Here is a 110,859-nt window from a genome sequence, read left to right as displayed (position 1 = left end):
CCGTAAAGTGGAGCGGTGACTTCGCACTTTCCAGTGAAGCCTCGCACTGTCCGGTGAAATCACCGCTCCGATAAATTTCAGTGATATGCAATTCAATGATACGATACTATAATTCCAATAACCGGTCCGTTCACTTTTCAATCCAATCACAGATTTCTTTCGAGAGCTTCCATTGGACAGATCGTATCGATTGGTACTTTCCAGTGAAGTCACCGCACCGGCAAATTTCAGTGATATAGTATCGATTGTTACTTTCTATCGTTATCCAAAACCTGTAATCGAAATATAATCAGTAAGATCGTATCAAGGATTTGAATCACACCTCTCTTTGAAAAATATTGATCACTTGTATTTGTGACTTTTTGATATTGGTTACGTAATAACCGCTCTTAAAATATTCGTCATCCCTAATCATCATTCAACATTATTTTCATGATCAACGTCTTCTTATCACAGTCAGATTTTTTCATTACAGGTATTTCTGCAGTCAAAAAATGTAAGAAAGAAGCAAAAACACTTTTTATTTTTATTTTTTTACTTTTTCATATACGAAGTAAAGAGAAAATATTGTAATCGTTAAGAAATTTGAACTCAAGATTTTGTGGAATTCACTAAGTTTTACATCTCCCTGAATTCGAAAAACACATGTTTGAAAAACGTCTATCTGCATGTGACAAAGATAATTCAAAAACGCTTTAAGCTAAACCGATGAAATTTGGTATATGGTCTTTACACAAAATTTGTAGATTTCTATCAAATCTTGAGCGAAATCTGTTCCGAGGAAAACTGTCTGTCCAGTTCCCTGAGTAAACACAACATTGCACATAAATTTTTTTTGGTTTTAATTCTTAATTGCATGAATTTTATTTTCATGAATATAAGATTCAAAATATTATTTAGCAATTAATGATGTAAAGGAAAAAAAAAGGAACCAATTCATGTTGCCATGATAAACGTAATTCGTGCATCATGCTTTTATCGGTAAAAAAATTCTTTTGCTGACTGAAATATCTGTATATTATTTACTTCACACCTTTTTTTGTGTAATATAAATCTAAGTCTAATTTTAGAAATATGACTAGGTTTAGGAATATTTTTTTTGTTTTAAATTTTAATATAGTCTATTGTTTATATTTGACTAATTAACTAATTCTTATTTTTATAGGCCATTTAATTAATACAACCATTCTACTGGAAAGCCTCTACATCTAAAAGAACGCAGTGCATATGTTATAATTAACTTCAAAAAGCGTCTCTTCGAATTTTTGATGACACTAGATAAGTAGGAAATTTTAATAACATTTTTGAGCAAGATCTTTCTTGAAATCTAGCATTACATTAAGTCGAACAATAACATATATATGCCTTTAAAAAAAATCTTGGAAGATAGGTGCAAATCCATTCTGTTGTACACCGCACAAATTAGCTACAATGTTCATATACCTATATATTTACATTTTTCATGTGAATCTGATTAACTGATTCTATAAGATTTAAGAATTGATTCTATAAAATTTCACTAATGAAGCAATCTTCTGTTTTATTTAAACATAATTCCTCCTCAAAAAAATAAATAAATGAATAAAAATAAAAGTAAATATAACAACAGAAATTAAATGGAGTGTAATTAAAATGCCAATAATTAAATAATTCTAAGAAGTAAGCATATGTTATATTTTCTCTATTTTATCGGAAACTGAAAAAAAAAATTATAAAAAATGTACAAAAGGAAAATTTATAGAAGAGGCAACAAACGTCAAGATATTATTCGGCACTATCTTGACATTTGTAGATATTTGCGGCGTTATCTTGACATAAACGGCGGATATCTTGTGTTTTTAAAATAATCTATATGTGATCTCATCCTCCCCTATAGAGGAGAAAAGAAAATACTCATCATAGCCCATGAAGACCATCTACTTATTATCAGAGAAGAAAACAAAATAAAACTTTTAATTTGTTATTTAAAAGATACAACATCATTTAACCCCTTGTACTCTTATGACATAGTGAATCTCTAATGTTTCTGAATTAATTTTAATTTTGAAAAGCTTTATTTTCTTCTTATTACGCGTTAGTACTAATAAAATTCTCAAACTTACACTTAAATTTCCAAAAAAAAAAAAAAAAAAAAAAAAAAAGATTATTTTTTGTAAATTTGATAAAACGTTTCCTTTGGAGTCTGTATAAATAATAAAGATGAATGTGTGCGTGTGTGTATTGGTGCTCTGCAGGCCAGATCATTTGACCTACAGATACCAAATTTAATACTTGTAGAACTTAAGAGATAGAAAATGTGGATCTCGGATCAATTTTTCTAAAATTTCAACTAATTAAAAATTTTAAAAACACGAAAATTTGGCTTCTTTTTTTTTTTTTTTTTTTTTTTTTTGCAAAAATTTTATCGAGAAAAGTAAATTTTACAATGTTTAAAAAATTATATTTTTTCATGACACCGATTTAACATTCATACAAACTTTTGGTAAATTGTGGCAATTTTTTAATTATATATATATATATATATGTCTTGACTTTGGCTTGACGTTGCTGAGCGTATACAGTATAGAAAATATACAATCATTATAACTTTTTTTCCAAGTACAGGTACTTGTATTAAGCTCATAAAGCGATTAATTACCAAAGATATCTTTTATTTATGTTTGTCAATGGCATGAAATTAATACGGAAATACCAAAAAAATATTTTCTATAAAGTGATGATTTTAGCCTAATATTTTATCATCAATTGAATTTATAAATTTTACAAACTTTTTTTACTTGGCATCTAGGAGAAGGAAGATTTTAAGCGGCTGTTCGAATATAAGTTAACACGATAATTACAAAATAAAGAGAGCTAGATAGGTAAGATTTGGCATGTAGATTTAACATCTATAGTGTAGACACCAATTAAATTTGGAGCCAAATCCAACGACGGATTGACTGTCTGTTCTGTACTTTAAGAAATGCGATAATTCAAAAACACAGTGGCTTAAATATATGAAATTTGATATGGGATTTTGTCACTCAAGTGCATTTCTATGTCGAATTTTTATTTCAATCGCTTGAGAAAACGCATCGAAAGCACAAATTCGATTTTCATATACTGTTAGCGCATGCCAGAGATCAATCGCCAAAAAATCTTGCCAAGGATGACATGATATATTTATTAAAAATTCTAAATTCACACCAAAAGTTAATATTTCGTAACTAATGTACGCCAGTGCTATGCAAGGCGTTTTCTGGCATGACAAGTTTATTAAAAGGTATGCGAGAAAGTTTTGAGAAAATCATTTCCACTTGTTTATTTTAGTTTTTGAACCAGGAAACAAAAGAACCAAGTCCTTCTGTCTAATCTGATCAACCACGGAAATAAGAAGTTGTCGATTTTTAGGGAAACATTGCTTTCAACATAGAGCAGTTGTTAATTCACTTTCCAAGAAAAGTTCTCCCAAGCAAAATATAACATAGCTGACATCTGAAACTGTAACGAGGTAGCAGACGCTCTTCAAGCATACCCAGAAAAAATGTAATCTTATTTCAAGGCAATAAACAGTCGATCGAGTGAGAAAAGAAGCTTTTGACATGCTATCAGAAAGAACGATTTAAAAAGGGTGGCAGAGAATTTCGGGAAAAGTAAAGGGACACTATCATTAACTTAACAAACACTTAATTAACTATCATTAATGTTTTTAAATGAAAAGTGTTCGAAACTGTGAAAGTCACAGTTCGGATTTACAGGTGACTCGATTTTTATCTTTGTGGTATCTGATATTCTGATAAGTCAAATTGTTGATAGAATTCACTGCAGGTGCCATTGATTGACAATACATAGAACTAAACATATCAACGTCGATAAAAATAATGATGAAAAGAAATGACAATTATTTTATTTTAATCTTTCTTTCAAAACAAGTTATTTTATTAGACTTTAAGAATGAAAAGTGAGTCTGAACATATCTAAAATCAGCAACAGCAAAAGTATTTGTTATTAAAAAAAATGTGGACTATATATCGTTATTTCCATAATGTGCTCGTTTTTTTTTATGTCTGTTATGAGAATGTTAAATGTTTACGTTTATCAAGTAAGCATGTATAAATTTCATTGTCATGTAGTTTTTCAATAAGTTTTTATCTTATTTAAAAATTTGTTAGAACTTACGCTTACCTGTACAATTTCATACAAAGATTGATGAATTTAGTGGGGAGGAACTTCCCATGGTCCTAGATAAGGTTAAATGAATATTTTAACTCAATTTTACTAAAGCATTGAGAGAATGCCAGTTTTTATTCCGCAATCTGATTCTTAGCCAAATGAACGTTTACAATGTTTAAAATATATTTTCTTATCTAAAATATATATTATATAAATTATTCAAAACCTGGTCTTATTTGGATCATTCAAAACAGTTGTCTTTAAAAAAAGGGGAACCATGTAATTTTATTATAAATATACTTTGCTAAATTAAACTAGCTATTTCAATTATCTTTCCCAGGATAAAATATTTTTAATTTTATTAACTGCCTTCAGTGACTAGTTAATTGCCCAGCATCTATTATCTGTAACTTAAATAATAATAAAGATTAATGTGTGTGTTACCACTCAATAGGTCAGACCATTTGACCTGAAGCTAAAGAATTCGGCACATATATATTTTAAAAAATAAGAATGTACACCTCGGGACGATTTTTTTTTTTTTTTTTTTTTTTTTTGCAATTATAGTTGAAATTTTGACTGATAAAAAAAAGTTGAATTTTGTCGTTTTTCGCACTAACTTCCGCAAATATTATTTCACAAAAATAAATTTTACACCTTTTCAAAAATTAAAAGTTTTTCTTTTTAATGATAACAACTTAATAACCATGCAAATTTTTCAAAATTTTGACTATTTTTTTGAAATTACTTTTGCGCATTTTCTAACAATAGATTACACTTTTTCTCTGAAATTGAAACTGTTTTCATTGTTTCACCAAGTGCTTAGTTATTACGTCAATAATTAAATTTTTTTTCTATTATTGAAAGCTAAAGAAGAATTCTGCTTAGTGTCTCTGCAGTTTAGAAGATGAATATAAAGGGGAAGATACATTACCTCAAAATTCGGAAGAAAGATGAACCATTCATTAACGTCCATATTACATATTATGAAATTAGCTTCCATTAGAAAGTTGAGTTACACAATAAACAGATGTAAGACATTTAAAATGACACGATTTAAATGTCTGACCATTTGGCGGAATTATGGATATGAAAATATGTGGAAATGATTTAATTAAAGTTAAATATAGCCAAAATCACCGGCGGGCAATGGTCGATTAAGACAATTAGTGTAAAATTATAGGTAAAAACAAAGAATCCCCTGACAACAACAAAAAAAGAACCAATTTTTATTTCATACTAATCGTCGCAATCAATCGGCCGGTTTGCCAGCAATATATATGATTTCAGATAAATCGTTTAGATATAGCTTTCTATCCCTGATTCCTTCAAATTGTGAGACATCTTCCATCATTTGTCAGACTGATGAATCTTTCTAACGGAGACAGTCGCATAACAACATGGCACTATTACAAACGTGAATATCCGAGGCATTTGTCTTCTAAATTTCGTGATATTTTTGCTCCACTTTTCTTTACTTGTTTTGTAAACTATACAAATATTAAACAGAATCCTTCTTTAACTTTCAACAATGGAAAAAAAAAATAACGCCATTAGATAAGTGATGAAACAACGGAAACAGTTTGAGCTTCAGGCAACAATGTTGAAAATCAGACAAAAAAAAAAAAAAAAAAAAAAAGCCCCCCCCCCCCTAAAAAAAGATCTCACAACAGGATTGTTGTTGAAGATGCAATTAAATCAAAATTACTTGTAAAATGTTTTCAGAAGTATTAGTTAATACCGTCTGTGCTGTTTCCTGAACAAGGTAACAGACTATTCAATAGTCTTCAACTCTGCAAGAGTAAATATATTCTTTCAACGTGCATTTAGTATGGGATTTTGTATACCATATTCAGATATTGTTGCCGACCTTACATGGTCGTATGATCCTAGTTTGCTTTCGAGCAATCTAATTCCGAAATTTCGTACACGTTAGACTAAACAATCTTATAAAAAAAAAAAAAAAAAAAAAAAATTAAAGAAACAAAAATCATCCAGTAATTTTAAAAGTTTTTTAAAATTTTTATTTTGGCTTCTCATTATTACGATTTAAAAGTATTTTTCCTTGATAGAAACATGATCCAATTTTAGAAAAGAAATTCGCCCAATGGATGAATCTATAAAATGCTTGACTAGAAATCCATTCTATACTTAGAAAAAGATTTTTACCTCAACTTAAGAGTGTTTCGATTTGGAAGCTACTGAAAATGTTGTTATTCTGGAAATTGTATAAAGTTACTTATTTAGTTTAAAATTTATGACTCCCAAAAACGAAAGAATGATTTATAACTCCATTTACAATGAATTATAACTTAATGAAGAATTTGAATCAAATGTTTATAGAACCCTTTTTGGTAAATGAAAGATTCGAATGACTGACCTATAACTTTACTTCGAAGATAAGAATAAATTTATATTTACTAGCATTTCCTAGCACTGAAATTGCCATTCTGACAGCCTCCCATTTTCTTTCCATTCGCTCATTCAAAAAGGCCAAGTATATGAAATAATATATTTTTGATGCTCTAAGTTTGAGAGATATCTGCTTATGCAAGGTAAGCAGGCATATATCTTTTTCAAATAAGTAATAGTTAGTACAAAAGCTTCAATTACATGATTTTACTTGCAAGTTGTACAGTTATATTTGAACTGAATTTTGAATAACATTGGTAAAGTGAAGTAAGCAAATATCTTTAGTGAAAAAATATTGGCATTGATCTGCTAAAAAAAACAATATTTGTTCATACTATAAAACTAATAATTTAGTATTCTTTTTATTTAATAGATTAATTTAATAATTTTCTTTTAAATATGGAGAAAGTATTTTGTCCTGCCAAGATTTGAGATTATATGGTGCATGAAAAATAATTGATGATATGCAGCATCTATGCTTGCATCAAATGAAGACAACAAAATGACATCCTCACAAAACATTTATTTTTTAAAACTAAACCAACAGAACCAAACCATCAATAACACATCAATTTGATTGTAGCTTCAAGCCGGTGGGTTCCTGTCCATGTCGCTGACTACAGTAGCAGCGTCACCCTTGCTGCTGTCCTGTTTGCCGCCGAGACACTTGAACTTCTGATGCAGCGCCGCTTTGTACTTGGGATGACTTATGCCATAGACGATAGGATTATAGCATGCACTGGCTTTCGCAAACACAGCGCCCCATACAGTCGTCATTGGTGTTAAGTACTTTCTGTCTGAAAAAACGCCAAACATGGCCAGTAACAGGTAGGGAGTCCAAGCCATGAACCACAAGATGACGGTCATAAATGCGACCTAAGAGAAAATAAAAATATTCTAAACTGTGATGAATTCATGAATTAACTGTCATAAGATTAATTAAAGTAACTGAAAACGAATTTGAAGACTTGGTCATTTTCTTCGATTTAAACGTTTCTCATATATGAGAAGGAAAAATAAGTCCATAATTTATGTGAGGGCATAACCATATTGTAGAAGGCTCATTAAATTACATTGATATTCATAATTATCAAAGTCCTTTTTCAGTTATTTCATATATTGTTCATATTCTCCATATGCTCGGTCAATGTAAATAAATTTAAACTAAATCCTGACAGTTTCACTTATTTCTCTAATCGTTAAACATAATAAATAAATAAAACTCGTAAATAGTTAAAACAAGGAATTTTCTTTTGAAGAATTTTATAATTGTAATGACAGTATATTATTAATTTCAAAATTTGTTTCAGAAAGCAAATTATTTCTTAACTAAATTAAACAAGTTATTTCTTAACTATCTCTTAACTAAAAAGTAAGTTATTATGCTTTATATCTTACCAGTAATAATAAGAAAGATCGAGCCTTTAGTCTGAAGTATCATAGCATAGTACTTACTGTTTTAAACTGAAAATATACAATTATGATTGTACCAAAGCTGCATGGAGAAAATGTCAACCATGACATCTTATCTAATGGCTTATTTCGGATAATATTAAACGATCTAAGCTCTGGTGAGTACTGTGTATTTACTAATGTCCTACCTCTAAAAGATGTCCACTAGTGAATGTTTTGTTATCTTATCATTCCATCTCTTATCTACTATCTCTTTTGAATAAATTATATCACCATTTTCTTAACTGACTATGCCACCGAATAATAAAATAAGAGGAAATTTTACAATGAATCAAAAAATAATAATTTTATATGGAAATATAATAATTATATACAAAAAGATAATCCAACTTTTCAAATCATAAACTGTTTTTTCATTATTTAACACTGGGATTAGTTTTTTTTATATAAATTATGCAATTTAAGCGCCTTCCACAGCAAGCAATTAATGTGGTTAAAAATGAAAGATTCAAATAAAAAAAGATTAGAGTGGCGGAAAGAATTTTAAATAAAATAAACAATCTGGAACGAATAATTAAAAAAGCATATTATGACTATTATATAAAAGAAAAATTCAGAAGAACGTTGCTGATGAGAAAATTAGAACGAACGTGAATTTATTTGAAATGGGAATAATAGTAACAGAATTTAATTGTTCTAAAACGAAAGTATAAAAAAGTGACGTATTTTATTAAAATGAATTATTCTTTTCTGATCGAAATACGAACTACAAGGAATTCTAGTGATTGAAAAATAGTTTTACAAATTCTCTTAAAGATTTTCATCGTATTCTTCTTTTTAATTTGAAACGCTTTTTAAGAAGACTTTTATTATTAATTGAAGCAATATTTTTTCTTATATATGTAATATGACAACTCAAAATGAGCATTTACATGTCTGACAGTAAAATTCGACAATAAACTTTTATAATCATAATTACAGATTTTACAAATCCTAGATCAAATTTATTAAAGCGTTTACTGTAGGTTCGAAAATATGTGAATAAAATAATTCAAAAATGAAACAAGCTAAACAATGGAATTTAATACATGGCCTTGATACTAATATTGTAAATCTATATCAAATTTCGACCCATCGATCAAAGTGAAGAGATTCAAAATATATGCTCGATTTCTTCACTGCACGATGAACCATCAATTACACTTCTACTTTCGTTACACGACTTAAAATATATGATATGATTTGTAATTATAAGATAGCGACGAAAAAAATACGGTTTGAAATATAGTGAAAAGGTGATAATAATTCAGTTAGATTTTAAAATGAAGAAATGAAACAAAGATTGCTATCATTTCGCTGCCATAGAATAAAAAACTGTTTAAAAATGAAAGTTGGATTCTTCATTTAAGTATCCGTTTTCTAATTTAATACTTTAACTACTTTTGAAGAGGAACTGATTTGCCAGATATATTAATTGTATTTATATTAATTTAATTTCTAATATTAATTAATATTAATTCTAATTTATTCTATTTATATTAATTTAATTTACTTGCTTTTCACAACAAAGTAATTTTAATCATCAGGTTCTGTGAAAGGCATTTAAACTATGTTATTTTAGCAGCCACGCATCTACCATGTGTATTACACACATAAATTGCCCTAATGGAGTCAATATATTTGTCCGCGTCTTTTAATATTCAACAATACATTGTCTTAACTCGTGCTGTATAATCATTCTCTTATTCTTCATACGAAAAAACACAAGTTGATTCCAGTATTAAAATTAGTTAATTATTGCTTCTGCTGTTTTTGTTTGAATTATTACTACAATATTTAACAACATTAGGATTGAAACATGTTAATAAAAATAAAAAAAAAGAGTAATAGGTATAATCTTTAAGCATTCTGGATATATTATCCTAGATAGCTAAGACAAAGACACACACACACACACACACACACACACACACACACACACACACACACACACACACACACACACACACACACACACACACACACACACACACACACACACACAAGCTAAAGAATAATAAAAACTAAAAACTAATAATAATAACTAATGTGCGTCTGTAGATGTAGTTTCGATGGTTTGTTCCGTATAGTATCGACACACTCACATTCATGCTCGTGCAAAGACATGCGTTTAAATACAACTTTAAAAAGCAAGTTTTATTTCCAATAACATGTTAGTGGAATTAAACTGACCATTAAAGGCAAGTAAAAATCGGTAAGGATAACCTTTGATCTTACTGGATATATTTCTCGATATACTTAATAGCCTAGGGGACTTTGTTCAGATGTTGGGTAGAAAACTCATTATAATATTATTTTAGCTTTCAACGCTATCAAAGTCTTGTATAAACAATGAAAACAGATTAAATTTCATTACAACAATGGAAAACAATATTAAATATTATAAATAAAATATTTTAAAGTTTTTTTAAAAAGTTATCATAAAAGTAAAAATTTTGCTTAGTATTAAATGATTAAAATTTAAATAAAAAGTAAAATAAATAAATATAACTTTCCTAAATAAATATAACTTTTCAAACTTTTGCTTAATATTTAATTAATAATAATAATATTAATTAAAATTTCAACAAAAAAAATTAAATAATGTAACATCCAAAGAAGCGCATTTTCAACCTCCCAAGTTTAGTTGTGCTAAATTTGATAATTCTAGGTCAAAGGGTAAACCGCCAACACACACACACACACACACACACACACACACACACACACACACACACACACACACACACACACACACACACACACACACACACACACACACACACACACACACACACACACACACACACACACATATATATATTCGTTTTTATTATTAGTGAAAATTGTTATATTCAAATTGTTTTACCCTATTTATTAAAAGTACTTACTTATTTACTGATATTATTTCCATAATTTTTAAATCTATATACTTAAAATATTTGTGGAAGCCAAAAAAAATCAGCTTTTTAGATTCAACCATTGTTCCAATTCCGCTAATTTTTATTTTATGTGAAAGCTTATGACCTCTAGATAGATAATTAATGGTCACCTGTCCTTACTGCCTTTCATTTTCGAGATATACCAACAAATAAATCGTTGCTAGAATTACTCAGCTTCAATAATTGGACCAACCTCAATTTTTTTTCTTAAGTTTAATTTTAAAATTCTTTGTTGAGGGAATCATGAATGTTACCCATAAGAGAGTTAACTGAAATTAAATGCATTCAATATTCTCAGTGAACAAGCTGATTGCCAAAGGTGGCTATTTATAATAATTATCATTTTGTTTATTAAAATGACTTACGATTTATTTATTAATTATATATTATTGATTAAAACTTTACTACAATTTCTAATTTAAAATTATAGTTTTACTTGATGTATTCCTTTTTTTTTAAACCTAGTTTTTTAAAATTTGAATGTCCTCTATGTTATGTTACCTTACATTTTGAATTAATGTCTTTGACTGACTGTACAAACCGCTCTACTGATTTTGTAAAAGAACCTTATTAAAAAGTACAAATTTATGACAACAATCTAAACAGTCGTAAAGATAATACTGTTTTTGGATCAGGAAATTCAAAAATATTTTTAAACACCGACCAATCATTCACCTTGGCGAGTTTGAACTCTGCACTGGTCTTATTGGAGTCCTGGTTAGCCCTGAGAGAGGTGATGTTCATCTTCTTGGCCTGGTCGCGCAGTTTCTTCTCATGAGTGGCCACTTCCATTACGATGAATGTATAGCAGTAAATCATGATGGCGAGAGGTACCGCATACACAGCCACAGTGTAGCACATCAAGTAAGATAAACTTATTGCGTCGCGGCTTAAATAATCCACAGTGCAACTTGTCATTGAACCTTCTGGGACATATCTGTAATGAAAGGCATAGAAGAGTGGTTTTAGAGCGTCTGTTCTCAATTCTTTTGTTTAACTGTAGAAGGCAATATGTTTAAATGCAAAGTTATAACATTATTTTTGGCTAATAATATATAAATACGAATTAATTTTAAAACGAGATGTGAGAATTTTGAGATATATATATGATTGGTATCGACCGAATGTAGTATTAATGATAGGATGGGAAATTCAGTTGTTGTTTCCCCGCCAGAAAAGATCATGTACAGTGAGACAAAATCTTTGCTGTTTCTTTCATGATGTGTTGATGAGTGGGCCAGGGGACCACTGAAATTATGTTTAAGTGCCATTAGGTTTCATTTATACTTATAAAAGAAAGTGTTTGTGAGAGTGTTTGTTTGTCTGTCTGCGTACTGATGATATACAGACAAATCTACCGCTTTTACAGCTATGAAATCTAGCACATAAGAGATCTGAACACACCTAGAAGCCCAAATTTCAAATTTTAATACAAAATTTTTATTTTATGTTTATTGTTGTTTTGGATTTTTTTTTTTTTTTTTTTTTTTCGTATTTCTCGCTGCTATGATTTCTAGTGATTATAGGAAAAAATCTTTGTACCGGCAAAAAGAACAAATAAATGTCTTTCTTAAGAAATTTATTTTAGATTTCTCACAATAATTTATTGAATTTAAGAAATTTTTTTAAAAAATTAGTCATTTTTTCTGAAACAGTTTAAAAATTAAAGCTAGAATTTCTGCACCCGACATTTTATAAACTTTCACAATTTTTTAGATGATTCAATATTTCTCTCTAATTTAAAATGAGGACAATAAAAGCACATTCAATGATTGATTTTTAGTTAATTATATTCCAAAGATTTTTTTCGCTGATCCGGTCAATGAAGAACTAAAACGTCTCCCTGGTGAAGTTTTGTTCCTTCAATGATTTGACATGTTTCCAAATTAAAAAAAAATGAATCTTTGGAAAATTCATATATAAAAAAAAGCTTATCTGGACGAAAGATCTTACCGAAGTTGTAAATAGTCGTTTGGCAGCAGCTTGCATACTTGAATTGCATACATGTATGAATTCGTAGAAAGCCTCAGACAATTATTTTTCATAGTTAGATAATTTCAGAAAAATGAGTTTAATTAATGCAATTTCAATCATAAATTGAATTTGAAGCATTAATATATTATTTGCAACATTTAGCTCCAATCAAAGGTCTTTGCAAAAGAACCTACTTAATTGTAAATTACAACGTACATTGTAAAATCAAAAAGCACTGGTTCTACAAATGAAGAGATATAATTATATCTTGTATATCTCTAATGAGAATATTAATGACATTCTTTCTCGGATTTCTAGGATAAACCGAAAGTTTCTTTCCTCTACATTTTCATTATCGCGCAACAAACGAAGCGTTTTGGCATTTAATGTGCCCGGCCAAGGTTGGATTTCCTTTTTTTGGAGGGCATAATGAGTTTTGAATCGCTGTTTAAATTCAGACGTAAACAAAGAAATGTATCGCATATGCATACAACAACTTTTGCTATTTGCGCATGCGTAGTTTGAGATTTTCGCACATGTGCGCATAAGAGCAAAGCACAGATACTGCTGTTTTAAGCATTTGCGAATCGTAGTAGAAAAATAATTAAAATCGCAATTATAAAACTCTTTTTTTTATTTTGATATGACTTCAATATAATAAAAACTTCCCCAATAAATGGCCTACAAAATGGTATAAATATATCCAATATCAGTTAAGTATTTCTCGAGTTTTTCTCTTTCAAACATACAGACGCTTTTAGGAGACTTAATTTTATACAATGCATAGATATAAACAGCATCTTTTGCAACAATTTAATTTCGTTGATTTGCACTTTTCAATAATTGTTTCGATTTTTATCTTCTACAAATTACCAAACGATATCGTTATCATGCAAAAGCATATAAAATCATATTTTTTACTTCGTTTTGATTACTTTATGTTTTCTGGTTTTGATTTCGGTAACATTCATCATGTCATGAACAACCCTGTACTTGTCCTGCTAATATGAAATAAAAACCTAATAAAATGGACGAAATGATTGGAGCTAAGATATTCAATTCTTGGTTTTTCCTAATTATTTGAGGTATAACTATTTGTAAAATTTTCTCAGGCTCTATTGTGTTTACTAAATGCTCGATTATTTCATTAGATTTTTGGAGAGAGTTAGTTGCTCGCCACAGCAAAATGGGATTCAAAAAAAAGTTATTATAGCTTTGGAATAACTTTGTAACTTATATGTAAAAACGAAGAAAATATTTAGAAAGGAATAAATCTTACTAAACGATTTAATAAAAAATTATTCATTTATTCTAAAATCTCATTTTCATTTTCTTTTTTAAGACAGAGCTTATAACTGTTTTCAAGAAAGATTGCAGTTTATTAATTACAATGATGCTTCCTTTATACATCATTTTAAGTCAGATCATTTAAACATGTATAAATGATTACTAAAGTTTGGTATGAACGTAACTTTTTGGGATTTTTTTTATACACTTTGACCTGTTTAAATGAGTTCAAGCGATCACAAATTTTTCTATCAAACTATCGAAAATCAGCATCGAAATTACTCGCTAAGATTAAGTCATCAGTGCTCAGTTAATGAAATTAAAAATACGTTAAATGGAATCGGCTGTTTGTGCAGCTCATCATATTAAGAAAAAATTAGATAAATTTTCGACAAGTTTGAGAACTTTATTTCATAACTGAATATATAGGCAATTTAATAATTTGCATTTGAATATAATTCGTCAATCATAGGTCGATAACTTAACCCTTTCTAGGGCCGTGGGAAGTATGCTTCCCACCAAATTTATCAATCTTTGTATGAAATTATGTAGGTTGGGAAAAGTTCTGACACATTTTTTTTAGAAAGACAGAAACTTAAATGCTTCAGTTATTGATCTTGCACAAAATGATGTGTCTTGATTTGTTACTTAATTATTAATTAACAAAATTAATTACTTAATCAAATTAAATTTACCTAATAAGTTAAATGAATCCCTTTTCTTATTCTAATTTCAAGCCTCAAAATATTTTAATATAATATGACTAAAAAAAAAATGGCCGTTTGAAGAGTTAATTCGAATACTTCATGATAGGAATTCATTGATTTTTCTCATCAGAAACAAAAAAAAAGTATTGTTTATATTATATCTTATTAATATTTTCTCATGTACGAAACATACAAAGAGAAAGTACTGTAGTCGTAAAAAAAAATCGAATTTTGAAGAATTTTCCCGTTTTAGACACTCTTGAATCTGAGAAAATAATTTTTGGGATTATAGAGTCGGTCGGTCTGTGAACGCAAAATTTCAAAAGTGAAATGACGTCGAAAGCTGAAATCTGATATGCTATTTTTGAACTAAAACGATAGATTTCTGTTAAATTTTTGATGCAACTCCTCAGCAGAAAATTTGTTTCTCCCTTTAAGTGCACATGAATACGAAAGAAGCTATTGAATGATAATTGGCGTATAGATATGATATCAGAATTGCAGATATGTATAAAATTTGATATCACGTTAGTCAGAGAAATAGCTATCGGTCGAAATATCCATTTATAGGTATGTGAACACGATAACTCAAGACAAGAACAAAAAACAAGAAGTCTGATAGGCGATTTAAAATTAAAATTGTAAATCTGTATTAAATTTTGAGTCCCAGTTGTCTAAAAAAAAAAGGCGCAAACCTATATTTAATTTCTTTCATTGTTCTGCGTAGCTTAATACAAGAGAATCGAGTAAAGAATTACTTGTTGATTACTTTCTGTGCAAATAACTTTCGGTCATTTCAATTGTTGTAGATACTCGACTTTCCTCACTTTATTGTAGGATATATCTATAATAATTTTAGACTAGTAATTACACTAATTTTAATAATGTTAGACTAATAGATTTTATATAAGTATAATATAAGCTGTGATATAAAGTACTTGTATGCATTATTATTATTCGGTCACATAGAGTAGCGGATATCAACTAATCAGATAAGGCAACTAACAAGGTTTACTAGCCTAAAGAGGGGGGGGGGGCGCATGCAGGTCGAATAAAAAGATGCCATCAACCAAGTTGTAAAATAAATAAATTTGTAAAAAATAGAATTCTATAAATATGAAATACTAGCACAATATTTGTCAAGATACCTATCTATTTCATTGCATTCATGTATTTATTACAATATCTATAAACACCAAGTTTTGGTTTAAATAATATTGTATTTAAACTTGGAACGCCAGACAGTCATTGATCTTTATATAAGTATACAACATTGAGTTTTATATAAGTATTATCTATACTTATATAAGCTCAATGTGTGTGTGTTGGCGCTCTACAGGCCAGACCATTTGACCTGCAGCTACCAAATTTGGTACATGTATACCTTAGAGGCCGGGAATGTGCACCTGGGTTCCCTTTTTTTTGAATTTTTAATTAGAATTTTAATTATTAATTAAAAACTAATTTTCCCGCCAAAAAATCTTCCATTTTCCCCACCGCCAAATGAGTAAGGCTTCAGTTTTTTTCCCCAACAGTAATGAGGCTAGGGTTAACATTTATTATTTCAAGGGCCGATTATTTCAAACGATTCTGTTTATTTTCTTAATGTTTTATGCATTTAAAATTAAACATTGTTAATTAATCGATCTTTCAGATTCATTTTGAAGTACTTTTGAATTAAAATAACACAGAATAAAGGAAATTAAAAATGTCTAATCTGCATAGCGTTACCCCAACTGGCGTAGAAAAATTCACGCATTTGCGTTACCGTAACTGGCGTTGAAAATTCATGCGCATTTTCTTATTTTTGACAATATTATCAACGGATGATTCTTGCTTTAAATTATTTTTAGGTTAGTTGCATGCTTTTGTAATTAAATTGTATTTAAGTTAGTTATATATATTTTGTATATGCTTATAGTTTTAAGTACATCGTTTTTTAAGTCGTTTTTTTAAACCTGTTTTCGACCGATTATTTTAAGCGATTCAATTTATTTTCTTAATGTTTGATGCATTTAAAATTAAACATTGTTAATGAATCGATCTGTTCATGATGAATCTGAGAAAATTTTGTTGACAAATTCTTGAGATATTACATAAATTAAGAAAGATATTCTTTAGTGCCCATAAAGTTTAAACGCTCAGTGACTCTGTTATCAGTAATCATATTATAAAAAAATGCTTTGTTTCAGTAAAAAATATTATTATATTAATTGCAGATTAATCCTTTCCACTTTAATTTAAAGCATAAATTCTACGGGAGCTAACAGAAAATTAGAGTGATAGATATTACATTATGACTGAAGGCCTTTATAATATTATGAGTGAATTATATGACTACCAAAATTTGAAGTTTTAAAATATTTTGATGAAGAATCTATTAAAGTAGGAATTGCGTAAAATATTTAATTATTAAAATTTAAACGAACATTAAGATTGGCGAACCAGCTGGTCGCCAAAGGCGGCTAGTAATAAATAAATCAATAAAAATATGTATTTTTTTAAGGGTTATTAAAATTATAAAAGAATTTTTAAGATGTTGAAAGAAGCATAGAAAAAATGGACATCACTACGTGCACTGTCTAGGCTATAAAATATCCTACTCTACCTCAGGTCACACAACTGAACAGAAAGATAAAACTTTAGTAACTTTCTCACACCAAAAAGCAAAAAGTAATGAATGTTAAGAATTTTACCCCAGCGTGGACATCTCACAAAAGGATAGCATTTTGGACATGTTTAAATTATGTAGCATAATTTCATTCGAATTCGCCATAGTTATTAATATATTTCATGGGTTAGGGTTCGGCAATACTGTATTAACTTGATACTTTGTATCAGGTACACAAAAGTAGCAGGTACACAAAATTGATAATCTTCTCAACTTCATTCGTTTTCTATCGGTTGATTCGATATCAATCTGATACAAAGTATTAAATCAATATAAACTAGTTCGCAATCCTACTTCGGCGACGATATTAGCATGCATGATTTTTTTTTAATTGTATATATTTCATCCATTACTTCCCTTTAAACCATGTAACGATGCCCATACAATTGAAGAATTCTCTTCTTCTTTTATACTAACTGCATAAACGTAACTGTTTTCTCTCCTCTTCTCACCCACCCGTCAATCACTGTCAAAACCAAGGCCATATAAACATCGTTATCAATACCTCTACCGAAGGTGCAAATCCCAATCAGAAATCGTATTCAGCTATCAGTTTCAGTACAAACACACGAATCAAGTGCTCATCGAGAATCTGATTTCATTTCGACGAGAAAAAAATTGATTATTGGCTGTATCATATACAATCGAGTATATTAACCTTACTGAAACAGCAAAACTGGCTATCAATCCACTTCTATCATAGTTAAATTGAAATTATTTCATTTTCAGTAAAAAAAAAAAAAAAAAAAATCTGCAATATTTTGATTCTGAGAAAGAAAAGAAGTGATGAGTAGGTTTCATATAAAGACTGATTAACTTAAATAATCGGGGATCGGTAGCTTAGTGATCATGAATTGAAGATTTAGGATTGGAAGATTGCAAGTTTGTGATTCCACTGTAGATCTCCCGTATATGCGGTCCCGATGAATGCTAAATCTAGGCCAAATGTTCCCATCTTTGGTGTAGCGTGAAGCTTGAAATATGGGATGCGTAGTAAAGCATCGAAATTTCATTTGACTCTAGATGAGAATTTCATTGTCGGTCCCAAAATAACCTTAGTGTAGTTTCAAAATAAAATAATAATGTCTTTAAATTGAGATAATTTTATTCGAGGAAATTATTGAATCATATTTATTTGTCTATAATAATAGCGGATATTATGTTGAAAAAATGTGATAAATGAAATTTATCATTTCAAAATATATATTTTGCATATTATTTTATTAGTTTTAAGTAATTTTTTAAAAAGAATTTCGAATTTTTAATAACATGATTCATTACATGTTTGTCACGATGGAACTTAGCAATATATTTTTCAATAGTTTAATGAGGTGCTAAAATATTGAAATATTTTACACTTGTAATATCCTCAACAAAAATGAACAGTTTTCATATTTTTAGAACCTAATTATTAGTTAATCAGTTCAATTAAATTTTAACTTTATATGAATAGAGCTCTAAAAAATTAATTACTAAAGTCCATAATATTAATAATAATGAATTATAAATTCATGAATAAAAAGAGATTTCTCTTTACACATTAGTCCATTAATAAAATTTAGTTTCTAAAACTGCTTTATTAAATCTATTATTATTACTAGTCTCCTTAAGTGATCATTTGGGCTGCTGGCAACATTGCTAGTGTTTAATCTATACTTATAATAAAGCTCAATGTGTGTGTGTGTGTGTTTGTTGGCGCGCTACAGGCCAGACCGTTCGACCTACAGCTACCAAATTTGGCACATATATACCTTGGAGGTCGGGAATGTGCACCTGAGGTCCCTTTTATGAATTTTTAATTAGAATTTTAATTATTAATTAAAAACTAACTTTCCCGCCAAAAAATCTTTTCATTTCCCCACCGCCAAATGAGTAAGACTTCAGTTTTTTTTCCCACGCTAGGCTTAACAAATTTTCGCCGATTATTTCAAACGATTCTGTTTATTGTCTTAATATTTGATGCATTTAAAATTAAACATTGTTAATTAATCGATCCTTCAGATTCATTCTGAAATACTTTTTAATTAAAATAAAACAGAATAAAGGAAATTAAAAATGTCTAATCTGCATAGCGTTACCCCAACTAGCGTAGAAAATTCATGCATTTGCGTTACCATAATTGGCGTTGAAAATTCACGCATGCGCATTTTGTTCTGATTGTTGACAACTATTTTCAACGGATATGGACTTGGTTTTGAAGGCTTATCATGTTTCCGACAGATTATTTCAAATGATTCTGTTTATTTTGTTAGTGTTTGATACCTTTAAAACTAAACATTGTTAATGAATCGATCTGTTCATGATGAATCTGAGAAAATTTTGTTGGAAACTTCTTGAGATATTATATAAAGTAAGAAAGATATTCTTTAGTGCCCATAAGCTTTAAATACTCAGTGACTCTGTTTTCAGTACTCATATTTTTTAAAAAAATACTTCGTTTCAATAAAAAAATGTTCTGATATCAAGTGCACTTTAATCATTTCCATTTTAACTTAAAGCATAAATTCTACGGGAACTAACAGAAAATTAGAGAGATACATATTACGTTACGGCTGAAGGCCTTTATAATATTATGAGTGAATTATATGACTAGCAAAATTTGAAGCTTTAAAATATTTTGATTAAGAAGCTATTAAAATAGGAGTTACATAAAATATTTAATTATTAAAATTTTAACGAGCATTAAGATTGACGTACCGGCTGGTCGCCAAAGGCGACTAGTTTTTAATGAATCTCTAATGCACAATTTGATATTCAACAAAGATTTTTAAACATGAAATTGTGATATATATTTTTAACTGTGGTATTCTAGAAGCCTTACATCTGTTCTATTTACTATGAAGATGAAAGTTCTTAATAGTATCAAATAATGTCACATCTGCATGCAGGCGTAACTATCTGCATCACCCAAATAGAGTTGTCTTGTCTTTTGGATTAATTGGACACCACCTCAGAAGTGCCATTGATCCAAGGGTTCTTAAAAGTTTACAAAACTAATTTTATTTTAATTTTGAAATTTTTGTTGTTGGAATGATAGCTTTAATTGTGATAAATGCAAAAATATGATCAGAATACAACTAAATAACCATCGACAAAGCGTTAATCAGAAAGCAGGCATTTTTTAATTGTTTTTTCATCTTAATTATTTTATAAACTGTTTTCATTGTTCTGAATATTTAATCGCGTCATTTCACTTCCTTTTTGATTAACAGAAATGCATTATTCCTGTTACTGAAATTTTATACGATGTTCAGAAACCTTTTTATATAGAAAATCCAAGATTCCTGAAAAATCTGAATATACAGAGATTTTCGATGTTTGGAAATTCGATTATATCTTTTTTATTGCTCAAAATCTTCCAATTAATAAATGGTGCAGATCAATTTTTTTTTTTTTTGGATTTTTTTCATATATTTCCCCCCAAATTTCTATGATTTTCATTACCATTCATTGTAGAAACTGGAGCAAATTGTTTAAATGAGATTTTATATATAATATATGATTTAGAAGCTACCATGTAATTAGCTCGAATCGACAAAATTAAAACTCAAAATAATCGAAGTATAGAATTAATATATTTTTGCCAAAATTTTTCACAAAACAGATTAATCTAAGTTTAACAGTATCATAAATATTCAATTCAGGATTTTGGAAAAGATTGAATCAGGAAGAAAATCATAAAAGGAATTTTAAATCTAAAATTATTCTCAAATTTTAAAAGATAATCAAAAGTTAAAGCATTTTTTAGAAGCGAAAATTAATAAAAACCATTTCGAGAATTTAATAATATAATAATAAAATATGAATTGGCATTTTTGAAAAAAATTATATTGATATTGTTGGAGTAAAAAAAAAATGCTTCGAATAATGAAAGCAAGTCTGAAACAAATAAGCCTGGCAATATAAACTTTTACGTTTAAAAGAATATTTCGATATAATTATTTATTATTTTAAATGAGTTTGCAAATATCTAATATCTACCTGCTCCATCCATAGAATGGTGCTATTGTCCAACCAATCGACCAGAGCCATACGAAGAAAATGAGACCTACTGATTTCAGTCGTGTCAATGGTTGTGCTTGCATCCCCCTCACGATCACATTGTACCTCTCTATGGTGATCATTACCATGCTCCAAATGGATCCACATCCAAATAAAGATCCAATCATGCCGTATATTTCGCACATGAGAGGACCCAGGATCCAGGTTTCTCCGAAACTGTTGGGAGCCATTGCTGGCATCATGTACGCCAACATACAAAAATCGGAGAGAGCCAGATTCATGACCAGCAAGTTAGCTGGAGTGCGAAGACTCCTGACTGAGGCCATCAAATAGAGAACTACGCCGTTGCCGCATATACTGATAATCCCTAAAATAATGATGACCACGCCAAGTATGATGTGCCATATGCTTTTCATGGGGCGGAAGTTATACCAGTGTTCGTGTATGAGGGGGAGCATATCGACTGGTAGGAGATCGACGATGGAGGCGTTGGCTTCATAAGGTTCCAAAATGGCATCATAGAGGAAGAATTTTTCGGCGCGCGGCGTCATCTGAAATATCATAAAATTTCTTGTTAAATTGTTAGTAAAAATCCATATCACAAATTGATTTTAGATGTTAATATATGCAATAACATTTTTTATAAAATGTATGAAAGAATAACTCGTTCCAGCAGAATTCAGATTACCATGGGAAATGGTGCTGAAGAGGTAGGACTTTTCGGTACGCGGAATTATCTACAATATCAAACAATTTCTTGTTGTTAGCGAAAAAATCATAGTACAAATTTATTTTAGATAATATATGCAATAATATTTTTTTATTAAATTGTGTGTTATTAAATAAAAATATTATTCCGATAGCATTCATCTAGAAAAAAATGTTGTTCAAATGCTAGTTCAAAAATGTTGTCGCAGAGGCAGAATTTTTTAGCGCAGGGAAACGCCTGCAATGTCAGCAACTTTTTCGTAAAAATGAAAGAAAAAATTATTTTACATTAATAGATTCAATAATAGTTTTTTATAAAGTTATGAAGAAACAACATGTTCTAACGGAATTCATTTCGAACTTGGTTTGCAGAAGAACTTTTCAGAGCGCAGAATCATCTACAATACATTAAATCTCTTGTCACATTGTCGGTAAAAACCAAGAAAAAATTTATTTCAAGTATTAATGCATGTAATAATTTTTTAATTAAGTTTATGAAAAAAATAAATTAGACAAATTGGATTAATCCAGACCACGATTTGAAAATGGCGTCGTAGAGGAAGTTTTTTTTCAGGGTGCGAAATAATCTTCATTACCGTAACTTTTTGCTTTAAATTGTCAGTAAAAATCATGGAACATATATTTTAGATATTAATAATTTCAAATAATATTTTTTGTGATGTAGAAATAAATTGCTTCAAAACAGTGTTTCTCTAGACCAGAGAGTCTCTCTGGTCTAGAGAAGCACTGAACAAGATCATCAAGTACTAGTCTCTGGTACTTGATGTTGTAGGAAAACAAAACATAAAGATAAAAAATGAGAAAAAATACTTACAGAATTTTATTTCCCCAATTCATATAAAAATAAAAGTTACACTAATCAAAAAATTTGTTAAATATCAGCGAAAGACGTATATCAAGAATTCAATACTAAAGCAATGAACTTTCATGAGTACAGAATTTTTAGATAGAATATATTCATATTATGCATATATTAAAATACATATCACAATAAGCTTTACTTTACTTCAGAGATGAAATCGTATCTGTTAGCATTTGAACTTTATTTTATAAAAATCAGTTTCATAAAACAAATGTAAGAAATGCATTAAAATTGACCTCTATTTTAATAGTTCATTGTCATAATAAATAATAGTTAACTTTCATCATATATTAATGTGGAATTATTATTCAGTGAAATAATTTATTTTAGCATTGAATTAATAGATGAAAATAGAAAGCTATGTAAAGTCAGAAATAAATTATAAAATGTTATTAAGTTAATTCGAGCGTTTGACTCTTTAACTTAATTTAAGCCTTAAATTAAAGCATTTACAAAAAAAAAATTCTTTGTGTGAAGGAGCAGTTTTAAATAATTGGAAAAAAATAACAAGCCTAAATAAAGTGCAAGAGAAACAAAAGACTAGGAACCTCTGATCTAAATCATTATTTTGAAACATGTTTACATTGCATTATCCCTGTAATATATAATTTATCATTCGTTGTATTTTGTATATTATATAAATATCCAGAAGTCACTCGCAAATGAACATAGTTTCTCTGCACTATAAATATTTGGATTTAAATCTTAATTTTCTAAAGTCAAACATCAATACTAATTCTTCAGTAACTATTTTTTAAAACAAACCAGGAGATACCGGATTCATAAAATCCACCGAGGAGGTAGAATTGAATTCAATGCAAATCTCAATAAAAGCCATTAGGACTGCGTATGTATGCATGCTTCATATCTCCTACTAATAATCCAGTCGAATTTTCATGAAAAATAGTGAAATATTAAAAAACAATACAAGCAAAAATTTAATTAATTTTATTTATGGATAATTAGCAAAATATTTCTTCCTAAGTTTTCAACAATAGAAGAATCTCACGCGAATAAATATTTGAGAGAAGAATGAAATTGATTTGAATTTCATTGCAACAAAGGAATCCCTCGCTGAAATTAATGCCAAAAATACTTTAAAAAAATTGTCAAAATTCAGAAAAGAAATTGCTCGGTGATTATATTGTTAGAAGATAATTTTTAAAAATTTTGAAACTATGCAGAAATTAGTTCCGTACACTAATATTTACGGGAAATATCGCAAATAAAACTCCAAATTTCGGCTAATTTTTAATTAATCGAAATTTTTTAAAAAAAATCTCCAGTTAAATAGTCTGCCTTATAGAGAGAACCAATATTTAAACACAACATACACACACATTTCATTATCTCTATTAATAATACAGAAAAATGCGTTCATATGTTGTGTGTGTTGGCACTCTACAAGGCAGACATCATTTTTTTTACATCAACATTATCTTAATCAAGTATAATTTAACGCACATTTCGGAATGTAAGTATTTAAAAACTAAGCGAGATTTTGGACTTTCCTCTGACGTTTGAAAATATTGTCTCATAAAAATAACTTTTACACCATTTTGAAATTCAAAAAAAATTAGCAATAAAAATTAATTTAATGATAACAATATATTTGGCTAGTAATTTTTCCTGAATCTTGGTAATTTTTTAAAAATGTATTTACGGCAGTTTTTTCGGTAATAATTTTTATTATTGCTATGAAATTCAGACTACTTTCATTGCTCATTAGATATTTAAACACAGGATTTTTTTCATGTATAAAGTTAAGGAGAAAAAATCCTGTACAGTTTTCCAGTGTAAAAAGTAAGTAAAGTTCCAGTACCACAAAAGACGACATACAAATAGAAAATAGATCTGGTTTGGAATATAAACATAACCAATACTCCCAGAGAACCAGATGATCTGCAAAGGTGGCTAATCATTCGTAAAGATAAAAACTACTTTTATAAAGATTCGCATTACTGCCCTGAACTATAAAATGATCCTTAAGAGTTCTATTAAGATTAATATATTTTTTATAAAAATATATATAATATCATTTTGAAAGAAAACATTTTATAGCGTGATTAAAATAAAAATATTCATAAACGAATATTATTTTTAGAATTATAAAAATTATTTAAAATTCGTCTTTCTTGTTTTGTTTCCAGTGAAAATATCAAAAACTTTTACCTCGATCATCTTTCCTCCTGCCAGATGCTGAAAGCCTTGAAAGAGTTGCAACTGAATGCAACCGATCCCGATTCAATATGCGGTTCAGACAATATATAGTTCCCGTTAAAAGGCACGGTAAAAGCTTAAAAAATGATTAACTTATTCTTATTATGTGTATCTGAAGGTATGTTGTAATTTTTGTTAAATGAGATTAGAGTTATTGATATTCTTTATGAATTGTTTCTTGAAGCCATAACGAGGCTCTGACGAGATGGCAAATGACTTCCAACTTCAGACAGACGATTCCATTTGCTGACAGGGAGAAATTAAAAATGGAGATCTGTTTTCCGATGCATATTAATTAGTCTTGCAAAGATATTCATTTCAGGTTTCTCTATTAAAGTTCTACACTTACATATAGAATGAGTTGAAGTGCACATGTACTGACATTCAAGTGAAAATCCAATATCAGTTGCGCTGACACAGGCTATGGACATTCTCGAAGGTCCTCATTGGTTGACTTTTCTTACGTCATTTATGACATACTGCATTGCTAATTTTAATTGAATGTTTAGTTGTCTTTTTTATTATAATTTCGTTTTACTGATAAATTGAGCATTTTCGAAATCATCTTTATGTTTCATACGTCAAGCATTGGTCTCCGCAAACTGGAAAGCAAAAGTAGATTCTTTTCCATCTAAGTTATTGTTTTCAAATTCGTTTCAATCCTTTCACAAAGGCAATGAAATATTACATTTTGAAGCAACCGTAGATAATTATTTTACTGCTAAAGCAAAACTCAGTATCTACTGCAAAATAAACATTAAGGTACAAATATAAAAATAATGTGAAAATATAGTCTTGTTAAAATAGTTATATTATGGAAAATAAATAAACTATTAAGTATTCAAACTATTAATAGCTGAATAGTTTATATTATTGAAAAGTTTTTCAGCAAATGTCAAAAGTTTGTATCAAATGGCAAGAATTAAAAATTTATCTTTGCATTTTAAACATATCTGAAGAAATTAATTATCGTTAGTAATTATTTTTCTTTCAATTAAATACAGACATTTCCATTTTATGATAGAAAGTAAGAATTTTGCATGGGATTTTTCAATTATATATTGGATTTAAAAATCGTCTGCTTTTCTTGATTAATGCTAGAATTAAGATCTTTTACATTGCGCTTTTAAATATTTCAATTACAACTATTAAATGGCTCATAAGGGAATATATTATAGTTTCTTAAAATACACACTATATAATTAGGTATTTGTGCATTAACTGCATGCCGTTGCCAAAGTTTAGGCTTTACCACATGTCATTGGTGAATGCAGTCAGTCGACTAACATGATATCTTTGGTGATTAATAATTGTTGTGTGATGGATATAAGAATCTATGCTTGTTTTAAAACTGCAATGATTTCCCTTTTTCTTTTTTACTTTCTTGTATATATAGAATAGAAAAAGTATAGTAATTTTTTAAAAATTCGAACTTGAGATTTTGACGACTCTCCTGAGTTCGAAAAATACATTTTTGGAAATTGTCCGTCTGTCTGTGACAAGAATAATTCATAAACGCTTTCAGCTAGAGGGATGAAATTTGGTATTTTGTCTTAATACCAAATTCGAAGTTTTGTATCAAATTTGAAGCAAAATCCGTCCAGAGTCTGTCTGTCTGTCCCACTGTCCGAACATAATGTAACAGGATAACTGCAAAACGAAGAGAACTAAATAGATAAAATTCGATACACAGGATTAATATTGATAGTCTAGACAGCTGTCAAATTTTTAGCCAAATCCAAAAACGGAGTAACCGTTTGTCGGTCTGTACTTTTAAAAACATGCAAACGCAGTAACTCGAAATCACAATAATCTAAATATATCAAATTTGGTATTTGATTTTGTAATTACAATTGTAGTTTTTTTTTTATCAGACTTTTATTTCAGTCGGCTAGAAAAAATGCGATTAAAACAAATTCGATTTTCGAATATTATTAACTATGGATTTATGGCCAAATAACTCACTAAGGATGACATGACAGATTCAGTAAGAATGCTAAATCTATACCAAAAGGGTAATTATGTGGTTAACTAATGTACCCCAATGCTATGCATGGCTTTCTTTGAGATAGCACCTTTATTAGAATGTATGCGAGAAAGTTTTAGGGGGACCCCGCCCGCTGGTGCCAGTGAAAAAGAAGACTTCAAACCAAAGGAAAACCAAATAACAAAAGGACCGTAATAAAGAGCAATTCATTTAAAAAATGAAGTTAAAAATCCTAAGTTTAATGAATGCATTGTGTGTTTGTGTGTGTAAATAGAATTTTTTAAGCAGAGTCTGAAGACACTTTCGAATTTTAAACTTCGCTTTTATTCCATTCCGGGAGGCATAATTTATGTACAAGAGGTACTGGCGAACTGGCGTTCGTTCGCAAGCGACAAGAAAGCAGAAAAGCGAAAAGAGGAAAAGCTCATGATATATTTATCCCTATGATTATGTATTGTGAGATTTTGATAGGGATTTCTTTACACATGTCCATTTAGGTTAGGGAATTATAGGGATCGTTTAAAAGAATGTGTTAGATCGACACATTTTTATCCCTTCACTCGGAGTGTGGGAACTTATCAATGTCAGCAATTTTAAAAAGCTTCTGTTGAATTAAATAAATAGAAAAAGTGGAATGGGATCAGGAAATAAGAGAATATTTTAGAATGAAGTTAATATAAACTGAATTAAAATAAAACTTTGGAAATTAATTAGGATTGAAATGAAATTTTAAAATATCATTACACACACGCACACGCACGCACGCACGCACACACACGCACGCACGCACGCACACACGCACACGCACACGCACACACACACACACACACACACACACGCACACACGCACACGCACACGCACACACACACACACACACACACACACACACACACACACACACACACACACACACACACACACACACACACACACACACACAGGGTGGTTATAATTAAAGTGCAAGTGTTTGAAGGACTGTAAAAGAAAAACTACTGGGAATATGTTGAAGAAATTTGGTATATGTTATATTTACAACCTAGGGAAATGAATAACAGAATAAAAAAATAGTTCAACTTTTTGTCATAGGAGGCGCTTCTTAATGCCAGTATTTTATACATTGTAATTATAACATTTTTCTTTGTTAAAATATTAAATGCGTATTGTATTTCAATATTTGTTCAATATGAAATCCTTCAAGTCCTATCAAATGCTGTAGACGCAAGACAGCATGGTCCACAGTAGCACCTAATGTTTCCTGCTGAATTTCTAGGACATATCTAGTAATGCTGCTTTTTAAAGCAACAACAGAGTTAGGTTTGTCCTTGTAGGCGCGAATTTTTAAATATCCCCACAGCCAGAAATCGCAAGAATTCAAATCAGGTGAACGAGGTGGCCACCCATTTTGGAAACATCTACTATTATACGATCCTCAGTAATAGTTCGGTGAAGCAGTTGTGTAACACAATGAGCAATGTGAGGTGGTGCTCCATCTTGCATGAATAGTGTTGAATCGAGGCAATGTCTGTCTGGCAAAGCAGGGATCACATTACTTTCTAAAATTTGAGTGTAACTAGTGCCTGTTACGGTGCAGTGAACTAGCCCTGTTGGTGTAAGATTTTCGAAAAAAAAAATTGACCAATAATAAAGTCAGCAGCCATACCACACAAAACTGTAACAAACGTTGAATGCAAGGGTTTCCCAAAACAGTATGCGGGTTGGATGATCCCCATATTCTACAGTTTTGGGTGTTGACTTGCCCAGATAAAGTAAAATGCGCTTCATCAGTCCACAAAATCTTTCGAATCCATGATTCGCCTTCATCAATTTTGGCAAGGATGAAGTTGGCAAAATCAATTCTTTGTTGTGGTTTGCCTGGTTGCAAGTGCTACAAAATTTTAATTTTATACGGATAGCGTCTTGAAATGTAGCTCAAGACTTTGCGTGCGGTTGCCCATGGTTTTGATAAAGTCCTTGCTACACTTCTAGCGCTTACAGGTTGCTGATAAACTACTCCTGAATCAATTGCTTCCCTAATCTCTTCCACAACTTCCTGATTCACAGATCTTCTTCCTCTAGTTCCAGGGAGAAATCCGAGTTCTCCTGTAGCTTCAAATTTATTAATAATTTTCTTTAAGCCATTCACAGACATAGGTCCTTTTCTCAAATCTTTAAAACGGCGATGTTCTTTCAAAGCAGCACTATAATTGCTATTCTTTTGATAATAACATTTTACTAACAGAGCACTTTCTACCTTTCACAAAGTCATGGCTATAGCTTAAAGATACATGACTTTCATCATCATAATGATTTTAAAATTGAAGTGGTATTCGTTTTGACATAGTACAGAGCAAAAATAACGTTTTAATAATCTGCAGCGCCACTAAAATTCTTTTTTATTGTGTAATTTATTTCCCCATGATGCAAATATAACATATACTAATTTTCTTCAACATACTCCAAGTAGTTTTTCTTTTACAGTCCATCGAACACTTCACTTTAATTATAACACCCTGTACATTAAAATGACATTATAGTATAAAAAAATGCGAAAATTCATGGCCATTACATTCTGATATGAAATTTAGTTATAATATTTCACTTGAAAAAAAAATACAATTCTTTATGCCGTCATGAAATAATTAAGATAAAAATATAATTCTTTCAAAATTAATGATTGATGACTCAAAGAAAGCCTAGAAATTTATTACTCTCTTCTTTTAATTTATATCATTTTATTTCTGATGTGACAAAATAGAAAAATTTATCTGAACTCTGAATCTGCAAGAGAGGTTTCTTTCATTCAGGAAAATGCTTTATCTTCTTGTCAATAATTTAATTTGTTGTATTTTCTTTCTTGTAATGACACAAAAATCAGTCCAAATAATAAATTTGTCATTAGGCTTCTAACATACATATTGTAATGTCCTGTCTAGACTGATCAAATAACGAGGCAGAATTTCCAGACAATTCTTTATTTTACAGCCCTATATATACAAAGAACAACTTGTTCTAATCTTGGTTAAATAAATAGATATTTACACCTGTAGTAGGAGATACAACAGTCCAAATCCGAAGTTTTTTTTTTCTTGAAACTCAGTTCTCCATCATGACAACACGACAACTCAAGGGGTAGTTTCTCAGACTCCGAACTCGTAGGCGTAGTCCAACCGTCCTCTGCAATTCGTTTCTTCTCTCCCCTTTAAAAAAAAATCTCCGCGCTTTATTTCGGCGACAATCTCCGCCTCTTAATTTACATTTGTCATTTGAGCTCTCCTTCGGTCAATCGGGGTTCAGCCATATGCTCTCTCAGCGGCGCCAGTGGGTCGTGGGAAGGTCCTTTCACAAAGAGAAACATCTAGCTTCCAGATGTTTGGACACCCCTTTCTCTTTGAAGGTGCTATCAAGGTACTTTGAAGGTACTGGGACGAGGAATTCCATATGTGGTCTTCCATTGTAGTCGCTAATGAACAGATGCGAGACCACCCAGGTGAAAAGATCCACCGTCTGGCTATCTCGAGGAGTTTAGTAAGTAACAGCGACGACACAATGAATCAGTACAACACAATGTCTTATCAGTACTGGGAAACGGGGAATGTTACAATATCAATAGTTGAAATAATGTATATTGTACTTCCGCTATGAAATAATAGAAATAATTGCATGCAGAAGAACATTCAGGAATATTCCTGAGTGTTTTCATATTTTCCCTAAATTATGGTCTGTCACAAATCTTTTAATACTCGAGAAGGGATATGCGAGATATCACGTATTTTTTTCCTACATTCTAATGGCACTTATAAGCCTCAAGGGATGGTCTTCCAGAAACTTTATCGCATACTCTCCAGTAAAGGCCTTTTCTCTGTTCTTCTGCATAAAATTGTGGACTTTGGATAAGGCCACGAATGCCTTGAATGGTATTGGTTAATAATAGTTACGGGTAGTATATAATAGTATTTAAAGTAATCTAGCATTTTTGTTAAATCTAACGCATAAATATGCATCCTTAACATTTTTTTGTGCAAAAATTTCAAAATTTGACAAAAAACAGTCGTAGTTATACCAATTTCATTGATTTAAGTCATTGTATTTATGAGTTATTGCATTTACATGGATTTGAAATTACAGATAGACAGACGGATTTGATACAAAATTTGATAAATATTTATATTTTAAATGTTAAATCCATGTACCAAATTTCATTTACCAAGCTCTTTGCATTTTGTAGTTACCGAGTTCACCTGTCCTCGAAAAGACAGGCAGATTTCCTATAAATGGATTTCATTCAAAATCTGACAGAAGTCTACAGATTTGTCGTAATTCCATGTACTAAATTTCAGCCATCTAGTTCAAAGCTTTTTTGAATTATCATTAGACGTGTACTTATATAAAATGGCGCCTAGAAAAGAGCAATCCTCATGTTACCCCTCTTCCAAAAACTTTATGTCGAGGTGAGAGTTGAAATTAAGCCTAAATAATTATATAAAAAAAATTTTAAGCTAATATGGTTCAGCAAGTGTTCAATATATCTCAATAAATCAAAGAAATTAATTAAATTAATATAGCAGTTATAAACAAAATATAATTACATTTTGCAAAAGCATTTAAAATTATATTTTAAAATGTAATGACTGGCAAAAGGAAATATATATGATTATTTTAAATGGGACCACAGAAAAATCAATGTCAGAGGCCTTAAGCAAACTTATTCTAACTTTGACAAAGCAATGGAATATATAATGATTTTATATTTTTAAATATATCAAATTCTTCAGACGGATATATGTTCAAATGTTTTATTGAAATCTTTTTTTAGTGATTTGAACTATTAATATATCAAAAATTTCCTGAATAAGGATAGGAAATTTTATTAAAAGCTTTGAAATCTATTTTAAAATTTTAAATAATTTTTTTATGATATATCATGATGTTTTTTTAAATAAGACAGCTGCACATATTTTATTTTCATCATACAGTTTTATTTATTAATACTAAAAGCAGAAATGTGTCTTATTAACCCGTTGCTACATTATAGACCAACTGCTAGAACTAAAATTACCAAGCCTTGACATAAACATATTCTGGAGGATAGGAATGCACATCTAAAGCAATTTTTCGACACATAAATTAATTTTAATTATTTAAAACTGAAAAACTAAATTTATATTTTTAGTAATAACTTCTGAAAATAATACATGGTCCAGTCACATTAATATAACCACCTGTCAAAATCCAAAATAAACATCTTTCGCAGAGCGGACAGCTGCAAGACGCGCAGGAAGAGAGTCAATTAGGTTCCTGAAGGTATTCACTGGGATGTTGAGCCATGCCGACCCCAGTGCTGTGGTCACCTGCGCTAGGTTACGCGGGTGAGGATCCATGTTGCGAACAACCTGATCGAGGTGGTCCCACAGATTCTCAATTGGGCTCAAGTCCGGGGAATTTTCTGGCCAAGCGAATATGGTAAACTCATCCTGGTACTCTTCGAACCACGCACATACACTACGAGCTTTATGACACGTCGCATTGTCCTGCTGATAGATGCCATCATCCTGAGGAAAAACAATTCGCATGTAGGGGTGAACATGGTTCGCAAGAATAGATGCATGTAGGGGTGCATGGTCCGCAAGAATTGTGCTGATACATCGTGCCTTCCACAAAGATGAGTGCACCCAGAGAATACCATGAAATCATTCCCCAGACCATAATGCTCCCTCCTCCTGCTTGTATACTTGTACCCTTCCGGCAATTGTTACAGGGTGTTTGCTTTCAGACGTTTCACGCCGTATATGCCAGCGTCCATCTGTCTGATGGTGCATAAAGCCCCGTTCCAATGACCAGTCGCCTTGAAGACGGAGCACGAGGTAACCCACTCTTGCGGTTTCCTAGGGTTCTTTGATGCCTGTCATGTTTACAGACAAATTGTCGGTAAACTGGTCTGTCCTTGGTTAGTTGCTCAACGGTTGCATGTCTATTCGCTCGAACGCATTTCCGCAGCTGTCGTTCACCTCTGCTATCTATGGCCCGTGATGCACCACACTTGCCATATCGCTGATTTTGGATAGTGCCATTTTGCCATGAGCAGTATACTTTTAATGCGTCTGCCCTCGAACAGTTTCGAAAATCAGCCATTTCCGAAATGCTTCCACCCTTGGCCCGAAAGCTAATGATCATACCCCTTTGGACGGCGGATAAATGGCTCCGTTTCTGCATGACTGCAAAAATTGAAATGTTTTCCGAATGCCTACAACACACTTTATATATCCACAAAATTTACAGATAATACGTGCCTTCTGCGATTGGTTATTTAACGTAGAAGTCAAAAGTAGGCCGTGGTCACATTAATATGACTGAACTGTGTATTTCGCATAAAAGATACTTACTAAATATATCACCTGAAAATAAAAAAATGCATCAAATTAAAATATAAGTACTTATTTTTAAATGATATATACAGCTGTGCAAGCTCTCTCTGTTTTTAACAATTTTTTTAAAAATTTCTATTTATGCAACGATGCATGCATAAAAATGCAACGATAGTTTCATTTTTTGAAAGTTAAGTTATACTTATTGCCTTACATTATCAAATCTTTAAAACGTTTGTTTTTCTTTTTTGAAACAGATTTTCATATCTCAGATAATTTTTTAAATCAAGAAATTCACTTTCATTAATGAAAAGAAATAAGTAATTTTATGTCTTACGCATAATAGACTCTCTTTCTCATTTTAAGCATAAAATAATTCCTGTTTCCGGATTAGATTTTCCATGTCACAAGTATTAAATGTACATAAATTATTTAGATTTTTTTATAAACTTCTATAATTATAGATGTTTTTACTATGCATGCATAATATTTTATATAGAAATAATTAATCAAACAATTCGTCTATAGTTACATGATTTCATTATATTTCAGAACAGATATAAATTTCATAAAAATTCAAAATAATTTCATTCATTCAATCTTTGTATCGAATTCTTAGTTTTATTTTTTCAAATGCTGCATATTCATTGTTTGTTTCCATTTAATTTCAAAGTAATATTTTTTTAATTGAAAGGTTCATTTTCAAGAATAACGTTAATATTATAAGCCGCTCTTCCTCCACCCCACCCACCCCCACAAAAATCGAAGGTTCTTCATTGATTATTCTGATTCGAATTTACAACTTTATACAGATATAAACGCATTTCAACATCAAAAAGTAGCGTAAATATCTAATTAATAGCTCTTTTCTCTGTCCATGCCTTTTCCATGACACTAAAGTGTTTTATTTCCTTATAATTTCTATATAGTGCTAATATTATAAATAATTTCTTCGAATTACCATAACTCTAAGCAATTGAATAGGCATTCCAAAACATTAATGAGTTTTTTCCTGATTCATAAGAATGAAAAACAGAAATGCGATTTTTTGTTCTTTAAATTAAGATTGATTTCACATTGAGTCTAGTTTATTAATTACTACTCCATTGATTTTTTTATATTATTGCTTTTATTTTTATTAATCAAAAAAGCACATTTAAATATTCAGGACTCGCTTGATATTTGCGTACAGACGTTCGCTTGAATTTGAGAATCAATTTAAATAATTTAATAAATATTAAAATGTGAGAAAAATCTTCATCTTCGGATTTAAAACGTTTCATTTTAGATTTGGGAAATAAGAGTTAAAATTTAAGAGTTAAAGCTAAAAATTACTTTTTATTAAATTTAATTCCATTAATTTTTCCACAATTTTGCGAACCTCCGGTAATGGCGCCCAGGACATTTGCCCAGCCTACCCCAGCTTTGTTACGCCACTGGTTATCATGCTAACTGGCAGACAAACAGATAAAATGTTGAAAATATATTTTTAGAACTCAATAAGGTCTGAAATATAGAGATTCGTCAAAATTTCAAGTTCGAATTTTGTGTTGTTGTTGTTATTTCTGATCCCAGGTGGTATAGCTGCGCTATACCACCTCCATGAAACCAAAGATCTCTAAAATGTCCAAAAACAATAGCGAATCCCTTAAAATCTCAAAAATAGTAAAATTTAAACATTTAAGAATATGATTTTGGGAAGCCTTGCACCAAGGACATTCAGCAAAGATTCTCCGGCCGTGTTGAAAGGTGAGGGATTCCATTCAAAAAACGAGAGAGAGCCGTTTGCTGCTTTCTAGAGATATCCAGACGGTGATACCAACCGGGACTCGTACCAAGGATGAGCAGGTGGGACTCTCCAAAGTGGACTCGACTCCATCCTTTTGATAGAGGAGATTTCAAAATAAGTTAGTGTTGCATCACCATGAAATATGTCAGCGGAGGCTATCTTAGCTAAATTATCGGCAATCTCATTACCATTTAAACCAACATGTGAGGAACTCACTGAAAGTGTATAGAGTGTTCTGCGGAGAGCCTTGCAATAAGGTCTAAGATATTCATGCTAATCTTGTATCCCACTTTCGTCCATTGAGAAAGGTGCTGTATAGAGGCACGACTGCCCGTTAAAATCCGAATGTCCTCGAAGAAAATTTTAGAGAACTTGTCGATATATTGAAGTCCATTACAGATTGCAATAAGTTTGCACCTGAATACAGAACAGTTGTCTGGATTTCTAATCAAAATATCAGCAGCTCCTTCAGGAGTCTCAATGTGCACGTCACTACCAAAAACGCCACCATTTCCTATACACCATCAGTGTACATTTTCAAAGCCGAAGATGGAACGCTGTGGGTTATTTCTAGAGACATATTTCTAGAAACTTTAGCTACAATGATCTGCACAGAACTTCTGCTTATCTTCGTTCATGGCATAATAATAAGCGTTTAAAGAAACATAGTCCTTTTTCCATCGCAAAAGAGACGGATCTACCTTCTGGAGATGCGGAACCACATTCCTTCTACAAAGCCTTGTTGGAATTTTAAGTTTGACCCTGATCGAATTCATTTCCATACTGATCTCTTGGCAAAGATTAGCAAAAAATCAGAGTTACCTGAATTTACTAAAGAGCTTGTTGTAATATTTTGGAAGACAGTAACTTCTCAGAGAAGGAGGTGGTAAATCACTCTCCGTACAGTACAATATCATTAGGGAAGCTATTACGAAGGCCGGTAATTATTCTTGAAGCACTTAATTGCACTTTTTCCAAGTTTGTCTAAGTTAGTTTTTGAGGCACAAAAGTAAATTGGGAAACCATATTCTAGAATTGGTCTGATCAGAGAGATGAAGGTGGTTCTCAGAGCATTAGCATCTGCACACGAATCTCGTCCGGAAATATATTTAAGTAAGTTGAGTTTTTTTCCTACATTTATTTACAAGAGCTTCTATATATCTGTTGCTCAATATCTCTTGATCGAGAACGTAGCCCAAGTATTTGGCATTTTTTGCATAATTTAATTGACAGCCATTCATATAGACACTTGGTTGGTAGTTATAAAGCCGTCTGTTGGTAGTAAAGAAAATAACCAAGAAATTTGAGGTATTGAAAGTCAGTTTATGTATTTCAGCAAAAGCACATACCTCAGTAAGTGCAGAGTTGAGGTTAATTTCAATTCTACCTATGTCAGAGGCAGAATGCTACAAGATGATATCATCGGCAAAAAGTCCCTATCAAAAATTAATGATTACCTTTTGAATTTTGTTTTGTAGATTATAAAATTGCCTCTATACTTTGTACATGCGAAAGTTAAAATAAAATAGGCCATGAAAATAATGGTTGATGGTAAATGAAAGGTGACCTCTACATTGTAAATGTATATTTATAAAATTTTAATAAAACGTTTGAATTTAAAATTCTTTTTTTTTTCTTCTTTTATATTATAAAAATAAAACTTCTTTCGGTGGTTTTTAAAATTTGACTATACTATTAAAATAGTTGCATAACTACCCTAAAGTTTCTAACGTTTTAATGTTTTTTTCTACCATTATCTACGCTACTGATTTTTAATTAATTTTTAAAAGACAATTTTAAACACAATTGGTAATAATTCCTTTCTTTTCTTTGTCGAAATATTAAATCTAAAGCACCATCCAATCATATCTAATTATTCGTGCGTTTTTGCCAATGCTAAAATTGGCTTTTTCATTTTTTTTTTTTTTTTTTTTATTATTATTGTGTTGAATAGCAGCTTTCAATATGCGCTAGCAAATATGTATTTATTTTTAAACATTGTATTTAAAACTGTTATATTTCTGTGACTATATAACTTAATTTTGTTTCCAATTTCAGTGCCTTTATATTTTTAATGCTCAGTTGCCATAATATCTTTTTTTCACATTTTAGCTCAATTTCATTAAAAAAAATTTGTTTCACTTCATAAATTTGTCGGGATTTTTTTTCCCATGATTACATTTTTAATCGCACTGATTTCAAAATTCAAATACTAGAATTCTAATATTTGATTAAATATAGAAAATTCGAAGACGGTCTCTCTTAAAATAAGACGAATGTGAATAAAGGTCATAAAATCTAAAGGAAACGAAAAATATTTCTCATAAAAATATAATCGAGTTAATGCATTCAGTCGCATAATATTGGGAATTATTGTGGGATATTATTTAATTCAATATTCAAAAATTTTATGCAATATTTTAAATATTGTTTAATATTATATAATATTACACAAAGTGTGTGTACAACTAAGGAAACACAACCGAACATATTGCGGCCTTCGTGATAAGGTCTCGACTTTGGGCTGGAGGTTTCAAGTCCGAAACCTGATTTCATCAAACAGCCGCCGCGTAAGCAGCTTAATTGCTGGAATCCGCGTCCGTTAAATCGCTGGAATCAAGCGCTTGTCCATTGGAATGGCATGGAATCTTGGAGATGGGAATGCTAGCTCAAGTATCGTCCAAATCATCTAGCCATAGTTCAAAATTAAAGACTGTCCCACAACAGTTTTAAAACAGGACGTAAATATAACTAATCTAAAAAAAACTAAAATATTTTGAAGAAAGAAGCTCTTGATTGAACTATGTGAGATAGTCGAAATCACGCCAGATTTATCGAAGGAATACTGAAGAGGTGAAGAATTTCATCGAACTCCGTCATTCAAGGACAAGGCCAATGGGCTTCAGAACTTTGGCAATACACCCAAAGGAAAACATTAGCGTGGTGAAATCTGTACTGAATTTGTCAAAACGATTGATTAATCTGGGCAGTAAAAGATTTTTTACAAAAAAAAAAAGCATCAAATTTAATTTCTACATTATCTGAATTTTGTGAGTCACTATCCTTTTTGAAGGAATCAATGTAAAATAATCTTTTCAGACAGAATCCTTAAAGAAACATGGGATTCTGTTATTTGATACGGTAAAGGATGAAAAACGAGATCTTCCCTATTTATAAAATGTTTGAATTCTGCGAATCTACTGAGAATGCCAAAACATACATTGAATTTAAAAATTGGTTTGTCCATTATGCTATTCAGGAATGTAAATCCACAGAAAAGGAGTAATGAAACAAGTCTAAGTGTCAGCAGGCCTATGCCCGATATAATTCATTTAGCTATTTTTACAGGAAAAGGTAAAGGAGAAGTCATATCACTGACTCTCCGACCCGTCTGGATAAACTGTTTCGGATATGGATAAAATAACTGAATGACCGAACCGCTGTTACAGCAACACTGGCGGAACTATGATTGAGTCCTAAAGGCCATCACCGGCCACGGTACAACCTTTCCCTAAGGAAGTACGTCCCGCCATCGATGAGAGGAACCAGACCCCCACCTTTTCATGTACCTTCTAGGGTGGCGAGAACCAACCACCATGTCGGAAGCTTCTCATCTTCATTTTGAGGTGCCTCCCTCCCCCCCAGTGGTGCACCTTCGAGGAAAATGAGGATGAGGTAAAGGAGAAAACGTATGAGGATGAAGTAAAGAAGAAAAGTAACTTTTCCACTACATTTCTACATTCAATGCTTTCAATTCCCAATTCTGTTTGCTTTCACAATAATTCATAAAGTTAAAGCACAATCTCTTAAAGTTGCCAGTATCAACCTACAAATTATACTTTTATCCAGCGAGTCAATTATATATTGCATATATAATAACAGTCATTCCTGCTAGGTGTACATATGCAATATTTTTCATAAGGCGTGTTTCAAATTTTTAGGGACACTATATAAAAACATAAAATCGAAATAATTTTTAACTAATATCTGTAAAAACTTCTTTGAAAAACATGAAAAATTAAATATAATAAAAAAATCTAAAATAATTAAATAAATATCAATGCTAATAAAAGAAGAAATTACAAAAAAAATGCCAAATTTGTGTTTCAAATTTTTAGGGACAGCTAGATGAGATGGTATATAAATTCAAGTTAAATCTTTATTATTGCTCATTTTCATTTACTACCAGTTGTTTTAATAACTTAAAAAGCTTATATTGAAAACGTCCTCGTTAGTACTTAATTTTTTGCCGAAGAAATATGGCTAAAGGGAAATGGTTATCAGATCTTGAAAAAGGCCAAATAAAAGCTTATTACAGCGAAAAAAGTCTTTGAGAAATATTGCAGCCCTCATAAAACGTTCAAAACTTGCTGTGGAAAATTATGTGAAGCAGTTAAATGTGAAATCAACTGCCATTCAAAAGCGAGGACCTAAGCCAAAGCTCGATTCACGTACCCGCAGGAGAATTATTCAGAAATGTGTAAATGAAAAATCATCAGTACGAAAAGTAACAAAAGAATTGAAACTGCTATGTTCTCACACTACTCTTTGGAGGTCAATCAAGAGCAATAAAAACATGAAATATGCGAAAAAGGCTTGCAAACCACCACTTGCCAAACAACACAAATTACAACCTTTATTCTGGGCAAAGGAATACATGCATTTCAAAGATGAGTGGATAGAAGTCATGTTCAGCGACGAGAAGAAGTTTAATCTAGATGGGCCAGACGATTGGAGATATTACTGGCATGATCTAAGAAAAGAACCAGAGATTTTCTCCAAAAGGCAAATGGGTGGTGGATCTGTTATGATTTGGGGAGCGTTTAGCTTCAATGGTACATGCGAACTGGCATTTATGAATGAAAGAATGGATTCTGATCGATACCAAGAAATGCTACAAACACATTTACTTAATGCAGGACTTGAAATATGTGGACCAAATTGGACTTTCAATAAGATAATGCATCAATCCACAGCTCAAAATCAACAAAAAAGTGGTTTAGAGATAACAATGTGAAAGTTATAGATTGGCCAGCTAGAAGCCCTGATCTAAACCCCATTGGAAATCTATGGGGTCTTTTGGCAAGAACAGTTTATGAAGGAAAGCGTCAATTTTATTCGAAAATGCAACTTCAACAAGCAATAATGAAAGCTTGGTGTTCTCTGGATCCAACACTTCTTCAGAACCTAATATATTCTATGCCAAACAGAATATATGATGTCATCAGAAAAAATGTTGCTAATATTGAACGGTAAAAAAGTTTAATTTGAAGTTTTGAAGCTTTTAATTCCACTGTCCCTAAAAATTTGAAACACAAAATTTGTGCTGCTCTTTTGTTTAGTTATTTCAAAGATGAAATTTATTTGTGTAATCTTTATTTGTTTAATCTAAATTATCTTACAATATTTATTTTTGTTATTATCTAACTTGTTTCAGAAATAAATGTCAAATATTTATTATTCACGCTTTTATTTTCATTTTTATTGGTGTCCCTAAAAAATTGAAACACACCTTATATGCACCCAAAGGTGATATTAAAAATTTCAATTATTCGAAGGCTTTAAAGAGTAAGTAATGAAGTATAATTAACTGGAGTTGAGGGTCTTAAAACCTCTTAAGGAAATTGAAAATAAAAACAGAAAAACAAAATACAAAAAATATATGTATTTTCTTCTTTCATAAGTATAGAATCAATAAATACGTACAGGACCACGGATGCAATAGCTATCAACTTAAAATACAGATATATTAAAAGTCAAATATAAATTTAAAATATATTATAAAACAAGTTACAGTATGCATGATTATTCTAAACGAAATATTTAAAATTTTACAGTTTAAAAAAGAAATAAAAGTTATGAAATAAATTAAAAGAAGCAGAACCACTTAAAAAGTTAAAAGATGTACAAATACATTTTTTTCGAAAAACTTTTTTCATTTATTACTTTCTCTTATATTAATTTAGAGAAAATCAAATAATCGTCAAAAAATTCGAACTCGAGATTTTGGCGAATCTCCATGTTTTAGACTTCCCTGAGTTCAAAACACATTTCTGGAAAATGTCCATTTGTCTGTGACAAAGATAATATAAAAATGCTTTGAGCTAGAAGGATAAAATTTGGTGTATGGTTTTTATACCAAATTTGTAGATTTCTATCAAATTTTGAGCAAAATCCGTTCAGAGGAATTCTGTCTATTCCGCTGCTCGAATGTAATTTAACATGATAACTATAAAACGAAGAGAGCCAGACAAATAAAATTCGATACAAAGAATTAACATCTATAGTCTAGACACCTATCAAATGTTAACCAAAGGGATTTTAAGGGATTGACCGTCCGTCGGTCTGTACTTTTAGAAACATGTAAACTCGATAATTCAAAGACGCAATGACTTAAATTATCAAGTTTGGTATCTGATTTTGTGACTATGAATGTAATTTTTTGTCAAATCTTTGTTTCAGTCAGTTGGGAAACACGCATCTAAAACACAAATTTGAGTTTCAGATATTATTAACTGCATGCCAAGGATTAATCGCCTAATAACTCGCCAATGCTATGATAGGATCACACAACCGATTCAGTAAAAATGCCACATTCGCGCCAAAGATTAACATTTCGTAATTATTGTACACCAATGCTATGCAAGACGTTTTCTGATGCTATTTAAGGCGTTCTCTGGGATAACACCTTTATTAGTATGTATGCGAGAAAGTTTTGGTCATTCAGAATGCTGAATACAAATGAAATTAGAAATGAAATCCTTCAAATTTTTCTTCATTAGATCAAATTTTTATTAATTAAAATTTTTAATCATGCTGATTTTTTCGCATTTATAATCCCTTGCGTAAATGCAATTAAAAACAATGATATACATTACTTTATGAACTGCACATACAATTTGGTGCGCTGGATAATTTAAAATGATATAAATCGAAACAACATAGTTACTCCTCTTTATGTCCACTTTTATTTGTTATGGATATTTTGGTCCATAAGCATAATCCCTAACCTAAAATAATACCTAAAGTATTGCCATTCAAGTCACTCCTAGCGGCAAGGGTGGCCCAGCCATCCAGCATCAATGAAATCCATTCCTTTCATTTTCATGGCCTTTCATTTAAAGAAAACGGATGAAACAAAGGAAAATAAAAAATGCATACACACAAAGAAGCCTCAGAATTTAAATCGAAATTAGTTATCCCTTTCCGAGTATTGAGATAAAAGTGAACTTCGTCCTCTACTATGACTGGAGATGAAGCAGCCATGGTTACTGAACACAAAGTAAGGAGCCATCTCCAATTCAGATATAGGGTTTATATTTTTGAGTGATGCCAAAGATATTTTTCTGAATCTGCATCAATCTCCATCATCTTACAGAAGCATTGCATCAGTATGATGACAGAAAATCATCAAAACAATTAATTGGATTTTTTAACTGAATGCAGGATACAGATAAATAAAATTATGAAATACTTTAACAAAGCAGGAAATTGGAAAAATTAATGACATAGTTATCTCTTTCTCTAGAACAATCGAAAATCCTGTTGGGCAATTTAATTAAAAATTAATAAATTAAGAATATTGAAAAATTATCTGTAAAAAAAAAACTAAAAAGGGCGAGAAAATAAAAATTGTTTCTAAAAAAAATTCGAATAAAGTGAATTCTTTTTAGGTTAGTCTTAAAAATTATTTGATCGCATCTTTCAGTTTAGAACTTAAACCAAAATTTGATCATTGGTATCACAGATATCACATAATAGTGTTTTATATTGCACAGTATTATGCAAGAACGTTAAATCTTACAAGGTATCATTTATTTCTTAGGGCTAGATATTATATATTAAAATTCTAAGACGTTATTTGAATTCGTCTATGGGCTAAATTGTAATTATGGATTTAGTTCTATTACGAGTGCAAGATTCTAACAAACGATATGCTGTAGCATCGCGGCCAACTCTCCATCCCCCCCCCTCCTTGAAAAAGTTTTATCATATTTCAGTTTGTAAGAATCTACAGAACTCTAGGATTTAGGCGTTTCATTCTTCGAAGACATCACAATGCTATCAAGTATTTTTCTATAAAGCACTATGAAAATAACAACGAGTTATAGGTATATCAGTAACTTAAACATGCCCGTAAATCGAACAATGAAACACTTTTGAATCTTATAAAATAAACCTAATTTAGCAAATTTTGACTGCTTTTTCAGTTCTTATGAAGTGCATTCAATAATTTGTAACAATATAATGGCAATGGTGGATTTCGGTATTTTACGGCCCAAGACAGTGCATAATATAAGGCTCCTCTTTTAATAAATGACCTATTTAGTTTCAAGCTTCGACACATTTTTTACTTAGTATTATTTTAATGATTTATTTTAGGTTATTTTCGCTTTACTAATTAAAACGAGTATGTCTTTATTTATTTATGATTCATGACAATGCAATAGCCATGTTTAAATGAATTATTATTTAAGCAGACACTCAATGTTTGTAAATTATATAATAACTCAGTAAATGTAGAGAATGATAGGAATATGATTAATTATGCAATAACGAAGTTATTATTTCTATCCTAACAGCTTATATAGAATTTGCATTTTTTAAAAATTTATTTGACTTTGTTTCTAATGACATTTCAAATTAATTCTGTCTGTGGTCTTCCTCATCCCAATTACCTAGTCAGAAATTCATATGTGCAGTAATTAGAATGGGGCATTAACGCTGGAGTAATTGAAACAAATATTTGCTTAGATCGGAAACATTGTATCAGCCATTCATACATTTTTAATATTTAAAAGACGCAGATTACGTAAGATGCAAATTTTTCCACGCACTAAAAATATTGTCTTTCTAAGTATTTGACCGCAAGAAACCTTTTCAACTGCTACCGTTGCTAAAGGCGTTAGAAATTAAGGGCTTACAGCCCAATTTGAGCTCCTTACCTTATCATTTGTTTTTGTTTGATAACTGATATACCTTGTAGGGCTTCGAAGTTCTTGTCGTCTTACTCACGACAGCCATACCGGTTCCTCTTCTCAATTAAATGGATTACAAAACTGGAGTGAGCCAGTTTCAATGCATTTGTAAGCAACAAAGATATCCAACAGTTGGATTAGAAATAAATGCATACAAAAGATGCTAATAAGACTAATTGTTTCATAAAGATGATTTCTTATAATTTGTTAGGAATGTTGATTGTGCTTAATTTCACTTAAATCTCTTATTTATATGTTGATGACCATGGCATCTTCAATAACATTACTAAATTGTGATAGACATTAACGCCGTATTATTTTATTAATTCACACTGATTAAATTTATTGTGTTAAATGAATCTTCCTATTGGAATCAAATCTCATGACATACTAGTGACAGTAAAAATGTAACAGTAAGATCATTTATCTTCTACTTGCTTTGTTGTTGTTTCTTATGGCACTTGCCATGGACAAACCCACTGTTACGAAGACAGCGATTTTAAGCCGGTGGGGGTGTGTCTCTTGTTTGTTTAGTAGCACCAACTAGGGCCAAGAGTACGACTTTGCTACTCACGCATCACTCATTCGCTTACACAACCCCTTTTTACAATGGGGCACATTCACACATCTCACAGATATAACAACAATGCTAAAACCGGGACTCGAACCCAGGACGCCCAGATCACAGTGAAGACGCGCTACCCCTATGCCAGGACGCCGGTTCTTCTACTCGTACGTTCTCTTAAGTGATACTGTGACTAAACTTTTTTTTTTACTGCATGCAGACTGAACAGACAATTAATAGAATCTTTTTTTCTTTAATTTTCAACAATAGAAGAAAATCGGGTTGTTGAATACATGATAAAACAAAGAAAGCAGTTTAAATTTCATTGAGACAATAAACTATGCATGTTGTTGAAAATTATGCAAGAAATATCTTTAAAAGAAATAAAAATACAAAAGAAAGCATGGCAACTAAATTAATATCATTAAGAAGATATTTTTGAAATTTTAAAATAGTGTAAAAGTTATTTATGTGCGATTATATTTTCAGAAATTAACATAGAAATCATTAATAAAATTTTAGAAAAATCATACCGGGATAAACATTTCCATCTTCCAAAGTTTATTTGTACCAAATTTGGTAATTTTAGGCCAGATGGTCTGTCTCTCGGAGCGCCAGCAGAAACACACACATTCTTCTTTAGTACTCCTTGAATTTGAGAACAACCTGGTTAGAGGAGATAAACAGTTGTTAGGAGATTAAGGAGTTAAGGAGATTAAGTTGTTAAGAATTTTAAATAAATATTTTATGTAATCTGATGTTGATGGTTTCCTCAACAAAGTATTTTGAATTTCATATTTTCATAAACATATTACTCATAATATTTTAGATGCCTTTTAACGTTCATAGTACTATGCATCTCTCCAGATGTCTGTCATCTGACCTCAAATTTGAACTTTAATTTGAAAAAATAGTGATTGAATATTTTAACTAATATAATATAATAAGTTTCTTGTTGGAACTAAACATGATTACTAAAAATAAAAGAATAGAAAGTAGAATCGGCCAGCATTTTAAGTTTTATGCACATTAAAGAATCTTTTTTGCAGTTTATGTGATATTCTCAGAGGACTGAGATTTTCAATCCATTCACCAACAACAAAATTCAGTGCAATAGAATTAATTTTCAAGTCATTAGAAAGATGATTCATTCTTCTTATACATCCAATCATATTACAAGAAAGGGCAGCAGTGTTTAGAAATGGACGCATTTTAAAAAACAATTTTTCTGAAGTAATTGTGAGTATAGTAAAATTTCAAACAATTTATTAAAAGCGGACTTAACGCAAAAACCTATTTAGTATGGTAATTTAAAGCGTATTTTGATACAGCCAAACCGCCCTTAACAGCACCTTGCATTATGAGGGATTCGCATAAAGAACAAATCAAAATTTTAAAAAAGTGACTTGCTTAGCTGGAGATGTTGGTGGGAACGAAAGGTGAGGAGACACCGTGACGTCACATGCTAGATTGTTGTCTGCGTTAGTCACTTTATTGAAAAGAATCTTTATATTTACATGGAAAACATTTCAGCCGGATTGCGTTATAGAATGTGACTCCGATGGGTTTCAGTAAGTGAATGTGGAGCCTAAAACTACGAGTTTGTGTCTCTAAGACCGAGTTAGAGGTGCATGCCATTGATGAACTACCGATGAGCGTATGGAGCTGCATTCTGTGTCACGGTAAAAAACTGCAGAGAAGAGAAAGAAATAATAGAAGCAACATAGCATCAGCTTTCTAATGAAATAAGGGAGATGTTGAAAGCATTGCACATTGTTCCATCTTATGTTGAGAAACATCACCTTGATAAAGCAATAGCTATGAGAGCTACAAATTCATCTAATGATGATGCCGTGTTTCATTTTTGACAAATTTTAAGACAAATGTTTTTAGACGATTTATTTCTAAAAAAAGCAAGGTACTTTTTTTTTCGAAATGGAACGTATTGTTTCTATTTTACAGGGATTCCTATAGAAAAAAATTGTTTCGCTGAATGAATGTTTCGAATTACGAGGAAGTTTCGGGAACGAATTTTACTCGTTAAGTGGTGTTTTCCACTGTATCTTCATCATTAACAATGAAACAAAATTCAAGAACACAATATTTATACATAGCAACAACGAAGGAAAACGATTTGAGTTTTATGACAACAATAAAATATATTGTTATAGAATAAATTTAAAATTATTTTTAAAAATAAATTTTAAAAAATTAATTGAAAATAAATTTTAAAAAATTGTTCAGTTTAGCAATTAAATTTGTATCAATGGAAAGCTTGATGACACTCAAAGTTTTTCTTAACTTTTAATTAATTAAAATTGTAATCAATTTTTTCCAGAAATGGTGCCTGGGTACACATTCTCACCTTCCAAAGTATAAATGTGCCAAATTTAGAAGCTCTAGATCAATTGGTCAGTTCTTTGAAGTAGCGACACGCAGAGACGCATATTCTTCTTATTTGTTAGTAGGGATTAAGTTCGTTAAGTAATATATTTTATGCATACAAGAATTATTTATTAGTTTTCTAGTTAGTAAAGCTATGATACATTTGATAAGTCTTTTGACCACAAAATAGTATTTTTTTTTATTTTAAGAACAAAAGTATAATGGATATTAAATTTTTTCATTAATTTATATTTTATTAAATAGATAAGTTACAAACTATGCCATATTAATTAGCTTCAATTTTAACAATTATTAGAAATATCCCTTTCCTAATCAGCTTAATAATGTAATTACTGTAATAATCAGGGCCGCTGCGTGGGGGTGACAAAATTGTTCACCGCACAAGGGCGCCTGGACCAGGGGGCGCCAAAATTTAGAGTACTTATAGTTTTTTTAATTTAATGTTACTTAAATAAAATTTGCTAATTATACGCTTACAATTTTGTACCATGGATGCAGCTCAACAAAAACTTTATGATGCAGAAAAAGTTTACTGGCAACCGGTTATTGTACGGCTTATTTATTTAATTCAATTTTTAACCCGGCAATGCCTTGCATTTAGAGGTTCTTCGAAAGAGTTGTATCGTGGTGATAATGTAAATTTTTTGAAGTTGGTTGAAACCATAGCAAAATTTGATCCAATAATCGCTGAACATCTCCACAAAATTCAAAATCTCAAAAGAAGAACATTGCTCATTACTTAGGGGATGAAATTCAGAATGAAATATAAGTATTATTTCAGAAGGAATTAAAAAATATTTATCACATATGATTAAATCGTCAAATTATTACTCACTAATTCTGGATACTACACTTGATGTCAGTCATACCGAACATTTGACTGTTGTAATTCGATTTGTTTATAAGAACGAGGAAACCAATAAAGCTCAAATTGAAGAACATTTTTTAGAATTTCAATCTGTTGACGACACTACTGGACAAGGTCTGTTTAAATTCATAAATGGACATTTAAAATCGTTAGAACTAAAATTTATCAGATTTACGAGGCCAATCTTACGATAAGGGTGCTAACATGAGAGGAAAGCACAAAGAATTGCAACAAAAAATTATTGAAAATAATTCGAGGGCACTCTATATCCCCTTAAGTAATCGTGGATCACATGAAGCGTATGAACATGCAATAATGCAAATATCGTTGCTGATGATTTGGGGGTGGATACTCATTTTACACAAAGTCGAAACATGTTTAAAAAGAAACTGTTTGAAGATGAACAAACCGACGAACCAATCAACAATCCAAACGAAAAATTTAAGTTTGAATTTTACAATATAATATTAAACACTGCTATTTCTTCAATTACTGAAAGATTCAGTCAATTAAAATAACATTACAATTACTTCAAGGTAGTAATTGTATATACCTAATACCCTACCACTATATACCTAATTTAAAAAACTGGAGTGACAATGAAATTTTAAAACATTGTAAAGAATTAGGCTACTGGAGAACGAAGTTTTTCAAAACTTAAAATTATAAAAAACTACATGTGATCTACCATGGCGCAGGAGAGATTATAGGACTTGTCAATTATATCCAGATATAGCGAAATGTTGGATAAATTAAATATAAAGGAATTGATACGAGCGTTTGTAATTGTTAAAGCTATAAGAATCAATATTTGAATATATTTTCTAATTTTTATATTTTACTTAAAAAATGTTTTATCATTGTTTTGTTTTTAAAATTTATGAAATAATAAAAAACAATAACACAAACGTGTTTTAATATTATAATTTTAAAGCTTTTCAATTCGGAAGTCAAATTTTGAATATTATAAAAGAGTGTTTCACATATAATTTGCAGTACTTTATAAGATTGCAACAGAACCCCATAAAGGGGCGCCAAATTTCAACTTGAACAAGGGCGCCTAATACCCACGCGGCGGCCCTGGTAATAATCCTTAGAATTGTTTGCGGTTGTTACTATTTATTCAAGAATTTCAGCATTTCTTTTTACAGTTTATTAATGCTAAATTTTTTCCCAACATGTGTTACAATGAGCAAGTGTTAGTTTTCATTTTAGAATTATATTTCCATGAGCCATGTACTATGAATTTGGATGAGCGATTAAGACGTTTCTTAGAACTGTTTTCTTTCTTGATACATTTAGCTATGTATTTTAAAAGAAAATATAACATTTGCTAAATTTAGTGTACAAACATTTATAATTCCTTTTATTCATTTATGTGTTAAAGTTAGTTAAACTTCCACATATAATTAATAATTTCCATTTATTAACTTAGATATTTTTAAAATTCCATTACACGCAAAATGATCAGCATATTATAATTAGTGTTAAACATCAAAATTTAACTCAAATACTAATGAATTTTTTGTATATTGAGCAGCTAACATTCACATAGAATGAAGTTGTTCATTCAGTCCTTCTTCATCAAATTTAATGAAAGTTACCGATAATTTTTTGCAATATTGCCTATGATTTAAAAAAATTCATTTAACAGCAACATTTAGTTCAAATACCAATTCACTTTCTTTTTGCTTTAACAGTTAAAACCTTCAACAAACCTATGAATCCCTCCCTTACTACCCCCCCCCTTGAACTACAGATAATCGATAGGATGTTTAATTGTATGCAGATGCCCTTGTACGTACAAGTCCCAATACCATATGAAACCTTACTTGTTTAACATGAACTTCTGGTCATGTCAAACAGATAAGGTTTCAGAAGACCAGTTTGTAAGGAGAGGGGCGGGGGGAATTTCTCTGGAAACCATTAAATATTGACATGTTAATTTTTTGCTTACTACTAGTGAATGAACTTTAAACTATTTGCTATCTACTTTTTCTACTACTTGTATTTATTTACTTTTTAATTTCGTAGTGGTATTTATAAAGATAGCGGTTAATTTAAAATTAGCATTATACTTGTCATTTAAAAAAAAAACAATTCTTGATATTTTTGTAAATTGGCAATAAATTGATAAAATAATTCATATAGATTGGCTTAGTTTCTTTCAGTTAGGAACTAATTTCCCGCCATTTCAAAAACATTGGAAATAACAATGATAACAAAGTAAATATTGAAATAATAATTATCTAAATTGCGTCTACAGGGTGTGGAAGAAAAAACCGGATAAACAAATTTTAATATAACTTGTTTAAAAATTAATAAAAAGAGTGGACTTTTAAGTAAATTTACTTAATAAATAAATTTAATTAGTTTCAAAGTGGCCGAATTTTGCAGTGATGCAGAGACGCAAACGCTAATTGAAATTTTCAGCAATGTGCCGCAAGTCTTCTTCCTTTAATGTATCCCATTACAGCAGAAGCCATTGCTTTAGAGAGTCCAAACTTTTATGTTGTTTAGTGAAAGTCCTAGACTTCAAATGGACCATGCACTTTAATCATGGGATTGAGATTCGGCGAGTATTGTGCCCATTTTCCAGATGATATCACGTCCAGAAAATGTTCGTTCCACCACTCTTCTGTCTTTTTAGCCTTGTGAGCTCATGCAGAAACTCCTACTGTACATTGCCGAAGTGCGTTTTGGCCCACGGAAATATAACAGCTTCTAGAATGTCCCGCTGGTATATTTTTGAATTATTTTAACTCCGTCATCCATAAAATCCAGGGATGTTTTGCAGCTTTCGCAAATTCCGCTTCTGACCATGATCGACTTTGGATTTTTGCGATGTTCACCAATTGCTGAAGTGCTTGCTGCATCTACAGACCAAATCCTATAGTACAAGGAATTACAAACTTTTGGACAGTAAAGAGCTTCTCATTAGTGAAAAGGAATCTCTCTCAGTTCTGACCCTTTCAAAAGTTTTCTGCGTGTTTGGAGCCACACGAGTTTGTTTTCTTCAGTGAGAAGCTGAACATTCTGGACCATGTAAGGCTTCAATCCAAGATCTGATTTTGTCATTCGTTGCTTTGATTGGTCCCTTATTTCCAGTTCATGAGAGATCTTTTTCATAGAAACCTTCGAATTTCACTGAACTCACTTTTTGATAACCTACGGCTACTGAAAGTGTTCACCATATGTTTTAGTTCACTTTCTTTGCTTTGACCATCATTACCAAGCTGTTTGAAACAATAGATTGCATCAGACACTGTTTGCCGAGGCATATTAAACAAACGAACGATTTCATGCTGTTCGTTTTAAAACTTTAAAATAGCTTATCTTTTGTTTGGTATTGTGAAAAAGCCGAAAATCAGAACATAAACTAAAAGATACATTATAAAATATGTTATAATTGAAGTGGTAGACAAAAAGAAGTGAAAAAAAATTAAAAAGAAATTAACTAACCTCTATTCTATGATGTAATAACTTTGTCCGAGTTTTTGTGCCACATCCTGTATATATTATTATTACACATTATTTGTGACGTTAATTTTGAACAAACTGAAATATGCTGTCTTTGTAAAATAGTTTCCTATTTATTATTAACTTTTGCAGTTTATTTATTTAAATAAAAAAAATTTTTTTTTTAACTTGTGAGATTATGAGAATCCTTTCTCTCAGTTACGCCTCTTTAAAATAATATCACATAGCAGTTCTTAATGCCTTTACTAAATTTATGTAACAAAAATATTTATATTACTATTTGATCAATTCGCAACCTTTACATTATAGTAACTATTAGAATGAAGAATTTAGAATTATGCAGTGTAATTATTTTGATAAGAATTTATTGAAAATAATCAAATATGCTTTTACACTGTATATTCTGAGGGAAAAGATATTGAAACTTTGTAGCATATTTATCCATTGAACTACAATTAATATTTTAAATTTAAAGCAGACATTAACGGCAACATTATCATCTTTCAGGTCATCATTAATAACTGCGGGTTTAAAAAGGACATATTACGTAAGTCTTACAATTTTAAAGTTTTAAACATTAATTACATTAGCCTTTTTAATTCAAAAAAAAAATATTCTTTAAAAAGTTTGGTTACTATAACACCTTAATAACTGTGGAATAAATACGTAAAATTAAAATATTAAAAAAAATTCACACGTTTCGATCAGATATTTTGTTTATTCACACATTCGAAAACCCTCCGCGCTCTTATTCATGCGTCAGGATGCATTTATTTAATCAAAATAATAGTGAGAGGAAAGATGTGAAGAGATATTTACATTTGACAATAATGTGAATTCGGATTATTCGCTAACTTAGAAAGCGAAAAAATTGCTGTTAACTCATAATATTGTGGGAAAAATATTCTATTTCACAATAATATACTTTAGAACAATTTTTATTTACTGTAAGTGACGCAGAGATTAAACTGTAATGAATAAATGGAAGATTTCTGTTCTTAAAATTTGATAACTACATTTTATTACATAATTGTTTATGTTAAAAAAGTTCTTTTAAAATATTCGTTACTGAATTTTTTCATAACGCTGTAAAGTTAACAACGGAAAATAATTTCGGTCACATTTAATGATATTATATAAAATATTCTTTGTGCCACTCCTGAAAGTTTCTTTACCACTTCAACTAGCTATATAAGTAATAAATATGCAATTTTGGGTTAGAATAAAATAGTGCGGTGAGAAACGACACGGCACTCACATACAAATAAAAAGAAAAAAAAAGAAAAGAAAAAAAGACTGATCGGGGGAGGGGGACCTAAGCAATCAAGATCGGTGAACTGAAACGAACAATATTCAGTTGTTACATTGAGAAATCTCCGAAATTTTATACGAATATGTAATACACTCATGTCCATAAATTTAGGAAAAGAAAGAGTCAAAAGCAAAACAAATATGACTTATTTGTAAAACCTATTTATTAAACAAAAAGTAAAGAGCAAAAAAGATGCTATATGTTTGATATCATTAGTAAAAATTGCAATTTTTTGCTCCCTGGAGCAAATTACAAAAGAAAAAAAAACCTGTTTACAAAAAACCAATATTACATGGGGAAAGATGGTTAATACATAGTATGTCTCCCAGACGATGCAATACAGTTCGTATGACGCCTAGGCATGCTGAGTATCAAATTATCGATCTGATTTTGGGGAATATTACACCACTCATCAAACAATGCTCTCCGAAATTCCGCTAGACATGCAGGAGGTGGTTGACGGGCTGCAACTCGTCGGCCAAGTATGTCCCACATATGCTCTACTGGATTCAAGTTCGGTGAGAATGCTGGCCAGTTCATACGGGTGATATCCTCCGATCGAAGGTATTCGTTTATGATGTTTGCATGGTGAGAACGGGCGTTGTCATCCATAAACACGAATTCTGCGCCCATGACGCCCCGAAACAAACGTACATGTTGTTCCAGAATGACGTCCCGATAGATTTGGCCTGTCATGGTTCCAATTTGAACATGCAGGTCAGTTCTGGAACTCAGAATAATTCCTCCCTAAACGAGCAATTATGCGCCACCGTAACGGTGTCGTTCAATGATGTTTTCTTAGTGGTAACAGGTACCTGGCGCTCTCTATATGAAAGTCCGGGTAGAATCAGACTGCAAGTTAAACCTGGACTCGTCGGAAAACATCACGCAAGCCCACTGTTGCGGTGTCCACAATGCATGCTCTCTACTCCAGGCTAACCGCAGGCGACAGTGAGTTGGAACACATCTGAAAGGCCTACGAGCATATAGACCAATCTGCCCTAAGCATCTGTAAACGGTCTGCCTTGAAACTGTTGTACCAATGACTGAAGAGAGCTGACGAGACAGGTCTGATGCTTTGCTCCGTCTGTTACTTTTGGCAGTAACTGCCAAATACCGGTCCTCATTCAGCGTTGTAACTCGGAGGCGAGCTGTGCTGTAACGTCTACTCACATTACCATCATCTAGGAATCGTTGCCAAAGCCTGGAGATGACACTCAGGGCGATTCCAAGTTCGTTGGATACTTCCAGCTGGGTACGCTTACATTCCAGACGGCTGATAATTCTACCACGTAAAAAATCCTCGAAATGCGTCCTTTGTGTCATAACTATGCGGTTATTGCACTGAAAGACTTATAAAGCGCTTGCGAACAACTTTACTTCTTTGCCTGTATTCCTTATACATCACTCTATTACACTCTCGTCATTGTGACGTACTATAGGTGTCATCTGGTGGCTTCCTGCAATTTGCATATGATTTTTGAAGACGTGTGTAGTCATTTTACGGGTGATATATGCATTTTAGAGTTCGATTTCCGCGTGACTCTGAATTATCCTTAATTTATGGACATGAGTGTAAAATCTAAAATGTCCCCACCATTAAAGTGGGTTTTCAAATTTCAATACAAAATTGTAGCAATATACACCAAAAAAAAAATTAACTACTTTTAACAAACAATTAAAAATTGATTTAAAAAGTATTTCGATCATTCTTTTTTTAACTTAAAAATAAATATTCTAATTATTATCAAAAAAAATATGGAAAAGATAGCGATATTGGAATATCTCATCTAAGAATTTAAATTCCAATTTTTCTATTCAATGATGCATACATTCATTCCCTACAACTATCAGAAATGATGCTACGAGAGGAAATTCACCTACAATAAAGCAAAATATTAAATAAAAATCTTTTCACGTTAAATTTAATATTTGAATCTCAAAATTTTAAAATTGAATTTCTATAAAAATTTTTAATTTGGCTCACAGGTAGTCAACTACTACGTGTGAGCCAAATTTGATAAATGCGCTAGATTCGTCCGGATACGCATACACACGCATAAGCACTTCCATTCGTAAATTCTTCCAAAAAAAATTCTTTATTTCTTTTCAAGCCGAAGCAACCTTTGATATTCATTTTAAATATTCAGAATTTCCAATATTAATAAATTACTTATTATTTAAATATTAATTACTTCAACAGAAGTAATTAATTCATTAATTTCCAATAAACGCCATTTTGAATAGCGAACAGTTACAGAAGTACTTTTGATGAGTGTAGATTTATTAAAAAAAGAGCAAGACTGATATTTTAAACATATATTTTTTACAAAAAAAAATAATTTTTATTAATAAAAACTATTAGCAAAGATATAAAAATACTTTCGCATGTAATCAGAAAAAGTATTAATGTAGCATTTATGCAGAATTGCTTGAAAACGAATGAAAAAATAGGAAATCTAGTACTGATACAAGTTAACGGACTTTAAAATTTGATTTAATATTGAGAGAGTAATGATTTTTAGATATATTTAATGAAAACTTCTAAAATAATTGAATGAACAACAAATCTAATGCAGAAAATGTAAAACAAAATATATTAAACAGAATAAATTAAACAGTTTAAAAAAATAAAATACCGTTTAGCAAATATTTATTTACCGGTAAACCCCCTGAGAGGTTTTCGCATGTTGAATCGCCCTCAAAAGATTATTTAGATATTAATTATATAAATCCGTGACAAATTAACAAACATCCAAATAAATAAGTATAAAAGTAAAAATTTTGAAAGTCAGAAATAAAAAAAAATAAATTATTTAGATATCATTTATGTAAACAAATGCCAGATAATACATCCAAATAAATAAGTACAAAAAAAAAAAAAAAAATAGAAATTTTGGGAAATTTTGAGAAAGTCAAAAAGAATCGGACAGTAAACAGGCTATGAAAATAAATAACAGAACATGACGTAATCCAAATATCACAAATCATTATGAATATAAATTTTGCCTGTTACCGAAATATGCTGACCAGATAAATGTTTCAGTTGAATTTTCAACACGTATCATTCGAATAAGATTAAATAGACCGAAATGAGAATCTTTCTTCTGATTAAAAACTTTCTTTCAATTGAAATTTTAAAACAAACATTTTAATACAAAATAAGTATTCTATCATTGAAAGTTGATAAGAAAATTATCCAATGATAGCTTAATCATTGATGTAGGCTTATTACTGACTGGAAAACATGTAGAAATAGAAATTTCTTATTTTGAATAAAAAGTACAAAAACATTCAATAAGAGAAATCTACAAGGTACTTTCTTTGGATTTCTCATATACTATTGTTGCAACGGGAAACGAAAAAACTTTATTCGTTTTCGTAGTTTCCTGTAATTCCTTTTTTTTATTATTTGTTTTATATATATATTTATGATGCATCTGTTCATTTCCGGTCTGGTGGCGCCAGAAGGGATTATTATTTATATTGGTTTTTTTGTAATTTAACAGTTGTCGGTTAGAACTCCCTAAGGAGTGCTTGTAATTTATAAAACTGCATTAAAAATGTTAAACAAAACGTACTCACTGCTTTTGTCATGAGGAGAAGTTATTGGATATTTTTAGGGTAGGCAAGCTCTATCCCGGACATTTTGGCTCGAACTTTGATCAGCAGAAAGGTATGTGGATTCTTTTTTGTTGATCAATAGAAATTAAAGAACAACAAATCCGCAATAACTATATTGGAATGCTTCTTATTATATTCAATTAGATACTGTTTTGTCTAAGTTTTTTATGTAATCAAATATCTTGAACCGATCTTTAGAAAATTCTGATAGAAGTATCCATAATTATTTAGTGGTTGATAACTAACAATTCCGTAATTTTGAAAATATTATTGAAAAAAAAAACCAACAATTTTCCTATTATTTTCAAATAAATAAAACATTTATGCATTTAATAATAATCGTCTGACTTTTTTACTATTTTACTTTGATTTCAGCAGTATTTTTATAAATTTAATATCGGTTAAAATCACGATAACATGTGCACAATTAAGGTTGATTAAGGTCCTTAAGATCATTCGAATTTAAGTACTTCGGAATACTGAAACGCCCGAGTTCTCTTCCAAAAACAAGAACAATTCCCTGTCCCTTCCCCCTCAAAAATCTAGATTGATAGCTAGAGTTCATAAGGTTTTGATATATGAAAGACGACGCCAGTTAGTTAATAGCTAATAAGGAAATGCATGCTCGGACATCTTTTCAGAATTTTCAGAGAATCGCTATGCCCTCCAAACCCATATGGGTGAGAATATCTAACGAACAAAGCATGCTTTTCGGGTATTCAATCAATCGCACTTAGCAAAAGATGGAAAAATTTTATGATCCAGGCATAATAAAATTTTATAATACAGGCACGTCGGGCGCTAACCATAGTTTCATTCAACGGGCATTTGGGGACTTTCAGTGCTGATAGAGCTAATATTAGAAAAGAACAGAATGTAACAAGTACAGATATACATAATATTTACATTCAACCTGAATTACAACATGGAAATCGAAATTTCTTCGTGAAAAAGTAATTTGGTTTCAGGATATAGTGAATAAAATATATTATTTCAAAGTAATTCTTTCCGTTGACATGTTTGGGCTAAAATTTGATATCGACGTACATGTTGATCTAAGCACTAACTATCAAAATTCCATTTATCTCAATACGTTTTTGAATATACACATGGACAATTCAAAAGTTGGATATTAAAATATATAATAACTAGTTTTTCCGAGCTAAATAAAGCTTCGAGATTCGAAATTCATTTAAATTTCGAATTTGAGATTGTCGAAGTTTGCAATACTTTTGTATGCTCATATTACAACGAGAAAATAATAAAATACATTTTGAACTAATTCAAGGAAAAAACAAAGCCATTTAAATTGGAAATCTCTCGCTATAAAAACATCTCATAACCTCAATATATAAATAATTTTGCAATGTAAATTTTTTTTTCTGATACTTTATACGGAGGAGTGCAAAGATTTAATATGCAATTAAACTTAAATAATAATATATAAAATATTTTGTGATTGATATTATTTAAACATCACAAATGATTTCAAAATAATCATTATTTATAGACAACCCTTGAATACAAAATATATTATAAGAATATTTCAAAAAATGTTTAGAATTTTTTTTTTTTATAAAATCAGTTTGAAAGTTTTTTTATAAAATCAGTTTGAAAAATCAAATAATTGTTAGAGTGGAACTTTTAATACATTAGAGGAAGAATAAATAAAAAACTATTCCTATTTATATAATACTTAAAAAATATAAAATGTGTACAAATCTCTTAATCCATCGAAAAGGAATATATATACGATTAATAATGGAAAGGTTATGAAATATTACTTTTTTTTACCTTTAGGCATTATATGGAAATTCTGAATATTGAAATTAAAAAGTTTTGATAATTAAGCTAATATCTATAATAATATGGAAAATTATTTCACGCATTTCGTTCAATTTAATTATCAAAATTTACATTTAATAAAATATCTAGCTTCCTGTGACAGAGTTAAAATGCATTACATTATATAAAAAAGTGTGAAATTATAAAAGAAATTCAAAGATCTTATTCAAATATAAATTTAAATTAACACATTATTAATTCATCTATGACAAGTAAAAATGAACTTAAAAATTTTTTACTAAAATTATAACATATACATATAAAAATATATATATTACTTCCTAAAAAAAATTGAAGGATTGGAGATCTTAAAAATTTGCCTTCCTCGTTTCTATCGACGCGACAGCGTTTATGATTTCGTTGAAGTCAATTTATACTCAAAAGAATTAAAACATATTTTTTTGAAGGACTGAGGACTGAGGTATGAAAATATAAGCTTAGTTGGCTATTTCACAGCTTAAACTTAATCTTAGCATCGTAAAAAAAAAAAAAAAAAAAAGCATATCGACAAAATCAGCAAAATTGCCTCATATAATTTATAAATAAAGAAACAAATTTATGAATGTGTATTTGCGGTAAAAATATCCGATTGATGTCTGGTTATTTTATTTACACCATCTTAAATGACAGTATAGATTTTTGCTGCTAATAATTTCTATGATGGGTCCTTTTATTTTGCAGGGAAATTATTTCAGGTTTTTCGCATTCACTCACCCAAAACTAGCCACTATAATTGACTCCATCTGAAATAATGGAACGTGCTTATCGAAAGTTACATAGCGACCTCCAATTTTTATTTATCTTCCATTTTATCTACCATATATCAAGCATTTATAAATCAAAACGCCTAATTAAATAAAAATTTCTTAAAGATATTTTGAAAAACGCTTAAATTATTGAAATAACTTTTTTACCAAATGAATTTTGAAAGAAGCATATTCATCGGGAAAGAAAGCCGATAAATTTTAGCTCTTTATGAGTTTTAACAACAGAGTTAGTTCGGTTGCATATACGAGGGGTGATCTAAAAAAAGTTTACAAGGAAAAGGAAAAATGCTTTATCAACAATAGACACTGGATACAAATGGTAATTAAGAGACATATGTGGCGGTTACTTCTCTACATAATCACCAAACCTGTTGAGGAAATTTATCACTCCGCTGGACCAATTTGTTTAATCCGTCTTGGTAATAATTAGGTCCCTGACTATTGAGCCAGTTCTCGGCGCCTTTTTGAACATCACCGTATGCTATGAACGTTGTTTAGGATATGTGTTTCTTCAATTCCGGGAAAAGAAAATGGTCACTGGGAGCCAAATCAGGGCTGTATGGAGGTGGCTCCAGATCTCTCACCTAAACGTTTCCAGCAGTCTCTCTGACCGTTTCAAAAGAATGACATCATTTTACCACCTATTGTCTACTAATTGCTTCTTCCCCCGTACACTTCAGCGATTTGTCTTTGAATGTCCGATGGGGACACATTCTTGGCCCATAGAAATCGTATCACGGCTCGCACTTCTGTGAAAGATCACTTCTCTAAACTTCTTCCCATTATTGTCGCTGTTTCACGTCTCAGTACTAACACTATCTGCTCGAACGACCTGTCTAAGACAACTAGGGCCATCTGTCTCCACTCTGGGTAACAATATTCCCACCCCCAATTTCTACTTTACAAATGCTGTTGCTTGTAAGCTTTTTTTTTTTTTTTTTTGATTCACCCCTCGTAGTTATCCATTGAACAAAAGATGTATTTAAATAAAACAAAAAAAAAGTGAGAAAGAAAGTTTGAAAGTATAATGAAGAGTAACTGTTGCAAATGACATACAATCTAAATTCAAGCAAACAATTATTCATAATTTAATGATATACTTATATTAGCTAGCTTGAGAAAATAGGTTTTTAACAAAAATTATTTGATAGATTCCAGTTTTTATTAATACTTTGTGATATAACGAGCATTTCTATACAAGAACTATTAGTTAAGTAAAATCATCATAAGCATACTTCAAAAAATTATATATCAATCATTGGAAATAAATAATTTTTTTCAAATAAATTTTACAAGTATCGTAGCCATGGATGGAAAGGAAAACATGGATAAATTCTGGCAAATTAGTGGAGTTCTGCATAGAGAAAACGATGTAAATATTTTCTCATGTTACAAAATAAATATTATAATAAGTCAATAAAACAAGAAAGAATGTTTGGATATACAACTATGCTGTTTATTGTAAATAATAACGGTCTAATTCATAAAAAGGAAGGAGTTATTAAGAACTTAAATAAAAGACCATTTCAATTACACGACTATAACCTTTTGATATTCCAAATTAAAGGCAAGATATTTTCTAAGTCGTTATTTATATATAGCTATGAATGCTTATTGCTGCATTTGGAATTACAATTAAAAATCATGTTTTAACTGCAACATTTTATATATATTTTTAGACAGTGATATTATCAAAGATAACACATTAGTTTAAGCGTCAGCAAGGGCATTTTACTTTTATGCATAAATATAGTGACAGTATAAGTTTGTCATTTTACGTAATATCATTTTCAAAATGGCATGATAAAGCTAACGTATTTATTGATTTATTACAAATGTCCAGAAGATTCGCTATGACGCCATTTAGAAAGCAAACGTACATTTATAAAAAACAAATTTGGCAAACATTGTTAGCACTATCTAATTTACCAGAACAACTTTAGCAAAAATTATAGATTATTTATTATAAAGAATTGGACAAAAATTCAATAATCAGTAGTATTTTCTATTCTTAATCTATAATAAATGCAGATTTTGATTTCTTTAGATCGAATATTCCATACTCATTAACAAAAATATACTAGAAAATATGACATATATTATATTATAAAATTCTTTTCTATTAAATATATTCATAAATTAGTTTATATCACAGTATATTTAAACAGTATTGTAGCTTCTACTTAGGGCAAGTTTAAAAGCTGAATACAAACTGAAAAAAAAAAAGAACCTATTTAATCACAAGCTAGTGAGGATTCGAAGAAAATACAAGACTGATTAGAGGCAAGGATGGTTTCTGACTTTTTAAAATTAAATGACCCATATTTATATCTTTCTAGAAAATAGACAAAAAATCTCCGAACAGAGAGTTTGAGTTAAGAGTTCAACTTTTAACACTATGACACATCAATACACAAAATAAAAAAAAAAAGGCACACGATTTTTTAGATAAATAAAGAACACTGAATCTTTTTCAGAGAATTTTAATAAGCAATACTTTAAAGGCCTATTTAGCAACAGATAACTGTATCTGAAACTTGAAACAAAAAATACAAGTCAATTGCAATAAAAAACAGTTTTAATAACATTATACCTGTAAAAAAAGAAGGACACTTTTAAATAGGGAATTCAAATCTTATTAATAATCCGATAGGGAATTCTTCTATTAACGGTTTAAATTACTTTTACTTACTTCAAAGATTCGATTTGGCATCGAATCTTATAAAATTTAAATTTCTGTTTAGTTAAAACTTTTCCAAACATCATTACAAGCTCACCTACAGATTCAAACTATTCGCCTTCTGCGCAAGCGTGACGAACAATCCTTATCCATATGTGCTTTACAATACTGAGATCGATAGGTATTCAACAGACCTTGCGAAACCCGAATATTATTTGTTCTAAAACAATTTTAACACTATTTTCTGTGTGAATTGATGCTCCGCCATGATGAAAAATCCAATCATTTCAGCGTAGCTCAACGCCATAGAGAAGAATTCAAAACTCGGATATAGTCTGTGCGTTTCTGCCTGCCACTAGGCTTATTCTTCATCGGTACATGACTGCCAACCAATAAACTCCCCCTCACCACCCATCTGTCAGGCAGAATATCCTTTCGTCAATATCAAGTCAATGCTAATAACATTAGTATCCAACTGTACCGTCTAAATTCAAATTTTTCTAATCAGGAAATGTTCCATTCTGAACTTCAAGACATATGGTTTTTAATCCGCTGCAGTTGGTGTTCAGTATGCCTTTCAGTCCATTTAGGTTGGTGCTTCCTTTTTCCGAACACGAACTCTTTGGAGTTTTTTTATGTAGTTGTAGACGTGTGTGTTGTGAAATATTTCGAGCTTTGGCAACAATTCCATACTGTTTTGTTAGTTCTTTTCTTGACTGCGTTGCATCAGTTTTGTTAGTTCTTTTCTTGACTGCGTTGCATCAGTTTTTTTAAGTTTACCAGTCTTCTTTTGGTACTACTCCTACTAGGATTTCTCATGAAGTTTGAAATAATATTTGGACTGATCTGTAGCTAGCGTGTAACCTTTCCTATCTTTTTTTTGTGTGTGGGCTACAATTTGTCCTTTTTGAAACTCAATTAAAGGTTTTCCTCCAGGCATTCTAAAAAAGATGAAAACGACGACTTTCACTAAAATAGTAGGTTTTTCTTAACAAAATCAATTAAAAAGAATGAAACATTTACTTTTAAGGTTTAAAATATCGTTTTACCCATTTATTTTAACACATGTCCTTCTACTTTTTCACACATCATTACATTTTTTTTTTTTAATTTTTATAAGTGGCAGATAAAATTTACACATTCAAAATAAAAGATGAAATAATCAAACAAGTAAAAAAAAAAAAGAAATTTAGATCAATAGGATCAAGATACAAAGCACAATTTACAAAATATGACTGTCCTTCAAATTTTTTACGCAGTGTCGCATGGTTTTTCTTCAGTATTTTACTTATTACTTTTATTTTCTGACCTTTCTTTTGTTTGAAATCTCTCACATCTAGCGATAGCAACAAAAGACAACTGTAACATAGAAGTATTAAAAAAATGTGATTACATAAAAAATTATAAAATATATTAAGCAAAAAGGGGGAGATCTAAAGATTTGGTAAAGGATTGTTACGCCATTAATCATCCTATCCTTTATTGAAAAGAATATAAAGTACTCCCTGCCAATCCTTTATAATTCTGTTAAAATAGGTACTGTTAACCAACTTTATAAATGATATTAACAAATAATGCAGCCAATTTCAACATTAGTCCTGAAGTAACTCATGAACACATTGGTTATTCCCCATTCTCATCCTTAATAGTGTATCATAGTTCCAAAATTGAAAAACAAAAAATGAAACACAAATTAATACAAGTAAAGTTTCAAATAATTATTAAGCATGCTTTAATGGAATGGTTTCAACCAAAATCATTTCCTCATGGCTTTTGCTAAAAAATGTTAATGAAAGTTATAAAATAAAATGACTTGAAAGTTTTTGTGACCCCATTAACATTTCATGCGATTCACACTTTAAGAATAGTGTATCACTTATTATTTATCATCACATTTATTCACTTCCCTATGCAATAATGCGTATGAATTTTTCGACATATATAATAAAAAAATGTATTGGATGTTGACCTATTTGAGCCAAAATTTGTCACAGAAATGAATTTGATTATAAAGCATATGCCGAATTTCAAGTGTCTAACTCATTTAATTTTTGAATTACCATATTCACGAACAGAGAGACAAGCATCTCTTTGTTCTATTATTTGTCTGAAATTTAATAGAAACAGTTTTTTTTTGTTGTTGTTGGTAAGACAACATATTAAATCTCGTCTGTATAGCTTGTACAGAGTTTGAGTTTGAGTTATCGCATTCGTCGACTCTTCCCATCTTCCAGAAAAAATTCCAAAAAGGTCTTTATTGACTCAAAGAGATATAAATCGTGAAAACGTATTCAAATTTGGCGATCGAATTTCTATCGATTACCATATTTTCTCCTCGAATATTTCGTATATAACAAAGTAAAAGTTTATTAACAAATTAGAAGATTTTAGATTTACTCATTTTTACTCATGTGAATGACTAAAAATTTTCCATTATTATTCCGTTTTCCTCATTTTTTCCAAGTAATTGTTAGCAATCTAAATATGTAATTTAATCTATTGGTAATTCAAAGGAATATCACAAGCAATAAATTACATGAAATGGAATAAAGGCCATTTTTAAAAACAGATAATAAAACGTTCGTCATCAAAATATTTTTAAATTATGTAGCTTTTTGAAAGAAATGTCCATGAAATTCCAAAATATCTAAACATAATAGAAGACGAAACGCTAGTTTTAGCAGAGACAGTAAGTAATTAATCAATGATTCTAACACTTATTCAACATACATTTATATCAAACCGATAATCTCACAATCATATTTTGAATGGTCTTTGACTAAATTGAGAAGCTGGTATATCTTCACTATGCGTCATGAAGATACCGTCTCATAAAAACAATTCATAGAACATGTAAAGAAATAAATATCTTTGATGATTGTAATTCCTCAACTAAATTCATTTCCAATTATTCTAATTCCTATATTTCAGACAAAAAATGTATTAAAAAAACAATTCGTAACAAAAGGTTTTGCTGATGTAAAATTCTTACGGATAATTTGATGACGGATTTTAATACTTCAATAGATATGTTTAACAAAAGTATTATAGATATATTACATAAAAGTTTCTACTAATGAGAATCTAAGAAAAACAATCCAAAATTTGTGACAAAAACCTAAAAATTTTTAAGCTAATGAACATTAAAAAAAATAATGCAGTAAGTAATAATGCACTGATTAAACGATTGGGGTAAAGGAATGTCCATAAAGTAAAACTCTCTCTAAACAGATATTTGTGTATTGAAAAATATTTAAAACAGGATATTCAGGGGTGTTTGTGCTCCGGGGAAACCCCGGAATTCCGGGGATTTTGAACTTCGATCCCCGGAATTTCCGGGGATCGTCGTTCAAAAGGAAGTAGGAATAATAATGAATTATTTATTTTGATCTGGGTAATTTTGTTTGCTTTTAAAGCAGAAAACGCAAGGTCAGTGTGTGTGGTGAAAACTTTTCCTTTCTTTCTCCAAAGGCAGTTATAATGCGTGAAAAGGGGGAAAAAACTTCTTTTTTGTTCTTTCCTTATTGCGAGTTATGACTCATTCCCCCGGTTCTCGGACATTCTCTTCTGGATTCTTTTCGGCAAGTAGGCGCGGCAGAAAAAAAAGGGGGAGACTTCGTTCGACCAGATGTGCGATAACGTGACTCTGGGTTCAAAGGTCTTATCTCTACTGGCGTGGCGCCAATAAGTAGAGAAGGGGGATTTTTCGCCGTATCAGCTATTTGTCATTGATCGCTTCGCAACTTTTTTTTCTCCGCTGTGTAAAATTTTCGTTTCATTTATTGATGCACGTGTAAATTTTTCGTTTCGCTTATTGAAATATTTTTTTATTTATGTACGCAAGAGAATTTCATTTAGAAATTTCAGCATATGAAACAGAAATTACCCCTTAAAAATTCATATCTAATTAGTTTTACAGCATTAGATCCAGAGCTAAGAGGTAAAACCAGTACAATATTAGCTTTTGAAAAATTATCATCTTTTATGTCCCATATTTTTAGTGATAATGAAAAGTCAAAAGTAGAAGCTGAAATAAGGTTATACCAGAGTGATATTGATATCACCAAAGAAATGCTCTACACATCTGATGAAAGTGGAAATCAAGTCAAGTGTACAATTGATAAATATTGGTCTAAAGTTTTTAATTTAAAAGATGATTTCACAAATGATTATAAGTATCCTACATTGGCTAAATTGGTCAAAGCCTGCCTTAGCTGCTTCCATGGCCCATTAGTGGAAAGTGCATTCAACTTAATGGATGCACTTGTCACTGACTATAGAACCTCTCTTAAGATTGATTCCCTAGATGCAGTGCAGACTATTAAATATGATTTAATGGCTTCTAAAGAAACCTCATGTGAAAAATATGGCTCAAAAAATCCAATGACTGATCCAATTCACAAAGATCTCTTACTGAATATGAACAGAAGTTGGAAAACATATCAAGAGGACTTAAAAACATGTATTTCAGATGAGTCACCTATAAAAGTCTCTGAAAAACCTTCTACATTAGCAGAAAAGCAAACTGCTTCTACCTCTGCATGTGCAGTTCTCGAGGAAATTTCTTCAACTGTAAATGAGGAAAATAAAAGTCAACCTTCCTGCAATTATGAAGTTCACCACAAAAGAAAGACAAGCCCACAAACATCAGAAAATAAAAAAAAAAGCAGCAGAAATTAGATAATTTTTTTAAAAAGAATTAATTCAGGTAATTTAAAAGATTTGCATAAAATGTAGTAGTTTATATGTTTGAAAATTTATGGTTATTAATTTTGCAAAAAAAGTAATTCATTGAACTTTTATAATTAGGTCATTCAATACTTCATAATTGTAATTTTTCATTTCTCCCCCCCCCCCTTCTCGAAACTCCAAAATGCCGGTAGTAAGTCCGTAAAAGTTTCCGGGGATTTTTTGGGGTCCCACAAACACCCCTGGATATTACACTTTGAATCATGTTCTGTCAAATAATTCTCTATTTATTTTTACTCAACATTCCTTTTCCTGATTACACATAACCTAGAAATTAATAAGTATCAATAGAGAGGAATTTTACTAATTTTTTTATATAGAACACTCAGTTTATAATATAATCATTGTTTATCAAAAAAGTAAAATTAGTACATCATAGATATCGTAAAATTCACGCAATATTAATGGCGTCAATTTAAAATATTTCATTGTGCAAACGATACTGATAGCAGAAAACTCGTAACAGTTTCATATTAAAAGCGCAAGAAAGAAGGAAATTTCAACTGCTGTCTCATACTTTCCTCCCAGTTCTGTTTGTTTCATTAATCAAAATATATAGATTATTTCCGAATGTACCTGAATAAAAGTTTTTAGTACATAACCAATAAAAAGTTATCAAATATCTGTATTTCAGCATTTTTTATAAAAGCCTTTTAAAAATGAAAAAAAAAATGTTGAGGATACCTGAACAATTAATAGAATTTCAAATCATTTAAATATTTTATAGAAAAACATTTATAAGCACTTTCAAGCTAAATGTGTGTTATACGATTCCTTATCAAATATCAGTATTTCAGCAATTTTTTATAAAATCCTTTTTTAATAATGAAAAAAAATGTTGAAGATACCTGAACAATTAGTAGAATTTCTAATCATTTACATATTTTACAGTAGAACAACATTTATTAGCACTTTCAAGATGAATGTGTAATGTACGATTCCTTCGGCAATTGGTAAAATTTACAATCACTTCACAATTTTCTGGAAAAATAACATTTATAAGCACTCTGAAACTATATTATTATTCACTTTTCGCTGGGTAATTGGTAAAATTTCCAATCACTTCAAAATTTTAGGGGGAACAACACTTGTAAGCATTTTCAAACTGAAAGAATGTCCATGATTCCTTGGGCAATTGGTAAAAATTCCAATAACTTTAAAATTTCGTAGGGAAAACACAATTTGTAAGCAATTTCCAATCAATTTAGATCTTTGACCTTTTTTATCCAAATGGGAAAAGTGTTGCGAATTAAAAGTCCAGACTCACCTCATCCATGCTTCATGAGTTGAACGCGAGGAATGCAGAAAGAAGCCTTAGGTGAGAAAAGATTTCTGTTAATGACAGAGGAGAAGTGCCGCCAATACTCTCTAATGCGATTAAGAAGCATCTGCACTATCCGATTGCAGGCATCTGGCATCATTTATATGGAGAGACTGGAAAAAAATAAACAATAATAAACCTACACTTTTGTCGTCCTGTTTTGACTCTCAGTCTCTTCTTTTCTTTTTTTAAATTCTGAAACTGTGTTGACACAATGTCAAAGTGTATATAGGATTGTTACTCTAATCGTGGAATGATAGCTAATATTCAAACCATTGGAGACAGAAACGTACTTCCAATTGGAAAAATGCTTCAACGAAGTATATCACATTATTTGAGTCAAAACACGTAGTCCTGAAAAAAAATTATCGTAATTTTAAAACTGTTCCCAGTTTTATTAAATATATTTAATGAAAAAAACTTTATATCGTAATATAAGCAATTGAAGAGTTCTGCTAACATTCGGGAATAAAACTGAAAAAGTAAATAAGTTACTGAGAGTCGCATACTAATTTATTTCAGGGGAACAATAATCAGTTTTTGAAAAATTAAAATGTATGGAACAAATTAAAAATTTTATTATGATATTTTCTACTTGCGTAAAAATTAAATTGAACATTTTAAAACAAATATACAGTAATAAAATTAATAATTCAATAAGTTCAAAAAATAAATGAAAATTAATACAGCATAGTGCGGTGATAAAAAGAGCAATATCATTTCAAAATGAAATGTTATTTTATTTTGAAATGTAAAATAACATCAAATATCTCAAGAATTACAATCGAAAACCCTTTAATCTATCTAATTAAACCTATCTATTAAGCCTATTCAATAGTCGGAATAGCCTACTCTTGAAGCAAAAACAGCACACATGAGCAATTAACAGCTGACTCCATGTGTGCTTGGAAGATGACGACAAGCATGTATAACCATAAAAGAGTGTAAAGTATCACGCAACTTGTGAAGATTCTGAGATGGAGGATCTTTGCACTTGATATGTCGATCAAGATGTTCCAACCGATTTTTACAAGGATTAAGATATGCGGAATTTTGAGGGCCAGGGTAGTAACTGAAACCTTTCCTCATGCTCCTCGAATGATGCACAGGTAGTTTTGAATATGTGGCATGTAACTATCCTTTTGAAAAACACACCATCATCTTCAAGGTATACAGCTGCCATGCAAGGTGTTAATCTAACTGGCAATGTTGGATAGTACTCATTGTTATTGAGGGTAACTTCTACAGGAATTAATGGACTTAAAGCATGGTTTTTGAAAGTTTGTTTTTCTAATGTCAGTGTGTATGCCTGGACTGAACATCTCTTGATTCTTCCAACGACTGTACGCATTCACTACATGAACACTTCACTAAAGCTGCAGTTTCAGAAATGTTGCCACTGCGTTTTTTGAACCCGATAATCAAACCCTTTTCAATGACCATTAAATCGCGCGACTTGCCATTACGGCAACTATTGCTAGGCAGACAATGGTTGCTGAAACCACCTTTATATGCTTTTCAACAAACAGGTTTCTCAACCTTACCTGTGATTAGATCAACCAGTGTGATGATCCTAATATTATGACTCCATTATATATATTCAATCAAATAAATTGAAATAAATTCAAGAAAAAGTATTTATCATCCCTCTACCACATCCATTAACATTGCTCATTTCTTGAGCCTAGAACCAGTTTCATTGCCAAGGTAACGAAACGAAAAGGAAATATTGCTAGGATTAATTAATCTCTATGTTCTTGAAATTTCGATCAATATTGAAATCTCGATTAAATTCGATAAGCATCAAAATTTAAATAGTTATCGAATGATGGATGGACCAATATCTCACTAAAAATAATCTTGATCATAAATGCAAAGTAAAACAAATTAATTAACAATATATTATGAAATAAAAATGCAACTGTATTTTAGGGGTTATAAATCTCTGAAAAGTTATGTATGTTTGAAACATAAATAAGCATATGAAATAAAAAATTAAAAAGATAAACATCCTAATACAAATTTCACTTGTAAACTATGGCACGCGATACAATATTTTGGGCACGCCGCCCATCAAAACAGTTTGCATTTTAAGGTTTGCAAAACGGCTTGCATCTGACTTCATTTGATAAACTGAATTTGACCCAATTCGATTGGTTGGAAATCGAAGAATTTGAAATGCAACTAATTGATTTCCAGTCGAGTTCAATGTGGATTCAAAAATTTATTGAAACCAGGAAAAAGTTGGAATTGATTGAAAAAGAAAGTTTAACAAGCAACATTTGGAAACATGGAATTAGATTTAAACATTTAACGGGCTTTCTTCATTTGAAAAAGCTGGCTCCTTCTATTTCAAGCATATTTTCATCTATGCCTGCGAGTCATTTTCAGAGAGGAATAACATTAAAGACTTGCTTAGAAACCGTCTGCCAGATGACTCCAATTCAGGGTGCATTCTGAAAATCTTACAGTATAATATAAATTATTTGTCATCTAATCTGAAACAACAGAAGTCACATTAATGCTACTTTAATTTGAATTACACGTATAATTAAAACATTTACTACTATACAGTGCAAAATGTATTTTTCGTAGTAAATAAAGAGTTTTGAGTTGTTAGTACTTAGTTTTATTATCTTCCCGAAAATCACAGGCCAAAATTATTTGACGGCACGTCTATACCTCATTAGACATTTCTTTAGAAAAAATGGCACATTGATCCAAAAAGGTTCACCACCCCTGATATATGGAGAAACAAAATAACATTTTACTATCATGATACACATTATTTAATAACAAAATAACATTTTACTATCATGATACAAATTATTTAATAACAAAATAACATTTTACTATCATGATACAAATTATTTAATAACAAAATAACATTTTACTATCATGATACAAATTATTTAATAACAAAATAACATTTTACTATCATGATACAAATTATTTAATAACAAAATAACATTTTAATATCATGATACAAATTATTTAATAAGTACTTGACAAAAAGCATTTCAAAGCAAGATTACTTTTTTTTATTTTTACTTACTTATTTTTTGCCTGTAATATAAAACCTGTAGTAAAGTATTTAGACATCAATTTTAGAAACTTCTGCAGATTTTTCAATCATCAGTTTATTTATTTTTATTTTTTTTTTCTTTTACAAGGTGAATTCTTTTTATTTACCCTGAACTTTTTTCTGCTTTTCTAAGCTTCGTAATAATTCCAGAATCTGCAGATGCAAACGATTTTTAGTGGAAAAGGAACATTAAGCGGAATTCAAATTATCAATAAATAAAAGTATAAACAATGAAGTAATTCATTTTTTTAAATATGTTTTTAAAAAGAAAAAGACGAATGAGCATAAAAACATCTAAACTTTTTTAATAGTGTTCTTCTAGAATTCTGCTGTAGTAGAAACAGTTGTTTAATGCTATTATTTTCTTCAACAATAAAAAATATATTCACACAATTCAATTTGATTGATTTGAAAGAGAATGATTCACACAAATAAAACGTTCACAACATATGATTCATATAACAGAGAAGATTTTTTTTCTTCTTTTTGTGGAAAAAGATCAATTTCCTTGCCTTCATTTGAATTTCAGTGATGAAATTTTCTTATAAGCCTCGTTAAATCACCATTATAAATTTTTTTCATTATTCAAAGTTTTGAATATTTTTGAATTATAATATTATTTATTTATTTATTTTGTAGAAGACGTAGGTAAAGATAAGAAGAGATTTTAGATTAATATTTTTTTATCTAATTAACAAAACTTTCGAATTGTTTTAAAACCAATTAAAGACATTGCTAAAAATATTAAAAAATAAAATACATTGAAAAATATTAAAAAATAAAATACATTGAAAAATAAAGGTAGTGTAATTAAAAGTCTCACCGCTGCCTAGCAACAGAGTATCGTTAAATTTCCTTACTTCGAAATTTGCTGCATCAATTCAATTAATAAACTTTGAAAAATTATAAAAATTGAAGAAAATGTTGCAAAGAAATGAAATAATATTATGATTCAAAAAGTAAAATTTCGAATTTTAAGATAGCATGAAAACATTTCTTAAGATATTATTGCTACCAAAATATGACAACATTTAAATTAATTTCTCATTAATTGAATATTTAATTAATTATTGCAATTCGAAAAGTAAACAATTTTCGGTACTTACGTATTAACGCCACCGCAGCTACAGATTTGGCGCTTTTTGCGCTAATGCGCCAATAAAAAGCAATTCTGTTGTTCGCACGCAGTTATCTTTTCGATTCCTTGCTGCCTTATTTGTTGTTTGCTGATTTTTGACGCCATTTTTTGGTTGGCGGCACTTAAAAACCGCCAAATCTGTAGCTGCGGTGGTGTTAATACGTAAGTACCCAATTTTCTTTCTCTAGTCTTAAATAATAAGTGTGCAAAATTTGATTCAATTCGACACGATTTAAGAGTAGATGTGGAACATATATACCTGAAAGGACTTTTATCCATATCAAGACAAAGCAGGAATTCGAGATTAATTACCTCAAAAATTATTTGGTCTGTGATTGAAAGGAAGATTAATTTTAATAATAAAGGGTTATAAAAAATTTAGAAAATTATACGCATAGATTCTTCAGAATATATAAAAAGATAATGCATATAAGTATATTACTTGAAATATTTGGCATTTGTCTATGATGTCCTGTTTTCTTTTCTTTCTTTTAGTGTTTACAAAACATATTAAATATTAATAACTCGTTTTTACTTAATTTAATCAAAAAGAGAAAAAATATTGGATAATTAATACGAAACCGAAGCATATGCGGCATAAACCGAAGTACAGGGTGTTTTTATTTAATTTTTTTTTTTTATTTTTAACTGAGAGATTTTGTATCGAGAGATTTCTGTAGCTCAAACCATTAGCCACAAAGCCACCAAATTTTGTATGGGGACTATTGAAGACATGGGAAAAAGAAATCCGCGATATAAAAAATTTAGTTCGAATAGTTGCCGATGTGGGGGAATTTGGCGCTTTAGATCTAAATTTTAAGTTTAACTGCACGATAAAATTTTTAAAAGCTACAATAAACAGATAAACGAATAGCAAAGAATTAATTTTTCCACAAATGTACTTTATGCGAAAAAATAACTTCTGTAAATAGTTACAAATTTAAAAAAAAGAAAGAGATTCTATTTAACTTCCTTTATATTCTTTGTAATTTTGTTTTTATTCAGTAGAATCGCTTTCCCGGGGAAGACATCAGCTATTTTCAATATGACCTCCATTTTCTTGGACTAAGCATTGCATTCTATACACCGTACTCCCTACAGCTGGATGCAACATTTCAAGAAGCATGTTCATAACAGTCCGTGTTATATTTTCCTTTAAAACTGATAAGTTCGAGACTCCACTAAGATAAACCTTCGATTTTAAGTAATCCTACAGAAAAAAGTCACATGGGGTTAGATCTAGAAGCGAGGTGGCCATGCAACACGAAAACAACGACTAATGACTCTTTCTTCTGTAAAATGATGGCACAACAGTTGCTGTACGGAAGTACCAATATGTGGTGGTGCTCCATCCTGCATAAAGACAATTGTCCGATACCGATCTACAACTCTATTATGGATCAATATTCCTAATTCTCATGTGATGTAGTAAATGAAACTCACTACTCTTCAAAAATGTAATAAAGCTTTTAATCTACTTTTACTACATCTAATTACATTCACGAACATCTAAAACTACGACGCACACAAAAACATTACATCAAAACATAAAATTTAAAACAGAAGTGCTCATAAAAAGAAATTGCCAGATACAAGAAAAATACAACAAAGTTTAAAAATAATCTCGTAACCAGTCAGTTTTCTACAACAATTTTATCTAAGCATTGCCTTTGCTGAAGTTGTGGGATAACAAAACTACTCAGCATATCATGATATCTTTGAGCGTTTACGGAACAGGTCTGCAGTCCTGCTTGGGTAATAATCTCAAAAAATATATATTCCAGTGATAAAATCTTCTGTAAAACCACACCAAACAGTTACTTTTTGAGAACAGAATGGGATTTCTTGAAATGCATGGGGTTGTTCAGATGTCCAAATTCTAGAATTCTGAGTGTTAACAATCCCATTCAAATAAAAATGGGCCTCATCACTCCAGAGATTTGTCCAAGGCTAAGCCTCGTCGACCTCCATCCTGGCAAGAAATGTCAAAGCAAAGGTTAATCGAAGATCATAATCTGTAGGTTTTACAAAGGCTAATGGCATTCATGCAAAATTCTAATTTTATATGGATAAAATTGAAGAATTTTTCTTAAAACTATTCATATTGTTGAAACTCTTAACATCCAGTTACTGGGTAACTCCACGTGTGCTGCTATTACCAGCAATGCTAATCTGATTTCTTTCAACGACTGCAGTCGCAACATCTGTGATCGTATCCTCCGATACCGGCTTCCGTCTTCTACCAGGATGAGCTACGAGAGAAACAGTATTTTTCAAATTTTTTAATCATTGCTTTCAGTGCATTAATTGATAGAGGTCCTTTACGTAAATTGTTTCGACTTCTAAATTCGTGAAGAGCGGCTTCTGCATTGGATTGATTAAGATAAAAGAGCTTCACAAGTAATGCACGCTGTGCTAAAGTAAGATGCATTTTACAAATCAACTGACACTTGAAATGACTTTCAATGCCCCGCTTCTTTTTTATAACTAAAAATACTGGCGCTGGTGTCGACTGCGTAATCAGGATTTTGCAATTTTTCCCCGTGTTTTATGCAAAATTTTAACTGTCTTAAAATGTAAAGCGCCACGTTTTCCCCATCGGTAACTTTTGGATTTTTTTTTTTTCGCGGATTCCTTTTTCCCATGTCGTTAATAGCCCCGGACAAAATTTGGTGGCTTTGCGGCTGATAGTTCGAGCTACAGAGGTCTCTGAGTACCATCAGTCCAAAAAAAAACAAAAAAAAAAAAAAAAAACACCCTGTGCATAACGGCGAATAATTTTAATGCGTATACTAATTTTTAAAAAATATTCTAATCATCTGGTAAAAAAATTATTTGAGAACGAAAACATTAAAAAAAAAATGAAATAATTAATAGATAATGATTATACAAATATTAAGTGAGATACAATTTAAAAATAAATTTCTAATCATCTGGTAGAAAAATTTCCTACAGAGAAAAAAATTGCTTGAGAACGGAAACATTAAAAAAAAATGAAATAATTAATAGATAATGATTATACAAATATTAAGTGGGATACAATTAAAAAAAAATTTCTAATCATCTGGTAGAAAAATTTCCTACAGAGAAAAAAATTGCTTGAGAACGAAAACATTAAAAAAAAATGAAATAATTAATAGATAATGATTATACAAATATTAAGTGGGATACAATTAAAAAAAAATTTCTAATCATCTGGTAGAAAAATTTCCTACAGAGAAAAAAAATTGCTTGAGAACGGAAACATTAAAAAAAAAAATGAAATAATTAATAGATAATGATTATACAAATATTAAGTGGGATACAATTAAAAAAAAATTTCTAATCATCTGGTAGAAAAATTTCCTACAGAGAAAAAAATTGCTTGAGAACGAAAACATTAAAAAAAATGAAATAATTAATAGATAATGATTATACAAATATTAAGTGGGATACAATTAAAAAAAATTTCTAATCATCTGGTAGAAAAATTTCCTACAGAGAAAAAAATTGCTTGAGAACGAAAACATTAAAAAAAAATGAAATAATTAATAAATAATGATTATACAAATATTAAGTGGGATACAATTAAAAAAAATTTCTAATCATCTGGTAGAAAAATTTCCTACAGAGAAAAAAATTGCTCGAGAACGAAAACATTAAAAAAAAAATGAAATAATTAATAGATAATGATTATAAAAATATTAAGTGGGATACAGTTAAAAAAATTTTCTAATCATCTGGTAGAAAAATTTCCTACAGAGAAAAAAATTGCTTGAGAACGAAAACATTAAAAAAAAATGAAATAATTAATATTTAATGATTATACAAATTTTAAGTGGGATACAGTTCATAAAAGGAAAAATATATTTTTAGTATATACTAAAGGGCACTTTGAAAGAAAAAAATATACACTAACAAACAGAAAAAAAAACATTTCGTAAATTATCACTTAAATAAAATATGTTAAGAGCGGTATCTGATTTTAAATGCCTTTGGCGCTACGGAATGATGAAAATGAGAGCGAATTCTTCATATACAATCATAAATTATGATTTATTAATGATAAAAACAATCTACATCTACTTCAAAAAGCAAAGGTCAAATTTATGATACGAAAAAATACGCCATGGAATGGAATGCATAACCTTGATCTGCTAATATCAAAATAAAAACTCTAAATAAGAATAAAAACGATCCAATAAGATAAACATTAAATAAATAATTTAAAGCGTAGGTTTCCCGAATAGGCAATGAATTCCTTCGTTTAAGATTTATTTTTGAATTGGAATTATTTGGTTTTAATACTGTTTTAAGTATTGATTATTCTGGTTTTATAACTGTTGTATTTTTTTTTCAGAATAAATGTAAGCATTCAAAATCAGATTCAATAAACATGTTGTGCATATTACATCTGATATTGATGATTTGTACCACCCATTGCAAGTTCAAATCACAAACATATTGATGAAAGGGATCCTATTCTTTTGCATTATAAAACAAATGATAATGATTATTTCCATCAGCTTTTATTGATTCATTTCTACTAACTTTCTTCGCCAATCAGTATTTCACATCTATAAATGAAATTGTCCGAGAAACAAAAAAATAAAACTAAATATATCTCGATTCTCCATTTTAAACTAGGAAATTTGGTAGTTGCCATATTAACCTTATTATAGTGTACAATATAAAAGGTTTAATTCAATGATAATAAAAGCGCATGATTATGAATTTTACAATCTATCTGAAATTTTTACTTTTTTAAATGGCAGATTTCAAATACTGGAAAAAGTAATTAGAGAAGAAATGAAAATTCATGGTTCATTTTCGCACAAAATCCAGTTTTATTGCGAAGTTTTCAAAATATTTACAAATTGAACCAATTCAATACAAAAATTAATCCAGCTTTTAGGAAATTTTTTTATTAGAGATAAATCTTATGGAATTAAGAAATATTGTTCAAAAACATAATTTGAAAATAATTAACATATTTTTTTAATCAAACTATGTCAGCAGTTGATAAATTATAATTTTTGAAATGAATATTGATTCTGAATTCTTTCTATATTATAAAGAGTCAAAGATTTAATTGAGAAAATATTTATGGAGAACTTTTGCGATGTGTTGTTATAAAAAATTATATATACAAGAAATAGGATCGTTTTCTTTTCCGTAGAATATCCAAGAAAATAACTCAGCAATCGATATCACAATTACTAAAAATATTTAAAAAAATTAAGATACAATATTGATTAAAATCTTTACTTTTTATGCTGAACACAAAAGAAGCTTGATAAGTTTAAATTCATTTATTAAAATTTCAAAAATGTAACTACGATATTAAATAAAGGTTACCTTTTTTTTTAAAAAAAAAGAGTGAGATGCCAGGCCTGATCTTCAGAATATAAAAATATATCGAATATTTATGAAATATAAACAGATGCAATGCAACGAATATATGTAACTGCAAAGAAGTTGTTTAATTTAATATTATTATGAAATACTGAGTAAACTATATCCATTAAGTGGAACGTTAAATAAATTTAGTATAAGAAGTTCTCAGACAGAATCAGTTTATAAGAGAGAACAGTATTTTTAGGAAAGAATTACTGTTATTTTAATGGAAAAAGACAAACAATGCCAGGTTTCTTTCTTCATTATTCGGTGATTTGAACTTGCAAGAAAATAAATTCAATCCTATCCTAAAAAGTTATCGTAAATATTCGACTAATAATTTGCTATACTATCCATGCCATCTTTCATCACATGAAAATTTTTATTGCTTGTAATTCTACGCTTAGCTTTTTTAATTTTAACAAAATTTATTCCAGGCTTTTTTTTATTCGGCTTACTTCACAAATTTTTAATATTTTTTAGCTGGATGGTGTTCAGTGAATAAAAATATGCGGTCACTAATTTATTTATAGTAAGTTTGTTATCAGCTTGACTCCTCCCCTCTCTCATACTTTCAATAAGGAGGCTAGAATATCTAATTTTATCAAATACTACTCATATGCTTCATTTCTATTAAGGTACTATATCTGTCTTCACTTATTAATCAAATCAAAAATTTTAACTAGTTATCTCTATTTTGGAAATTTCGAGATTAAATGAATGTCGAGACTCAAATATGTAAGGGAAAAAACCTTCAGTTTCAAGAATTTAAGAATAAGTAAAAAATTGCATGATTTAGTTATTTTTTTTCATTATTTTTACGCCTTCCGATAATGACACCAAGGGCACTTGCCCTGCATGCCACACCCTACTTAGGGTACTGGAAAATTTTAAAATTCTATTACGAAAACGCTGAAATCTGAACTAAAATATACGATATTTTTTTAAGCTTTCTTGAGATTTATGTATCATGAAAAATGTAAAAACGATCGCCTTGAAAAATAACTCGTACAGAAAATTCCCCTTTGTATTTGAATATTAAATAATACAAAATCCTAAGAAATACCACTTCACATTTTTTTATAAATTTGACCATAATATCACCTTTATGTAAATTTCCATCAGAAATAATTTATTGTGCAACTGGTGATACAATTATCATAAGTATAGAACTTTTGATTTAAAGTATCTCAATTATAGGCTTATTTTTATTTTCGTGTTATGTATCATAATTTCGAAATCGCGGAACTTGGTGCATTGGAATTTAAAGAAGATTTTATTTATCACATGCAATTTACTTTTAAAGTTTTTATTCATTTTCATAATTTTAATATTCTTTTTAATGATTAACATAGGTGTGTCATAAACCCTTTTACATCATATTTTTCAACGGAATAGTATTAAAAAACTTTCACTGTCTTAATTTGTCGGCAATTTCCACTTAAGTTCCTCGATACTCTCAAAAATGCTGTGTCATACATTTGCTACAGCATTTCAAATAAAGGAACCTACGTTTCAAAATTATTTGAAGACCAGGTGCTAAACAGACATGTACTTTCCACGATTTGATGTTCAAACCTAACACTTTTCAAAATGTATTAGGATTAAAAACAACTTGATTTAAAATTATTATTGTGAAGATTATAAATTATTATATGGCAACAGTTAACTTGAGTTTGTAGTTTATATGAAGTATCTTCATGTTTGTTACTTATGGCTCTAAGAAAGCAATTATTTTTATGTACCTAATATTCCATTAAATATTATTTGTCTCTAATAAACTGATCATAAGTTTAAAAATTATCTCTAAATATAATTTTAAAAAATTATGTAAAAATTCTATCGAAAAGCTTCCATTATTTTTCAAAACACCTACAATTTATCTTTAAGAAATAATATCTAATATACTATTCTTCCCTTAATTTTAATCCTTCAATATACACTTTTTTCATTATACAGCTGCAAACATTATAAAGTCCGAATTGAAACTTTCTAGCTCACGATGGGATGTAAAGTAAAAATTCAATAAAAAAAAAATCAACGCCGCAAAATGGATTTTTCATGAAAGGATATGGTATAAATGATTATATTGAAATAAAAAATTATATATATTACTTATTTTAACAATAAAAATTAATTTTTAACATACAAGAAACTCATTTCATCTAGTATTTTATTATCAATCAAAATGCAATACATAAAAAATTTTCACTTGTTTTCAGTACTATACAAAATTTAAGTATTACTCGCAACAACACGAAATAAACTAGAAAATAAAACAACTTGTTAGCAAGCTATTAAATTTATTCCTCTTTGTTTGCTGATGCAAATAACATACAATAAAATCAATTACCATCTATTTAAAATTAAGCAGAAATATTTCGAATACACTTGAAACTTTGCAATATACTTACAACAGATTAAAATGTATAAATTACTCTCATAATATGCTTAAAGAAATACAAAAATTAAATGAATACAACATGACAATGATAGCAAAAAATCAAGATTAAAGTTGAATACTCAGAATACTAAACACTTAAAAATTATATATTGAATATCATTTCCAAAAATAAACGAGAAATAAAATCATATGCTTAAAATTAATATTAAAAATACTGAACTCATGACACACAATTCAAAAACATTCAATATAAAACATCCTTAACTTTACGAAATGTTGCACTATGATTTTCAATATATTTAAAACAACACAATAGTTCAAAAGTGCTTAAAAATCTAACCATAAAAGTGGATGAATTTAATTCTCACAAATATTATAGTATAAACTGATATAACTTTTGAACATGCTCAACATGTAGGATACACATAATTATGTAATTAATAATCATTTTCTTACGAAAATTACAATAGAAAAGAGTATTAATTACCTCGGAACAAATCTAAATTCTTAAAAAGTGTAAAGAGACACAGAAAAATTCTTCACTGGAGAGAATTCTATTGGTACAGTTCTAGAGACGGGTACCATTTCTATTAACAAAATAAACTGCGACATTTCAAAATATTTTGCGATTTCTGAAGTTTTTTGAAACTTTTCTTCAGACGTCACAATATAAAAATTTTAAAAATCAAAAAAATTTAATACTTCGGATGCAATCTGTGGTTCTTCATTTATCAAATTCTTCCAATCATCCGTTGAAATCAACGCATCGATATTTGTTGCAATCAAAGCTACAACAGACGATTTCAGCAGTGCATCATTGTGAGAAAAGGCCAATTTCCGAATTCGAAATATATTTTCCATCGAGATGTGAGGTAATATTAAGTCCACACAGAGATGACGGAGTTCAGTAATGTCATATTTATCAGCAGCGTAGTAAAGGTCAAGTATGAAATCCAAGTTAAAATTTGATGCCGTATACGAATCACGATCCAATAACTTGCCAGAGTACAAAAAAGAAACGAGAACTCTAAGCACAGGCATTTTGATATCTGTTATGGTAACAGTATTGTTTTTCGATTCTTCCACATCATTTTGAAACATCTTGTCAAAAACTGCAGATCGAGCACACAAGATAGCTTTATTTACAGTCTCAGTTTCTTCACCAACTCGTAGTACCACTTTCTCCTTAGACAATGGCTCTGAAGAACTTTTCAAGGCAGCTGCTAATGTTTTAAGATTGTATAAAATATCCGTTGAACCAGAGCTTTGAACTGAACTAGTCTGAAACGTATTTGAAAATTTTATTATTCGACAGATAAAAATTAAAGCATCATTCGGATGTTTTTTCAATGTTAGGAAACTTTCCTCCGCAGAAGATAATTTTATCAAATCATAGCAAATGCACCAACTCGATAGCCCACCATTAAAACTACGTGTTGGCTTGCCTAAACTATTTGAAAACAGTAATGTTTCAGAGCCAATGAACATAGATACGGAACACTTCAAATTTCCAGAACTAGATACAATACTAAATTTAATTTCGTCTTTGGAACCGAATAACGCAGCATAATATGTAGACCCATTCTGCATATTAAATAACTTTGTACTAACATTCAAATTATCGAGAAAAGAAGCCTTAGGTAGGGACCACGTAAAAAAATAACATTCGTTCTTGCCACCGAAGAAAGTTTTTTGATGCACACAATATTTAGCCATGTTGAATCAGATAAAATTTGGAAATCCAGCGCAAAAAAAGTCAGGTTTTTCTAGTGTTAACCGCACATATTTTAGCAGCTCCAAACAGCAAATGACGTTATAGCTAACTGATCAATTAGAAGCGGAAAGCGAATAAACGTACATGCTAAATCAGCATTCTTCATTCCAAAGTTTCCTTTTACAGACGCTCATTAAAAGATAGACATAACAAAATTTAGCTGCTGCAGCAATCACAGAAAAACAGAACATAATTCAGTGTTTCCGACTGCTCTGCGATATTAAGTAAAAGATATAGCTCAAAATCAAGGTTATTTGAGAATAGATTAAAATGATGAATACCAAGCAGACCGTTGATGGAAAAAAGTAATGATTTATTTACTTTACTTCTGGTTATTTGAGTGTTACGAAAAAAATACTTGATTTACGTATTCATTCATAAATATGAAAAGAATATAGTTAATAACTTTAAGAAGAGTAAATCATTTTGATTGCGGAAAGGAGATGAGTAATATCAAACTTTTGAGTGTATGATCAGGATAAAAATTAATTTATTTTGGATAAAGAAAAGAAATATTCAATTATAGCTAAATTTGAAATTCGTTCCTTACTATCAATTCAAAATATTCTTCTTATAAATAGACAAAAAAATTTAACTCTATGATTAATTTTGCAAAAAAACATTTTTTAAAGTAATAATTTGGGTAAGATTGCGCAACGACTTTTTGGCATTTTTGGAAATTTTTCAATATATTATCTTTAATTTTATTACGGAAATAAATCAGATTGACTCGAATAATTCTGCATCTGTAATAACATCTAATAAGGCTTCACTTTTAAACAATAACGACAGATTCAAGGGAAACTTTTCTAGGAAGCATTCAAAAAATTGAATTTTAACTATTAAAATTAGTTATAGAAATCAACTGTGTATTAGAATTTCTGTTCACAATTACAAACTATAAAAATTTATTTAAGTATCGGAAATTAACGTATTTTTGATAAGTCTAGTGATTAGATGCTCTTATTAGCTGAAATATTTCAGAATTATAACTATTTTATCCCGGATTTGAAAATAATAATTTGTATTCAAAAAAAATTTAACTTTATAAGAATACTCTTATGGAGAATATTTTTAAACAAATGCAGTATAGTATAATATGGCTTTTTTCTTTCCCTTCCTTTTCCTTAAATGGAACATTTACTAATTTTTAGATAATATTAAGAATATTTAAGAAAACACATTTCTTCATAGTTTAATTTTGCTAGTGAAAAGAACGGGAATGCACGCATGAAATGTATTTTTCTAAAAAGACAGATATGCTTAAACCATAAAAACGCAAGTTCCCTAGCCTTATTCGAAGACGAGCATCGGGCTTTGCAGACCTGGAGTGTTTTACAAAAAAATGCAAAGAAAATTGCATTTATGCTCTATCAAATGCTAGCTGCATAAAAGCACAATGAATAAAATACAAAATAATGTTTTCAAATAAATACTACTTTAAAAATTCAACATTGAAACATGTTTTAAGTTCGACGTGTTCAAAACATATTTAAGAATTAAGCTTTAAAAACTAAAAAAAGAGGAAGACTTATGTTGAAATTATTATTTATTGATAACCAAATAAAATATATCTCTATATTCAAAATAATAAAGAAAGTCAAAGAACCAGTCGCCCAGTCTCAACCATCTGTCTAATTTAGTTTGAAATTGAAGCTCATGACCACTATATACGTCATCTAGAATTGACTGCCTTCAACCAGTCCATTTTTAAGGGAAAACAAACAAAAATACTTTGATAATACATTCTCTACGAGGAATCCTTGTGACAGAGTTCGCCAGCCAAAACCATTGAACCGATTTTTATAATTTTGATTTCATTTGAAAGATCATGACCACTATATATGTCATCAAGGGTTCTAGATATGTCATAATCATTTCTGCCCCCACCCTCCTCATTTCTTTACGGAGAATACTTGCAACAAAATTCACCACTACAATCACTGTATCGATCTAGAAAAATTTCATTTACATAAAAGCTCATGACCTCTAGATGTGACATCAAAGGTCGTTAATCTTCCACCATCTTCTAATATCGGGAGAAATAAAATTTAAAAAAACAACACTCTACATTCTCTATGGAAAAATTTTGCTACAGAGTTCGCCAACTCCAATTTCTAAACCTATTTCAAAAACTTTTACTTTTTGTGAAAACACAAAGCTTCTAAATATATCATCATTTAGACTGCACAAGCACTTTATAACTATGTGGGGAGAATTAGTTTTATCAGTTATTTGATTGTTTTTGTTCGTTGATCACACTGTCAAAAATTGAAATTGAAAGATTAAGTTAAATTTTAATGTAAACTAAATCTAGGAAAGTGCAATGTTCAGCAGGGTTTGTATGAAATAGAATAAATATAAAGTGTGATGCTTTCTTTAAAAGAGAGAGAGACGAGAAAAAGTTTTATGTGACGATTTAAAATATCTATATTATTATTTCAGTTTTATTTAAGATGACATAGTTTAATACATACAGGATATTCACTCTAATCAGGGCCCAATAGTTAATTTCTATCATTAATTGGATACATATCTAATAAATAAAATGGTCTAAATGAAACACAAAATTATATCTTATGTAGTTTGAATCAATAAATGTTCTGCTGAATTACGAATTTTAATTTTTTATACAGATTTTAGCGGTAAGCGATGCTCGAGGATAGAACCTGGGACCTGGTGGTTAGCAGTCCAGTAACTAACCGATTATACCAAAACTATCGCTCGGGTAGAAGAGTTGTTAACTGGCTTATATGCTATTCACCACAAGATCCTCTGTTTCGTGATTTAATAAAATATTCTTAAAACATTAATATTTTAAAAAGTTAAAAAAATTAAAATTCGCTACGAGGTGCACATTTCTACCAACAAAGTATGTATGTACCAAATTTCATATCTCTAGGCCAGACGGTCTGATCTGTAGAAAGCCAACAAATACATACTCAAACCCATACACACATCTTTATTGTTAGTAAAGACAAGCCGCTTTTGACAACGTCTGGTTCGTCGGAGATATCGGTTATATTTGATTTCAGTTAAATCATTTTGATAAAATTTTAAAACTTCCTTAAATTAACTTAATCGTTTTGATAACTATTTTTACAGTCTTACACTTGTTCTGTTCATTTTACATATGAATATTTCTATTGGAGACCAGTTCCATGACATCATAGCGTTATTATGTCCATTCATCTCAAAATTTATTTTACAGTTCGCTTTTTTTATTCGCCCTGTAAACTACGCAGATATTAGAGGTCCTACTTTAGTTTTTAATAATGAAAGATGAAATATTTGATTAAACAATAAAAATGATTTCAGTTTCATTCACAGCAATGAAAATATTGCTGTGAAATAAATGTACATAGAAATATGTTAATACTTAGAAATATTTTAATACTTAGAAATATGTTAGAATAAAAGTTAATTAAATCTAGATTAAAGAATATTGCAGCAACTATACTGGTATCATTGTAAACAGTTTTTTTTTTAATCCAACTCATTTTTTTTTTTGCTGTAGTTATTGTGTTTGGACTAACAGATTTCCTGTAAGAGAATATCTTTAAATTTTGATAAAATTCTATTAATTTGGTCCAAATTCCATTTATCAAATTTCATCTGTCGAACTCAAAGCATTTTTAAATTATCGCATTCACAGACAGTTGTAAATCCAACCTTTCTTTTTCGGATGTAGAGAGGTTTAAATCATGGAATTTTGGGGACAAAAAAAAAGAGTTTGGCAATCGCAATATTTCTACTAAAAATATTTTTACTTTCGCTTATACGCAATACTATGTATAAATTAAGTTACATTAGTATTATTAACTTTCCGTTTTAAAGCAACACTAGGACTATTTTGGGACGGACCTCGTAATTTTGAACCTGGAACCTTCCGGGTCTGAAGATGAGACCTACCACCACCATGAAACCATTTCTCACTCTATAAGAGAAACCAAAAAATTGCTTATATTGTAAAGTCAAAATATTCGATACATTCACTCAGCTACTATTAATATTATATTTAACTTTGAAATGAATTGAGATCAGTGGTTTCTCGTTCTTCATGGCTACAGAACCCTCTAAAATTATTTTTTTAAATTTGCAATTAAATTCCATTTTTTTAAATGTAATTTATTTACTTTTTCTCCCTGATAGTTCAAATTTTTTTTCACTCCAAAAATCCAATTAATAAAAGTAGGAAAATTAAAAACGTACCGTTCATTCTCGGATTCTATAACCTTATACGTTTTTGCGCATGCGTAAGGAGGTGTTTATTCTCGTGCTAGTCTCATGATCTTGAGAGGAACAGGGCATACAAGATAAACGTCTAACTGCCCATGAAAGCCCACTGCGTACAAGCCGATTGTTTGATATTGAAATTGAAAGCAATCCTTTCAGTCTTTGCATTTAGAAATGACAGAACTGCAATTCGATCAGACCTTGCTGAAAACGCGGGCAACATATCCCCCCCCCCTTCCCAATCAAAGTTCGCCTCAGTCCTTTCAGTGTTTTTCTTTCTGTTTTCTCACAATGGCTTCAGTATGAATTACGATCTCGCTTCTTGTTGCTTCGACAGAAACATGTTTGATTTATTGAGTATTCGTTTTCTTTTATTGGAGATTGCTCTTCGAGAAAAAAGATGCACAGATAACATTCCTTATAAAGAAGGATCAAATATTAATAACTCTCTGATGATCACTAGGTTCGCTGGATGTATCAGTTATATTTGATTTCAGTTAAATCATTTCGATGTAACTTCGCACCCATGATTCACTGAGATTGTCAGATACTAAAGCGTGCACGGATCTTTCCAATGGAGACCAATCCCATCACAATCATACACTATTAAAAACGCAAATGCTCGGTTCATCTAACTTCCATGGTATTGTAATTTCATTTTTTATTTATCTTAAAAACTATCGGCTAATTCGCCGAGAGTATTGGTTATGTTTGATTTCAGACAAATCGTTTAGATATAAATTCATGTCCAAGATTCTGCCTAATTATCTGACTTTAAAGCGGTATTATTTTAATTATTTAAATTCTGTTTATTGTTTTATATATTGTTTATTAAGTTATTCTGTTAAGTTCTGTTCTTTCTAAAGGAGACAGTCCCATAATATCATAGCGGTTTTAAAAACGTAGATTTTTAGTTCGTCGATCTTTTAAACTTCGCGATATTTAACCTTATTTTTTATAACAATCTTGTAAACAACGCCGATATTAAAAAGAATCTTTCTTCTTCAGCTGTCGAGAATGGAAAAAAATCACAAAATTAAATATTTGACGAAACATTAAAAATGATTTGAACTTCAAGACAACAATAGAATCGATTTTTGGAAGTCAGGCAAAAATATATTTAAAAAAATTGCCAAAAATTCCGAAAAATTGCGCGCGCCTATAAAATTACTATTAAAAGACAAGATGTTTTTTTTAAAAAAAGAGGCATAAAATTCTTTTTTCGCGCTGGTACGAAGTTATCATAAGTTTAAGTTGGTTCATTTCACTTCTTTAATAAGTGGACCGTAATCTTATTTAAAATCAAACGATAATTCGAAATCCAACTTCTTATTTGATCGAGGTTCAACCGACCTCGCAACGATTCAATACAAAACTTTTTTTTTTCCCCCCTTCTTTCAATAGCTGATCACATGTTAGCAGGGTTTCAATAAATTTAATCGCTGAAGCCTAGTCAGTGCATGGTTGCAATAATCGAGAAGGAAATTAGCAATTCATATGCTCTTGTGAAATTATTTTGTCAGTGCACTCGCTTAGATTTAATTTTCTAATTTGAAAAAAAAAAAAAAAAAAAAAAAAAAAATGTTTTAAAATTATATGTTGCTCATTGATGTCGCTGAAATGCAAAAAGAATTCTTATAATGAGTTTTGGAATTTTTATTTCCCTAAAAGTAGCAACCATTTTTAATTTCTCGTTACAAGAGATGCAATCATGAAAAAATTCGACATCAAGATTATTTAAAATTTTTGTTTGACTTTCTGAAAAAATATTTGTGAATATGATAAATCAGGAACGCCACAAGGCAAATTGTGACCGAATTTTTTGGAAATGAAAGTTATCTATATGCCCTTGAGATATTAACACATTAACTTAAAAATACATAGATAAAATCCTGCTTGTGGTTTTATTATTATCAGGGGTGTTTGTGGGACCCCAAAAAATCCCCTGAAACTTTTACGGACTTACTACCGACATTTTGGAGTTTCGAGAAGGGGGGGGGGAGAAATGAAAAATTACGATTATGAAGTATTGAATGACCTAATTATAAAAGTTCAATGAATTACTTTTTTTGAAAAATTAATAACCATTAATTTTGCAAAATTAAGACCTTTGAACCCAGGTCACGTGATCGCACATCTGGTCGAACGAAGTCTCTCCCTTTTTTTTCTACCGCGCCTACTTGCCGAAAAGAATCCAGAAGAGAATGTCCGAGAACCGGGGGAATGAGTCATAACTCGCAATAAGGAAAGAACAAAAAAGAAGTTTTTTCCGCCTTTTCACGCATTACCACTGCCTTTGGAGAAAGAAAGGAAAAGTTTTCACCACACACACTGACCTTGCGTTTTCTGCTTTCAAAGCAAACAAAATTACCCAGATCAAAATAAATAATTCATTATTATTCCTACTTCCTTTTGAACGAATCCCCGGAATTTCCGGGTATCGAAGTTCAAAATCCCCGGAATTCCGGGGTTTCCCCGGAGCACAAACACCCCTGATTATTATAATTCTTGATCTATATTAAATTTGTGATCAATCTGTAGAAAAATTTATTGTTTATCAATCTAACTATTCGTTCAAAAAAGCATATGATAGTTCATAATCGCCACAAGCTCTAAGTCGGAATTTTAGTATATGACATTTATTCTACAATTATACAAAAAAATTCCAATTTCTTACTATATTCATCAAATAGAGAGACTGTCCGTGTATATTAGAATACATTAACCCTGAAACATAATAAATTTGATAAATGAATTTTAATGTATAATTTTGACATGAAAATCAATTTTAAATCCAAAAATAGAAAGACCAGAAGAGCTTCAAAATGCATATTTGATTATCTTTGCTATGTTGTTTAGTTATATTAACGTTCCAGTTTAAAGCAATTCTAGGGCTATTTTGGGATGAACCTCGTAATTTTGAACCGCGGTCAGATGAAAAACGACACCTCCGTTGGCACCCCACCCCTCTCCAAACTTCCACACCACACCTTGGGATCAGATTTGGTCCCAATTGATTTAACCGTTCACCCGCTTACACGACGGTTCTTCGGTGGAATCGGGGCTTGAACCTGAAACCCTCGGTTCCGAAGCCAAGACCTTACCACCAGGCCACCACGGCCCATCTTCGCTATATAAGGTTAAACACTAAACGTTTCTGATTGTGCAAGCACTGGAACGAGCCAAAATGGGGTAAAAAAAAGTCCTTGGTTTGGATAGAAAGTGCAGATAACGAAGGGATTATTGATGGCATGAATGATTTATGTCATGCTAAAAAAATGTACCAAAATTTTAAAAACATTTAAGAAATGCAATAAATATAATGATGCTTGGTAAAAATACATTTTAAATCTTTGAAAATTTGGACTATTTAGGAATAAGTATATTTTTTTAATAATACCATTTTTTAAATGTTTTTTTGCTGCACTTATTTCTGAGATGACTGACTAGTGCCAAGGCAAACCGAGGTTCTGGAAAGGTTTTTTTTTAATAATGTGTGATAAGGCTGATATTTGGATTGTAAAATGTAATGTAAAAAATCGTTAAGTACAAAATGCAATGCTGCCAATATCCAAAAAGCTGAATTAATAAACACGTACCATTTAGATCACGACGACCTTAATTTTTATTCGTTCATGCCAAATAATTCTGCGTTATTAATTTCCAGAAAATCTCATTTTTATGCTTATTTATATATTTGGATATTTTCAAAAACTTTTTGGAATTTATTTAAATGGCTACCAGATAATCGAGAATACAAATTGCATAATTGGTGTATTTACATATAAAACCAAGTGTTTGTGACTTTATTCTTTGTAATTTATGCTTTCATTTAATTATTTTATTTTATTTGAATTTTTTATTCTTTGTATAGTTATTCATATAATAAATATTAATACTGAACATAGATGGCGCAGTATGCTCTTAACCATATGATATTTGGAATGCGAGTGAAGAGCTCTTGAGCGTTTCTGCTCTTATTGTAAACACTTCAACTTGAGGGTTGGTGTGAAACTGGTGTAATGAGGCAACGCTCGCTATTTGTTCGCTCTTTGTTAGCGGCAAATTCTTCACTGAAATATATATATATATTATCTGTTCTCCTTATATAAGTGGGATCATCGTCCGTGTGTGTGCGAACATAAATAAGAAAAAGATAAGAAAGCATCTTTCCTCGGATTAAACACACACCCCAGCTACACCAAGTCTAAAATCGGGCATTCACGATCACTTTATGTCACACACATCAAAGGAATCAAACTTCAAAATTGTTCGTCAATGCGAAAAAAACCCGCCCGAATTGGCACGGGCTACTTACTGTCTTTGGTATTTAGGTATAAATATTCTGATTATGTATGTGTAAAAAAAAAGGTTTGGAGGAAAGGGGCCATGTTGTAATATGTCAAGGCATTCTCTAAAGAGAATTTCCAACTAAGCAGCTGCCTAAGACTACTATGCTAAAAGGAGTCCGTAAGTAGGTCAATTAAAAATTATATTCTTTCCTAGTTGACAAATAAAGTTTTTTAAAAATACAGATTCTAATGATAAAATATTAAAATAATATTACAATCAAATACAATTGGTCAGGTTCCTATATGTTTCATAACATTCACTTAGTTATTAGAATGTTAAAATCGAAAATCTACCTCCATACTATATACAAATATGGATGCCAGTCAATCTAGAGTCATGACAGATAAATAAAAACAAATATGTATTCAAGTGGTTCATATAATAAGAAAATATTAACCTGTAACAAAGTATTAACAAGTTAAAAATATGAAATTAAGTCGATCGTCATTAAAAAAGAGGCCTCATAATGTACACTGCCTACGTCTGCAAAGTACCAAAGTCACGCCACAGGGAGTTGGCATGAATGATAGGTCTAGAGACGGTTGTTCATGATTGCAGGGTACCATTTGAATTTTTAACTCATTAAGTATTATGTAAGAAAGCACAATTGAAATAATTCAACTGCAGATTAAACAACATCAACAAAAATTTATTTTTATAGTAATAAATATTTTTTTTATACATTGTTGCATTTCTGATAGTTACATTGTGAACTTGATTATCAGTAAAAAGTCCAGACTCACTCTCTAAATCTCACTCAAAATCATCAACAAACACATAAAAATATTCCCCACTATCCTCATCACTCCAATCGTCGTCATCTAAGAAAAGAGATAAATATAAGTGGAGCAAACTACCTCCATCACATGACAGGTGCTCACCAGCAAACAGGAGTGGCTACATATTGCAGACAGATTCACAATTATGAGAAAAACTGTGAAATCGTCAAGATCGTTTTTTCCTTCTTTTACTTTTCTATCACAGATTCAAAATAATGTATATTTTATATACTTGACAAATAGTAAAAACTGAATATTCTAACATTTTGTCAATTTTTGCAAAGAATATACTTTAATTCTGAATAAGATGCACCATAATGCAGCTTCTATGTACACAATAGTTTTGCCAGTATTAATAACTGTAAAATTACTCCAAAATAGAAATAATGAATAAATTTACATAATATAACCAATAAGCAGAAAGCATTATTTCTATATCATCAAAATGTTCAACTTTAAATTTCTTATCTTTTGAAAGGATATTTTTCACCTATAGTTGAACAATGTATATAAATAAAATCAATTTTCTAAAAAAGTATTACAAATTAAAGTGCAATGATTATTTATATCAACAATCTTGTCATGTGAAAGTTACCAAAATTCAACAAATAAATTTTTGTCATTAAATAGCACTGAAAATCATATAATTTGGAGTATTTGAACTGTTTGTCCCCCTACAAGTATCTATTAATAATTTAACAAAAAAGATGTATTTCCTATTCAGGAATGATAGTCTAAACATCTAACTTGCATTTTAGATTCAAAATTTACAAAAAATCATTTAATGGTAAACGCAGAAAAAAAAAGGGGGGGGAATTGAATAAAGTATGTCAAATTAGGGATAAAAAAAGACTTATATGTAAATATTTTTTAGAAAGATACAAATTCAATAATTTTTAAACTAAAATATTAACTTAGTTTACAGACTGTATTCACAGTATAAAATCTAAATTCTGGAATGGTTCTTCAAATCAGGAAAACAGATTTTTTTTTTCTTTTATATCTATTAAAAGATTTAACACAGTTTGAGGAACTGATAACATAATTTTAAAAAGAGGGAAAGATAACCTATAAAAAGAAAGTAACTTTTCCATGCATGTGTAAAAAAAAAAAAAAAAAAAAAAAACCCTAAATAATTGAAAATATTTTGAAAGTCTAAATTTCAAAAGTATTGAAAATCTGATGTTCATTATCCTTCACTTTTTATTCAGTCAACAAAATATCAAATATATATTTAAAACAAATCTGAAAAGACAGAAAATTTTTCACAGCTTAACAATAATTGGGCTCTTTAAACCTTTTAATCATGAAACAAAACAATTTAAGAGTAAAAAGTATGAATTTCAATAAAATGGTTCAAATTTCTCTTTGATTTCTTGCTAATTATGAAATACTAATTGGATAACTTAAAATAATGAGAATTCAAGAACTTAGAATATCATAATATGAATAGTGCTCGGAATAATAGCTTAAATCTTTTCAAGGACTTTCCAGGTCCTGAACAAATTAATGACATCTTTTATAATTCTCAAAGAAATTAAATAGGCTCTCCTTATGAGCATTTCCAAAAACATTAGTAATAATTATAAAAAAAAATCCCAGAGCAAAAAATAAACATGCAATCGAATTAACTTATCCTACTTTAAAAAAGGTCATTAAATACAACAAAATAATACTATTAAATAATAAAAAATTCTTGGAAATTAAGAAAAAAAATTATATCAGATTTTAAATACAAGGTTAAGTTAAGGTTAAAGGTTAGATGCAATAAAAAATTTTTAATGTTTATTGAATAATATTTTTAAAACAGGAAATTAGATTTGAAAAAAAATTTCACACCATTACACCATGATGTTAAAGAAAGGATAGTTTGAGACATTTTAAACATTAGTTTTAAGTCATCATGCATTATTTAGCCACTCCTATTTTAACAAAGCATTAAATATTTTCAAATGAAAATAGGAAAGTTAATCTCATACTAAATTTTATGTGAATGTAGAGAAGTCGAAAAAAATGCAACAATATTTTTCATTACTAACAGAAAAAATAAATATGCCTATTAGCTATTAAATTGCATCAATATTTTACTTTACAAAGAAATTTTTAAAAAAATGTTCTATAATTCAAAACCATACAATAAACAAGATAAAATTTACAAAATAAACGATGTCTTTTTTTTTTTAATAAACTACTGTTAATAAATTTAGCCAATACAGTTTCTGATATCAAGTACAATTTTAACACAAAGTACTTTTAAACAGAGGGAGAAAACATTGAGAATAAATAACATCACAATAAGTAGAAAAGAACAATTTCTAAGAAAATTGAGCATCAACTATGTCTTGCATATTCTTATCTAGAAATCATAAAGGTGTGCCTTATATTTGATCATTTGCATAGATACAGGTTTTCTATTTTATGTTAATAAAAAAATACTGCAAATCCATTAAATTGTATTCATTATTATCATGACCACGACTAAAAATTAGTTCAGCAACTCTATTCTGTACCAAAATATATAATTAAAACAGATTTACTATTTACAAAAAAAATCATAAAAAAAAGTAAAATGAACTAAATGATCATTAGATGTTAACATAAATATTTCCTTAAGATGGTTATAAATTATGCAAATGGTAGTTTTTGAATAAGATTATTCCAAAATGAAAAAACAATGATGCAATACTCACATTTAATTCTAAAATAAAACTTTAAAAGTTTTTTAAGCACAGCAAACAAATTTATATGACACAGACAAAAAGTCAAATTCATGACTAGATTCAATAAGTTATAATTATAATAAAAAAGTAAGGGGAAAATTTGACACCACACACATATATCTGTTTTGAAATGCTTGGGAAAGATCTGAATTTATAAAAAATATATAATGTGGCCATTTGTTACTACCTGCCAGACTGAAGCATCATACAAATTTATTAGAGCACACTCTTTATTTTACATCCTATCTTTATCTCTCCTCTGCTTCTAGAGGCACTTTTACAAAGTCCTTTAATAATTAATACTAAATAAATTAATCAACTAAAATGAAACTTGAATGTGAACGGACCACCCCTATCAAAGTGTTGGAATCCAGCAAAAGGATTGAATCCCTGTTGCTGGCTTTCAGGGTCTAAAGGATCTTCTCCATTGTCAAACTTCTGTCGTTTTTCTGCAAAAATAAGAGAAATAGAATTGAACAGGATAATTATATGATAATTATTTTCTTGATTCTGAAAGATCCAATATATTATATAATCATTAAAAAAAATGAAAAACTTGCAGTGAAAGATGAAATTTAAATTAATGATTATGGCAAAAACATTAATATAATTTTTTAAAGATTCAGTTTTAGCAACAATGAATAGCAAAATTCACCTTAAAGTTTTATACAACAAGGTTCATTTTATGCAAAATCAATATTTATGTTTGGAATACAAAAGCAGTTATCCTTCATTGGGAGGGGGGAGATAAAATGAATTTATTAACACTCAAAAGAATCAGCAATGCTTTCGATAAAAGTTATATCATCGAGGTGTCCAACAGCATTATGGACACCTTGATAACATAAATTCATAATGGAAGAAGGATTGCATTCTGTTTTATATTTTTAGCAGCTTCTAACAATTATCTTTACCAAAAGTAAGTACAATTCCCAAGTTAATTTGTAATAATATTCTCTAAGTTCCATCATTAATAAGGCTGAGAATCTTCAAATGAATTATCATAAGAATACATTTAAAAAAATTGATTTAAATATCAAAGGCAATGTTAATTCAATCATGACTAAAACAATCTGTTTTTTTTTTTTTTTTTTTTTTTTTTTTTAAAATCAGCTATTGATCACAAAAATTTTTTTCTTCCTGTAAGATTTTCAGTTAACAAATTAAATGCATTATGTTAGCACTGTAAAATAAGTTAACAGAAAAGAATATTAAAAATAAAATTATTTGAGACACTAGTTACAAGAAATAACAACTGATGGAAAATATCCATATTTCAAGAACATTCAGGTGACTCAGGCTAATTCTAGATTTTATTTACCTTCAAATCTTTTGATCATTTTTTAATAAAACATACAGAAAAAATTCATATTTTGAGCAGAATTCTGTAATATGTTAAAAAAAAAAAGTAGTGCAAAAGGTGATATATATGACTTATCAACAACAAACCACTATTGTTAATAAATGAGTTGAAAATGTTTTCATTTTAAGATAACTGGATAAAACAAATTCAATTGACAAAATTACAGTAATTAAAATAAAATTCTCAAACAGAAAAAAAAAATCACTGAACAAAAGATTCTACAATTTAAAAAATTGATTGCAACATTTTAATAATTATTAAGGCACAAGTAAACTTACAAATTTAAAATTTGAATATGAAATTTCATAGCATTAATTTAGTTTCAAACAGTATGTTTGAAATAAAATTTTATCCGAAATAATACTGAAAAGTGCAATTACCAGGATCTGTTAATACTTCTTTAGCTGCAGCAATATCGATGAATTTCTTTTCAGCGGAAGCCTTTTCATCACCATGATAGTTATCTGGATGCCACTTTTGAGCCATTTTTCGATAAGCTTTCAGAATTTCACGTTTACTTGCAGTCCTGCAAAATATACAATTACATACTTTAAATTCTACTAAAGTTTTAAATAAAAATACTCATATTTTAAATTATTTCATAATTAACTAAGAATCAGCAAATGATTTTTTATGACAAATTTAATATTTATATATCTATTTTTATAAATATTCTATTACTTTTATTAAAATAACAATTAATATAGTTCATCTGTATTATGGCATCCACCTATGTTGTAACTCCATTCTTGGTGAAAAACGCATTATCTTTTTATAAATTTGTCTGATAGCCTATACTTTTAAGTTTCCAAAACAGTTTTTGTTTTGTTTCTGCGACACTTGGGAAAGAAATTAAAACTATTTAAGCAAAACTTGAGAGCTAAAATCAAAACCAGAAGTCTCTTTAAATTAAGCGGAGGTGGAAAGACTGAGAATAATTTTTCAGCAATTATAACTATATTAACTAATATCTACCACAATATTTTTGTTTATTATTATTATTATTATTTGCAGCTTATTAATTATTATTATTAGTGTGTCTGTTGATGGAACATGGTAACAATAAGGATATAGTTCACTGAAATAATTGTAAGTATACTATCCATTGATACATATAAAATTCTTGATGTGAAGATCTTTTCATAGTATTGTAGATATTTCAAGATAATCTGCAACATCTTAGTTCTAAATTCAGTCATACTTATTCCAATCATCAGAGTTAAGTTTCATGAATGGAATCTGTTGGAACATGAAAGGTCACACAGCTCACACAAACTCTTGTATACTAAATTCTATATAGAGATGACGATTCAGAAGCTTGATACTGTAAATACAGTGGAATTATCAATAAATTAAAGTGCACAGAAATGCAAAAGAGACTCGGGAAATTAAAAAGTAAAATTCCATCTGTTCCAAGGCATGGGCAAGATAACTGATAATTTCATAGATAAACTGCAAAATTATGGAATTTCTATCCATGGTAATGTGGACAATTTGCTAAAAAGGCTGTCAGCTGTCTTAGCTGTTCCAGTTCTTGACATCAATGCATGAACAGTTTCCACAAGATAAAGAGAGCTTGTGCAAATACCAGAAACATCCAGTTACATCAACCAAATACATACAAAGAAAGTTCACCTGGTCTCCTTAATGATGTGATAAGTGTAAAATCAGTGTACTTTGAGCTTTGTGACTGAAACCTACTTGAAAAATGTCTTCAGGAGAAAACTCAAAATTCAAACAAGTCTTTCAATGAAAAACTTATTCAGTTGACAGAACTTAAATTGAGTCTCTATAATGCAGAGAATAAATTCGAAATGGGATTTTCGGGGTTATTACTAATATTAGATGAAATGCATATTTCACCAGGACAAGTTATTACCGAAGATGAATTTTAAATGACAGCTCTTGAATGGAAGATCATAAAAGACACTCATTAGGTCTTACTAAACAGCACAGAAAAAAATTATGAACTATCAGAAAACAAAAGTTACATTGAGTTATGCTTTTTTTTTTTCAAGCATAACTTATAGTACTGGTGAGTTATGAAGAATATGTATATTTACATTTAGGTATTTATATAAATATTATATTTTCTGAGTGTAAATAGTAATGAAATCTTTATTTCCATTTTTCTCAAAATGCGATTATTTAAAAGTGTCAATTAAAAAAAAAACTAAACTTAATAAATCTGCATCAAATTTAAAATAAATGGTTTTTTTTGTTTTTTTTTGCAATATCATTTAGATCCTACAGCAGAATATATGCAAAATTATGATCCAGGGGTAAATTATGTAGCTTTTATCTTTACTAACATGTAAAAAAATTTTTGGGGAAAAAAAAAAAAAAAAGAAACCTCAGATTTTATGTGGTAATTTATAATTTAGAAATGGCTCAAGATATTGTAAAACTTTTACTACAGGATCTACCAAATACACTTATATGTACAAAAGGTTATATCATTTTCATTGTTTGTTTTTGACAGAGGATTTTTTAAAAAAAAAAAAAAAAAAAGCCAAATTTAGTGAAAAAAATTCTATATTTTCTCGATTTAAAAAAATACTTTATGAATACTTTTTTCTATGTGAATTACCTCTAAAATTTAAAGAAATGCGATTCAAATACCATTTCTTCAACAACAATGGTATCTAAAAGTAATCAGATACCTTAAATATACAGAACAAAATGAGAGAAGAATATTCTTGCCAATTTGCTAAAAAAGTTATTCAATACTTTTTTTTTTTTTAATTCATGGTTTAATGAATTACACTTAAAGATTTGACATTCTCGGACAGAGAAATATGTTTGTTTGAATAATGGAATTTTGGTAGTAATAATTATGACTTATTAGGAAAATTATTAAAATTAAAATTTACTTTATGAAGAAATCTGGAAGAAAACCTTTATTTATTAAAAAAAATGTATATTATGAAAAAAATTGATAATTTTGCAAATTTTTTAAAAATTATTATAAACCAAATGCAGCAACTAAAAAATTATTTTTAATTGGTTGAGCAAGCACAGCATCTTAATGGCTATCTGTAAAATTTCTACATCTATTCATACAAAATTTTCAACTTCTTTTCTATAAATCATTGATATATTATATATGCTATAATTTTTTTTAAATTTACCATTTTAAATCAAAATTAAAAAATGAAAATAAGACAAATTTAATTTTAAACCTTTACTGGATGAATGATTCATATACATCAATGTTTAACATGCTTACATTTAAAATATAAATAAAATATTAAATAGAAAATCAAATTTCAAATTCTCTCTATATTTTTTTAAACTTATTACATCACTATTAATAATGCTTTAAACCAAAAAATTATTAACAATGAATGTAAAAATTACCTTTTCACACCAAGTATAGCATAGTAATTTCGTTTCTTAGCCTGCTTTTGGAGTTTTTGTGCACGTCTAAGCCCATCATGAGCTCGCTGAGAGTGATCATTTAGATTTGTAGCTTTTTGGAAGTCATGGATAGCTAGAAAAAAGTATTTACTATAAATAAACAATTATATTATAATATATACATATAAAATTCAATATACTAAAAAAGTACATATAAGTAAAAAAAGAAAAAAAAAAGCACATACCATCATCAAAATTTTCATTAGCAATATGAGCATCACCTCTCTCACATAATACATCTAAATCATCAGGATATATTTTCAGTGCTTCTGTACATGCTTTCACAGCTTCACTCGATTTTCCTGCCTAAAATAAAAATCAAGAATAATTTTTAAAAGTTGAAAAGAAAAAAGAAATTTTAAATAATTCAGCACGAGTTTTATTCATTAATTAATGTACCTTTAGTTTTAAGTAATTGACTTCAGAAAGGTTTAGTAATATTATATATCTGAAACATTAATCAACATTCAAACAGAGTAACATTTTGCTTTACTTCAATTATTTTGTGATTCCAACATTGCGATTCCAACATTGCGATTCGAACATAATACAATTTCTTTTTAAACTTATATGAAATCAATCAAAAAACTAAAAGGTCTTAAAAAATTTTCTTAGTACATGAACATGGTAGTTTATTGATATAAGAAAGATAAAAATTTTACAAAAAAGAAAATGAATGTCAAGGGGGAAAAAAGAAATGGAAAATGTTAAACATTTGTTGAAAATCATTTTACTTTATCCTTAAACATTCAATTTTAAAGGATATTAAATTGCCTAGTAGTAAGAAAAGAATAAAAATTACCTTATTAAGACATTTGCAGTGCTTAGCTCTCAACATATACATTATACGAGGTACTTTGGTTTCTAGGGGTATGGCTTTTTCTGCCCGAGCAACACATTCAGCAAAATTTCCTTCATTTATAAAATCTTGCATTGCTTTCAAATGAGCTGCTATCTTTTTTACATATTTATAATGTGTAAAACATCCCTTGTGATCAGGATCAAACCGCAAGCACTCTCGAATTGAACTGCAACATAAAAGAAATGATATTGAAAATAACAACAAAATAGAAAATTGAAATAATTTTGCACTTAAAAAGCACTTCACTTTCATATAAACAGCATGATGACCTTGAAACAAAGAATTCTCTTTATTATCTATTAATAAATACTGCAAAATAATACAATTTCAATTTAACAGTTCAAATTGCTTTCTGTTAAAAATTACTGAATATATATATATATATATATTTGTAGAACTTAAATATATAAAAAAATAATATCTTAGCTTATAAGTAAAAAAAATTTCAAATTATAGAATAAATAAAAATTTCAATTGGTTCACATACTTTAATGATTCTTCAGTATCTCCTATTTCATAATATAATTCGCTTAGTTTTAAGTATCGCAGCTGACTGTCTGTCTGTGATTTCAATATACCTCTTAAATCACTAATTGCACTCATTAAGTCTCCTAATTTTTCATAACAATGTGCTCTCATTTCTCTCAGTTTAGCATCCCAAGGCACTTCCTATAAAAAAAATTATCAAAATCAAAAACTATTTAATTAACTAGTATTAAAAGATTCAAATGCATTTTTGTAAGTATATCTTTTTACAAATTTCTTTCTTATAATTTAAACATTTCGAACATATTAAATATCAAAGAATTTTTAAATGTGGAAACTTAGTTGCAAGAAACTTTGTTGTAAGTACTGGTAATTAAATATATAAAAAAATTAAGAAATTATTAATATGTCAATTTAATATATTTTATTATTAAATATATATATTTATTTGTCATAATACTATATAAACGCAGGATTTATAAAGATAAAGGGCAAAACACTTTGATTTATGTCGAGCCATTTTCATGATAAATAAAAAATTTTAATTATTTAAAAATGATAATATTATACACCTGAAATCATTGATTAAAGTACATTATAATTTAACCTAAATAAAATCCAAAATTTTCTATATTTCATCTAATCCTTCAATAAAAATCAAGGTCAGGTAGGTCTACAAGAGGAAATCCCCTCTTCCAAAACAGCTTCCATATGCTGTATATTACTTACTATACAACATTTTGTGTTTTGTAATATAGCGAAAAATGTATATAACAGGGGTGTTTGTGGGACCCCAAAAAATCCCCTGAAACTTTTACGGACTTACTACCGGCATTTTGGAGTTTCGAGAAGGGGGGAGGGGAGAAATGAAAAATTACAATTATGAAGTATTGAATGACCTAATTATAAAAGTTCAATGAATTACTTTTTTTGCAAAATTAATAACCATAAACTTTCAAACATATAAACTACTACATTTTATGCAAATATTTTAAATTACATGAATTAATTCTTTTTAAAAAAATTATCTAATTTCTGCTGCTTTTTTTTATTTTCTGATGTTTGTGGGCTTGTCTTTCTTTTGTGGTGAACTTCATAATTGCAGGAAGGTTGACTTTTATTTTCCTCATTTACAGTTGAAGAAATTTCCTCAAGAACTGCACATGCAGAGGTAGAAGCAGTTTGCTTTTCTACTAATGTAGAAGGTTTTTCGGAGACTTTTATAGGTGACTCATCTGAAATACATGTTTTTAAGTCCTCTTGATATGTTTTCCAACTTCTGTTCATATTCAGTAAGAGATCTTTGTGAATTGGATCAGTCATTGGATTTTTTGAGCCATATTTTTCACATGAGGTTTCTTTAGAAGCCATTAAATCATATTTAATAGTCTGCACTGCATCTAGGAAATCAATCTTAAGAGAGGTTCTATAGTCAGTGACAAGTGTGTCCATTAAGTTGAATGCACTTTCCACTAATGGGCCATGGAAGCAGCTAAGGCAGGCTTTGACCAATTTAGCCAATGTAGGATACTTATAATCATTTGTGAAATCATCTTTTAAATTAAAAACTTAAGACCAATATTTATCAATTGTACACTTGACTTGATTTCCACTTTCATCAGATGTGTAGAGCATTTCTTTGGTGATATCAATATCACTCTGGTATAACCTTATTTCAGCTTCTACTTTTGACTTTTCATTATCACTAAAAATATGGGACATAAAAGATGATAATTTTTCAAAAGCTAATATTGTACTGGTTTTACCTCTTAGCTCTGGATCTAATGCTGTAAAACTAATTAGATATGAATTTTTAAGGGGTAATTTCTGTTTCATATGCTGAAATTTCAAAGTGAAATTCTCTTGCGTACATAAATAAAAAAATATTTCAATAAGCGAAACGAAAAATTTACACGTGCATCAATAAATGAAACGAAAATTTTACACAGCGGAGAAAAAAAAGTTGTGAAGCGATCAATGACAAATAGCAAATACGGCGAAAAATCCCCCTTCTCTACTTATTGGCGCCACGCCAGGAGAGATAAGACCTTTGAACCCAGAGTCACGTTATCGCACATCTAGTCGAACGAAGTCTCTCCCTTTTTTTTCTGCCGCGCCTACTTGCCGAAAAGAATCCAGAAGAGAATGTCCGAGAACCGGGGGAATGAGTCATAACGCGCAATAAGGAAAGAACAAAAAAGAATTTTTTCCCCCCCCTTTTCACATATTATCACTGCCTTTGGAGAAAGAAAGGAAAAGTTTTCACCACACACACTGACCTTGCATTTTTCTGCTTTCAAAGCAAACAAAATTACCCAGATCAAAATAAATAATTCATTATTATTCCTACTTCCTTTTGAAAGACGATCCCCAGAATTTCCGGGTATCGAAGTTCAAAATCCCCGGAATTCCGGGGTTTCCCCGGAGCACAAATACCCCTGATATAAGTAATTCTATTCAGGTCAACTGGGTTTAAATTTTAAAATCTATTATTTTGTTCTTCATTTGATGTGTTATGTTTTTGAATTAAAGCATTCAAATACATATGAAACTGACATGGAATGGTGACTCCATTGGCAGATTTAATATACATCAATATTTCTGCAGAAACACTAGGAATCTGAATTCATTTATACTCTTCACATTTTTTAAAATTATTTTGTTCTAATGTACAGGGACAGAATTCAATGGATTTTCGTAAATATTTGGTATAAAATTTGTAGATTTCCATCAAAACTACATATTTTTTTTTATTTAAATGTGTATATAAGCTATGGTTTACTCGGACAATGATATACAGACTAAATTCCTCTCAGACTAAAAAAATGTCAAGTTTAATTTTTTTTTTTTGACAATTATCTTATTCTCTCTGTATAAAGAAAATGTATACATAGAAAGCAGAAATAAATGAATTAAGAAGCATAAATTTGGATAAAAATGTATTAATTGAAACTTCATTGATCAATTATACATTCTAGAGAATTAAATATTTACTATTTACTAACTACTGTTTTATTAACATGAGAAAAAATGTTTTATAAATGAGAGCATTAGCATAATTCTTAGAAAACCTTAGAAAAATTTTAATTGTTTCTAGATGCAAACAGCAAAATATTAAACATCAAACATTCAGTCGGATTCTTACAAAATAAGTTTGGATCAAACAATATTCATTAGAAAGGAGAGAAGGGAAATAACTATATACCTGAAGTAGCCGAGTTAATATGTCTACAGCTTCATGATAAGAATGATCAGCAAATAATGAATATGCTAGTTGCACATCCCTTTTTATAGGCTCTATTAAATTATATCCATGATGTGCTTCACTGTTCATAGGATCCACTCGAAGCTGAGCATGGAAAATAAAATAGGAAACATTGGCATTCTTTTTCATTTAAAAAACATATGATTATGAAAGCAATAATATTACCAGTGTCAAGAATATGAAAGTAAATTAGAATTTTAATTAATTTTTCTAGAGAATAAGAGAACTAAAAATGATTTTTATAAAACTACTTTTATATCGTTTTTTTAAATTGCTACAGTAGTTTATTCATTATGGTATCAATTGAGTATATGTAATTTGAGTTAATATTTTTTAACAGTTTTCAAATATGTAATTACAATATTCTGAACCTTTTTTTAAAAATATACAAAATAGTAAATGAAATTTAAGAACAAATTTTTAATGTAACTTGGTATGAAAATATTAAATTCACTTAGAAGAACCCAAACATTTCATGCTTTCTATCTACTAACATATCAGTATATTTGGTTGTCCACCATATATGCGACATTGGACAGAATTTAAATACTTACTCACCATTATTCTGTATCATTATCAGATAAACAAATCCCAGCTTCAGTATTCATGTCAAGCAACTTAAGAGATTTCTTTTTTTAATTTTAAAGTGACTGATTTATTAGTATATTAATCAATTATTTGGGTACATAAAAGTTAATTGCTAAATTGCAATCAAATTATAAACATGAATAAAAATTAGTAATCAGATTGTAAACTTCATGCCTTATTTACATTATTTTATACTGGATTATACCAAAGAGTATGATCTCAGTATTTATTATTTTAAATTTATACTGATTCATTATATTCTTGTCTCGTAGATGAGCTGAAATTGTTAATATTTCCACTTAGTAATTTATTTATTTTGTATTTGGCACTTTTCTGTTAGTGGATCATTATTTGTTTCGATCTCATTTTAATGATTAGTTTTGATTTCAATGTTAGAGAAATTTTTTAGTTAATAGAATTCTAGGCCTTTGTTTACTTTATATAATTTTTCATATATTTAAATTTATAGTGTGCCATAAAAAATGTTTTGTGTCTTAAACATTCTACCAATTTATTTAAGATTTTCTACAATTTTCATTAGTTAATCTGCAATCAAGCAATTCTCAGGTATTGTTAATAGAATAACAAGATCATAAAGACAGATACATCTAATATTTTAAATTCCTGGCCTATGCTGCAAAATGGCCATTTTTAAAAAAATCATGTTATTTTTATAAAATTAATAATATTTAAATATAAGATCTCGAACATAAACTTATTTAAAAAGTATGTCCAGAATAACATGTTTTTGATATTATGTGCAAAAATCTGATCACATATTTTGATAAACTTAAATTTTTAAAGCATTTTGTCTATGGCTATTCAGCCATTTTATTATTTTATAATAGAAAAAAAGAGAGAGGACATAAAAACTAATATTTCTAATTTATAACCAATTTTAATGAATTACCTTGGTTGCAATTAAATATCAAGCAAAACAAGTTTTTCTATTAAGAAAGTATTTTCGAGTGTTACAAAATTACAGAATTTCAAGTATGAAATGCAATATACATTTAAGCAAGAACGTACATATTTTTAATAACAATGTTGAATTCAAGTAAAATTACATATTGGATCATAATTTATATATGATTCCAAAGGGAAGAACTCTTTGAAATTAAAGGGAAAGAGAAAAAAAAAATAGTTCCAATAAAAAAAATACACAATAATAAAACAGTAAATTCTTTCACAATGCATAACTTATCAAAAAATTTTAAACCCATAAATTACTAAATAAGAATAACTATATAATATTTAAATAATATTAACTATATAATATTTAATAATATAATATTTAAATAATATAAAATATTTAAATAGTTTATTTTTTTAAAAAAGATTATTCGAGCAATACCAATTTACATTGCGATAAATAATCTTCAGATCTTACTAATTAAAATCTTCTGTATGTATAGAAAGATAATTTGATTATCATCAAACTTAAATTTTAAAAAAAATATTCTTATGATTAAATTTAAACTATTGTTTAGATAGATAATAATAAAATTCTTTCTTTAATTGAATAAATTCTTTATTGTGCAATACATAATTCTTTAAGACCAAAATTTTTTTTTAAAAAAAACATACCACATTTTCATAATCAATATGAGCTTCATCCAATTTTCCTTGTTTAAAGAGAATATTACCTCTTTGAAGACGTGCCTATAAAAAGACAAAAAGGGTTATAAGCATTATAACAAATATTTGCGGCTGAGAGGGAGGAAAAGAAAAGATACATAAATATATTACTATTATACTTACAGAAGCAAAATCAGGCTTTAATTCAATCACTTTGGTTAAATCTTTAATTGCTGATGCTATTCTTCCAATTGCAAGGTACACTGTAGCTCGGGTATAATAAGTTAAGTAATTATAAGGGTCTGCCTCTGAAATATTAAAAAGTATATATTACATAAAAATTATTTAGTCTGAAATTAAAAACGATGAATTTATTACTGCAGTTACATCTAAATTAATTACATTGCTAAAAAATATTATGAGATTTATTATCAATTTTTAATATTTGAGAATTATTATCTAATTTTTTTTTATTTCTGCATTTCCTTTTTCAAATTAAAGGCTGTTTTCCTTTTTTAATAAAAATTTTAATATTTATTAATCATAATAATTGATGCTAAACAATCAACTAAAAATATATATAAAATTTTTTAAAAAAATCTTTTTGAATAAATACTAGAATACTTATCTGTCAAAAATAAGAGTACTACACTGAAAGTAATTTTTCGATAAAATTGTATTTATTAAAACCAAAGAGAAAATTTATAACGTGTTAATTTTTTTACTTGGTTTATTAATACTTAATTAGAGTGAGATTTGGTTACAAAACTCAGTAGCATTTTAAAAAATCATGATGTTTCAGTTTTAGAAAATATTAAACCAAATTTTCAGGGGGGGGGGGGTTCCCCCTTCCCCCCACTTTGTCTTCTATCCTTATTCCAAAGAGAACTATGATAGCACTTGAAAATGAATCTACTAGACATACCTCACAAAATCTATCATTGAACTTTAAAATAAATACATTATCTTTTAAATCTTAATTCAAGAATCATACTCTTATCTTAGCAATCATAATCTATTCACAGAATGATAATCTTAAAAATAAATATTCCATTATCTCCATTTAACTATTAATTTTTTTTAACATCATGAAACAACTGAATATTAAATCAATTTTTACACAACCTTTTCTACATTCATGGACAAAAATAAAATAAATTACAAATTCTAAAATAAATTAAAATTATATTGTAGAGGTCAAGATTAAGCAAAAAAGTAACAAATTAACATTATTGCATCATGCATTGTTTTTATCTGTTTTGACCTAGAAAAATCATTGAATTCAATGATGCATTTCAAATTGCACTAAAACAGAAAAAATCCAAATAAAAGAAAATACTATAAGTAAAAAAAAAAAAGGTAAAAACATACCAACAGCTGCATGATAATGCGATAATGCATCATCATAAAGACCCTGTGTTAACAATTCCCGCCCTAACTGGATATGCCGATCGACATCTGGATGATCTAACCATTCTTGACCTAAATATTTAAAATTTTAATTAGTAGTTATGTAAGGTAAGATTCATAGAACAAATATTAAACTTCTATACGAGATTAATATAAATGATTAAATTTTTATGACAATACAAATACATTTAAAAAATAACATAAGACTTTCATTTTTTAACTATCATTATAATTAATTTTGAATCAAAAAGTTCATCTTTTAATAATTACATATTTTTTACATCAAATAAAATTAATCAATGCCATTTTACATTTTTTTTCCTCTAACATACTGACAAGTTTATTTATATTGTATTTTTCACTCAACTTCTAAATTCAAACCTCATAATCTTTCTTGGCAACCAAATGCATAGAAAATGAAGATAAAATATTTTACACTCAACTTACATAACATTTTATATTCACTTATATAAGATCTTATTATTCAAAAATTAATTTTATAAAGTGTCAGAACAAGTTACATTCATGAATATAAATATTGAAACAGAAATAAAGTATTTGAAAGTTATTCTATTTCTAATTTAATCTTTAAATTTAATAACTTCAGGCAAAATTAGAATGAAAACAACATCTATTTTTCACTTTATGTGATATGCAATCAAAATTTTCAGATTCAAATTAGAGAATTTGATAAAAATTCTAGATTTTCACGAAGGCACTTTATCAAAACAAAAGGCGGCAAAACATAATTCTAAAAAACAGTCAATGAAATCTATAACTTGTGAAATCTTGTAGCAGATTTAAAAATTCTGTAGCAATGTGTATTACAAGATTCACTTTTAATGAATTAGTTGATATATCTTCACATTTCAACTTAATAAAATATTACAATTTATGAAAGTGAAATATTTAAGTTGATAAACAATATTATTCAAGTAGATTCTTAGTATATATAAAATCTGCAATAATTAAGTGAATATAATGAATTAGATAAGAAATTGATCAATTGCACTTGAAGTATTTATTTATTACTAATCTCATATAATCGTCAAATTGCCTCATTGCATCTTTTACAAATCTGTCAACTAAGCTCATATTCAAGATAAATATTTAACAACAAATGCTATTTGAATCTGCTTAGTCCATGTGATTTTTTGAAATATCTAAATCTATTTAAGATAAAACTTCGAATATACTATCGATCTAATCAAATAATTCATGTTTTTTAAAGAAAATATTTCTCAATGACACATACAGAAATTAAAAACAAAAGACTCTTTTTCCCCGCTAATTGTGCAAATACAAAATACATAGATTGCAGAATCTTACATCTGATAAGGAGAATTTTTCTAATAAAAGTTGGAAATCATTAGTTAAATAGCTGTATAACAATAATATTTCTAGGAACGAAATCAACTGTATCTCGGATTTTAAGAAACTTTTTTTACGGAATAATAATAAGTAGTCATATCACTTACATTTGACGTCTGCGATGTCTCTCAGAATATATAACAGTGATATTAAAATATGTGCTGGTGGGACCATCATTTATGGAAGAAGATTTAGTATAACAGAATGCTTGAAAATTCCGGTCATAAAATTTCGCAACATTAATAAAAATAAAAATGTACTATTTTGCAGAACTTTAAAAAGTGGAAAAAACAACCATCAAAATTCGCTAAACATCTGATAGACATACATTTCAATTAATGATCGTCATCATAAGCAATTCAAATTAATAATGAGTCGCTTTCCTATGCTTGTACAAAATACAAAACAAATTTTCTGAGCAATTCCAATTTCAGCGCACGAAACTGAGCGTGGTATTTTGTTATTGGATAGGAGAAACTGTTGCCATTCTTTCCTTTCGAAAAAAGCTTTATAAAGTTTCCCAGAGATAGAGTAGACGACGAATGGGTTTCGGTACGAAAAAAAATATTCTTACTTTTTACTTCAGTTTAAAATTTCTAAAATTCCTTCTACTTACAATATTAGAATATTGAATAAAATTAATTCATGCTTACATGAAGCATGTCAAATGTCCATATCCATTTCATTTTGGGATCCACTACGCATCGTACAAATAGAAAAGAAGTGAAAAAAATGAAAAAAAAAAAATTAGATAGCATTTGCAGGATAATGACTTAACGAGTATTAACTTAATTTATGACTTAATATATTATATTTCGAAGTTTATTTTTCATTTTTGTTCTTAATTTTTCCCCTTTTGGTTATTCAGCTACATAAATTAGTAAACTTTATTAAAGAGTCAATGAAATTTTATAAGGACAAATGAAACACGAGCGAACGGCCAAAATATATTAATCACTAAAAAAATTGCAATAATAGAGGCATGAGAACAGTAATATTCTTTTTATTTTTATTTAGTTCCGTTCTCAAACCATTGCAATGATTATTTTGGTGTTGGAATTCTATATCATGATTGTTCATTTAACTCCTTGTCTTACTACAGATATCGCGTAATTTTTCTTTATATTTACTAAATTATAACAGTAATTATTTAGATTAAAGGAGTGTAGCTTATTTATAATGAAATGTTATAAACAGCTTCAGAACACTTATCGGTATGTAATTGCCATTGGTACTAATTTTAGAGAGCACTGTATGAAGACACGTTAGATAATTTATGATACATTTTAAAAGGTGAGAGGGTGAGAAAATAACCCAAATTACTTTCACTAAGCCACTGATAATCAAGAAGGGGGAGGATATACTAGCCACAGTCAGGATAATCAGATTTAAAAATTAGCGGCTTTTGACGACCAGTTGGTTTGTCGCGATTAATGGTTGTTAAAAAATTTTTCAATTAGATGTTTTATGTAATTTGGTTTTAATGCAGTTGGAGTTAATTAATCGAAAAAATATTTCTGTAACTTAAAATTTGTCAGGTATGTAACTTATGCTATAATAAAAGCCTTATTGTGTAACTGTTTAATTTTTTGCCATCTCACATGAACTTTCATTTGAAAATCGAAAATGTTTAAATTTCAGTTAGTACGAAAACCTTCTTTTTGGGAGTCATCATTTTTGTTTAAAATAAAGGAGAAAAAGTAAAATCCTCTGGTATTAAAGTTTTATGTGTACTATAAAATAATTTTGATAATTTATGTGATTACTCAGAAGATTATTCAATTACAATTTTTCAAATTCAACAAAAAAATTCAATGCAAGGCAATATTCAAACGATAAGAAGTCTTATATATTTTATGTATCCTATTATATTATATTAAAAATTTTCACTATTGCCTATCAATGAGGTTAAACAATTAAGTATAGATGTGTGTGAGTGTATAAGATATACCAATAAGATAGACCAATATATAAAATAGACCGTTCTATAAGACAAATAAAAAAATCTAGGTTTCATACACTCGCACAGTATTTATAACTAATACACTTACAATATTTATAAGTTATATACTTACAATATTTATGAGTAATATGCTTACAATATTTATAAGTAATATAAGTAATTTATATGTAGTTATAGATATGTATAAGCAAGTGCAAAAAATTTCAAAAAATGTAGGAAAACTATACCTTAAATAGAAATCTATTAATTACAGAAAATAAGCTTCAATTTCATACTTTCATCACCAATACTGAAAAAAATAACCCAAAATAAAATATTTGTAATAATAATAATAATAATAAAAAATTGAATTTCTTTACAAATGTGAATTATATTGTAATAGATAAAAGTAGTATATTGTTTAGTAATAGATTTCACCTAGTTATAGGTTATATTGCGATTAAATTCATAACACTAAAAAAAGATAATTTTTTAAATTTTAAGATGATGTAAGAATTATTTTTAGATTATAATAATTTCACTTAAATACATCGAAATTTCTCTT

At 29.4% G+C, this 110,859-nt stretch overlaps 2 protein-coding genes across 3 annotated transcripts; both read right to left on the bottom strand.

Moving 5' to 3' along the window:
* Positions 1-7,078: 7,078 nt before the first annotated feature.
* Positions 7,079-68,114, bottom strand: LOC129977900 (ocellar opsin-like). Of its 2 annotated transcripts, XM_056090593.1 has the most exons (5): positions 68,091-68,114; positions 45,626-45,758; positions 21,579-22,150; positions 11,634-11,895; positions 7,079-7,440 (listed from the first exon to the last, which is right to left on the bottom strand). In XM_056090593.1, exons 1-5 carry the CDS (start codon positions 68,093-68,095, stop codon positions 7,150-7,152), a joined length of 1,263 nt encoding a protein of 420 aa, XP_055946568.1. In that variant the 5' UTR covers positions 68,096-68,114; the 3' UTR covers positions 7,079-7,149. The 2 variants fall into 2 exon arrangements, with proteins under 2 accessions (XP_055946568.1, XP_055946569.1); XM_056090594.1 differs by lacking the exons at positions 45,626-45,758; positions 68,091-68,114 and adding an exon at positions 25,363-25,510.
* A 23,024-nt stretch (positions 68,115-91,138) lies between these two features.
* On the bottom strand, positions 91,139-108,806 carry LOC129968022 (dnaJ homolog subfamily C member 3-like). The gene is made up of 12 exons (XM_056081930.1): positions 108,460-108,806; positions 106,943-107,053; positions 105,755-105,879; positions 105,581-105,655; positions 103,346-103,489; positions 100,142-100,323; positions 99,595-99,820; positions 98,978-99,098; positions 98,733-98,865; positions 95,753-95,898; positions 94,357-94,458; positions 91,139-91,331 (listed from the first exon to the last, which is right to left on the bottom strand). The coding sequence occupies exons 1-12, from the start codon at positions 108,527-108,529 to the stop codon at positions 91,264-91,266; spliced, it is 1,503 nt and encodes a 500-aa protein (XP_055937905.1). The 5' UTR covers positions 108,530-108,806; the 3' UTR covers positions 91,139-91,263.
* Positions 108,807-110,859: the final 2,053 nt, after the last annotated feature.

This window comes from Argiope bruennichi, chromosome 1, assembly GCF_947563725.1.
Source record: "Argiope bruennichi chromosome 1, qqArgBrue1.1, whole genome shotgun sequence".
NCBI lineage: Eukaryota > Metazoa > Arthropoda > Arachnida > Araneae > Araneidae > Argiope > Argiope bruennichi.
The sequence above is the reverse complement of the archived record's forward strand: the minus strand, read 5'-3'. Positions and strand labels throughout refer to the sequence as shown.

Coding starts and splice junctions, on each gene's coding strand:
- LOC129977900 (XM_056090593.1), bottom strand. Junction 22,151..45,625: donor AGATGGAAATGTTTATCCCG/GTATGATTTTTC, acceptor ATGATATTTCAG/ATGACGCCGCGCGCCGAAAA. Junction 7,441..11,633: donor CAGAGTTCAAACTCGCCAAG/GTGAATGATTGG, acceptor ATTTTCTCTTAG/GTCGCATTTATGACCGTCAT.
- LOC129968022 (XM_056081930.1), bottom strand. CDS start 108,529: ATGATGGTCCCACCAGCACATATTTTAATATCACTGTTATATATTCTG. Junction 105,656..105,754: donor TAAAGCCTGATTTTGCTTCT/GTAAGTATAATA, acceptor GTCTTTTTATAG/GCACGTCTTCAAAGAGGTAA. Junction 99,099..99,594: donor ACTGCAAATGTCTTAATAAG/GTAATTTTTATT, acceptor TTTTTATTTTAG/GCAGGAAAATCGAGTGAAGC.